Raw genomic sequence first — 144,179 nt, forward strand, 5'->3', positions numbered from 1 at the left:
AAGGTTGCAATGTACTTTTTTACCTCCTACTCAGAAAAGGTTATTTGAGTACAAGTGAGTGAGGACCATGATAACACAGAAATAACTTTGAATTTATTCTGATTTATTAAAAGATGGTAAAGCACTCACACACTTCAGAAACTTGTCATGAAAATTACTTGGAGTGCATTTTCCAACTGATTGTGATTTTTGGACACAGTAGTGAATCATGATTTGAAGAGCTGCTATGGTCTTCTTCAGTGTCATGTGTAAAAACATATTGATTCTGTCCATTCATGTCTACTTCTATCTACTTTTTCCACCATCATGTCAATCAGCATCTTTACTTTTGTCACAGAAACTGGTTTTTCAATTACTAAAAATTCTCCTTTATCAAGCCTACAATTATAGCAATCCCTTCTAATTAAAAAATATGAATTTTTAATCTTAAGTGTGTCTTTTCATGGGATGTCCATTGTAAGTGTTCAAAGAACCTAGCCTTCTTCTGGGCAAGCATTAACAAAGGTACTAGTATCCTTTTTTCTTAATTTTCAAAAGGAAAATTGGTAAAGAGTAGAGATCTTTTAACTATGACTTTTTTAACGCTGAATCTGTAAAAGGAAATAGGATTTTTTTTTGTTGCTTTGTTTGCTTTTCTTAGTGAATAAAATTAGGAGGAAGTCTGTTGCAGCATAAATTCTCATTAAATCCTGTGGGATTCAAGGAGAGTACTCCTTGAGTATTTACATGTTTTTATCCAGAAAAAAAAAATGACTTCAAACACATAAAAATCCAGTCACAATGTATGCTTTGCATTTTAGGTTTCACATTGTAGTAAAATTCTAGTGAAGATGTCATCACTGACTATACTTAAAAAAAAAAAAAAAAGTTTTCCATAAAGTTTAACACAGAACGCTTATAGTCAAAGACCAAAAAAAGCACAATGTCTTTCTAATGGTGGCATTGATGAATCATTTTCCGATAACCACCTCCTAAATGGGATTCAGCAATTGTTTTTTTCGGGGTAGGAGGGAGTTTCATAACAGATTTTATTTATTTACTTATTTTCCTCATTTTTTAAAATTTAAATCCAAGTTAGTTAACATATAGTATAGTAAGATTTCAGGAGTTGAATTTAGTGATCCATCCCTTACATATGACATCCAGTGCTCATCCCAACAAGTGCCGTCCTTAGTGCCCATCACGCATTTAGCCCATCCATCCACCCAGCACCCCTCCTGCAAACCTCAGTTTGTTCTTTCTATTTAGGAGTTTCTTATGGTTTGTCTCCCTCTCTGTTCTTATCTTATTTTTGCTTCCCTTCCCCTAAGTTCATCTGTCTTGTTTCTTAAATTCCACATGAGTGAAATCATGATATTCATCTTTCTCTGACTTATTTCACTTAGCATAATACACTCTAGTTCCATCCACATTGTTACAAATGGCAAGATTTCATTCTTTTTGATAGCTGAGTAATATTCCATTGTGTGTGTGTGTGTGTGTATATATATATATATATATATATATATATATATATATACACACACATACATATGCATACCACATCTTCTTTATCCATTTATCAGCCAATGGACGTTTGACTTTTTCCATACTTTGACTATTATCTATAGCAACTTTTTAAATAGTCACATCTGCAGCAGCTGGCTGGGCCTTAATTGTCTGTGGTACTTAGGGGAAGATCATTCCAAACACAGAGTTTTTCTCCCATCTTTCCAAGAAATGAGAACTGAGACTTTGGCTACCATGATATGGGGAGTAGTATTCCAAACCTTTCTAGAGAAAATGGGCTCAGGAAAAAAATTACATAAACTATTAGCATTTGCAGGGATTTATTTAAGTTGTGGTTGTAGCTTCTTAAAGATTTGTGATATGCAGCTGATTTATGGTCCCTGCATTTTCCTCTTTGGTCCTAAATAGGAAACTTGAAAATCATAGGTTTGGAACTACAAAATTCTCTTTTTTGTTTGTGTTCCCCCCCTCCCCCCGCCTTGCCAACCTTGCAACCTCATTTGGAGTTAAATACTTTAATTGTTTTTACTTTTGTGTTTACCTGGTTTCTGGACATCAAAATATTTTGCCAACATGTTTTAGTGCCTCTGAGTGACTCCATGGTACACTTTTTATACTAAAGAGGTGATTTAGACATCTCTAAATATTCAAAGAGTGTACCTGGAGTATTAGAGGCTATAATTGTTGATTAAATCATATTCTGGGCACTTATTTAGCCTATGCTGAAAAAAAACTAATTTGAGAGAGAGTGGCACATCTGTTTAAATGGAATGAGTTTTCAAGCTTAGCAAACCCCCAAGGGAGGGTGGTGGTAGAAACTGTAGAGTATACTTTCTGGAGTCAGATGACCTGGGTTACAATCCCATCTCTAGCCTTTTCTCCACTGTGTGGCATTAATAAGTTACTTTCTCTCTCTAAGATTCCATATCCTTTTAGGTAAATAAGGAATGCCAGGAATGTATGCACATCAGCTAGGGTTGTTCTGAAGATAAACAGGCGAACCATATAATGTCCTTAGAGTTCAATAAATACTTGTGAGTCTAAGGTTCAGGGATCCTCAAACATATTTTCTTTTTCATCAAGAGACTCCACTGGAGCTTAGAAATATAGTCACTTAAAATTAAGCTGCTACTCTTCTATTTTATGAGCATAAAGTTAACAAATTTTGAATTAGATCATACTCTGAGATATTTAGAAGTAAAATAACCTTACTCTTTTGACTGGTGTCTTTTGTTCCTCTAAAGGTATTTCCATTTGTTTGGATGTCTTTCTTTATATGGTTCTCCTAAAAGTGCTAAGTGCTCCTGACACCCTTGTATGTTTTGCTGGCATACAGCTGGCATGCTCCCAGTAAACATGCCTTTATCACATGACTTCAATCTAATTGCAAGGGAAGCTGAGAAGTGTTCCACTGTGCCCAGAAAAAGGAAAAGGAAATGGGGTGTAATGAATACTTAACATTGTCACCTCCACCCATTAAACAACAACAACAACAACAAGCCAAAAGACTGTACCATATCCTAACTTGTCATTCTGCTCTGAGTCTTAGGTTTTAGCTCGCAGCAACTGATCAATTAAAAGATTAAATTTTTAAGAATCTGTAGTTTCTAGGTCTTATGTAGACATTAGTTGCTATCTTTTTAAATTTCTATATGATCTTTTTTTGGCTATCACTGAACAAATATTGTGTATTCATGGTAGGCAGGGTGCTCTGACATTCATTTCATAAAGCACAAATTGTCAGTGGTTATGAAATATGAGATTGAAAGTTATTTGCTTCAATACATACTTTTGACAAGATGACATTTTGACTTTAATGACACCAAAAATCCTGATAAAATCATATTAAGACAAAAAAAAAAGTGGACTTGACTTTCATTCCCCCAGTCCAGTTCTTTTCTCTGTTTATCTTTTCACAGGCACTTAAAAATTCTTACATTAGGTTTAAAAACATCCATTAATTTCCCATTGCCTCTGTATGCCTAAATTTGTTTATAAGGCTTTTCCTTCCCCTGACCGACCTCTGGTTGTTTCTAAATCTGCATTATTCCCCCTGCACAAAGTTTCCCTTTTAGTTGTGCCTGTGTTTGAGTGATGCTACCTACTCTACTAGGAATGTCCCCTCCAAAGATGCCTCTCTGATAGTGTCCCACTGAATATGCAACTCTCTCTCTGCAGTTCCTCTCCAGAATTCTCAAGCCCATGTTGCTTCCTTACTTGTGAGATTCTGGAACTCTGATCTGTTTGTCCTTGAAGATAAAGTCCTTGTCTTCTTCATAATTCATACTCAGAACTGAGGACAGGCTGCATATAGAGTGTGTTTGATAGCTCTTAGTTGGGCAATTTAATGCATTCATATATTTGGTCTTCATTGTTGTTTCACTTATTTTGTTTGGTACTGCATCATTCAGGACACAGTAAATTATTCCGTGACACCCAATAATCTCAATGGCTTATAAAATGAAAGGACACTGTATGTTCTTTGGGGGTGGGCTGCAGCTCTGCTTCATGTTGTATTTACTGTAGGACCTAGGTTGATGAGCAGCCTCTATCAGGAACATTTTGATGGTTGTGTCAGTGGGAGAAGAAACCTGGCACTTGCATCCTGGCCCTAGAGCTTCTACTTAGAAAAGATAGATGCCACTTCTGCCTTCTTCCAATTAAGCACAATGAAACATCTTGACTTCAGAGTAGAAACATATCATTCACCCTCAGGGAGGGATATGCTAAAGAGGGAATTTGGGGCAAATGGTAATACAGTCTACCACTGAGAGATGACCATATATCATCTAGCTCATGTATTTAGTCACTTTTGGTTGCATTTATCCTATCTACCCAACTATTGTGTAAAATGATGTGTAAGAGTAAGAAAGTTCCTTTCAAAAGTTAGCAGCAGGATATCTACAATGAATGAATAACAATAATTTATAGAATTATGAATTATAAGAACACTTCTGATAGCCTGGACAGTAATTTTTATATCATCCCTGAGATGAAATATAGACACATGGGCATTCTTGCTTGTCTTTTGGTATGAATACCTTTCTTTTTATTTCATATTTTCCTAAGTCTGAAGAACACGGTGTTAAATGAACTCCCTCCATTGGTGATGACTTTCCAGTCTGGTGCATTTCTCCACAGTCTAGTCACTCTTTCGATTCTTGCTACATGTAGCTCAGGCCATTTCAGAGATCTGAATATCTAAGCACTTCCATAATATAGGGCAATAAAGTAATTACATCCCATCATCATTTGTCCTTCCCTTTTCGATCTGGGTTAGCATCATTAGCTTTAATTTAATAATACCATCTCTTATTATTGAATACATTTAGAATTCACTTTGTTGGTTATTTTTTTTTTAATTTTCACTTTAGTATAACCTCCAAAATGTTTTGTTCGAATTAACTGTATTTCTGATGTACACTTTGCTTCCTCTGTTTATTTTCTCTCTCCCTCATTTTCTTTTTCCTTCTCTTCTCTCCCTTCCTCCATGTTTTTACCTTTCTACCTCTCTGTTTCTCTTCTGTCTTCTCTCTCTTTCTTGTATGCCCTCCTTCCCTCCCTCCCTTCTACATTTCTTTTTCTTTCTTTATCTCTCTCTGTTATTTATTTATTTATTTATTTATTACATTTGTTTGTTTTTGAGAGAAAAAGCACAAGTGGGGAGGGGCAGAGAGAGAAGGAGACAGAATCCAAAGCAGGCTCCAGGCTCCGAGCTGTCAGCACAGAGCCTGACGTGGGGCTCGAACTCACAAACTGTGAGATCATGACCCTAGCCGAAGTTGGACGCTTAACTGACTGAGCCACCCAGGTGCCTTTCTCTTTCTCTTTTATTTTTCAGTGGCACATAGATAATGGTTGGGCTTGATAGAATCCATTTCATTTATTGAATGTCTACTGAACACCAGGTACTTTTGTAAGGATGTTGGGGCTTTGCTAACATTAGATAATAATAAGTATGGCACATTTATGCATACAAAATATTGGTTCTGCCTATGGTACAAAAAAAATGTAAATTAGTGGCTTAAAGGCATTTGGGGCTTTATCTGGAGAATTCAGACATACCTTTTCCTCTGACTCATCCCCAGCAAGGATAAAAAAGAAATGGCTCTACCTCTCCATTTGTACTTATTCTGAATGCACCTGAAATAACTTATCTTTAATAGGTCCAAGCAGCTCACACATTTGCTTTCATTACTGATATTACAGCTCTAGCACCACCTTGGGCCCTTTAAATAGTAAAAAGTACCAGACTCTGTACAGTTCTACTCAAGGCTGTTTTAAAGCAAAGTAATATCAGTTGTCCTCCAGTGGGGTTCAGGCTGATTATTAGTATCCCAGACCCCCTTTCTCTTCAAACTTGTAAAAACTAGTGTCAGGATTTATGTGCAATTGCTCCCCATTGCCAGATGCATGTCCTTATTCTCTCTGCCAGCTCAGTACAGTTTATGTCATAGGATGAATTCATACCCTCATCCATTCATACATTCCACAGATAGTTATCGAGCATCCCTGTAGATACCCTGTTAGGTGCTAAGGTCCTGCAGTTGAAGATTTAGTTCCTGCCCTCAAGGAAGTGGGTCTGATAGAAGCAGGCTAGGAAATAATCACGTTTAATACAGAGAGATAGATGCTGTGATCCAGGTAAGCCCTGTGGTCCTCTGAAAGTGTAGGAGAAGGTCACCAACTCAGCCTCGGGGAAGTGGTCCTCCAGCAGATAGGGACCTCTGTTAGTCTATTACGTGTTCTATTATCATCATTGCTCTGGCTTGGGGCAGCATTTCTTAAGGTGTGATAGTGAATCTTTAGATTACATCTAGGAGAAAGAGTCTGTTTGTTGCTAGTGTGTGTGCTTGCAGAGAGGATGTTTTTTAAGCAAACGTTTCTTTGACATGTAACAAACCTTAAGAAAAGTATGATCTTAAATGTGCAGCTTGGTACATTACACACAATAAGTATGCCAGTTTGCAGAACCTGGATTAGGAAGTAGCACCTTGCCAGCCCCCTCAAGTTCCATTTGTGCCCCTGCCTAAGCATTGCTGCTTTTAGGATGGACACTGTCCTGACTTCTGGCACAGATTAGTTTTGCCTGGTTTTGAACTTTATGTCAGTGCAGTGCTGTCCTACCTCTAGTGCTCTTTTGCATCTGTCTTTTCTGAACTATCTTCCACATTTGTGAGATTCATCCCTGTTGTAGGATCAGCTATAAACATATATTTTTAAAAAATAATTACAGTAGACATTTATTTAAAGTAATACATTTGCAGCTCCAGTAGTTCTAAATCATACATTTCAGGTTTACCCAACTTCTTAAAAATATCTGATAGCATCTGCAACCACAGATTTCAACCCCACGATTATTTCTTTGCCCATTTTTCTCTCTCTTTTCTTTCCCAAATAACTTCTTTCAGAAGTTCAAGGTAGAATTTATCCTCCTCATATTTTAGGATATGCTCTTTAGGCGAATCTGCTGCCTCCTGGTCAGGGCCATTGCTAAGTTAATGAGAAACATCCTGTCGTTATACAGATTCTCAGGAAGACTTCTTGTGGCCTCTTTCACATTGTCATTCTCAGATAAGGTATCACCTTGCATTAACCCCAATTTATTGAACCCTGCAGCCCTGTCACACCATTTTCGAATACCCTCTAGCCACCAGCTTGATGCTGTAACAGCAGGCCTAAACGTTCTCTGTGATTTGTAGCGTTTGATCTCCGTATTCCATTGTATGTCTATACCACAATTTACTTATTTATTCTGTGTCAAGGAATTTTTGGGTTCTTGGGCTTGCAATACCATTCTCTTCTCCCTTTCAGCTCAGAGTCTTGGCAAGCAGCAATAACCACCTCAGTTTGAATGGCATTGTTTTTGTTATCTTTACCTTTTTGGTTACTTTCTATTTATGGCAGACTATACTAGTGGCTTTCTTTTTAAGTGCTGATATAAAGTTTTCTTTTAAAATAATTTTGATTGAAATAAATGGATGGTTGTAAAAAAAACCTTTCTTTTTTTAAATGTTTATTTTAGAGAGAGAGAGAGAGAGAGAGGGCACACATGAACAGGAGAGGGTCAGAGAGGGTGGGGAGGGGGGAGAGACAGAGAATCCCTTTAGGGATTCTCTGCTGAGAGCTAAGAGCCCAACATGGGGCTGGATCTCAGGCACTGTGAGATCAAGACCGGAGCCAAAACGAAGAGTCAGACGCTTAACTGACTGAACCATGCAGGTGCCACTAAACAATCTTTTAGAGATAATACGGGTGTAATATTATGACAAATATCATGGAGGTGAGAATCAAAAAAGCTTAGTTTAGGATAAATGTGTTTGGAGATTTGGTGTTTTTTGTTAGAAGGTAATAATTTACATGCCCAGGTGTTTTAGCAATCAACATCCTCAACCAGTTGGTTTAATAATTTATGAGATTGTTTGGGATTAATACAGGCTTGCTTTGTTAAGGTCTAGGGAGTATTTGGAATCAGCATGTCAAGAGTTTGAACAAACCCAGGTATGACCTGTAGCAAGAGACCTGGGCACTGGGGAGAGAAAGCAGTTTGATAATGGTGACCACTTGGGAATGGGCTTGATCATCAAGTGGGCTGGAGGAGCAGTGCTAACTCTTCACACTCTTCTCTCTGGATCTCAAGGCCCTGATCCACAGGTTGCATAAGGAAGATCAAAGAACCAACTTGACTTTCACATCTTTCTCACTTCCCTGTGACTTAATAGTAGGAGTTGCAATTTATAGTGCATGTATTATGTGCAAAACACTTTGCAGGGTTTATACCATTTAATTCTCACAACAAACCTGAAAGGAGAGGGCATGTTACTGTGGTAGTCAGAGTATGGCCCCCCAAAATGTCCATATCCACATTGCTGGGATCCAAATACTTTACACTGCAAAGGGGAATTAAGGCTGCAGATGGAACTAAGTTTGCTGGTCAGCCGACCATAGGGAGATTTTCCTGGTTATCTGGGTGAACCCAGTGTAATCTCAAAGATCCTTAAAAGTGAAAGAGAAGGCAAAAGAGAGGGTCAAAGTGAAGTGATGTGAGCAGGACTCAACCTGTTTTGCTGCCTTTGAAGATAGAGGAAGGGGAACAAATGCTGGAAAAAGAAACAGATCCTACTCAGAGAGAACAGAAAAGAACACAGCCCTGTGGAGGCCTTCCTTCCTTTTGGGACAGTGAGACCCATATTAAACTTCTGAGCTATAGAAATATAAGATAATATATTTGTGTCCGTTCAGCTCCTAAATTTGTGGTAATTTGTTGTGAAAGCCAAAATAAATTAATCCGGTTACATAAAAGGAACTGGAGCAGAGGCCAGGTAAGGAGCTGATAACTAAAACCGGCTCTATTGGATGCCAGATCTATCTGCCTCCAAAACCAATACTCTTGATTGTTACCTCTTATGATTCAAGACTAGAACACAGGTTGGGTGGTTATATAGTTTAGATATTTTGATTTACACCATGGATGGGCAAAGGAAAATTAGGTAGGCTCCAAAAGTCTGAGAACCGGAAAAGGAAGTTCATCACACGTACAAAAGGACTTAAGATTGATGGGTCTTTCTAATATACTTAGTGTAAGAATGTTCGTGAGGCACTTAACAGAAAAGCCAACTCAAACTGGTTTAACAATAAAGGGGAATTTGGGGCAAAAAATAAAGAATGTGCTGTGGCTTCTAGCTTCATTTTAGATTTGATCCAGCATTGCAGTGAGGTCAGAATTTCCTTGTTTCTTCCTCCATCCCTTCTTCCCTTCCCTCCTTTCTTCCTCCTTCCCTCTCTTTCTCCCTTTCTCATGTCCTTGTTTGTTTTCTTTCTTCCTTCCTACTCTGTCTTTCCTTGTGTTAATTACATTTAAAAGTGATCTCTCCCCTGGTCCCAGGATGGCTGTCTGCATCTCCTGGGATCATGTATTCCCTTTGCACAAAAGCAGGAATGAGAGTGCTTTTGCACCAGCGCTCACAGCAGCAACAACAACAACAACATGAGAGAGAGAGAGAGAGAGAGAGAGAGAGAGAGAGAGAGAACAGAATTGTAAAAGAAATTCTCAGTGACTTAAACAGTTTAGATCCCATGCCCACTGCTGTCCAGTGGGAAAAGAAGCACATCTTGCCTAGGTCATACCCTCCTCTGGAAAATAAGGAAATTCCCTTAAGCCACATTGATTCCCACACAGAAATCAGGAGCCATCAGAAGGAGGACTTGTTATATGAGGGAGAGGCAAACCCAGAAGGGAAGAAAAGGGATTCTATCAAGGAAGCCAAAGAGATACATAAGATCATAAGGTCAATTCCTTCTCATTTGGGAAAAGATAAAAACTGAAATCCATTGAATTTACATATAGACTATGTTAGAGCAATTCAACCATGTGGTAGTCACATTTTTCTATTTGTGTTTAAAGGTTTATAGAAACATTGGGTGTAAACGTTTTATAGGATCTTGATCTTAGCAATATGCTGCAGCCCATGAAATTCTCAGTGAAAGGACTTCAGGGTTTGTTTATAGTATTCTTTTTTTGTGTCCTTCTATTTATGTATTTTTTTGTCTATTTAACAGAGTATTAAAGGCATTTCTTAAAAAATATCATTTGTCAGGATTCCATATAGGCAGCCAGTCCCTTTATTAGTAGATATCCTAGACCAACGTCACAGATTTTTTTTTTTTTGCCATTTCCTTAATAAAACTTGGTAATTGAACAGTGAGAGGGTGACAGGCTTCTACATTCTATTTATAAAGAACTCACAACTCCCCAATAAACTCACAGCCAAAGAAATATTAATCAGTTGCCAATAAACAGCTCTGTGCTGGAGTTCACATATGTTTCTTCTCCAAAATTGCATATGCTTGAATGAAAACTGCAGAACTGCACCCACTGGAGACAACATTTTTGTTACTAAGAATTTCATTATGTGTGTGTTTTTTTTGTTTTTTATTTTGTTTTGTTTTTTGGTCATGGTTGAAGCATCAGTTAAAACATAAAAAGTTGGAGGAGGGGGTCACCTGGGTGGCTCAATAGGTTAACCATCTTACTCTTGATTTTGGCTCAGGTCATAATCTCATGGTTCATGGGACTGAGCTCCACATTGAGCTCTGTGCTGACAGTGCAGAGTCTTCTTGGGATTCTCTCTCTCTCTGCCCCTCCTCTGCATGTGGTCTCTGTCTCAAAATATATAAACATTAAAAATATATATATAAATTGTTGGTAGTTGGGAAGGAAAAAGCTTGGTTACTCTTGCTAGTGAATGTCCTGATTGTTGATGACATAGTGGGAGAAATATGCTAACGTCTGTCTTGGCACTCCTTACTTGGTAAAATGACCTAATAGTAAATAAGAGTACCTCTAAACTCCTCTTAACCAAGTTCAAAAGCTGTCATTATCTCCTACTGGCTGTGTGACCACAGTTAACCCTATAAAATGACAACACTGATAAATATTAATTTCACCTTTTAGGATTGATGTAAGGGGGAATAAAAGAAAACACTGGCAAAGTATTTAGCACAATCCTTGGTATATGGAGAGCACACAATGAGTGCAATACTTACCTCCTATAAAGTAAAACATTAGTGTTTCTGTGTTTTTGTTTTTGTTTTTGTTTGTTTGTTTGTTTGTTTTAATCTGCACCTCACTCCTACCTTTACAGATGAGGAAACTGAAGTTTAGGTGGGTTAAATGACTTATCTAAAGTTTCACAATTTAACGAGTGACAGGTTCATAGTCATTTCTCAGGCACTTTTTGTTTCCTGAAGTGGGCATTATGCACTTTGGCATGAACAATTTAGTTTCTAGTTGTAGCTATGTCTGTCTCCCACTGAAAGCAAGATTTATGAGAAAAGGATCTGTGGTTATTTTTTCACTGTTATATTCCCAGGACTGATAGCTATGCTTACATAAGACATCTCCAGGAAGAATTTACTGAAAAATTAAATCAATGAATTTTACAAACACGATTTTCCAATCAGAGAAAACCATGATTGATCCCCATAATAACTACATAAAATGAGAGATGTATTAATTTTTGAAGTATTTCTTATGTGACTTGTAGGTACTTTCCATTTATCATAAAATTATTCTTCAGTCATGGATGGGGTATATGTTATACAAATATTTGCAATCAGTGGATCCCATTGTGAATTAGAGCCCTAACATCAATGAACTCGGCTGCCCCAAATGTTAGCAGTTTACTCCTGAACTGGATCCCTGGAACTTTTTGCCAACAGACTATCTGACCTAATATATTGCTTAATTCTCGATCTGGCAAAGCAGAGAAAATTGTCACTGGTATGTGAAAATTTGCGACATAACATCATATATGCAAATGAAATAAATGTTGGCAAAAATAATTATTGTTGCTTAGGGGAGGATTAATAGTTACAGTCTGCCCTGTTTTCTGTTGAGGTTTAATTTAATTCTGTGGCATGTATTAACTGAGGAAATTAATTTCAGTTTAATTATTGTGTGTGGCTGTTAATGTGCACACTTCTGATGAATATTTAGCTACACTGAACCACCACTCCAACAGCTATGCTTTGCTCATCTGCTGATAGGGAGCATCTGATGGAGGGGATGGTTTATACTGGATGGATTCCAAGTACAGTGTCATCATACTGGATAGCTGTGATTCAGGGAAGAAATCACTGGGCTTGGAGTTGGAAGAGCACAGGATTTGAGTTCCGGCTGTGCTGTTAACAAGCTATGTGCATCCCTGATGCTCAACTGGAGAATGGTGGGAGAAAAACCAGTGTACCCTAAGGATTTGATTTGAGAACTAAATGAATGAATGCAGGTGAAAACAGATTTGTGAACTGTATACACTGCTGCTTTAATGCATGGAATGTCTAAAGTAAACTTTTCATGCATCCATTTAATGACAAAATTATTTAAAAAGTCACATAGGATTAAACTAGGACCTCAGAGGCACTCAAGAAAGCATTTTTTGATGAATAGTATGTAGGCTGATTGAGATTAAGTGGCGATGAACACCTCTTCACCATAAATAATACCATGAACAAAAATTCCATGTAATAATAGAGATGGTCAAATCCTTTGGAGGTTTGCTCATTTCAAGTAGTAATTACCACCACGAAATTCCCGTATGGCTGAAAGTTATAAGATAAAGATATAAGCATTTTGGAGCCATACAGACTTGACACAACAATAGCATGGTTTTCCAGCTGAGTGGTTAGGTTTCTGAGCCTCATCTCCTCATCTGAAAATTGGGGTCATATCTCTTCCAAGGGTTGTTGTGAGGATTGAATGTGGCAATGTATGCAAAGTGATGTGTACAAACGCTGGCCCATGGAATTTTCTCATTAAATGTTAGCTTTGCCTGTGGTAGAAGCGATGGCATTTTAATACAGTCCTTTGCAATGGCGTATTAACGCTTGAAATAGAGCAAATGAAGGTAGCTAATATCTCTATAAAAACAATGAGGATTATTGACTCTGCACCTGGGCTTAGTTCATGTTCACACACTCACAGCCTTTTCTCTTCCTGTTCTCGTCTTTCATCTGGTCCCATGGGTTTCCTTTAAGCAAGTGAGATAATAACTTGAGCTGTCTCATTACACACTGGGGTCCTGTTGGCTCAGTGAGGGTAGTTACAGCTCTATTTCTCCTTTGTTTGTTCAGCTCATCCCCACAATGTCAGGGAAATAAATGTCTGGGGAGGGGAGACAAACAAGAGGTACAATGAGGGAAGCTGACCTCAAGTTAATGGAATCTGGGTTCTTTGAAGGAGAACACATTGCTAGAGAAGTCTGCTGTATTCATTCCGCACAGCTTTCTAGCGTTTCTTCACATGTATTTGATTCTCATTTTCTCACACCAGAGTGACGGTCCAGCACTTCCTCACACAAAGCAGGTCAATTTGGACAGAGACTAAGCCTTCCATGCCTTTTACATTTGTCTTGCAGGAGGGGATTGACATGGAGGGGATTTATCTTTACAGGAAAAAAAATTGGAAGAGAGAATGATATATTTAAGCAATCAGTCAGCAAATATTTATTGATTGTGTACTTTGCTGATTATTATTCCAAGTATTGGAGCCAGAGCAGCAGAGAAAGCAGACAAAATTAACACCAAACTTTTACTGAGTGCTTTTGTATACCCTAGTCACTGTGCTCAGGCTTAAATAGTTAATCTTCACAAATCTTATGGGGTAGATATCATTAGCTCTCATTTATAGTTGAGAAGCTAAAGGCAGCTTACGTAACTTGCTCAAGGACATATAGTTCGTGCATGGTCAAGATGGGATTTCACACCAGCAAGTCCATCTGTACCATAAGCATCATTCTGCAGCCTCCACAACAGGAGCTGGAAAATAGCAAAGAGATGTTGTAAACCCCACATAAACCTTTGTGACTACACGGAGCTGACAGAAGCACATTTCACAGAATTCATACTATATATATTTATATACATACACACACACACACACACACACACACACACACACACACACACACAGATTTTCCAGGGCGTAATCTCTTGTCTTTTAAAGGTTTTGTAATATTCAGTTGACACAGTGCATCCTGCAAAACATTTGCAAAACATAAACAACTCAGAGTGTCTTTTTATTTATTGGTAAATGGAATATCTTATCCACTCACAGTATGGATAAAAAAAGGTGGTAATATGTATCAAGTGCCAGTGCTGTGTCCCACACATGGTTGTCAATTAAAGTTATTTCCCTTTCCTGTGGTCATTATTTTTCAATACAGGGGTGTTATTTTCCCCTGCTGCATTTAATGCAAATCCCTTATAATTATTTATTAAATTATTTATTAAATCCTATAATTATTTATTATCATCCCAGCATTTCCAGCCTCTTTCTTCATGCCCATACTCCCCCAGTGCCTATTCCAGATATTGGGTTACTCTGTGAAGATTGTTTTATTTTTTTATGATGCTAAATACTACTTGACTACATTTTCACTTTTACAACGTTTGGTGGAAATAATCTTATTTGTTTCAAATTTCTAAACACCAGCTTTATACCCTGAAATGTGATATTGACCTGCATGAAGAACTGGCTTTATTATTTTGACCATTAAGGATAATTTCTAAAAATCAATTTTGGTCCCTGAATTTTCTGATCTCTCATTACCTGCAGAAAATTCAGCATTACCACAGTTTCTCCTCCCACTGTTGTGGAGGCAAAATTCCCCTCATACTTGAGCCAGGAAGCACAACCAAGGTTTGAATGTCATTTCCATGACCAGCCAACCTTTTTTTTAACCACTTTGTTGAAGTATCATTGAAATGCAATATATATATATATATATATATATATATATATATATATTCATGTTTATAGCTCAGTGAATTTGAGTACCAAGTGTACACATCTGTGAAACCATCCCTGCCATTAATGCCATAAACATATTCATCACCTCCTAAAGTTGTCTTCTGTCCCCTTTATTATTATTATTGTGTGTGTGTGTGTGTGTGTGTGTGTGTGTGTGTCATGGGAACACCTATCATAAGATCTACCCATTTTACAAATTTTAAGTACACAATACAGTATTATTGTCTGTAGGCACTATGTTGTGTAGTCGATCGCCAAAAATTGTTTATCTTGTAACTGAAACATTGTGCCCTTTGACCATCACTTCTCCATTTTCCCTTCCTTCCAGCCCTTGGCAACCACTATTCTATGCTTCTATGAATTTGCTAATTTTCTGTTACTTCCCAGGGTATCTTTCTGATCCTCTGTGGATCTTCTTGGGGGGTTGTCTGACCAAGTGCTAAATTTTACCACCTGCAGCTGGTAGGATGGACTCATAATAATAAAGCAAATGTCTCTTCAGTTTCCTGAGCATTTAAAGAAGAATTCTCTCTCTCCTTTGCTTTTCTTTTTTTCCAGTGAAAGTGCAGACTGAGCTTGTCAAGAGGAGTAGGCAGCAGCTTCAAAAGCTGAGTCCCCCTGGGCCTTCAGGAACGTGAGCTTTGCAGACTAGGAAGTTACATTGTCTTATGAATTCTGATAAGGCCTTTGAATTTGGGAAAACTAGGAACCAATTTTCTCTTAGTTTTTTTTTTGCTTTTTAAAAAAACTTTTAAAAAACTTTTTATTCCTTTTAGTTTTTAACACTCTGCACTATACAGATTGCTCTAGTTTTTCTTAGTAGCCTGCTTACTTAGATAGCACAATGAGATAGACATTTTGAGAAGAACTGAGCCTGGATTCTCAGAGATCTATATTCTTCCATTCGGAAAAGACATGCACCCTTTAACCTTGAGTGTTGCTATACCTATAAGCAAATTAGAGTTGTTCCCAAACATTTCCTTAGTGCCCACCCCTTCATGCATTCTTAGAGTCTTCTGACAATAAAGCTCATCATCAGGGAAATACAAATCAAAACCACACTGAGATACCACCTCACACTGGTCAGAATGGCTAAAATTAACAACTCACGAAACAACAGATGCTGACAAGGATATGGAGAGAGGGAGACCCTTTTGCACTGTTGGTGGAAATGCAAACTGGTGCAGCCACTCTGGAAAGCCGTGTGGAGCTTCCTTAAAAAATTAAAAATAGAATTACCCAATGACCCAACAATAGCACTGCTAAGAATTTATCCAAAAGACACAGGAGTGCTGATTTGTAGGGGCACATGTACCCCAATGTTTATAGCAGCACTATCAATAGTAGCCAAATTATGGAAAGAGCCAAAATGATACAGAAGGTGTGGTAACAATGGAGTACTACTTGGCACTGAGAAAGAATGAAATCTTGCCATTTGCAACAACATGGATGGAACTGGAGTGTATTATGCTAAGTGAAATAAGTCAGTCAGAGAAAGATATCATATTTTTTCACTCATATGTGGAATTTGAGAAACTTAACAGAAGACCGTGGGGGAAGGGAAGGGGAAAAAATAGCTACAAACAGAGAGGGAAGGAGGCAAACCATAAGAGACTCTTTTAAATATAGAGAACAAACTGAGGGTTGATGGGGGGTAGGGGAGAGGGGAAAATGGGTGATAGGCATTGAGGAGAGCACTTGTTGGGATGAGCACTGGGTGTTGTATATAATCAATGAATCATGGGAATCTACTCCTGAAACTAAGAGCACACTGTATACCCTGTATGTTAGGTAACTTAACCATAAATTATATTTTAAAAAAAAAGAATCAACCATAAAAACAAACAAAAAACTCAGAAATGGCATTTGGGTGCTTGGAAACTTAATTCAAAGACTTGGAGATAAAAATACAGTATACTGAGACAATCTGAAAAGAAAATAGTATTCATTTGTATCCTTTAATATATCTAATACTCTCACTCATCTAGTTATTGTGACAATAATTTTTTTCCACAGCCCCTTTTTCCAACTTTATTAAAAAGAAATTCCAGGTAGCTACTCATGCATTTTAAACTTGAAAGCAAGTGATATGAAAACATACACCTGGTCAGTTGTACTAAGGGAACTGTTATCATGTAAGTCATATAAATGATGCCTTTCTTCTTTCTTCCATTTTCCCCTTCATTCCCTCCACAAGTAATTCTTAAGAACTTCATATAAAAACATATAATAAACCTGAAGATTGAGCAAGGCGGGAAGTACCTTAGTATAGGCTTATCTGGGAGATTTGAGGGCTCTATGGCTTTGCCATGAACCTCTCCTTAAGACGGGCCAAAGGAATTAGTAGTGGATTCTCATTTGCCACAATTTCCTCCCCAAGGGAGCAATCAAGTCAGGGGGAACACATCCCTTCTTTGACTTTAGCCCTGTTGTGACAGCAGGCACTCTTGCAGGTAGCAATCTTTGTTTTGTCCTCTGCCACCAAAATTCCAAGAGAACTCATTTATTTTAGGTAGTTGAGGGTTTCAAACTTCAATTAAGAATAGGGAGTATGGAAGGGATACAGGAGTACTGATGCATAGGGGCACCTGTACCCCAATGTTTATAGCGGCACTCTCAACAATAGCCAAATTATGGAAAGAGCCTAAATGTCCATCAACTGATGAATGGATAAAGAAATTGTGGTTTATATACACAATGGAATACTACGTGGCAATGAGAAAAAATGAAATATGGCCTTTTGTAGCAACATGGATGGAACTGGAGAGTGTGATGCTAAGTGAAATAAGCCATACAGAGAAAGACAGATACCATATGGTTTCACTCTTATGTGGATCCTGAGAAACATAACAGAAACCCATGGGGGAGGGGAAGGAAAAAAAAAAAAAAAAAAAAAGAGGTTAGAGTGGGAGAGAGCCAAAGCATTAGAGACTGTTAAAAACTGAGAACAAACTGAGGGTTGATGGGGGGTGGGAGGGAGGGCAGGGTGGGCGATGGGTATTGAGGAGGGCACCTTTTGGGATGAGCACTGGGTGTTGTATGGAAACCAATTTGACAGTAAATTTCATATATTAAAAAATAAAAAAAAAAAATAAAGAAAAAAAAAAAAAAAGAATAGGGAGTATGGGTAGTAATTGGCCATGAATTTGCAATGGATATTGTGAAGAATAAGGATATTTAAAAAAGTCAGCATGAAAGAGAATGACTGGGAAATAGTTTACGTTTGGGGGAATATGAAAACATTCACATATGAGTATGTCTTATGAGAAATGACTAATGAAAATTAAAAATTGTTTTCCTAGCTCTTCCTGAAGAAACATAGGAAAGGAACGCACTCCAATGGCCATGGAACAGACGTTTATGACTTAGTTTTACTTGGTGGCTTAAAAGAAGTGTGGCTTTTTGTTTACCATAGGACAAAGAGATGAATATGATAACACTAGGCCTTTAAGAGTTAACAACAGACAATGTAGGAGCCAAATGTGGTTATTTGGCCCATCGCTCTGCCTATTATCCTGAAACTTAATTCCCTGGGATTAAATAATTTGAGAGAAAGTCTCACCCAAATGGGTTTTTCATGACAAATTTCGGCAGATCCAGCAACACAGATTTAGGAAAGGAAAATAAAAACAATTATTGAGCTTGGAGGAGAAGAGAACTAGGAAATGGTTAATAATCAAATAACTGAATCTGCTTTTGTAAGAGGAATAAATAAATACATCTATTTATTTGTTTATCTTTGAAAGAGGTTAAAATGAAAATGTATAACAGGCACAAATTTGTTTATTTACTTATTTGGCAAACTGAAAATGTATAATAGGTACAAATAAAATCAGTTAACACTGATGAGATTAGAGCTGGATTTAAAGGAAGAATGATGACGGCTATTCCAGCTTCTTTCACAATTTCTGGACCCTTTTGTCAACAGGATATAATGGTATTGAACTTTCTTCTCAATAAGGAGAGCAACATCAGTAGCACCTTATTTTTTCTGTGAGAAGAACAAAACCCAAAACTCTGAAAGATGTCAAGGCTTTCTTTGAACTCTGAGGAGACCAGGAGTATTGTCTGCCATAGTGAAAGGACTGATTTTAAGCTTTTGGAGAAGCTCGGAGGCAAACCGTTTATAACCCTGGAAATATTTAATTTGGGGAGGTTTATGTTAAGATAATAAAATAATTAGCTTTCCCTCATTAGAGGCATGCGGAGCGGTAGGGTTGCATGTTCTGGAAAATTACATTTCTGCTCTTTCACTGACTTAATACGTGTGGATTGATGCAGATCAGATAGCTAACTGGCAGGCGTTTTACACGTTTACCTTGTTTTAACTAATTGCCAGTTCAGAGTCGCTGGAGGTTCCATTTTAAATTAATGACTGTGAGGTATTAACTGCAAACATGTATCTAGTGAGAAATTAGGAAAGAACAACAAACTCCACATTGTGTCTCATCAGTTCTCAGTTCTTGGTTGCCTAATATATTAAAGAAGCAGGGGACAGCAACCTGTGGCCCTTCTAGCAGATGCAGCCCACTGCCTCTTTTCATAAATAGTTTTATTGGCACATAGCCACACGCATTAGTTAGTGTTGTCGGTGGGTGGTTGTTTTCTGGTTACAAAAGCAGAGTTGAGTTGTTGCAACAGACACCACAGGCCTGCAAAGCCTAAACTAGTTCCTCTCTGATCCTTGAAGGAAAAAGTTTGCAAACTCTGGCATTCAGAGGATACCTGCCCCATTACAGCATTCTGTAGTAGTTCTTAGGGGAGACATTGTTTTAGCTAGAAGCCTGTTTTCATGTTCTCACTGACTACCAGTGGAAAGTACAGGTTTAGAAAATAAAATGCAACTTTGGTGTTTTAATTCAGTCCTTCATTTTAATCTGTGTGCCTCCCAGAACATTTCTTTGGACACAGTCTGCATGAGCTGATGAAATTCAGGATTAATTTTGGTGACTGATGAAACATGGCTTAGTTTGGCATTGCATTGCTTTATGATTCATGCTTTCTTTGCCACTGGACTTTATTTAGATGATTTTCTTGGCTCATATTAGCAATAGAGAATTGATAGGACACTACATTTTCCATTCTATCATAGCAAAAATATTGTTAAGGTGGCATGAAAAAAAAATAAATTTTAATTCACTCCTAAAATTAGAATCTTTGTATGGCCAGTTTCCCCTCGGGGTAGAGAAAAGCACTGATCTCACTGGTCCTTAAGGTCTCTGTACAGGATTCAAATTTTGAAATCGAAGACTGGCTGAGAGGGGAGCCCTCCTTGGCCAAACAAACAACATAGACTTCTACTATAATGTATTAATAAAATGTCTTATTTAGTCTTTCATGATGATTTTCCTGCTACTTCCAAAGGAACTTTATTTTTATATGATTGACCTACTCTTTTTTTTTTTTTTTTTTCAACATTTATTTATTTTTGGGACAGAGAGAGACAGAGCATGGACGGGGGAGGGGCAGAGAGAGAGGGAGACACAGAATCGGAAACAGGCTCCAGGCTCTGAGCCATCAGTCCAGAGCCCGACGCGGGGCTCGAACTCACGGACCGCGAGATCGTGACCTGGCCGAAGTTGGACGCCCAACCGACTGCGCCACCCAGGCGCCCCTGACCTACTCTTTTTAAGGTAAACTTATTATTTTGGTTTATATCATTCTTCCCTCTTTGCCCCCACCCCACATCCAAACTAGCTAAGTCCAGAAGTTTTAAAAGTTTTTGTTTTTTTTTTTAATGTTTATTTATTATTGAGAGAGAGACAGAGACAGAGTGCAAGCAGGGGAGGAGCAGAGAGAGAGGGAGACACAGAATCCAAAGCAGGCTCTAGGATCGAAGCTGTCAGCAGGGAGCGTGATGCAGGACTGGAACTCTTGAACTGAGAGATCATGACCTGAGCTGAAGTCAGACGCTTAACCCACTGAGCCACCCAGACGCTCCAGTCCAGAAGTTTTAAAGCACCTGGGTCTTACGCACAGGTTTTTCACTTTTCACTTTTTATTTCTGACTCACTACACAACAGACCCCTCTACTGAAACCCTAAAGTTAATCAGTGCAGTAAATACACAAGAAGCCCGTTTTCATTTTCTAACCAGTAACCAGAGTTCAAGATTTTCAGAGAAAAAAAATGGAGAACAGTTACTCTTTGAATCAACTCTGTGTCTAACTTTGACTCCAAGGAGGAACTAATTGAAGAGTTAGAGGTGATTTGTCTCCTGAGAGAAAGTAGAGCTGCCACCTAAGAGTTCTTCCGAGTTGATATTAATTCATTTAATTGTTTTTAAAAATAGCAAACATTACTATCACAGGGCCTTTGCTTGGTGTTGAAAATAAAAGGACTTGGGTGTCTGGGTGGATCAGTGGGTTGAGCGTCCAACTTCAGCTCAAGTCATGATCTCACAGTTCCTTAGTTTGAGCCCCACATCTGTGCTTAGCATGGAACCCTCTTGGGATCCTCTGTCTCCCTCTCTCCACCCGTCCCCCCCCGCCCCCTGCACTTTCTCTTTCTCAAAAATACACATTTAAAAAAAAGAGAAAAGGAGAAACACACTGAGTCTGTTTTTAGTGACTTCACAATCTGATGAGGAGATGTGCATTCCAGGCTGAGAGACTGACCAGTGTGATAGCACACATGCATTTCGAGAATTCGTGTGGGGCAGGAGGAGGGGAGGTTTGGGAGAGCAGGTGGAGGCTAGATCTTGAAGGAATAGATAGACCCATGAAAGCCATCTGTTGTATGTAAAAACAACTGTGGCATTTTGAGAGGTATTGATCGTATTGAGAGTGGATAATCAGGAAGGCAATGTTCAAATAAAGTATTTGTCTAGAGACAGAAAAATAACATTTATAGCCAACACGTGATGCTTGAGTAAAGTATACAATTCATACGAAGTTGTCTCTATCACTTGAGAATGATACAACACAGTGAGAAGAAATGTATATTTCTTATATATATATATGAATATATATATATATATACCTTTTATATATTTATTTGTGGACTTTATTTTACCAGAGTCTGATTTCCTCCCTGAGAGTCTAAGTCGCTCAAGGAATTATTCTATCCAAAATGTCAATAGTGTCAGGGTTGAAAAACCCTGATTGAGAATTACGTTTTCTGATTCTATCCTGCTCTCTGCCCTGTGTATACAACTCAGGAAATACGAACAGGGCTAAAGTCTTATGGAAGGTACCCAGGGAAACCTACAAGATTAGATGGGATTGGAATCCTCTAAATGTACAAGCCTGATAGAGAGTTGGTGCTTTAAAGCTTCAGTCCTCATTGGCCAAAAGAAGGTGAACCCTGTCTGTGTCTGTGTCTTTTTATTCTACTGTGATTAGCATATCAGTTGTGAGACTCTTTGTTACAGATAATCACATTCATGCTTCAACTGAGCTCCCTTTCATTAAAAAATACAGTTCCTGGAGGAAGATTCCACTTAACCTTACATTTGCTTATGATGTACTTCTCTCACCAAAAATATCCACAGGGTCTGTCCTATGTTACACAGTGAGTTTTCCAAACTATCCCTGTATTGCCCTGTTTGTGGTCTTATTATGAAAAGATTTCCCTGGATTTCCTTGCCACAATGAGAAGTTGCTTTGTGTTTTTATCTTTCTCTGAAAAGAAATGGTGCTCACAGTATGTAGAAGTTGAAGAATTGTATTTTTAATGCCCAGGAAGGGAAGAATTGTTAGTATTCTGGTTCACACATATATTACATATATTTAATTGCATTTCTGATTTAACTCAAGCCAGAATGGGGGAATGCTGAGCAATTATGAACAGTGTCATAATTAATGAAGGCACTGGGGTGATCTTTCATCAGGACCTCTTAGGGAGGGTGCTGTGAAGGGTATGAATTAGTCTTGCTAAGTCTGATAAATGATGATGGCAGAGCTGTATCCTTTTGTTGTCTGCTACCCACCCCCACACAAAATAATAATTAATGAATAAATAATAAAAATAAAATAAAATAAAATTTATGAAGCAAAAAATTTTAAAAACCCCTAAAACTTGAGCTATAACAATTACATTCAGCATTGCATCCCTTAAATGAATGCAAATATATCTTTTTTCTTACATGTCTGTGTATTTATAAAAACATATAACATTTTTCTTACATCTCTGTGTATTTTAGCTCCTTATAAATGCATTAAAATCACTTTTCCCCACAAAAGAGGCCAGTTCTTAATTTTGGAACCCTGTGGGTGGAACAAATGGTAACCTCCAAAGAGAACAGCAGGAGCCTTTAGAGAGGAGGACATCCCAGGGCACACTCTCTTACCTCTTAGGAACTCTCTGGAAGACAGCTGTCTCCCACTCCCATTGTCTATTTAATTTGCTGTTGTTGTTCTTTTTCTCTCCTTCTTGGGGAGAATGGTAATAAGTGAATGCTTTATAATTTCTCTGCCTCACAGGACATTTTACAAACAATGACGTCATACTTCTTGTCTTTGTATGTAGTTCAGACTCTTACAGACTACTAGAATCTACAAATGTACAGAGGAAAGGGTCCTCAGAATTCAACTAGTCCAACTCTTTTCCCTTTGCAAATGAAGGAACTGAGGTTCAGCGGGGCAAGGCAACTTAATCAGGGTAGCAGAACCAATTCCTGGCAGACACACTTGTTTGGTACTACAGCATTCTCCCAGTGGAGCCTTTGTTTCTTTAAACCTTGGTGATAGGCTTGCCAGATATGCCAAAGCCAAGCAAACAAACAAACATACAATGCTTGGGACATACCTATCCTAAGAAAATTATTCGTTGTTTTTCTGAAATTCACATCAACTAAGCATCCTGTATTTTATCTAGCCAAACAGTCTAAGACTGTGGGAGCCTCGTGCTCTTAGTTAATTGGAATATTTGAATAAATATATACCATTGGCGATGAACCAAACCAAAATTTCTTGTGATACTTATATGAGAATTTTTGTTGTTTATTTGTTTGTTTTGTTTTGGTTCCAGAGCTTGAGCACTAGAAGTAGAGAAAAAATTGGAAAATTAATTAAGGGTGCACAGGGATGTGTTTTCAATTAGAAGCATTGGATTCATCTGATGAATCCAATGAATGAATCACCATTGCATGAATGCTCCATTCTCCAATCCCATGTCGAGCAGAAGGAAGCAAACAGGGTGGTATATCCTGATATTATACATTCTTAAAACATTCTGAATTCTTTTAGGAATGGTGTAATTGCTATTTATTTTGCTTCAGTGAAAAATGTCTAATTCCTTACAAAGAATATCAATAATTGCTTAAGAAAATAGAAGTTTGAAAAGAAAAATTAAACCATGGTCATTCATAGTTCATTCATTTATGTATTCATTTATTCTATATCATTATCCCTTTTAACGCCATGCTTGATCAAGATAAATATGATACTTGAGCGTCTACTCTAGGAAAACTTGTATCCTCAAAGTTGCTGGAATTAGTTTAATATGGATCTGACTTTTATAAATCTCCAGTGCTTCTAGGTTAATCAAATGTGTCTCCAGAAATAAATGGTTTACTTCCTATGTAGGCAAGTCGGTACCAATGCTCTATAAATGAAAACCTGTTTTATGTTCCAATGGCTTAGATAATCTGTCTAAGCCTAATATTGTCCAGCCCTTATACATAGAAAATGAATCTGTTTGCTCCATTTTACTAAGAGCACAAACTGTGGAGCTAGGCTGATGGATGTGATCTTGGGTATGACACTTTGTTCCTGGATCTCTAAGCCTGTTTTGTCACTTATAAAGTAGGAATAATAAAAGCACTCCCTTCGTAGCCTTCCTGTGAAGTTTAAGAGAACTGTTACGTTAAAGTTAGAACTGTGCCAGGATCCATCCCACCTGATGGAATCATTTTCTTTTGTTATTCTTTTCTCCTTGTTTTATCTTCACATCATACTATGTAGAACCTTGGGACTTTTTTTCTTTGTTCTAATTCAAGGTTTTCTGAAGTTACAACATTCCATTTGACCTCGAATGCTGATTTTGAAAATCTCCATGAGTCTCAACCCCATAGCCATGAGCCAACCCACTTTTGTATCAGTTCCTAGCTTATGAGACATAAACCCAGGTCAAACCCCTAAGACCCTTTCTTTCATAAGAAAGGAATTTAGCAACATGAACTCTTGTCTGTACTGTTCACCACTCTGTTCTTAGCTCCTCGACTGTGCACAGTTGGGATGTAATACATATTCACTGAATGAAATAAGAAACAAGCACTTCTAAGCACTTAAGATTGAAATCATATTTTTCCTAGGCTAGGAGAAGCTATTACAGTTAATTGGATAGGTATCATTAAAGAAAAATCTTAGAGTAGATGATCAAACTCTTTAAGACATAGAATGTGGTATGTACACATGGGAAGACTCTCTTCATTTCACTTCCCACTTCATAAAATCATATGACATCACTCAAGTGATGGGTCCCAAAGTCATTAAGATTCTCATTTCCCTTTACCAAAATAAATAGTAACATTGAAAAATAAAGTTTTCTTTTGCAGGCATTATTGCTTATTTTCTAAAGCAAAAATGGATTGAGTCTTGATTTTTTCCTCTCCCATTTTTCATCAGAGGCCACCCTCCACACTTCTTCACTGTGCAATGTCTTGAAACTCTTCTTGTGTATTAGGCCATTCTACTTCTCATTTATTTTTATGTATTTTCTCAATGGCTTCTCAATATTTATTTTTAAATCAGAATTACAGAGCTTAAATTATTTTGGCCAGGGTTTCAGAAAAATTGTTGTTGTTGTTGTTGTTGTTGTTGTTGTTGTTGGAATGGAGAAAAAGATCTATGACAATGCACTCTGACAGCATCCAAATAAGTTTCTTAAATCTTAGTATCAGTAGTGATTTTAAGTGAAATTTAAAATTAGTCTCTGCTTTTTTCTGATCATATCTCTTCCATTAGCTCTGGAGTAAATGGAATGTTTGTGAGTTCTAAAGAAATGTCAGTCAGGTACTTGAATTTATTGCCCAGCCATACAACTGAACATGGAGTATTTTTATGACTTAATCCTAGCACTATATATTTTCTTCATTGTAGCTGATTCTCCTGGTATTAACTATGTGCTGCAACTATTATTATGCAATGTAAATATCAGTGAAGGAGGCAAGAATTCAGTGGGTACCTGAGAGCAATTCATCCTCGTTCCCATTTAGAGAGGCCTGTGATTCTTCAAGCTTATACCATTGTCCTCTTGAAGTCCTTTGGTGGTGTTACAACTCGGAACATCTCTCTTTCTCTAACTCAGGGTAGACACGGTGGCTGTTTGTTGGTTATTTCTTGGAATGTTTATGAAGGTTCCCCACAAAGAATCTAGCTTTCCCCTTCCATGAACATAGTAGCATTAAACTTCCCTTCCTCCTTTGAAATTACACGACCATGTGACTTGCTTTTGAACTTTGATCAAAAGTGAAGACTCATTAAGATTGGGCATATTTCTCCACATTCTCTTTTCCCTCACTATTTGACAGTGTTCCAGAATGTGGCTGTCCATTCAACCTGGGTCCTGAAGTGAAAGCAATGATGATACAGAGTAGAACTCCTAGCATTTGTTGTTTTAAGTTACTAAGATTTGGGGATCACTTGTTACTACAACATAATATACCCAATTCTGAAACATCTATCCGTCTTTTTGCTTTTTAGTGTCCCCCGGTCTTTATTTGTGGGTCCATGTAGCTTCCAGGAGATTGACTTCTCCTACACTTCAATGTTGGAGCCTATTATTGAGGCCAAAACAATTGAGACTCTCCTGGAGACAGTAGTCTTCTGGGTTGGGCATGTCATTTACCATTATTTAATAAAAATGCATCTAAGATTTGTAAGGATTGTTGAGATGAAGCTTCTTCCTTTACTTCCATTGTGAAAGAGGAAGTAATGCATTTCTGTGTCTTTCTGTTTTCCTTCTTGGAATATTGAAGAGACAAGCTTTGGAATAAAATGGGCATTATAGAAGATGAAGAAGAAAGATGAAGAAAAAGAGGTCCTTAGAGACATGTTAGAGCTAGTAAGGGAAGACTTTTTAGAAGTTAATCCTTACAATAATTATATGTGCCAAATAAATTACCATTATTATATGTCTTACATGAAGCTTTTTTTTTTTCTGATACCTGGGACCGAAAAGAGCTCACTTGACATGGTGTTTGTGAACTCTCTGATGTGATAGATTTGAAAGATGTGTAACCATCACCAGTGACTTGCAAGAGCCAAGCTATGGCTGCTAGGAAGAACTGACAGGTCAGGTGAAGTGAAATGTGGATGGTGAATGAATGGTCATCACATTAGAGGCCACATGATGTGTCAGAAAGATGTATGTTTGTGTTTGAATCTTGTGTCTACTACAAATCAAGCATGTGTTCTTGGAAAAATAATTTGGACTCTTAGAACCTCAAATTTCCCATCTGTTAAATAGTAATAATTTGCTACAAGTAATAAATGAAAGAACACATAAGGTTTTAAGTATGCAGGGTAAGTTCCTTTCATCATGAAGTTTGCATTTATTCTAGTTTAATGGATACTGTATAATACTTCCTGTTAACATCAAAAGACACTTGGATCTTTTCTGAAGCCAGCATATTCTACCCTTCCTATGCCCACAGAACTGAGAGACTTTATCATCTGTACCTCACAGTATGTGTCAGGAAGACACTTTCACCTTAGAATAAGTTGTGTAAGGAAGACACTTTCACCTTAGAATAAGTTGTCCCATCTGAATGAAAGTCTTCTTTCATTTATTGGGGATATGTCCTGTGTGTGTGTGTGTGTGTGTGTGTGTGTGTGTGTGTGTGTGTGTAGACAATTACCGATGCTAGAAAGACATCTGGAGTATAGTTTAAAAACAATATTTTAAAGAAAGAGTTCTATTTTTGTCTTTAGTACATCAAAATCAAGATATTGTCTCTACTTTTTCTGATACACTATTATATTGACCGATTTATCTAAGCTTGTTCTGCAAGTCTAAATATAAGGTAGAGAAAACCTATGGCAATTATTATTATGAATATTTCACGACCATTTATCTCTAATTCTTCTATCCTCTTATATATTGGGTGATGATCTCCAAGGAATTCCAAGGTAGCAAAACTTGGCTTCTTTTAAACATATACATAGAAAAGAATGGAACTCATTTCATGTAAAAGCAAAGTTAGAAGAAAATGCTATCTATTTTTCTCACTTTGACCTTCATTGTAAAGTCTTTAAGGAGGGAACCAAAAAAAGGAGGGGAGAGCATAATTGTGCCGTAATAGAGCATAGCAATTCTATGCTCATTTTAATTAACTTTGCAGTCCCAAAGGAGCCATTCCACTCCTCAGAGTCATCAGAAAATCCTATAATATTTTATTTCTGTTTCATAGTAACATGGAGATTGGTTTGCTTATCCTATGGGATCTAAGACATTATACACAAGGGATACAAAGTACTGTTAAAAATTAATCATTTTGGAATGTAAAACATTATTGGAAGCAGTGTTATTGTTCTGAAGATTTATTAACTGTTTGTCACATAATCATTACACACAGCGCCACACGAGGTTTTTGTATTTCATACTAAACACTTCTCATTGTTTTCTTGAAGATATTATTAGAGCATGGCTAGAGCTCAATGCGTGTTAAATTAAAGTAATGTGATGAGGCATATTTGCCTGACATCATTGGTTTCCCAAAGATGAATACAGTATGGGAATTTATGAATGAATATACTGGTGGGGAGATTCAAGCATCTAACAGTAAAGAAATAAGGTTAAGATTTTGAGGTTTGAGGTCAAAGACACCTATGTTTGGATCCTGGATATACAACATGGAATCAACCCTTGGGAAAGCCACTAACCTCTCTAAGCTGTGAGTTGGAACGTGTTCCCCACTCTTCTGGGGATAGAACTCAGTCTGTAAGGAAGCTCTAGATCCAGGATCAGCAAACTTTTTCTGTCAATGGCTAGTGTCTTAGCTTGGGTTGCATCACAAAACACCATATTCTGGGTGGCTTAAAGAAACATTTATTCCTCATAAGCTCCAGGTCTGAGTTCAGAGCATCAGTATGTCTGGGTTCTGAGTGAGGGCCCTCTTCCTTGCTTGCAGATGGTCTCCCTTCTCACTCTGTCCCCACACAGCGAAGAGAGAAAATGAGAGAGCGAGCTCTTGAACACTCTGGTTCTTTCCCTCTACTTATAAAGACACTATTCCCATCATGGGAGCCCAACCCTCCTGATGTCTTCTACTCCCAAAGCCCCCACTTATGAATATCATCATGTTGGGTGTTAGGGCTTCAACATATTAATTAATTTGGGGGTACGCATTCAATCCACAACAGTCAGATAGTAAATATTTTTTGGCTTTGTGAACAATCTCTGTGGCATCTCCTCAATTCTGTCTTTGTACTGCAAAAGCAGCCACGGATGATACATAAATGGGTAAGTGTAGCTATATTCCAAAAAGGCTTTGTGTAGGGACACCTACGTAGGAATCTCGTATAATTTTTTATGTTACAAAATATTATATTTTTGTTTTGTTTCTAGTATTTAAAACTTTGAATAATAGTCTTAGCTGATGGATCATTAAAAACACTTGGCAGCCAGATTCCGCCCACAGGCCAGAGTTGGCTGATCCCTGCTTTAGGAAAGTGTAGCCTCTTGTGGTGAAAGGAGATTTGGTCTGTGAGTCACCACATGGTGGAGGATTGCCTACAGATTGGGAGCGTCTGCCTGATTTTGCTTTGAGAAATAAATCTCTATTATACAAAGCTCTGAAATTACAGATTTCTTTTGTGAGAGCTGTTAGCATTACCCTAACTGAAGTACCACCTCAAAGGAATATGTGAGGATGGAAACACTTAGCATAGGGAATGATCAATGCAATGTTCTCGATCATATAATGCATGCTGAGTCCATGCAAAAGCACTAAACTCACCAACTCGGAGACACCACGCCAAGCTTGAGAAGTTCATGTGTAGGTAGTGGCAGATACCTATTACAGGATCCCCAGTCTTGACTTAGAAATGTCCTAGGGATGCCTGGGTGGCTTAGTCAGTTAAACTTCTGACTCTTGATTTAGGCTTAGGTCATGGTCTTACGGGTTTGTGGGATCAAGCCCAGCATTGGTCTCTGTGCTGAAGGTGCAAAGCCTGCTTGGGATTCTCTGTCTCCTTCTGCCCCTCTGTGCCCCTCCCCCATTTGTTTTCTCTTTCTTGCTCTCTCTCCCAAAATAAATAAAAAAACTTAAAAAAGAAAAGAAATGTCCCAGAGTCTGAGCAATCTGGTTTAAAATAAACTCTTATCAAGGATAACCTCATGATCCTATAATACTCAGTACAATGCAGCAAATAGGCCAATCTCTCCTTATAACACATGGCACACCGATTTATCTTTGTAACCAGGTTTACATTCAAGATGTGATTAGGGAGACTTCTACGCTTTTGAAAACATCTATGTGTAAAGCAGAAAGCCAAATGAAATAAGTTGCATTTTTTCAATATGCACCATAGCTTGGTATAAAATTATATTTAAAGGGGTGCCTGGATGGCTGAGTCAGTTAAGCATCTGACTTTGGCTCAGGTCATGATCTCACGGTTTGTGAGTTTGAGCCCTGCGTCAAACTCTGTGCTGACAGCTCAGAGCCTGGAGCATATTTCAGATTCTGTGTCTCCCTCTCTCTCTGCTCCTCCCCTGCTCTCACTCTGTCTCTCTAAAAAATAAACACTGGGGCGCCTGTGTGGCTCAGTAGGTTGAGCGTCTGACTTCAGCTCAGGTCATGATATCGTGGCTCATGAGTTGGAGCTCCACATCGGGCTCTGTGCTGACAGCTCAGAGCCTGGAGGCTGCTTCAGATTCTGTGTCTCCTTCTCTGCCCCTTCCCCAATCGTGCTCTGTCTCTCTCTCTCTCTCTGTGTCTCTCAAAAATGAATAAATGTTAAAAATTTTTTTAAAAATAAATAAACGTTAAAAATTATGTTTAAAAATAATTTTATGTGAAAAATATATTGAACATTTTATAATCATTAGCTTCATACAAATTCTCACAATTATCATATTCTGTTATCATTAAATGTTATTTAAGATCACACGGCATTTGATATCTTATTGATGCTTTACCTTAAGCGTAGAGTTTGAAATCTTCAGTTTTTCCAAACTAGTTCAACTGGTGCCTCAGCAAATTACAGTATCATCCTTAGAGCTTTATTGTTTTACATACTGAGATACAGAAATTAGCTATCTTCAAAATATTTTTATACAACAAACATTGGAAACTTGGTTGGAGACCTTTACATATTACCTTCTATGGGCCTTTCTGCTTAGCTTGCTAGTATGATGATTTTGTTTTATTTCATTTATTTATTTTTATTTGAGAGAGAGAGTGTGAGCAGGGGAGAGGGGCAGAAGGAGAGAGAGAGAGAGAGAGAGAGAGACTATCTTATACAGGCTTCATGCTTAGCGTGGAGCCTGACCCAGGGCTCAATCCTACGACCCTGGGATCAGGACCTGAGTGAAAGTCAAGAGCTGATGCTCAACCAAATGAGCCACCGTGGCGCCCTACCAGTATGATGATTTAAAAAAACTCAATTTATATGGATAAGTAATATTAGAATGAGTACTAAACCTAGATTCAGGAGACCTGTTCTTTTGGTCAGTCCCCTAGTTCCTCATTGTGTGACTTAAGGAAAGTTATGAACATTTCTGTACCTTTATTTCCTTATTTATAATTGGGAGACAATCATACCTATGCCATGGGTTGGTAGTGATGATAAAATGAAATCATGTTTTTGAAAATGTTTTGTATAATGCAAGTCATTATAAGGATGTAAGAAGCTTTTTTTGCAGTAAAGACCTCAGTTTATAAAGTTTTCCTTGTCTCATAAAAATGGATGTTTTGCTTTCCAGAAATGAATGAACTATCTCTATCCTTCTAGCTCTATCCCTATTTCTATCTCTCTCTCTCTCTCTCTCTCTCTCTCTCTCACACACACACACACACACACATCGTGATGCTTTGGGAGAAACACTTTGTCTATTGCTGCAAAAGCAAATTCTGACCATATTTCCTCTTTCTCTGTGGGTGGAGTGAGAAAAAAATCTGGATAGGGATGTGGAAAAATGAGAGCAGCTGACTGAACATTAACATGTATTCACTGAAGTTTTATTCCTTCTGTGCAAATCTGGAGAATGTGGTTTGCTAACAGGCAAAATTTAGAGCAAAATAAAATAGTTTCTCTAGCCGTTTCAGGAGTTATCAGCTTGAAACAATATGTCTGTTCTGGGAAATGCAGTAAGAATAGATAGGCATCAATTCTGGAGTTCTTTTGAGAATTAGATGTTGACAGAATGACTCTGTTCCCATATTTTCCCCACAGCCTCATCTCCCCACGATTCCTCCAGACACTGACTTTTATATATCTCCTATTCAGACTTTCATGGAGGAAATGGCATTTGGTAATTTTGAAATTAATAAATCACCTAAACACTACCTTTTCATTGGGAATAAATAATTACCCTTGGTTAAATTTAATGTGAAGAAAGCTCACCAGATTAAGCACAGTAGAAACTGGGCCATGGCCTATTTTAGCTCTAAAACAGCCATTCAAACACCTACCTGGTCAAGGCAAATAAATGATTCGCAAGGTGGCCCTGGTACTAGAGTTGCATGAAGGGACATGAGACTTCATTTGCTGATTTCAAAATAGGAGTCCTTTATTTGAGATGTCTATCTCCAACTATGTAAGATCCCAGCTACCACATCGGGGTCAGTTTATTGGATGGAAGGGCCTGCTCAGATCACTTTGGTAACTGGGTGTTTCCAAGGTGCCTTGGCTGCAGTGGGTTGGTACTGATACAGAAAGTCAATTCTGTTTAAGATATCCCTTGGCTCTAACAGCCTCCCACAGCTAAAGGAAGGGAGATAAAGATACTGTGCTTGTCCTAGTCTGATGTCAGTCGTCTCAAATAACTTAGTACTTCCCCCAGGTGCTATTTTGGAAATTTGTGGGTGCTTTTTTATCCTGGTTTTCACAATAACTGGGGTGAAGAAGCATTAATGTAAGGAGGCTAGAGATGTCAGATGTTCTAAAGTGGATAGAGTAACCAGGAACAAAAAAAGAATTGTCCTCTATCTTAAATGACTTTTTAATATCACCCAGACTATTCTTTCTCTTTTTATAATTACCTGAGCTTAGAACCTAAGTCTATGCATGTACTTTATATATATACTTTATATATAATAGTTTGTATATATACATAAATATATATATAAAGTATTTTTTGTCTAGTTTCAAAAAAAACACTGGGTTTCCTGAGAATGAACTACTCTTTCAACTGAGGTAAGATTTTATGTATTCTGTTTTGCTTGGAAACCTTACAAGAGTTGTCCATTGTTACAGAAAGCCATGTTTCCAATGGCAATGTTGTTTGCGAATTTTGAATCACTAATACAGTACCCTGGAATCAATCTGCATTTGCTATTGTCACATTCATGGTGAGCCTACATGTAGAACATACTTTTGATTACTTCTGTGTGTCATTAGTGTAGTTGTGTCCATCTGTTTTCATATTGCGATGTAGATTATTTTAGTATAAATTGTTGTTACTTTTCTTCTTTGAGTATTGCTATGAAGTTGTTTTGTAATTATGTGGAGATGTAAGATATATTTTCTATGAATCTAATTTAAAGATAGTCAAAGAGCATTATAAGGAATTTATTATCAGAGGGGAGCATTGAATCCAAGGTTGAGAATCATGAGGATTCATAGTCATGACTTATGCTCACATGTTGGGGGAAAGCCAAGGGGACCCAAAAAGATGTAACCAAGACTTGAATTCAATGATGCAGGCATCTTACAAACCTCCAAACCAACCAATATCATTTTCTTTATTGTAGTATCATTATTATATTATTATTATTGGTAAATTCATACTGGTTTTAGTATGTAGTACTACTAGGTGTAGTAGCAGGCCAGGCATCTCAGAGAAATTATGTATATATTTTTCCCTCAGACAAGCAGTACATTATTTAACAATGGACTCTTTCTTAGCTTCTTAGAGGTGGAAAGGGCCACAGAAGACATTTCAGATAATTTCTTGCAGGAGAAGAATCTCTTATGCAATATCAACTACAAGTCCAAAAGCTGTTGCTTCAGTGCCTCCAGAGACAGAAAACTTACTATCATATAAGATGATTTGTTCTCAGTGTTGCATGCTGTGTTTTCAAAAGGTTGAGCTGAGGTCTCTCTACTTAAAATTTTACCTTCTAGTCCAAGTTTGGTTCTCATTAGTAATACAGAACAGTTGTTTTTACTCCCTTACATAACAGCTTTTCATGTGTTTGAAAGAGTGCTCACCTAGAGATGGAATGAAGCCAGTGTTGTGGCCAAGCCAATATATGAAGGCATGAGCACTATGGGAGTGGTGGGGAGTGGAGGCTTCACAATATGAATCTTCACTGAGGGCACCAACCAAAGGCTAGGGGCAATGTTCTTCACCCCTAACATCAACTGCTTCAGCATCCACTCCCCTAGAGTGGCCATGGTTAACTCTACCTCTTCAAGGGTTAATGGGAAGTTTTCCAGAGGAGACAGTTTAGTAAGAGGAAGGGGCATATCAATAGAGATATTGAAACTTGGGAACTCTAGCCTCAGTTGGGTCAGTTCACTGTGCTTTCTGCAAAGGCCAGATGGCATAGGCTTGGCACTCTTTTTCCCTTGAATATCTTTGGGAGCTTATAAACTCCACCATGGAAGGAAAATAAACATGTTTCTTTCTTTGTCCATCTTTCCTAACAGCCAAGAACCCAAACCTTACCTAAACAAATAGATTTTTTTTTCCGGAATTATCTAACTCATACCGTTCTTAACAGTATTGGACTAGCTGGCCTTCCCTACCTGAAATGCTTTACGCTCACATTCATATTCTTGCATGGCAGGTTGTCTGCTCTCTTAGGTGTCAACCCAAATATTACCTTCTCAGCAAAACCTTCTTTGACAACCTTGATATAAAGCCGATTCCCCCAAACCCCATCTTTCTGCATTAGATTAACTGTTTGCATCCTTTATAGCACTTAACTAGGTATAAATGATGTTTTTTTAATGATCTGTCATCCTTTAAATTTTTTCTTACTAAATTTTAAGTTCCATGAAAGTTTGTAGCACATTTTTCATGTTCATTGCTATACAGTCAGGGCTGTAAACAGTAGCTGGCATTTGGCACATATGCACTAAATAAGTAAAGAGGAAGCATAGAGCTTTTTGTTTTGTATTCTGGGGTAGCTTGTTGGGTTTTAAATTAGGGTTAATATTTTTGGCTAACTATCCTGATTCCTTAGTCTTTTCTCCAGGTTGTGAGACTTAATTCCTTGTGTTAGATACTTCCAGTCTCCCATTTTTGGAAATGCTCCACTTTCTACAAATTTTTTCCTTAAAATATGATTTGTAGCATGAACGCAATATGCCTATAGCTTAGAACATGGTTATGTAGATACTGTATTTCTCAATGGTTCACAAGTTTAGTGAAGGTGTGGAACTTCCTAGTTTTATCCCTAGGAATACTTAAACTCTGGAAACAACTGGTTAAGTCTAACCTTATGCATTGTTATGCTTTCTATGTAGACTAAGTTTCATTTATTTTGGTCTTCTGGATCTCTGGACTCTGTCCTCTTGTGTATTCAAATTGTTAGCTAGGCATTCATTTAAATAAAATAATACCATTTATAGTAGGATTACTATGTGTCTTTGGCATAGAGTTTTTTTTTGCATCCATGTCTGTAATGTCTTTGTGAGCATTTTGCCAACAAAGGCACTATATTTTGATTTATTAGGAGAGAACAACAGACAGGATCTTAAAAGTTTACATTGATATTAACATTTCTGCTTTTGAGGTTCATGTAACAACGAGATTTGTCAGACTCTTCTTTATTAGCTCTGCAGCAAGTGTTCTGATGTGCTATTGCCTACACGTATCTTGATGTGCTGTTGACTACATGTATCTTGTCTCTAATTTCCCATGCTTCCCCACTGTCCCTGCCAACTGGTGACATTGTGGTCTTTGTGTCTACCAGGCCATGGCATGGACCATAACATATCTGACTGGTGAGGAAGTGGTCAGCAGAGCAGCAGTCCCAAATCTTATTCCAGTGCCAACCAAACCAGAAAAAGTTAGTTATTTGATCTGATATCTCATTTTCAAATGCCCTGCATGATGCTCTTGAAAGGGAAGCATCAATAATGTTGCATCAGAAAAGGTTCAGAAAAGAGAAGACAGGTCACATATAGCCACGTGGTAAGGTGACAACTCCACTCACCACTCTATTTACACATTAACTAGACAAGTCCTGGCAGAAGCCAGAAGTGTGAAGAGGAGGTCTATCAAAGTTATATATAGGCTTATTTTAATGCAACTCAAAATAACACTACTTTGTTATAAATTTAATAAATCTGGACAAATGCCAGGACAAGAAATCCTGGGCAAATGGGAATGTATGATTACTCTCCTTAGATACATTACAACAGAGAAATGAAAACTCTCCCTGCCCTATTTAGATTATCTCTCCCTTCTATCTTAGATTGCCAACCTCATCAAAGATAGAAGCTGAAGCATCAACCTTAGCTCTCAATCATATGGTAATTTTCTCCTTTATCATTTTGTCTTGATGCTCTTCTAAAAATACTTTATTGCACCTAGAGATCGAAAGTCAGTCATCATAACAGGTATGGATTTACCATACAGCAAGCTTTCAAGAATGTTTAGGAAATCAGCAAATATACAATATGCACATCACCACTTCCTGCTCCTATAGGTATGACAAAACCCTCTAACTGATGTGTAATAGACTTTAGGGTATCCAAGGCCTTGTTTGTTGTCTCTTTTATACACACTATGTAATTTTAGTAATATTTTTCTGAAAAGGTTGTATGTAGATCTATTTTGTTAAATTAAATCATACTTTCATTGCACAAACATTTCCCTATTTAAATGAATATCACTGTGAATATGTTTATAAATAGTCACCAATTAATTTTAATTTTTCTGTAACTTTTTCTTAAAATGAATCCTTTTTCCAAAGACATAATTGTAAGCAGTGTGCCTTATTACTAATCAGCCAGATAGAGGAGGGCCAAGTACCTTCAAAAATGATCAGAACTTCAAATCGTACTTCTGGTAGCCCTACTGTTTGTGACTTTGTCTTTGCAAAAGTCAAGCACTGGTATTAGGTCCCTCATCTGTGAGAAAGCCTTTCTGTTAGTTCTGCAGTAATTTTTTCCTCATTTAGGGCTTCCAAATCATTAAAAAGGCTTTTGTTGAGGCTAGTAGATGTTGGTATTTATATTTGTTATATTAATGATTATTCATTTTATGGAAGCAATCATTGAATGAGTTATAGAGGGCCCATAAGAATATTTTAGATTAAAACAGGTGTCTGTACCAACACTTTTTCCTGTTTGTTAAGTGTGGATTTAGAAATTGACTTATGCTCCTGTTTAAGCTTGAATGTAATCCTGAGTTGACACTAGGAGTTGTCATCTATGGGCTATGTCACAAACTTTATTATAGAACAAATTGCCTAAAATTTGAAAATACTCAGGACTAAGAAGAATTCTTCAGCATCATTACTTTATGACAAGAATCTACATAAACCCTACAGATAGATCTGTCCGATTCCACACATGGAAAACCTTTTAGTCTGTCTTCTCTTACTATAATCAGCCATATTTTAGGAGTTTGACATTGCTTTTAACTTCAGTGACTCAGTGACCTGGAAAAAATGCCTTCCTTTGTAGTCAGTCAAATTCTTTTCTCCACCCACCCCTCCCTTCTCTAGTTTAGGCACATTTGAAAAGTTCTTATTTGAGGAATTAGCCACTTCTTCCCTAAAATCATGTCCCTATGATAGGGAAAAATCTGTTATAAGATGGCTGACAGGACTGATAGGGGAATTCTTGTCCCTGCCTGAAGAATCCCCTTCCTGGTTCTTTTTCCCACCCTAATTGCCCCTGGCGCCAAATTACTACTAACGAGGAGTGCCGAAGTAACAGATTATAAATTGTCCCCTCTGTTGATGCTCTGGGCTCAGACCCCTGGAGAGTGATCTCCTCTGAGCCCACGGTGTAAAATAAACCCGCCTTCCAAAAGTGCCTCTTGGTTCTTTTGCTGGGTGATCCAGACCAGTTTCTGTAACACCTATTTTAGAAAAAATAGTTTTTATTGCTCACCTACTGTGTGCCAAACAGTGTGATAAATGTATTTATTTGATTTATCTCAATTAACATTCCTCACCTTACGCAACAATTTCCATTATTGCTCTCATGTTGTTTTCTTATTTTTATTTTTTTAAGTTTATTTATTTATTTTGAGAGAGGGAGAGAGAAAGATACCGACCACAAGCAGGGGAGAGGCAGAGAGAAGGAAGGACAGAATCTCAGGTAGGCTCTGCACCATCAGCACAGAGCCTGATGCAGGGCTGGAACTCACAAACTGTGAGATCATGACCTGAGCTGAGATCAAGAGTTGGGCGCTTAACTGACTGAGCCACCCAGGTGCTCCTGTTCCCATTTTAGAGAAGTAGAAATTGAGTATGTAAGAAATATGCAATGTCATACAGCTAATCTATAGCAAAGCTGGGATGGAAACTGAAGCAAAATGATTTGTTGGTCCTGACCATGTTTATCAAATTAAGGACTATTATAATCCCTAAAAACATGGAGCTATAAGTGGGATATATAAACATAGATTTCAAGATCTTTGTCTTTCGGCCAGGACACTGTCAGTTATGATGTGTTGATGGTGACTTTGGTTGACAGTGATTTGGACCCCCATTTCAGGAGGAAGCAGAAAGAACAACCTATTTGGGCTTAAAGCATCTTCAAAATGTGACTGAAAATTCTACCGTTTAAAAAAAATTCAGTGAACAAACATTTATTTAGAAGTTACCGTTCAACACTGTGCTGAGCACCAAAGATACAGAATATGATCAGTGTCTAGAAGATCCCACAGTCTAAGTAAGGAAAATAGAAACTATATACACAATTTTTGAAATTGTTATAACTATTTTGGAAAGCAATTTGATAATATTTTGTGATCATCTATTAGGTTCCAGGCCCTTAAGATGCTTCAACATATTTAATTTTCACAAATACTGTGAAATGCAGATAATAACCCCATTTTAAGGAATAAGAACATTAAGCTTAGTGGAGTTGAAGCGTCTTGCCCAAAGCCGGTCAGCTGAAGGATGGAGTAGGGGTATCAAGGTTTGAATCAAAACCCATTTGCTGATAAATTCATGGATTTTTTTCAACCTAATCAGTTAAAGTCTAGCTGATAAGATAAAGATGCAAGATTTATCAACAATTAACATCTCCTACCAGATAAGTTTATCAAATCGTTGCAGAAGTACTGATTCCATCAAAAATTGGACAATGAGAAATAAAGTTAAGAGCTCTGGATCTGAAGCTTCTTGAGGAGGACAGTTGGGGTGGTGTAGTTGGTGGGGGGGGGCGGTGCACTAGGCATCTAGATATTTATGTAGGATCGTCTAGCAAAAAGGAAGAGCCAAATAGGTGCCAAAAATAGAAGAGAAAGTTTATTGGTAGTGTTCTTTCTTTTGTTTTCCTCGTTTGTCCCTCCTTCCCTTCCTTCCTTCCTCCCTCCGTCCCTCTTTCTTTCTTTTTCTTTCTTTCTTCTTTCTTTCCTTCCTTCCTTCCTTCCTTCCTTCCTTCCTTCCTTCCTTCGACTCTTGGAAAGGAAAGGAAAAGAAAGGACATAGAGTCCAGCCACAAACACAGGTACTAACTTAAAAAAAATTTCTTTTTAATGTTGTCATTTATTTTGGAGACAGAGAAAGACAGAGCATGAGCAGGGGAGGGGCAGAGAGAGGGGGGAACACAGAATCTGAAGCAGGCTCCAGGCCCTGAACTACCAGCACAGAGCCCGAGGCGGTGCTCAAACTCACAGCCTGCAAGATCATGACCTGAGCCAAAGTCAGACCCTTATCTGACTGAGCCACCCAGGCGCCCCAACAGGTACTAACTTTTTAACCTACTTATTTTCACTGGTTCTTTATGCCTTTGGTATGAATTAGCTTTTGCTGCATCACAAACTAACTCGAGCTTTGTGGCTTAGAACAACATTCATTATTTCTCATCATTCTTAGGGCTATCCAGTTAGTTCTTTTGGTCTGGAATGGCTGCGCTGGGGATGGGTGCTTTAGGATGTGCATATTCTCATGTTTGGCGTCTCAGCTTGAATAGCTATGCCTCTCTCTCGATGGTGTTTATCTCCAAAGAAGCTAACTGAGGCTTATTCACCTGTCAGCTTTGTTCCAAGACAGCAAAAGCAGAAACTTCAATGTACCTTGAGGCTTAGGTTCAGACTATTGCAGCAAATACTTGGTTCCCAGTAAGAGACAGGCAACAAGCCCTGGGGAATCAGAAAAGATTGTTTATTTCTCACCAGTGCTGACCCAGGGGAGTCACCTCCAAAGGCTGAGCATCCTGCTCTGGTTGTACTGGTCTTTTATACAAATGTGCTTCTGGAATGGGTGGGGCTGTTACAGTCAAGCTTCTGGTTCCTAGCTACAGGCTGATGTAAGAGGCAAGCAAGATTTGAAGAAGCCAAAAGCATGCAAGGAAAGTATCTGGCCTCAGACATCTGGCTGCTCCTTTTTAGCTGCTGCTGCTTCTTCTTTTTTTTTTAACCAGCTTTCTTTCTCAAGAGCTCACATAAAGTCACTTCTGCTTCATTCTGTTAGTCGAAAAAAGTCACAAGGTCAAACCATTTTGAATGTGTGGTGGGAAAAGAATATCCACTTCTTGATGGGAGGAACTGCAATGAATCTGTGGCTGTTGGCAATATGTGTTACTTTTGGGTGGAGAAGTGAAGGTTCCCAGTCTATCATCAGTGATTGCCAATGGCAGATGTCTTCTTGAATGCCCAGCTAATCTGTATCAGTTATCTCTTCTGTTAACTCTGTCACTAAAGAACCTCAGAAAGTAATTTTCCTGTGAAGGGCTATGAAAAATTTTCTACAAAAGTGAACATGTTTGTTACATTAAATTTCTAGACTCAGTCACATTATAGTTGAAAGTTCAAAGATGGTTTCACACACAAAAAAAATTTTTTGTAAGTATTTGACATTGAGGAAATGTTACTGTTTCTATAAAAATGTTCTTTGAATTATAGAACTGAGGCATGGATTCTGCACTAAATTGACAGGAGGTTTTCAAAGGGGGAAAGTTGAACAGTTCAGTTAACATTATCTCTTGGAAATTATGAGAATTTCACAAAGCTTCAATGTAAGAATTGAAAATAAGCACAGGTTTACTTTCCCAGATTGTTGGAAATCCAGTAACAAACATTATTATATGTACTGCTGAAGCAAGTACCAGAAACAAGCATTATGAGACACCAAAATGCATGAAAATACTAGGTATATTACAGACTTAGTCACTATTTCTTCATATTCTCCAATTTTTATGGCATGAGCTACACTAGTCACACTAATCACTGGAAATTTGCCAAAATAGCTCCCTAGGAGTATCTCATGATTTGGGGGGAGGGTGGTGATTACCTCAAAAAATGCTTTTGTGTATGCCAAAACACATCTTCCCTGTATTTTCATTCATATTTCACCACATGTTCTATGTTGCCAAGTCTTTCGGAGAGAAAGTGTCACTTGCACTGACCAGTATGAGAATGCCCACATTTCTACTAATAATGCCATCTCCAGGGGGACCCTAACTTCAAGTTCACGAATAGCAGAAAAGTGATGGGTTCTATTTGGAGGTGGAGAGATTATTCAAATCCAAAGTTCCTCTTAAGTGTTCCTTCAACTCCTCTATCTTTCTAACTCCCCTAGTTTATGGCTGCACAGTCCAAGGACCTTATACTCAACAAATATATAATCTGAGCACTTACAGGGGCAAGCAAGCTCAATGTTATATGTTAACTATATGCACTTTAAAAAGAGAAAGCCGTGTCTTCATGAACATTAAATTTACTTATCTATTTACTTCTGTTCTCCTTCCTGCCCTAAACCCACCTAACACTTACCTCTCTTTTCCCTACTTAAAAAAAAAGTCTCCTATGGATATGAATAGATATAAAAATCTCCTGAGGAGTACAGCAGGGTGTGGGGGGTAGTGGTTAATGGATGTTGTTTGTAGTGGCAGTCTCTGGCTATGCCTGCCAAAAAATGCCCTGTTACATTTATGGGACCACAACTCGACAGATTTGGACAGGACATATTTAAGTAATATCAAAGACGTTGAAACTAGAAAAATCCAGCTTTTTTGTTCTGTTTTGTTTAAAAGACTGCAAGTACACAGTTTAAATGTTACTTCTCCCAATGCTTAATTTAGACGAATACACAGGGCATCAAGTAGCCACAGGTTTGGTCACTGGATTGAATAAAACAAAACAAAACCAGGGAACTTGATGAAACACCAAACAGCAAGATTGCATTTTTCACTTTCCATTTGGGCATCTTAGCATTTCATTGTAAAAATCAGGGAGTGAGCCAGACATAACTTCAACATGACCTACCTACTTTATGTGTCAGAACAAGTTATGTTCATTGAACTATGCACTATTTGGAGGAAAACTTAAGAGTGTGGATGAATTTATATGAAGTCTCCCAACATAGTGGGCCCCATAAATATTTTAAGATAAGAAACATGAAAAGGTGGAGCATTTGTCATGGGATTAGAGAGGAAACAGTTTTTTCCAAGATAATTGTTTCTGAAATAAGAAATGGAAGGTCAATTCTTTTGCTATGTATTTACACACACAACTGACTCCTTAATAGAAGAAGGAAAACTTTTAATTTTTATTCTTTTTAGTTACCATTTATTGTGTACTTGCTATGTGCCAGAATTTAATGTCTGAAAGTGCATTAGATACATCTCATTATATCCATCCGCACAGTAAATGAAGACATGGATATTAATATTCTTGTTTAACACAGGAGGGCATCCAGGCACGGAGAGATTAAGTAACTTGGGCAAAGATTGCATAATCCCCTTCTGATAGATCCTTACTTCAAAAGCAGAGTGCTTAGATTTCTAAGCCATTGTATTTAACCAGCAAACACTTAACACTGCCCCCTGAAATGTGTATTTCCAGAGCTGAGGTTATCATCTGCATGACAAAGGCTGATTGGATTTTGAACTCTGCATCCCTGAACTCTAGTTCCCTTGTCTGTAAAATGGGGACAGGGTGCCTGTTTTGAAAATAAAAATAAAACAGTGTGAATGGAAGAACAAATGCATTTTTTTTTCCTGTACCATTCACAGGATCTGAAAAAATAGCACAGGGTTCAAACTATTATTGACTTGAATATGATATGAGGGAACTACTTCACACCATTTTTAAGCCAAGCTGCAAGAGGATGTTGGAATAAAATGACAGACATTGTGACATCAACTTGGACATTTGTAATCTGTGACAAATCTGAAGTGAATCTAGTGAAACCAAAGATCAGGAATACTAAGAGGAGCCAAAGGTAATCCACCCCACCAAATCTGAGGCAATGTTTGAAAAGGGCTTCTTCATTTAAAAAAAGAAAGTTATTTAACGATATGTATATATAATTAATATTTTTAGCTGTGCTTTAAATATGGTTGTGTGTGTGTGTGTGTGTTCTAGGGATGAAATATTAATATATCTTTCAAATGCTTTTTCTGTTTATGCTTATATATTTATGCCTTTTCCATAGCAAAATACTAGTATATCAAGCCAGTTTCATATTATTTTTTTTTAATTTTTTTTTAATGTTTATTTTTGACAGAGAGAGAGTGCACAAGCTAGGGAGGGGCAGAGAGAGAGAGAAAGACACAGAATCTGAAGCAGGCTACAGGCTCTGAGCTGTCAGCATAGAACTTGTTGTAGGGCTTGAACTCACAAACTGTGAGATAATGACCTGAGCCAAATTTGGAGCTTAACTGACTCAGCCACCCAGGTGACTCAGCCAGTTGCATATTCTAAGTCAAGTGGAATCCCATTAGTGTAAAAGTTGTTATTACTTGATTTTGATCAAACTATTAAACAAGTCTGATCCTTATAACATAAATTGTTTAAATGACTCTGACTTAGTCTATTAATAGGGTTGGCTTTCTCTCATCACAGATACTCGTTTTATAAGTTGGAGCACGGTATACTTGACTCATAATTGTGTCTTATAAGGAATGATACAAGGTACCAATGACATTTTGCCCGGAGAAAATTCTTGAGGGACACGAAAGTTTTTGTACAGGTGCTTGAAGCACTGTCATGTTACAAAGAGAATCTAGTTTTGTATGACCCCAAGGAATAAAACAAGGATGGTGGATGGGAGCCCCAGGATGAGAGATTTTAGTTGAGAATAAGGAAGAGTTTTCTAAGTTTCAGCTGTCTGTAGATGTCTCAGGAAGCAGTAAATGACCACCGTCCAATCTCTGAATCTATTTGAGCTGAAGGGATTCTAATAGTTAAGGGAAAGTTGGCCCTAGTGATTCAGGACTTCTGAGGAATGTTTGCCAAAGCCAGAAGCTTGATGAAAAGCTGCATTTTATCCATTGTGAAAATTCTTTATGATGGATATTACATACACACTCTAATGCTTGCAGCCCTTTTAAATATTTCAGTTCATATGGAAAACTTGGGAACTTAACCCTAAGAGATAGCTGGTGTTTAATCTTCACTAATGAATCTTTTGTCCTAGAATGTAAATCCATCACTAGATAAACTTTTTTAGCTTCCTTTGATGACCTTTCCTGATCTATCTGATCTTTACATAGTATTGTTCCTTAGAACTTGTCTTTGTACCTCTTTTCCCACTCTTTTGCCCTTGATAAGTTCATACACCCTATGGCTTTAAATACTACCTACACCTTGAAGATGTACATGTTTACATCTTCTGAATTTGAAACCCACATATCCAGTTGTCTACTTCACATTAACATATGGATATCTTGGAAGCGTTTCAAATATTGTACATCCTGAGTCTAATTTATTTTTCTTAAATTTATTTATTTATTTTGAGAGAGAGAGAGAGTGTGTGTGTGATAGTGCATGAGCAGGGGAGGGGAGAGAGAGAAGGAGAGAGAGAATCCTAAGCAGAGGATTCTCTGCTGTACACTCAGTGCAGAGCCCGAGGCCGATGCTGCGGGGCTCCGTCTCACAACCTCGAGATCATGACTTGAGCCAAAAATCAAGAGTCAGATGCTTAAGTGAATGGGGCAACCAGGCGCCCCCTGAGTCTAATTTTTAGTTGTCCTCTGGTAACATATCTTTCTCTTCTAGTTTCTCTGTCTCAGGAAATGGTGTTATTCAAATACTCACGTAAGATGCATGGGAGTCCCTTTGGTAGAAGAAGATAGGCTTCAGTAGGCAGAGAGAGAAAGATGAAGGCCTGAGGTCCCTGGGTGGGGAAAAACACCTATTTTGGAACCATGCTTGGAGTGTCTGACCACAGCAAACCCCCTTAGGCATAAGGTTCCTCTTAAGAATGTAACAGACCCCACTTACCCGCCCCCCCTCAGGTTTCCCCTCAGGAATTTGACAAAAGACCTAAGTATGGCTGTAGACCTCCCTTCATACAATGGAAATGAGCCAATCAGGAATGGACAACCCAGAGCCTAGCACTATCAAGCCAATAAGGGTAGAACCTGAGAAGGAACAAGTGGGAAGGGGAGGGGGAGGGCTGATCAGAACCTTATAAAACTAGGACCCTTGCCTGTAGTCCTCAGGCATTCACTTTCGAATGTCCCCTCTCTGTAAAGAAAGCTTTCTTAGTATTCTTCCTTTCTCATCTTATACTCTACTAAACTTTTGCCTGCTGCTCATTGTGTGTCCACCCCTTCATTGGTCAAAGCGAGACAACAAATCCTGGGTATTGTAAAAAAAATCCTGCAACACCTTTTGGTAGATCCTTCTCATTTGTCCTCCTCACAAAAGTTCTCCTTCCAGAAGATATCTCAGGTTTACCTGCATCTTTCCACCTTTACTTCTAACACCTTCACCAGGCCTCATTATCCCTGTCCTAGACCACAGTGATAACTTCTTGACTGCTTCTTCTGATTCTACTGTATACCCTCACCCTCATTCATTTTTCACAGTTCTGTAAGAGGAATATTTTCTGTTCCTTTGTATCTTAATCAGAAAGGGAAAGGAAGGGAGAAGGGAGAAGGGAGAAGGGAGGGAGAAAGAAAGAAGAAAGAAAGAAAGAAAGAAAGAAAGAAAGAAAGAAAGAAAGAAAGAAAGAAAGAAAAAGAGAAAAAGAAGACCTTTTATTTTAAAATGATTGTAGACCCACAAAAAATTGCAAAATAATTCCAGAAAGGTCTCATTCAAAGTAATATTTTAAAATGCATACCTTGTCATGTCACTGTCTTGCTTAAGGTCCTTTAAAGTTTTTCTAATTTTCTTAGTAAAGTAAACATTGCTATTGTAGCCTCTAAATCCCAGCATGATCTCTGCTCTTCTGTTTCTTCAGCTTCCTTTTGATCTTCTCTCCCTGTCACTCTTGGTGCTTTATGTATTCTGACTTGCTGTCTGTTTCTTGCCTATCAGCAATTCCATCCAGCCTGATGTCCTCTGTCAGTGCTGTGCCCTCCTATTCACCCTTCAACATAATTAACGCATTGTTTGCTAATCCCACAGTTTAAGTCAGGTTCCCCTGTTATGGTCTCTCATTTATGTCTCATTTTTCCTACCTATTACTTAACATCATTATTTGCATAATGACTTGTATCTGCCTCTCTAACTGCACTGTAAACTGCTTTTTTCCTTGCTCTAATATGACTACTGTGCAAATAGTAGCTTCTTTACAATTTTCAAATGAAGGAAATCTAATGTATCCAAAAGGAAGACTCATGGTTGCTATTTAGAACCTCTTGAGCACTGCATGCTCTGTGAGAACACTGAGTTACACCTGGATCCAAATATTAGTTCCATCAATTACTGGATGTGTATCTTTGATCAAGTTCCTTAAATTTATGGAGCCTAAGTTCACTCAGCCATAATAATATCACCTTGTATTCGTTCTTGCAAAGATGAAATGAGTAGAGGCAGAAAAGCGTCTTGTATGGTACCATGGGTTAGCCTGTCAAATCTTAGAAGCAGTGATTCTTAAAGCCTGTATGTTATGAAAACAGACACATGTATGGCCACACATATACAAAATCTCAACAACATAGTATCTTAATATTCCCCAGAATACAGTGTATGCTTTCCTTTACTCTCCAAATGATTTTGTCCAGATTTTTGATCCTATATTGTTTGTCAGATTGTACTGTATCCTTTTTCAGTTTTTTTAAAGGTTGGTTTTAATATGTAAAGTATAGCTTCAAGCTTCTTTTCCTCTTGCCTTCTTCTGACTATGAAACACATGATAAACAAACATAAATTCTCCTGGGCTGAGATGATTTTCTATATTTCCAATCTAGTCGGGCTTGTTTCCTTTAAAGAAGAATCTTGGAAATCACAACTTGTGTAGGGTTGTATTAACTCTCAGGGTTTAGAGAAGGTAATGAAACATCCAAAGAGCTATAAAATATGGCCATGCCACTATAGAGCTAGTTTTTGTAACTACCACTGAATTGATGAATCATAGACATATTTTAAAATGGTTGGGGTGATGGTAACAATATATTACAATCTGACACTAATTTATATTACTATCATGTTATTAACTAATAGTTATTGATTATTAGAGTAAATAGTAAAGCTCTAATAATATCAAATATATTAAACCAATTAACATAATAGATAAAATATCATCAATAACTATTACATTAATAATTATAACTAATATTATTTATAATAATTTATATTACTGTCAGATAAAATAAAGGACAAAAATTTGTTGTAGAGTCAGACATTTTAGTTTATAAGAAAATCAATCCATCAGAAATATATAACAACTATGCACCCAACAAGAGAAACCCAAAATACATGAAATAAAAACTGACAGAATAGAAGGAATAAATATACAGTTCAACAGTAATAATTAGACATGTCACTACTTCCCTTTTAGTAATGCACAGAGAAAGAGGGAGGAAGATCAAAAAGGAAATAGAAGACTTGAACAACACTATAAAATTAATAGAGGAAAAAAATCTATAAAACACACACTTCAAAACAATACATATGCTTTCTTTTTTTTTTTTTTTTTTCCCTCCCCCATGGGTTTCTGTTATGTTTCTCAGGATCCACATAACAGTGAAACCATATGGTATCTGTCTTTCTCTGTATGGCTTATTTCACTTAGCATCACACTCTCCAGTTCCATCCATGTTGCTACAAAAGGCCATATTTCATTTTTTCTCATTGCCACGTAGTATTCCATTGTGTATATAAACCACAATTTCTTTATCCATTCATCAGTTGATGGACATTTAGGCTCTTTCCATAATTTGGCTATTGTTGAGAGTGCCGCTATAAACATTGGGGTACAGGTGCCCCTATGCATCAGTACTCCTGTATCCCTTGGATAAATTCCTAGCAGTGCTATTGCTGGGTCATAGGGTAGGTCTATTTTTAATTTTCTGAGGAACCTCCACACTGCTTTCCAGAGCGGCTGCACCAATTTGCATTCCCACCAACAGTGCAAGAGGGTTCCTGTTTCTCCACATCCTCTCCAGCATCTATAGTCTCCTGATTTCTTCATTTTGGCCACTCTGACTGGCGTGAGGTGGTATCTGAGTGTGGTTTTGATTTGTATTTCCCTGATAAGGAGCGACGTTGAACATCTTTTCATGTGCCTGTTGGCCATCCGGATGTCTTCTTTAGAGAAGTGTCTATTCATGTTTTCTGCCCATTTCTTCACTGGGTTATTTGTTTTTCGGGTGTGGAGTTTGATGAGCTCTTTATAGATTTTGGATACTAGCCCTTTGTCCGATGTGTCATTTGCAAATATCTTTTCCCATTCCGTTGGTTGCCTTTTAGTTTTGTTGGTTGTTTCCTTTGCTGTGCAGAAGCTTTTTATCTTCATAAGGTCCCAGTAATTCACTTTTGCTTTTAATTCCCTTGCCTTTGGGGATGTGCCGAGTAAGAGATTGCTACGGCTGAGGTCAGAGAGGTCTTTTCCTGCTTTCTCCTCTAAGGTTTTGATGGTTTCCTGTCTCACATTCAGGTCCTTTATCCATTTTGAGTTTATTTTTGTGAATGGTGTGAGAAAGTGGTCTAGTTTCAACCTTCTGCATGTTGCTGTCCAGTTCTCCCAGCACCATTTGTTAAAGAGACTGTCTTTTTTCCATTGGATGTTCTTTCCTGCTTTGTCAAAGATGAGTTGGCCATACGTTTGTGGGTCTAGTTCTGGGGTTTCTATTCTATTCCATTGGTCTATGTGTCTGTTTTTATGCCAATACCATGCTGTCTTGATGATGACAGCTTTGTAGTAGAGGCTAAAGTCTGGGATTGTGATGCCTCCTGCTTTGGTCTTCTTCTTCAAAATTACTTTGGCTATTCGGGGCCTTTTGTGGTTCCATATGAATTTTAGGATTGCTTGTTCTAGTTTCGAGAAGAATGCTGGTGCAATTTTGATTGGGATTGCATTGAATGTGTAGATAGCTTGGGGTAGTATTGACATTTTGACAATATTTATTCTTCCAATCCATGAGCAGGGAATGTCTTTCCATTTCTTTATATCTTCTTCAATTACCTGCATAAGCTTTCTATAGTTTTCAGCATACAGATCTTTGACATCTTTGGTTAGATTTATTCCTAGGTATTTTATGCTTCTTGGTGCAATTGTGAATGGGATCAGTTTCTTCATTTGTCTTTCTGTTGCTTCATTGTTAGTGTATAAGAATGCAACTGATTTCTGCACATTGATTTTGTATCCTGCAACTTTGCTGAATTCATGTATCAGTTCTAGCAGACTTTTGGTGGAGTCTATCGGATTTTCCATGTATAATATCATGTCATCTGCAAAAAGCGAAAGCTTGACTTCATCTTTGCCAATTTTGATGCCTTTGATTTCCTTTTGTTGTCTGATTGCTGATGCTAGAACTTCCAGCACTATATTAAACAACAGCGGTGAGAGTGGGCATCCCTGTCGTGTTCCTGATCTCAGGGAAAAAGCTCTCAGTTTTTCCCCGTTGAGGATGATGTTAGCTGTGGGCTTTTCATAAATGGCCTTTATGATCTTTAAGTATGTTCCTTCTATCCCGACTTTCTCAAGGGTTTTTATTAAGAAAGGGTGCTGGATTTTGTCAAAGGCCTTTTCTGCATCGATTGACAGGATCATATGGTTCTTCTCTTTTTTTTTGTTAATGTGATGTATCACGTTGATCGATTTGCGAATGTTGAACCAGCCCTGCATCCCAGGAATGAATCCCACTTGATCATGGTGAATAATTCTTTTTATATGCTGTTGAATTCGATTTGCTAGTATCTTATTAAGAATTTTTGCATCCATATTCATCAGGGATATTGGCCTGTAGTTCTCTTTTTTTACTGGGTCTCTGTCTGGTTTAGGAATCAAAGTAATACTGGCTTCATAGAATGAGTCTGGAAGTTTTCCTTCCCTTTCTATTTCTTGGAATAGCTTGAGAAGGATAGGTATTATCTCTGCTTTAAATGTCTGGTAGAACTCCCCTGGGAAGCCATCTGGTCCTGGACTCTTATTTGTTGGGAGATTTTTGATAACCGATTCAATTTCTTCGCTGGTTATGGGTCTGTTCAAGCTTTCTATTTCCTCCTGATTGAGTTTTGGAAGAGTGTGGGTGTTTAGAAATTTGTCCATTTCTTCCAGGTTGTCCAATTTGCTGGCATATAATTTTTCATAGTATTCCCTGATAATTGTTTGTATCTCTGAGGGATTGGTTGTAATCATTCCATTTTCATTCATGATTTTATCTATTTGGGTCATCTCCCTTTTCTTTTTGAGAAGCCTGGCTAGAGGTTTGTCAATTTTGTTTATTTTTTCAAAAAACCAACTCTTGGTTTCGTTGATCTGCTCTACAGTTTTTTTAGATTCTATATTGTTTATTTCTGCTCTGATCTTTATTATTTCTCTTCTTCTGCTGGGTTTAGGCTGCCTTTGCTGTTCTGCTTCTATTTCCTTTAGGTGTGCTGTTAGATTTTGTATTTGGGATTTTTCTTGTTTCTTGAGATAGGCCTGGATTGCAATGTATTTTCCTCTCAGGACTGCCTTCGCTGCATCCCAAAGCGTTTGGATTGTTGTATTTTCATTTTCATTTGTTTCCATATATTTTTTAATTTCTTCTCTAATTGCCTGGTTGACCCACTCATTCGTTAGTAGGGTGTTCTTTAACCTCCATGCTTTTGGAGGTTTTCCAGACTTTTTCCTGTGGTTGATTTCAAGCTTCATAGCATTGTGGTCTGAAAGTATGCATGGTATGATTTCAATTCTTGTAAACTTATGAAGGGCTGTTTTGTGACCCAGTATATGATCTATCTTGGAGAATGTTCCATGTGCACTCGAGAAGAAAGTATATTCTGTTGCTTTGGGGTGCAGAGTTCTAAATATATCTGTCAAGTCCATCTGATCCAATGTATCATTCAGGGCCCTTGTTTCTTTATTGACTGTGTGTCTAGATGATCTATCCATTTCTGTAAGTGGGGTGTTAAAGTCCCCTGCAATGACCACATTCTTATCAATAAGGTTGCTTATGTTTATGAGTAATTGTTTTATATATCTGGGGGCTCGGGTATTTGGCGCATAGACATTTATAATAGTTAGCTCTTCCTGGTGGATAGACCCTGTGATTATTATATAATGCCCTTCTTCATCTCTTGTTACAGCCTTTAATTTAAAGTCTAGTTTGTCTGATATAAGTATGGCTACTCCAGCTTTCTTTTGGCTTCCAGGAGCATGATAAATAGTTCTCCATCCCCTCACTCTGAATCTAAAGGTGTCCTCCGATCTAAAATGAGTCTCTTGTAGACAGCAAATAGATGGGTCTTGTTTTTTTATCCATTCTGATACCCTATGTCTTTTAGTTGGCGCATTTAATCCATTTACATTCAGTGTTATTATAGAAAGATATGGGTTTAGAGTCATTGTGATGTCTGTATGTTTTATGCTTGTGGTGATGTCTCTGGTACTTCGTCTCACAGGATCCCCCTTAGGATCTCTTGTAGGGCTGGTTTCGTGGTGACAAATTCCTTCAGTTTTTGTTTGTTTGGGAAGACCTTTATCTCTCCTTCTATTCTAAATGACAGACTTGCTGGATAAAGGATTCTCGGCTGCATATTTTTTCTGTTTAGCACACTGTAGATATCGTGCCAAGCCTTTCTGGCCTGCCAAGTTTCAAAGGAGAGATCAGTCACGAGTCTTATAGGTCTCCCTTTATATGTGAGGGCACGTTTATCCCTTGCTGCTTTCAGAATTCTCTCTTTATCCTTGTATTTTGCCAGTTTCACTATGATATGTCGTGCAGAAGATCGATTCAAGTTACGTCTGAAGGGAGTTCTCTGTGCCTCTTGGATTTCAATGCCTTTTTCCTTCCCCAGTTCAGGGAAGTTCTCAGCTATAATTTGTTCAAGTACCCCTTCAGCACCTTTCCCTCTCTCTTCCTCCTCTGGGATACCAATTATGCGTATATTATTTTTTTTTAGTGTATCACTTAGTTCTCTAATTTTCCCCTCATACTCCTGGATTTTTTTATCTCTCTTTCTTTCAGCTTCCTCTTTCTCCATAACTTTATCTTCTAGTTCACCTATTCTCTCCTCTGCCTCTTCAAGCCGAGCCATCGTGGTTTCCATTTTGTTTTGCATTTCGTTTAAAGCGTTTTTCAACTCCTCGTGACTGTTCCTTAGTCCCTCGATCTTTGTGGCAAGAGATTCTCTGCTGTCCTGTATACTGTTTTCAAGCCCAGCGATTAAGTTTATGACTATTATTCTAAATTCACTTTCTGTTATATTATTTAAATCCTTTTTGATCAGTTCATTAGCTGTTGTTATTTCCTGGAGATTCTTCTGAGGGGAATTCTTCCGTTTGGTCATTTTGGAGAGTCCCTGGCGTGGTGAGGACCTGCAGGGCACTTCCCCTGTGCTGTGGTGTATAACTGGAGTTAGTGGGCGGGGCCGCAGTCCGACCCGATGTCTGCCCCCAGCCCACTGCTGGGGTCACAGTCAGACTGGTGTGTGCCTTCTCTTCCCCTCTCCTAGGGGCGGGATTCACTGTGGGGTGGCGTGTCCCATCTGGGCTACTTGCACACTGCCAGGCTTGTGTTGCTGGGGATCTGGAGTATTAGCTGGGGTGGGTAGGCAAGGTGCACGGGGGGTGGAGGGGCAGGCTTAGCTCGCTTCTCCTTAGGTGATCGACTTCAGGAGGAGCCCTGTGGCAGCGGGAGGGAGTCAGATCCGCTGCCGGAGGTTTGGCTCCGCAGAAGCACAGAGTTGGGTGTTTGCGCGGAGCGAGCAAGTTCCCTGGCAGGAACTGGTTCCCTTTGGGATTTTGGCTGGGGGGATGGGCGGGGGAGATGGCGCTGGCGCCTTTGTTCCCCGCCACGCTGAGCTCTGCCGTCCGGGGGCTCAGCAGCTCTCCCTCCCTTTGTCCTCCAGCCTTCCCGCTTTCCGCGCAGAGCTGTTAACTTATGACCTCCCAGACGCTAAGTCGCGCTTGCTGTCGGAACACAGTCTGTCCGGCCCCTCCGCTTTTGCCAGCCCGACTCGGGGGCTCTGCTTGGCCGGCGAGCCGCCCCTCCGCCCCGGCTCCCTCCCGCCAGTCCGTGGAGCGCGCACCGCCTCGCCGCCCTTCCTACCCTCTTCCGTGGGCCTCTAGTCTGCGCTTGACTCCGGAGACTCCCTTCTGCTAATCCTCTGGCGGTTTTCTGGGTTCTTTAGGCAGGTGTAGGTGGAATCTAAGTGATCGGCAGGACGCGCTATGAGCCCCGCGTCCTCCTACCAATACATATGCTTTCTAAATGCATATGAAATATTCTCCAGAGTAGACCTTATTTTAGATCAAGAAAAAAGCCTACATAAATTTTGAAGGATTGAAATCATGCAAAGTGTGTTCTCTAACCATAGTGGAACGAAATTTGAAATCAACAGGAGGAAATGTGGCAAATTAACAAATATGTAGAAATTGAATACATTTCTAAATAATATCACCTGGAAAATAATTATTAATCAACTAAAAGCTATTAGAACCAATAGACAAGTTTGTAAGATGCAAGATGAATATATTAAAATAAATTATATTTTATACACTAACAATAAGCAATCCAAGAGTGAAATTAATAATTACATATACATCAAATCAAAAAGAATAAAACCAATAAATTTAACAAAGGAAGTGTAAGATTTGTACACTAAAAAAGAAAAAAATACATCACTGAAATAAATTAAAGAAGACCTAACGAAATAGAAAGACATCCTATGTTTATGGGTTGAAAACCCTGATATTGTTAAGATAGAAATGCTCCCAAAAATATATCTACAGATTCAATTTAATGTCTTTAAAAAAAAAAGTTCATCTGTTTAATTTTGAGAGAGAAAAAGCATGAGTGGGGAGGTGCAGAAAGAGAGAGGGAGAGAGAGAATCCCAAGCAGGCTCTGTGCTGTTAGTGCAGAGCCCGACATGGAGCTCGATCTCACAAACTGTGAGATCATGACCTGAGCCAAAATCAAGAGTCAGATGCTTAACAGACTGAGCCACCGACTTGCTCCTTCAGTGTAATTTCTATAAAAATCTCAACTTCTTTATGTAAAAATTAAGAGACTGATTCTAAACTCATGAAAATACAAACAATTTGGAAAAAGGAAAACAAATTTGGTTGACTCACTGTTCCTGATTTTTAAAATTTACTACAATACAAAGCTGCAATAACCAAAACAGAGTGGTTCTACCATAGGGTAGGCATATAAATCAATTGAATAGGATAGTGAATACAGAAATAAACTCATATGTATGTCCAAATGATTTCAAGAATGTTGCCAGGATAATTTAATAGTGAAAGAATCATCTTTTCATCAAATGGTGCTGGGACAACTGGATATCCACATGGGAAAGGATGAAGTTAGACCTCTATTTCACTTTATTCATAAAAATTAACTCAAAATGACCTAAAATCAAAGAGTTTAAACTATAGAACACTTAGAAGAAAACAGAGGTATAAATCCTCATGACCTTGGATTAGGCAATTTTTTTAGATATGACACCAAAACATGAGCAACAAAAGAAAAATATAATTAAACTCCATTTTTCACTCCAAGTGAAAATGTTTGAATTTAAAAGAACACTCAATAAAGTGAAAAGACACCCCACAGAGTGGAAGAAAATATTTGCATATAATATATATGATGAAGGTCTAGTATCCAGAATATATAAAAAACTCCTATAACTTAATAATTAGAAGACAGATAACCTAGTCAAAACAAAATGGATAAAGCTTTTGAATAGGTATTCATTCAAAGAAGGTGCAAGTGATCAATAATCACATCAAGAAGTTCTCAAAATCACTAATCACTAGTAAGATGTAAATAAGTCAAAACCACACCGAGATTCTGTTTTTAACTCATTAGTATGGTTATCATAAGAAAGACAATATGCGTAAGTATTGATGATGTGGTGGGGAAATCAGACCCTCATACATTGCTAGTGGGAATGTAAAATGAGGCAGATGATTTGGAATAATATTTCCTCAATAGAGATAAACATAGAGTTTCCACATGACCCTATTTGTATACTAAAGAGAGGTAAAAATTATATGTCTGTAAAATAATTGTACACAAATGCTTATAGTAGCATCATTCACGATAGCCAAAAAGTGGAAACAACTCTCATGTTCGTCAGCTGATGAATGAAGAAAGAAATGTGGTATATACAAACAATGGAACACTATTCTGCTATAAAAATGAAGTACTGATTCATGCTAAAACATGGATAAACCTTGAAAATGTTATGCTAAGTAAAGAAGCCATACACAAAAGGTCATATATTATAGATTCCCTTTATATGAAATGCCCAGAAAATATGCAAATCCATACAGAAAGAAAGTAGACTAGTGTTTGCTAGAGGCTGGGAGACAAAGTGGGAAGTGATTGCTAATGACATCTGTGGGGTAACAAAAATGTTCTGGAATTAGATGATGATGCTTGCACAATCTTGTGAATATAGTAAAATCCACTCAAGTATATATTTAACTATTTTTTTAATTGAGGTATAGTTGATATATAATATTAAATTAGTTTCAAGTGTAGAACATAGTGATTCAACAGTTATATACATTATGAAATGCTCATCATGATAAGTGTATTACAGTATTATTGACTATATTTCCTATGCTTTGCCTTACATTCCCATTACTTATTTTATTGTATTTTACTTTACTTTAAAGTTTATTTATTTATTTTGAGAGAGAGAGTGTGGGAGGGAGAGAATCCCAAGCAACCTCTGCACTGTCAGCACAGAGCCCTACGTGGGACTTGAACCCACAAATTGTGAGATCATGACCTGAGCCAAAACCAAGAGTTGGACTCTTAACCAACTGAGCCACCCAGATGCCCCATTACTTATTTATTTTATAACTGGAAGTTTGTATCTCTTTTTTTTTTTTTTTTTTAATTTTTTTTCAACGTTTTTTATTTATTTTTGGGACAGAGAGAGACAGAGCATGAACGGGGGAGGGGCAGAGAGAGAGGGAGACACAGAATCGGAAACAGGCTCCAGGCTCCGAGCCATCAGCCCAGAGCCCGACGCGGGGCTCGAACTCAGGGACCGCGAGATCGTGACCTGGCTGAAGTCGGATGCTTAACCGACTGTGCCACCCAGGCGCCCCTGGAAGTTTGTATCTCTTAATTCCTTTCACCAATTTTACCCAGTCCCCCAGATCCCTCCCCTTTGACAATCCCCAGTTTGTTCTTTGTATTTATGGTCTATTTCTCATTTTCTTGCTGTTGTTACTTGTTTGTATACCTTAAAGGGTGAGTTTTATGGTATATGAATTACATCCCATTTTTTAAAAGATGGAATAAGCAAAAAACAAAAAAACAAAACAAAACAAAAAAAACATGCCAGTATGCATTTTTCCTTTTTCCTGCATCAGATACGGGTTCAGCTTTCTCTCCCTACACATACTATTTAATAGCTGCTGAAAGTGAGGTTCAGGAAGGTGTAGTGTCATGACTAAAGTTACACCAGTCTAGTAAATCACAGAAATATTTTCAAAATATTACTCCACTTGATTTCTTGGCATGTTTAATAAAATAAATTGAACCTTAAAGCTGATAAAAATTAAGTTAATATTTAATAAATTCAGTCAAACAACCAAGCAGATATGCAAATATGGAATGTGGACAGCTTGGCTATCACTTGTATATGTATTTCATAAACCTTGTGAGCTACTCAGGTGTAAGTACCCTGTACATTTAGTTATTAGGATCGAGAAGTGTTCATTGCTCTGGTCTCTGGGATATTAGTAAGTAACACACATCTGTTCCTTACCATCATAGAGCCTATAGTCTGATATTAATTTTTTAAGTTTATTTATTTACTTTGGGAGAACTAGAGATCACGTGTGCATGCATGCACAAGTGGGGGAGGAGCAGAGAGAGAGAGAGAGGGAGAGAGAGAAAGAGAAAATCCCAAGCTGGCTCCACACTGTCATCTGGGAACCCTACACAGGCTCAATCCCTACTGCAAGATCATGATCTGAGCTGAAATCAAGAGTTGAATGCTTAACTGACTGAGCCACCCAGGACCCCCCAGTCTGATATTATAGATCCTCTGTTAGATGCCGGGTAGTATACTGGGCCCTGAGGACACAAAGGTGAGTACACCTTCAGCAATTCTACTAAGATATTTGATTTTCTACTTAACAGAGGGTTTCCGAGATTGAGAAAAGGGCTGGAGGCTGGGATGAGGAATGGAGACATTTGTCTTTTCTCCCCTCAGTGGTGGTTGATGTGTTTGTGATTAAAAACCTTGCAAAGGTGACACTATACTACATTTCCCCTAAATCTCCTTTATTATTTATTTCTGTTGGATTTATCATTCGTGGGTAGAAACATACTGGTTTGTAGTTTTGCACAATTCAACAGAACTTGCTTTAAATTGAAAAAAATGTCTGTATTTAGAAAACAATTTTCTATCAACAACATGCTGTCACTTTCAAGATAAAATATGTGTCTACTATTGGTAGACAGCCTGTGAATACACAAGTCAGAATTTGGCAAGGCCCTTAGCTTATATCTAATTCTAAAAGTATTATGGAATCATAAGTAATTTCAGTGTTATACTTTGCTTGGGAGATATTACCTCAGGTGGATGATTCCCTTCAGGGCTACCGTGGGCCATTATTTATGTACTGACTCTTGAGTCACCAATTCCCTTTCATTTGAGCTCTTTATTTCTTTATTTCCCCCACTGGAATCAGAAAGTTAGAATTTGCTTGTTTGATAGTTTGGCTGTTGCCTTGCTCAGCTAAATTTTGTTCAGTGTGTTCCAAATATTTGTTGAAGAGTCAAAAAATAGAAACAAATGATTTGGCCAATATAATCATTGACTACATGTCATATATCAGAATGTCTAAGACTGCAAGTAGCAAAGCATACTGACTGAAACTGACCTAACAATAGAGCAAGTTATTATATCCCAAAAAAACCCACGAGTTTCAGAGGTAAGGCACATTCTAGGCAAGACGTCAAGAGTGGCTTAATGATGCCATCAAGGACCCAGGTTCTCTGCTACTGTCAGCTCTGGCCTCATTCCAAAAAAGCTCTTCTCGTGGTGGCAAGATGATTGTCAACAGCATTTCATTGCCTGCGGTCCAACTGAGCCAATTTAGGACATGTGTTACCCTTCCCATCCCTCACTGTCACCAATGAATAATAATTGACAGTGGAATTCATTTACTACTTGGTTTAGACTAATCTGGCTTTATCCCTGGGCCTGAGGTTTGAATAGGTGGTCAAAAGTCTTTGCCACTTATGGTTTGATTCTTCATCTGAAAACAGGGAAAAGGATTTAAATTATGGATTAGTTGGACTTTAAGATCATAGGTATGTGTAGGAAGAAACTATTAATTTTAAATTTAACTAAATTTAAATTTAAACTTAATATTGAGTTGAAGATGGGGAGAAATCAGGTTGAACTCAAAGTCTTTTCCTTTTATAGCTTACAAGGCAGTATAGCATGATAATTCAGCTTGCTTTGAAATCTGAGTTCAAATATGCTTATACCTTTTATCATCTATGTAGCTATGGGCTAGTACTTTAAATCTTAGGGTTCACATCTGTGAAAAGGGGGAAATTTCACCTAACTCATTAAGTTGATGTTTGACTATTGTTAAGTTGCTGGCACATAAAATGTTTTCTCATTTTCCACATCTAAGGACTGGACCAAAAATCGGTATTTAGTTTCAGAATCCTTAAGTGTGTTTCACAGGTAGCTATCCTTCCTGGGTTTTATGGAAATAACTTCATATGAAACCTACATGGTCCCTTTACAGAGCTGTGCTTTCCACTGGCTTCATGAAAGATCTTCATAGTTTCTGCCAGCAAAAGTCCACCAGGGGAATGGATTTTCCTCGTATCACAAGAACAGTAAAGCATGGACTACATCCAAGCTCTCCAGTGTTTGTTACAGTAATATCAGGGGGGAGTACAGTAAAAGCAAATCTCTAGCTGTAAGGTGGATGTCATATTGACACGCCTGGAAGGCTTTGTGCCTCAGATATCTGTGGGAAGCAAAGAGTGGCCAGGCTTTAAATTATGGAACATACACTTGAAAGAAGATGCTTTGCAACATGACATCAGGGATATGACTAATATTTTTTTCTTTGATTATTCATTCAAATAAAATAAAAAAGAATATACTTTGCTTTATGTATTGCAGAGTTAAATTTTTGTCTTGTAAACTATGTTAATTTTGCCCATTATTTTATAATTTATTTTAAAATATTAGTTTGAAATGTCTGTGGTGATATGAAGTTTTGTGTTTTGTTTTGTTTTAATCAGTAACATCAAACCAGTTTCCACTTTCTGGGAAAAAAAGGTTGACTTTACATGATGGCTTATCAGTTCTTCATTTATTTTGCAAACAGCCTTTTGAATGAAGCTAAATAAAACTAGGTGTTAGTGATTACTTAAAACTGGTTTAAGTGGCAATGAAAAAATTTCTCTAATCCACCACCACATCGAAGCTATTTTGTCTGGGTTATTTATTTTTATTGTGACATACTGAAAATGTTCAGCTAGATTTGAGATGCCAAAAAAAGAAAGCATCCTATAATTTAATGGAGGGAGATGCTCACGTCGGTGTTGAAGAGCACAGTCTCTTCCTGTTCATCAAATTGAACCCTCTACACAACTCATTACAAGGATTGGTACAGAACTGAAGTCATTGGCACACATGGTTTCCATTTCCATTTTGCAGATTTTTTTTTAACACAGAGTTGTATCATTCTGTCACTCAGCACCACTTGTTATTGGTAGTAAAATGTTTATATTCCCCTGCCCTCTGCTTATTGCCAAACAATATATGTAAGAATGTTAGAGATTAATTGATTGTTTAATTTTATAATTGCATAAATCAGGTGAAACGTAGTCTCTTGTAATTGAAAAATTGAAGTCTCTGTGTGTGTGTGTGTGTGTGTGTGTGTGTGTGTGCATGCACGTGCATGCATGTGCATGCATGTGTGTCTATTCACAGGAAAAAATGAGGGGAAAGATATAAAAGTATAAATTTAAATAAAAAAAGAGTGCTTATCAGTATATGTTAAAACATGGGTTAACCTTGCAAACAGTATGCTATATGATAGCACCAGTCACAGAAGACTGCTTATTGTATGATTCCACTTACACAGAATACTCTGAATAGACAAACCTATAGGAACAGAAGATGAAATAGTGGTAGCCAGGGCTAGGGGAATAGAGAGATTGGAGGTGATGGCTCCAGGGTGTGAGGTTTCTTTTGTGGGTAGTGTACATATTCTAAGTTTGGTTGTGGTGAATGTTGCCCAAATCTGTGACTGTATTAAAAGTCATTGATAGGCATATGGGTGGCTCAGTTGGTTAAGCATCTAACTCTTAATTTCAGCTCAGGTCATGATCTCATGGTTTGTGGACTCGAGCCCCGCATAGGGCTCTATGCTGACAGTGTGGGGCCTGCTTGGGATTCTCTCTCCCTTTCTCTCTGTCCCTTCCCCACTTGTGCTCTCTTTCTCTTTCCCTCTCTCAAAATAAATAAACGTGTTTTTTAAAAGCCACTGAACTGTACAGTATTAGAAGGTAGAAAATAAAACTTTAACATTTAATTATTTAAAAATAAAATTATTGAAGCTTTACAAAAATGAATAATTTAAAACATTTTTAACTTTTGCAAAAGCAAAACAAATCCTGTTTGTGGGTGAGCGTCAACCTTCAGAGGACAAAATTGCAAGCCCTCCTCTAAAGATAGGCCTTAGGACCAACCAGCAGAAGTTTCATCTATAGCTTTACTGATTTCTTTAGCAAACGGAGACTGGTTCTGGTTATTTGGGGGCTTCAGTGAGGCATTCTCAAACAACTTGAGAAGTATAGAAGTCTGGCCTTCTCACTGTACACAGGTATGAGAAGAGGGAACAAAAATTTGGGAGGAAAAAAAAGATTATTGAATCTTTGCCATAGACTCTCCAAAAAAGGTCAAAAGAGGAGTAGAATCTTTGGACCAGTGACCATGTGTGAGCCGTGAGGTTCCTGTTCAGGTAGAGTTAAGAGAATCTAATCTAAACTTTTTTTTATATTTATATTTATATAACATCGTGGATGAGAAAGCTAAATCTTGACTCCAGTCATACCTGTAGAGAGTGGAAAAGCTAGGATTCAAATCAAGGTTTGCTGACCCCAGAACTCCTTTCTTCTCCTCCTAAAACTTCAGTTGATGATCCCTGAGTGTCCACAGAGTTGCAGCAGCACATGCAGATTTGGGCTCAGGATCTGTCTTCCTGTGTGATCTTCATTCACATCTCAGAGACTCACTTTCCTCTTTATAAAAGCTAGGCTTTTTCCTTAGATAATTTTAAAAGTCTCTTCCAAGCCTAATACATGAATGTTACTCAGCATCCTGCAACAAAAGGGTTAAATTTCAGAATGACTAGAGCTTTTCATCACCAGTTGTTTAAATTGCCTTAAGGATTTAAGACACACTTTAAAGTCATAAAGCCATTTAGACAGTTTAAATCTACGTTTAGCAGTTATGAGTTTTTTCTACTGAGGATGATTTTTTTTTTTTTTTTTGATGTAGGAAACTGAGCACTACAAAAATTCCTTAAGGGAGATCTTATCCAAGCTTATGTGACCCAGACACAAAAGTGACATGGTCAATGAAAGCTGAATAGTAACATTTTGTACTTTAGGAATGAAGGAATGATTAGAGACAGATTTGTTATATAAGCCACAGAGGGTGTACAAAAGGAAAATCTGCAAGGTCTGTGCGTAGAGGTTGTCTAAGAAATTTGTTCCTGGTACACAGCTGTGTCAGATATGTGGGTGGATCCTGACCAAGAGTAGATGAGCTATCAGAGTAGCTTGCTATAACCTCAGTTGAAAAGCAGTTGGGGCGCCTGGGTCAAGCAGTCAGTTGAGCGTCCGGCTTCGCCTCAGGTCATGATCTCACAGTTTGTGGGTTTGAGCCCTGCATCGGGCTCTGTGCTGACAGCTTAGAGCCTGGAGCCTGCTTCAAATTCTGTGTCTCCCTCTCTCTCTCTGCTCCTCCCCCACTCATGCTCTGTCTCTCTCTCTCTTTCCTTCTAAAATAAATAAAAACATTAAAAAAAATTAAAAAAGAAAAGAAAATCATTCTGGTTCCTAGATGATACATGTGCTGTGTTTCAGATTTTTAAAAGAAAATAAAGGAATATTTATCTTACAGAATTGCATTTCATTGCTTGATATAAAGAATTTTCGCATTGAGAAGCCTAGCTGCTTTGTAAGAGAATTTAAAGTAATTGATAGGGAAAATGATGGTATCAGACTGGTTAATATGAAAGAAACTTGCTGTGATCCCTTGCACTTTTTATTGAAAGAGCACGATAACATTTGCTCCACGAAGTTCCAGTTAGTGATAAACTGTTTAAATACTTGCAATAATATACTGAACACTGATCTTAATATTTTAAAAACTCATAGCCACTGCTTTTTTTCTCACCTAGTCTGATTTAATAGATGGAAAATTCAGTTCAATGCTTGTTGGCATATAAAAACCAAGATTACTTTTGCTCAAATGGTCTGTTTATGTGACATAATCCCACCCACACTCCTTTCATTCAGGAAAAGTACAGGGAGTGACACAGTGGGGGGTTAGCGTCATCATTCTTTCAAGCTTTACTGATAACAAACCCCTAAGACTTCTAATTGGGAAATTTAATTTTACCAGAGAGACACGATGAAGGGCAAACCATCCATTAGATTCATATTTCATGACTTTATGAACCTGAGCTTAAAAGAAGGGGTGCTTTTGTGCCATTCTGAGCTGCCATGCCGAAGCAAACCAGAAAGGTGTTTCCTTTGAACAATTCACTCCAACAAAGCTACAGAGGAGAAATCACTGTCTAACTCATCTCATAAAAGTATGCACAGGCCTTGAGGGCTTGTATCTTCACTGCTCAAATCCTCATCCCTTAATGGCTTTTTCTTCTGCTTCTCAGTCCTGAAACTGTGTGATAACTTATCCAGAAATTCTTCTTATGGAATCTGTCTTTACATTAGAACAACTTGGCAATATTTGTATAGCAGCTGGAAGAAAGGTCTTTTCTGAGATGTACAAAGAGGCGGAGTGTGTGTGGATCACTGATTAGACAGAGTGAACAGGAGCAGAATATAGGAGGGATGGAACAGAACTCGACATATGTCAAAGAAAGTCATTTGACCTGTATTTACACTCCAGCAGAAAATAGAAAATAGTGGGCAGATTGAGATTCCACAGTAAAGTATGGCAAAAGAATTCTACTTAAATTGCAGTTACAGCTGTGGTTGTTGACTTCTAGTGATGACATTGGCAAAATGTAAAATGTCCTCATATCCCTATGCTGTGATAACTTTGACATTTCTAAAGCTTCCAGAATTCCTTACAGAAGTTTCTGTAGAAACCTAAAGACACATTTTCAGAAAGAGGTGAATTAAAAATGTCCTGGTTTGAATCAGTAGGTACCACAGAAGAAATGACAGCATATATATGAAAAGCAGTCTTTTAAAAAACAGTTTAGTGTAAACATGAAATACACAAAGTTCTGTTTTTAGGTGGGATAGTACTACTCACAGCAATTACTAGCATTTATATCAAGTACTTAATATTTTACAGAAGGTGTCATGTCCATTATTTCATTGTTTCTGATCAGAAGTCTCATGATTATTACATCTGGGGTGTTTTTTTTTTGTTTTTGTTTTGTTTTGTTTTGTTTTTGTGATCTCCGTTTTACAGAAGTATAAGCGGATATTTGGCTTAAATAAGTCAGCTCCACTTGTATACCAACATTTTGCTTTCTGTCAGGCTTGCTGAAAGTATGCAAATAACTGTAAAATGTGGAACTAGATTCAAATTTCACTTAATAAAATCATTCTATACTAGGACTGTTAAACAAACACATAAGCACATGAACGAACAAATAAAACAGCTCTGAAAACAGTAGGAAACAAAAGAGGATGACCAATATGAAAAAAAACCCTTTATTCGGAGCAGAATTTTATGACTGGGAGAACATGAAAAGGTTATTCTGAAACTTTCTTGTAATTTCTTTTCACAGTGAAGAAAATGTGGTCACTCTTGTGATGAATAGTTTCCAGATATGTTACTACATCATGTAATTCTTCGAATATCACTGATTGAATTATCTTGGAGGAGATCATATTACACTTATGTAATCAGTAGAAATTTAAGTAATGTCTTTCTAGAGATTTTTTAAAATTACAACTATTTTTGTAAAATTTTGGCCAAGGAAATTTATAATATGGGTCTCTGAAGAAATGTAGTTTTTTTTTCCCTCTGTCATTTCTAAGTAATTATTTTTTCATATGCACATTTTAGAGTTCTTTTCAAACAAGTTTGGTTCTTTTAGAAACCAATAAGCAGGATTCTAGAGAGATGGTAACAAAGGTGGTATAAAAATGGAAAATGCCAATAAATGGCAAAACTAAAAACTCATGACAGCATTTGCAAAAGGTGTCCCATACATACATACATACATACATGCATGCATACATTCCATACATCCATGCATACATACATTCCATAATATATGCTGGTGAATAGAACCATCAATAATCATAGGACCTGCAGGGTGGTGATGGGGTAGAGGGTAGGAATGTGGTAGCTGATGATCATGAGAACCCTGGGAATAGAGAAATCCCAAAGAGCCAGCTGGCACGAAGGAAGGCCAACCTGTGAAAAACAGGTGATGCTGACAGGTTTTTGTCTTCTGTATCACGGGTTGATATGAATAGAAAGTCTCAGAGCAGTATAAGTCCCATGGATTTCCTAAACTTACCAGGGCTCCCATCGAGGATAGGACCTCAAACTGAGGAAAAGCTACTGTGTGTGGAATCTAGATTGAGGAGAACAGGCAGAGTAGAGAAAAAGAGAAGGTCTAGATCAAAGTAGGGAGGGCACAGAGCCAGGAAATCCCATAGTGAGCTGTCATATTTTTGAGCATAGTATGCATAGAATGAATGAGCAAGCTTTGTGAAGTTAGAAACCATACTCTGAGCCATGCTTCCTTTGAAAGTTCAAGTCAACAAATTTGCATAAAAATATTCAATAGAAAATTATTTTGAAGTCAAATGCCATACCAAGTAATAATAAGAAAAAAATGAGCAAAACAATTAATAATCAAACATGCCAGAAATAGTTCTCCACAGAGAGACTGTAAGTGCAACATTTTATTTAATAATGAGGCAAAAGGTATTAAGGAAATGATGCAAGACATGAAAGAATAACAAAAATCAGAATTTTTCTAAGTGTGTCTGTTTTTGTAAAGTCACCAGGGAAGTAGCTTTGTGCTCAATGTACATATGATAAACCACAAACAAATGATGCAGAGATTGGGGAATATATACACAAAATATTTTAATTTTTCTTAGGAATGTGATTGCTGGCAGTAATATTAGCATCATATTCTAAAATGGTTCTGTGTATAATATAGAAAAAGAGCAAATGAGTCATTATGAAATATTCTACTTCTCCTATTCTCTGTGTCCACGTGTATCATTGTCCACATTTGTCAGTGTCAAAGAAAGGAGATACAATGTAAGATATAAACATAAAGTCCCATAGCCTTGTGTTTTAAGAAGAATTATATGAACTCAAGATATATTTTAACTTAAATAACATAAAATATATCTTCTATATTAACATAATATAGAAGATATAGTATATAAGATATAACTGAATGTGTATGTGTATGTATGTGTGTGTATATATATACATATATACATATATACATACACACACACACACACACATATATATATACAGATATATCTATATATATATCTATATATATAGATATATCTGTATATATAGTGTCGAACTCTGAAAAACAAAGGGGTTAAGGGCACTGACCCTGCACAGTTGAAAATCTGTATAACTTTTGACTCTCCCAAAACTCAAGTATTAATAACCTGTTGACTAGAAGCCTTACTAGTAACATAGTTGATTAACGCATATTTTGTATGTTATATGTATTGTATACTGTATTCTTATAATTAAATAATCTGGAGAAAAGAAAATGTTAAGAAAGTCATAAGGAAGGGGCACCTGAGTGGCTCAGTCGGTAGAGTGTCCAACTTCAGCTCTGGTCATGATCTCGTGGTTCATGAGTTCGAGCCCCACATCGGGCTCTGTGCTGACAGTGCATCAAGGGTCAATATGAAGAGCATAAAGTCTGTCAAGCTCTGTCCCATGTCTCTGCACCTCTGCTCACTCTTTCTCTCAAAAATAAATAAAAACATTAAAAAGAGAAAATCATAAGGAAGAGAGAATATATTTACAGAACTGTACTGTATCAAAAAGATATGTGTATTAAGTAGACCTGTGAGGTTCAGGTCCATCTTGTTCAAGGGTCAACTGTAGTCATATATGTTACAATAGCACATACCTTTATTTTATATAAGTGTGTGTGTGTGTGTGTGTGTGTGTGTCCTTGTTTAGTGCTGAAAAAGATATCAACCAGTTACCTAACCCATTATAGTAACCTAACTGTTACCTAACTAGTAACACTGAGCGTATTAAAAAAATTTTTTTAATGTTTTTTTTTTATTTATTTTTGAGACAGAGAGAGACAGAGCATGAACGGGGGAGGGGCAGAGAGAGAGGGAGACACAGAATCGGAAGCAGGCTCCAGGCTCTGAGCCATCAGCCCAGAGCCCGACGCGGGGCTCGAACTCACGGACCGTGAGATCATGACCTGAGCTGAAGTCGGACGCCCAACCGACACACTGAGCGTATTGAGAGTCCAGACAATGGTTTTTAGAACAGCATTTCCCACTATAAGACACCAAGAATTCTTGGGGAAGTAACTGATTCCAGGTCTCAGGCAGAAAATGTAAAAGGTGAAAGTAAGAGGAAGCTATGGAAAACTGCTAGAGCCGTGTCAAATGGACTCAAGAGCCTGCATGCAGTGGCTCCCCAGGCCAAAGATGAGATCATTTGAACTTTAAAAAGGGTAATAATTCAGCTGATCAAAACCTATTAAATATATTTAAATTCATGGGTTGGTAATTTTGTGTGTGTTATACATACAGATGCAGGCATACTTCATTTTACTATACATGGCTTTATTTTACCTCACAGGGATTGTGGGTTATTGTTGTTGTTTTTACAAATTGAAGGTTTGTGGCAACCCTGCGTCAAACCATTTTTTCCAACAGTATTTGCTTACTTTGTGTCTCTGTCACATTTTGGTAATCCTCACAGTGTTTCCTATTATTATTATTATTATTATTATTATTATTATATGTGGTATGGTGATCTGGGATCAGTGTATTATATGTGGTATGGTGATCTGGGATCAGTGATCTTTATAGTTACTATTTTAGTTGTTTTGGGGCACCACAGATAAGGCCCATGTAAGATGATGTGCTTAATCATTAGATGGTGTGTGTGTTCTGACTGCTCCACCAGCCAGCCATTCCTCATCTCTCTCCCTCTCCTCAGGCCTTCCTATTCTCTGAGATACAGTATTGAAATTAAGCCAATTATTGACCCTATAATGGCCTCTAAATGGTCTAGTAAAAGGAAGAGTCATACATCTCTTACTTTAAATCAAAGGCTAGAGGCATTATTAACAATAGCCAAACTATGCAAAGAGCCAAAATGTCCATCATCTGATGAATGGATAAAGATGTGGTATATAGATATAGTGGGATATTACTCACCTATCAAAAAGAGTGAAATTTCACCATATGCAATGATGTGGATGGAGGTAGAGACATGCAATGATGTGGATGGAGGATAAGTCAGAGAAAGACAAATGCCATATGATTTCACTCATGTGGAATTTAAGAAACAAAACAGATGAACATATGGGAAGGGGGATAAATAAAGAGGGAAGCAAACCATAAGAGACTCTTAACTATAGAGAACAAACAGGGTTGATAGAGGGAGGTGTGTGGGGGGGATGGGCTAAATCTGGGTATTAATGATGGCACTTGTTATGACGGGCATGTAACTGATGAATCACTAAATTTTACTTCTGAAACCCATGTTACAGTATGTATTAAATAACTAGAATTTAAATAAAAATATGAAACAAATAAGTAAATCAAAAACTAGAAGTGACTCAGCTTAGTGAGGAAGGCTTGCCAAAAGCTAAGATAGGCTGCTGAAAGCTAGGCCAACTTATAAATGGAAAGGAAAAGTTCTTGAAGGAAATTAAAAGTGCTACTCCAGTGAACATACAAATGATAAGAAAGTGAAACAGCTTTATTGCTGATATGGAGAAAGTGTCAGTGGTCTGGATAGAAGATTAAACCAGCCACAACTTTCCCTTAACCCAAAGCCCAGTCCTGAGCAGGACCCTGATTGTCTTCAATTCTGTGAAGGCTGAGAGAGGTAAGGAAGCTATAGAAGAAGAGTTTGAAGCCAGCAGAGGTTGGTTCATAAGGTTTAAGGAAAGAAGCCTTCTTTATAAGAAGAAAGTGCAAGGTGAAACAGCAAGTGCTTGTGTACAAGCTGCAGCAGGTTCTCTAGAAGATCCAGTTAAGGTAATGAAGATGGCTACACTGAACAACAGATTTTCAATGTAGACAAAACATCCTCCTATTGTAAGAAGATGCCATCTAGGACTTTCAGAACTAGAGAAAAGTCAGTGCTTGGTTTCAGAGCTTCAAAGGACAGGCTGACTCTCTTTGGGGCTAATGCATCTGGTGACTTGAAGTTGAAACCAGTGCTCATTTACTATTCTGAAAATCCTAGGGCTCTTGAGAATTATGCTACGTCTACTCTGCCTGTGCTCTATAAATGGGATAACAAAATTTGGATGATAGCACACCTGTTTACGGCATGGTTTACTGAATATTTTAAGCCCACTGTTGAGACCTATTGCTCAGAAAAAAAGACTCCTTTGCAAATATTTCTGCTCATTGACAATGCACTTGGTCACCCAAGAGCTCTTTTGGAGATATACAACAAGATTACTATTTTTATGCCTGCTAACATAATACCCTTTCTACAATCAATGAATCAAAGAGTTATTTTGACTTTCAAGTCTTATTATTTAAGAAATACATTTTTGTTTGCTTTGTTTGGTTTAAAACAGCCTTTTTTTTCTTAAATGTTAATTACTTAATGTATTTATTTAGAAAGGGGGTGGGAGGGGTAGAGAGAGAGAGAATCCTAAGAAGCCCCTGCACTGTCAGAACAGAGCCCAAAGTGAGGCTCAATCTCACAAATGGTGAGATCATGACCTGAGCCAAAATTAAGAGTTGGATGCTTAACTGACTGAGCCACCCAGGCGCCCCAAGAGATACATATTGTAAAGCTATCACTGCCATGGGTAGAGATTTCTCTGACGGATCTGGGCAAAGTCGATTGAAAACTTTCCAGAAAGAATTTACCACTGTTGATGCCATTAAGAACACTCATGATTCATGGGAAGAAGTAAAAGTATCAACGTGAGCAGGAGTTTGGGAGAAGCTGATCCCAACCCTCATGGATGACTTTGAGGGGTTCAAGACCTCACTGGAGAGGTAACTGCAGATGTGGTGGAAACAGCAAGAGAACTAGAATCGGAAGTGGAGCCTGGGGATGGGACTGAATTGCTGCAATCTCATAATAAAACTTGAACGGATGAGGAGTTGCTTCTTGGGATGAGCAGAGAAAGTTGTTTCCTGAGATGGAATCTGGTCCATCTAAGTGATGATGCTGTGAAGATTGTTGAAATGACAACAAAGGATTTAAATATTACATAAACTTAGTTGATAAAGCAGAGGCAGGTTTTGAGAGGATTGACTCCAATTTTGAAGAAAGTTCTACTGTGGGAAAAATGCTAACAGCATCACATGCTACAGAGAAATCACTTGTGAAAAGAAATCATGTGGCAGACCTCATTGTTGCCTTAAGAAATTGCCACCACCACCCCAGCCTCAGCAACCACCACTCTGGTCAGTCAGCAGCCATCAGCACTGAAGCAACACTCTCCACCAGCAAAAAAAAAAAAAAAATTACAACTGATGAACACTCGCTCAGATGATGCTTTGCATTTTTTAGCAGTAAAGTATTTTTTAGTGAAGTATGTACATTTTTTTAGACATAATGCCACTTCACACTTAGTATAGTACAATATGATGTAAACATAACTTTTACATTCACTGGGAAGCCAAAAAATTCTTTTGACTTGCTTTATTGCAATACTCACTTTATTGCAGTTGTTTAGAGCCAAACCTGCAATGTCTCTGAGGTATACTTTCCCTGACTGGCTTCTTTGGAGGATGATAGCTAATCAGTTATGTACGTTGAAAGCTGATAAATAGAAAAATTCAAGCATTTTTTCCACATTTTGCACAGAAAAAAATGTATTGCTATTTAACCAAATAACAGATGACGAGAAGCATCTCTTTATAAAATATCCCTATTAATTAAAAAGCACAATGGAATTAGAATATCACCACTTGGCAATCCCCAGTGAAATGTAGGATACAGGTTTTAAGCATCAAAGACACTGACATAACAAAAGAGACAACTGGGCGTTAGACATCTCCTGATCTACCATCACCTTTTAAGGTAGAGATAAAATCCACATATAAAAAATTTTACCCTTTTAAAGTCTAAAATTGAGTGGTGCTTAATATATTCATGAAGTTGTGGAACATTATCATTTTCTCATTCCATAACGTTTTCACCACTCTAAGAAGCGAGCTACTATCCAATAGCAGTCATCCCCTTCCAACCCCTAGCAACCACTAACCTATGTTCTGTCTCTAGAGATTTCCCTGTTTTGGACATTCCATGTAAATGGCGTCATACAAGATGTGGCTTTTAGTGAATGGCTTTTTTCACTTAGCATAAGTATTTTCAGTTTTTCCATGTTGTGGTATCTATCAGTACTTTATTCCTTTTTGTGGTTGAACACTATTCCATTATATAGATATACCACATTTGTTTATCCATTCATCAGCTGATGGATATTTTTTGGCTATTATAAATAAACTTCTATAAGTGTTAGAAACATTTTTGTACATCCATTTATGTAGACTTATGTTTTTAATTTTTTTGAATATATAAATAGGCGTGGAAATACTGGGCCATATAGAAATTCTGTGTTTAACTTTCCTGTAGAACTGCAAACTATTTCCCAACGTGAGCATAGGAATTGAACTGGATTCTGATCAAATCCCTTCAGCCAGTTGCCCATTTGCAGGAAGTACAAAGGACAGAGAAACATGTTGATCTGAACCATGTTGGTACAATTGACAAAATCCAGACTGAGAAAGTACACTGGTTAAATTTTGATTTAGGCTTATCAACAGATAAATTATGGGGAAAGCAAAGGGATGGAGGAGGTAACAGAGTGCAGTGTAAACTGATGTGCCTAGTGAAAAAAATGAAAAGAACATGTCTAAGTGAACTGAGATAATTCTGTGCAATTTAGTGATTCTTAGTCAAGAAAATCAGTCCAAGTCAATTTCTAAGAGACTGTGAGAAGTTGCAGGTTTCAGTTTTATTCAAGTTTTTCTCTACTTATATATCTTGGTCTTTGAGTTATTTACCTGAAAATGTCTGATAGCTACTGTTATATTTTCTCTTGTTCATGTGTATTTATCTATTTTTTTATGGTAACTTCACAGTAACCACAGTAACTTTATTGTAACCACAGTAACTTCCACAGTAACAGTAACTTCACAGTTTTAAACCCAATTCTATATGTCTATGCTCACTTTGTTCTCGTAAACAATAATATGAAATTATTTCTGGTATTATTAGGTGAGGAAAATGCCATATGTCAGAAACATTCTCTTTTTTTTTTTTAATGTTTATTTATTCTGGAGACAGAGAGAGACAGAGCATGAACGGGGGAGGGTCAGAGAGAGAGGGAGACACAGAATCCGAAACAGGCTCCAGGCTCTGAGCCGCCAGCACAGAGCCCGACGCGGGGCTCGAACCCACGGACCGTGAGATCATGACTTGAGCTGAAGTTGGACGCTTAACCGACTGAGCCACCCAGGCGCCCCAACATTCTCTTCACCCCCAACCTACAACTAATGATATGTCACAGAACCAACCTGAGTGTAATAATCCCTGTGGAAAGAGCAGTAGGTGAGTATTACGATTTTTGAGAAGTAATTCTATTCAAATCTGAATATTTAAACATCATTAAGGGAAGTAAATTTAAAACTCAATCAATCAGTCAGTTAATTTTAACCATGTGTCCTGCTTGGAAAGACCCCTTTAGAAATTCAGGTTTAAAAGCCTGACTCTTACTTAGCAAAAAATCTATTATCTGAGAAAATGACACTCAACTGGATTTTTCTTTCTCATTCTGAGTTTTGAACTGTTACTGTTCTCTGTAAACTGGTTTCCTCTGTGACAGCTGGAGAGAAAGCAAATTCTCACATTTTGGGTACAGCACCTCATAAGTGCTGTAACTGAGATACAGGAGAGTATCTTCCCAAAACAAAGCCATTAAAAAGAATGGGTGTATTGCTATTTTCAAAGAGTGATGTGAGGTAAGGGGAGCCGGGTATGGAAGGAGTTTGACAGTTTCCGATTTAGGGGATTCTAGGTACGCCATTGGAATAGGTAATGCTGTTTTCTCTTCTCATCAATGTTGGACCCATGGAGAGTTAGGAAAAATGGAGGACCAAGATGCTGATTAGCAGTACATAGTCAAGTGTGTTTGTGGTCGTGTTCACAGGGACACTGGTTCCTGGAGAACTTAGAAACAAGAAATTGCCCTTCAAAACAACACTAAAGGATGCTTCTTAGACCTTAAAGATCTCTGCTGACAGTTTTTATGTGTCGTCTGCAGTTCATACCTGTGTGTGCTATATTTACATCAGTGATGACTCCAATTATTCACCCTTTTCTTTATCCACATCCTCTCACTATTGATTGAGTGTGACTCTCCAGCACTGAGTTTGATCTTCTGGCTACCTTTGGGCAACAGAATGAGCAGAGATGCCAGTGCACTACTTCTGTCTTCAGTTCTCCAGAGAACTTGCTTGCTTCAGTCTGCACTCTTACTCATCTGCCTTTGTCAAGAGAAGGACGTGGGCTCAGATCCCAAAGCAGAGATCCCAGTAAGCCCACAGACACAGGAACCAATGTCAGCCAATGTCAGCACTGCATATTCTTAATGAAATGAGCTCTGTATATGCATGAGAAAGAAATGCCCTGAATAGTAGAGTGGTTTGTTACATATTGGTAACTAATGGATACATCATCCTTTTTCAAGCCTGCAGGTCTTAATTCAAAGTGTTTCTTTTTGCCTGGAATGTTACTGCCATGATCTCCTTCATTCCACTCATTTGTGAGTAAATACTGCTGTCCATCATTACTCACCTTAGATATCACTTCCTTTGGAAACTTCCTTTTATCTCCCAAGGATACATTAGATGCTCCTTCTCATTATTTTATAACCTTTTGAACTTGTTTATAACATCACTGTTAAAGATGGTTAAGAAAGCAGGCCATTGAGTTAGATGACTTGGGTTTAAGGATTTAATTCATAATTCAGGTACTTCATAGATATATTACACATTCTGTAAATGACAGTCGTCTTATTTTTATGATAAGAATAATGCCTATGGTGGTGATAAAATTTTATGAGATTGGAGTGAGATGATATATACAAAATACTTAGTATAGTCACCAATTCTTGGGTGTAATTATTATAGCCACATATAGTCCCTGTAATGCCTAAAGCTCTGGGTGCCAAACCTCTTCCAGCCTATAAAGAGAAGCATCTCTTAATTAAGTATTTGGCTATCCTAGGATATAGTTCTTATAGGTATGATGGGTAAATGTTTGATTCAAGCCCCTACTTCCCCACTCACATTCATTTATTTATTAACAGTTTTTTTTAAAATGTAATTTATTGTCAAATTGGTATTACCAGTTTTTTTTAAATGAATTGGTTTACTAACATTCTTCTCTGAAGAGGAAAAACAAAAAAATGTTTTTCCTCTTTGCTTTATTCATTCGAACTCAAGGATTGTAAAATACCTGACATGTTTTAGTCATTGCTGTTATTTATGTTTCTATTTCCCATCTTTGGCCATAGCAAATCTCTTTGTTAAATCCTGAGTTCTTTGGCATGACCTCAGTAATTTTGATGGATTCCTTGGTTTCTGGTTTAATAGTATGCTCCAGGCCTATCTTGTACATTTTCTACCCCAACTATTTCTCTAAAGTTCCCCAGCATCTTATAGGAAAGGGCAGAGACCATACTCCAGTGTTTAGAGTTTTACTACTGATTTGGCCTTTGATTCTGGGCTTTTTCAGTGGACAGAGTTAGAAATTTTTCTTAAAAAAAAGATACACACTGTATAAATGAGATTAATCATAAATGTATTTATGATTAATAATTCATACCTTTGTATTGTAAGCTCATCAGAACTTTGTGTTGTAAGTTCATCAGGGTACCTACTTACTTTCCTTATCTAATCTAATTGTAATACTCCAAACTTTGCAAATGAAGCCTTTTCTTAATGTAAAATACCTTGATCAGTTATTTAGAATAGAGGGGATGCCTAAATACCAGTTGATGTAACTTCTGGAGTAAAATCAAGAGAGATTGTCAGAAGATAACAGATCAAGAGTAAGTTCATCTTGTCTGAATGATACCATGCACTTGATTAAATGTCTAAATCTGTTTCCCATCTAAGAGCCTTTATTTATTTTTTTAAATAATTTTTCATGTTTATTTATTTTTGAAAGAGAGAGAGAGAGACAGAGCGTGAACGGGGGGAGGGGCAGAAAGAGAGGGAGACACAGAATCCGAAGCAGGCTCCAGGCTCCGAGCTGTCAGCACAGAGCCTGGTGCAGAGTTCGAACTCGAGAGCTGTGAGATCATGACCTGAGCCAAAGTCGGATGCTTAACCGATTGAACCACCCAGGCGCCCCAGCATCTAAGAGCCTTTAGATATGCAACTTTATTTTATTTATTTTTTTCTTTTACTTATTTTATTTTTTAATTAAGAATTTGTTAATTTTTAAATTTACATCCAAGTTAGCATATGGTGCGACAATGATTTCAGCAATAGATTCCTTAATGCCCCTTACCCATTTAGCCCATCCCCCCTCCCACAACCACTCCAGGAACCCTCTGTTTGTTCTCTGTGTTTGCGTCTCTTATGTTTTGTTCCCTTCCCTGTTTATTTTTTTAATTTTTTTTTTTAATTTACATCCAAATTAACATACAGTGCAACAATTATTTCAGGAGTAGATTCCTTAATGCCCCTTACCCATTTAGCCCATCCCCCTTCCCACCCCCCCCAGTAACCCTTTGTTCTCCATATTTATGAGTCTCTTGTGTTTTGTCCCCCTCCCTGTTTTTATATTATTTTTGTTTCCCTTCCCTTATGTTCATCTGTTTTGTCTCTTAAAGTCCTCATATGAGTGAAGTCATATGACTTTTGTCTTTCTCTGACTACCCTATGACCCAGTAATTGCACTACTAGGTATTTATCTAAGGGATACAGATATGCTGTTTCGAAGGGACACACACACCTCAATGTTTATAGCAGTGCTGTCAACAATAGCTAAACTATGGAAAGAGCCCAAATGTCCATCAATGGATGAATGGATAAAGATATATACAATGGAGTATTACTCGGCAATCAAAAAGAATGAAATCTTGCCATTTGCCCCTCCCTGTTTTGGAAAAAAAATTTTAAGGTTTATTCATTTTTGAGAGACAGAGACAGAGTGTGAGGGGAGAGGGGCAGAGAGAGAGAGAGGGAGAGAGAGAGAGAGAGAGAGAGAGAGAGAGAGAGAGACAGAATCCAAAGCAAGCTCCAGGCTCTGAGCTGTCAGCACAGAGCCTGAGATGTGGGGCTCTAACCCACGAATTGTGAGACCATGACCTGATCCAAAGTCAGACCTTAACTCACTGAGCCACCAGGTGCCCCCACTCCCTGTTTTTATATTATTTTTGCTTTCCTTCTCTTCTCTTCATCTGTTTTGTATCTTAAAGTCCTCATATGAGTGAAGTCATATGATATTTGTCTTTCTCTGACTAATTTCGCTTAGCATGATACCCTGTAGTTCCATGCATGTAGTTGATATGCAGTTTTATTTTAATAGATTACTTTTCATCCCAACTCTTAAGCTGGTATGACTGTTATTTTTTCAACTTAAATTTCACACTTTCTAAGTCTTATCATCCCCCTCCCCAATATAAATTTTATGAGGTTAGACTATCTTGTAATATCTTCAGCTTTTCTTTAACACCACTTCTTGCAATTGGTAATGATATGTTTGTGATATTGTTTGGGGATTGTCTCTTACATTAAATTCTAAGTTCACTTAATCAACTGTTTTTTTGTCATTGTTGTTGCTGTTTGTTTATTATTACTTCCTCAGTACCTGACATAGTGCTTCAAACATGTGTTGAATAAAGGGAGGTGGAATTCATTATTCATCCTAATGACTAAGCCAAAGCTTCTTCCATAAAACCTAACAGAATTCCAAATAAATTGCATAATAAAGAAAATTAGTTTAAGATTCTTTGTAGCTCCCTGTAAATTCTAGTAAGCATGTTGCCTTACTTTATTTTGCCAACATTTGCTTTAAGATGCCCTATTTCCCACTTGTTACTTGATGGTCAGTGTTGATTTCATGGTCACTAGAATTGGTTATTATTTGGGTAGCTACTCCCACAGCTTAGTCAGGCTAAACAGTTCTGAAATGTTGCCCTTAGGCAATTGTTTCCATGGTTGGGTAAGATCTGGCTCCATCATAGCCTCCTTAAACTCTTAATTTCACCAATTTAACCATATGACAGCTTCACATAGGAACAATACTGAGAATCTGAGAAAATTTAAGAAGAAAGTAATCATCCTTAATCAGTTCTGAATTCCCATATCATAAATCGAAATATATAGAGAAAAGATAATCATTATTCAATCACACTGGTGTGTAATAATGATTCACTGAGGTGAATTATATGTGAAATCTTCCTTAAGCATCTCCAGTGGGCTACTTGGTAATACCAGGTTATAGTTGTAAATTGATTTTAACAGATACCTCTCTTTGATTCAAGTGATTATCCCCACAAATGTAGAATATCCAAGTCAGTTTATTTTGTTTGTGTTTTAAAGGTGAGGTCTTTCATTATTAAATTATAAAATCAACTGGTAGGCACTTGAAAACTTTACAAGACTATTTCTTAAGACATTTGATATATCTGCATGTATTTAAACCTATAATTCCATGTGTACATGTATAAATGAATGTATGAATATAACATTGTTTGAAGAAAAAAAATGTTCTAATTTATAGGTTACAGGGTGGAAACTATCATTTAAATGTTAATTATATCTGTATAGCTAGTGTTTCCCACCTCACCACTCCCTTCTTTATATTTTTATCAAATATGTGTACCTGAGTCTTCGAGAATAAACGAAGTGATATCTTTGACATTATAAAGTGTATTATCTGATATCAACATGGTTTTGATGAGGATGGACCCACTCCCTGTCACAGGGGTGAAACTTGATTGGTCAAAACTAATCAGAATAATAATACTCCCATGTTATAGTCATTGGATCAGATAGCTAAAGCCTGTGTTTTATTCAGAGCCTGGTATTCTTCTGGTCCCCAGGATGGGATCATAGCTGAGTCAATCCGCAGGAGGTTCAGGGTTTTTGTTTAAAGTTATGGGAAGTAACCTGTTCCCTCCTACTGCGATAAGTAAATCAACCCAGTCGCTGCTGGAAATCATCTTACTCTCATGAATGGCCCCATGCTTAGGATGAAGCTGATATTGTGAACGGCACTGCACAGAGCCAGGCACTTGAGAACATTTTTTAACTGCCTGCATTGCCCACTGGCCCATTCTAGTTCTGGAATGCTGTTTGAACCAACCCCAAAATACTGGTTTGCTTTTGTGTGAGTGTCACATCTATCTAAACAAAGCTGTATCTGTATTGGCCCTTTCAAGTTGATGGGTTTCAGTGCCTCTAGCTGGCTGCATCTCCTTGGTTCCTTCATTCAGTTTATCTCTCAAATTCATATTGCATCTTTGAATTATTTATTCACTTTGGGCTACTTCTATCAGTATATGATTTCTGACTCCATAATTCTCTCAACAGCCATTCATAATTATAATTTTATAGTCTCAGGTATAGTAAATCAACACCAGTTCATTAATGTTATAGTCCAATTATTGAGCAAGTCTACTGACAGCTGTTAGCATAAATTATAACAAATACTAAAGGTAGAAATATTGAATCTCTCCCCTTAGGCACTATATAAATGATACCAGATTTATCTCTAATCATTAGGTGCATTTAGGCTGTAAATTCTTCTAGTCCATCCTGGACACACTTGGGATTTAGGTCCGTCTATTAATATTATTTGGAAATAAAAGGAATGCAAACTCTTTTTTCATTTTCTTGCTATTTGTCTTAGCACAGCACTGAATTAACCTTAAAGGTGACTGATGTCAACTTCATTTCTCTAAGTCATGGTCTCTGATGGCAGAATCAACAGGTTCTTTTTCTCTACTCCTCAGCTATCCTTGGAACAGATGTATTTCTTAAAATATTGGTAGTAAAGCAGAATTCCATATACATAATCCAGTTTTTCCATTAACTTATATAAATTTAAAAAATATTGAGCTCTAGTCACCTGCCTTGAGGAAGAAACTTTCCAAAAAGAATTGGGTTTGTTGGAGAACTAAAACCTTCTACAATTTAAGGTCTCAGGCCAGATCTCAACTTCCAAACTCGGTTGCCCTTTTTCTTCTCTTTTTTTTTTTCTCTTTTGCCCCTATTACAGATTCCTAAGAAACTTAACCTTCTCTGTGTTAGATTTAAAAAAAAATTTTTTTTAATGTTTATTTATTTTTGAGAGAAAGACAGAGCACGAGTGGGGGAGGGGCAGAGAGAGAGGGAGACACAGAATCTGAAACAGGCTCCAGGCTCTGAGCTGTCAGCACGGAGCCCAACGAGGAGCTCGAACTCACAAACCATGAGATCATGACCTGAGCCGAAGCCAGAGGCTCAACTGACTGAGCCACCCAGGCGCACCTGTGTTAGAGTTTTAAACCTGCCACATCAGTCTTATCTGGGTTTCTAACCATTGTCATGCAAGATTAGATTACAGAGAGGGCACTTGTTCATAGGGATTTGCTTTCTTAGGATCTTCTCCAAAAATCCTATAAAATTTCATTGCCTTAAGGGGTTTCTGATTCAATGTCATAGAAGAAAAGACAACAGTATAGATAAAAGATAATTTTTAAAATGTAGGGTTACGAAGGATCACCTTATGCCCATTGTATTCATGGCCAACATAATGTGGAAGAATGAATACCACCTTTGAAATCTCAGATCTGGTTCCAAACATAGGCTTAGTTATTCCTAGTTGTGTAACTCAGTTGCTTTTTTGGCTTTAGTTACTTTGTGTTTAATATAAAGATGATAATGCCCACTTGAAGATTTTATTAAGGATTAGAAATAATATGAGATTCCTGAAACTACTTAGTATTCCATTAGCGGTAGTTGTTATACTTGAGTTTGTTCCTAGACACCAGATGCCTGTCTTAAGTGATAGCTGGAAGTCTTAGTTTTCCCAAGTTTTATTGCTGAAGGCAGGGTGGTCAACCTTTATCTTGTTGTTACATGTAGGTAAGTAATTGATTACGGCTACAACAAAGCTATAAACTAATGGGTCGTTCAAGTGTTGAGTGACAAATAACCCCTATATTGGGATATAATTGGCTTCTGAAGAGTGCTTTGAAATCCACCTTTTGGGTTTTTTCTGTCTCTGTTCATACAGCTTCCCCTTGAATCTGTGCATTTTGTCATACAGTTCTCTTCCAAAGTGAGCAAGTCATTACTTGCTTAAAGTGAGAATGGTTTTCTTTCTGAAAAGATGGTAGGTCCTGTGTCTTACGACTACTGATTATATCAATCTAGCACACATCAACTCAACTTGGTTTTAACATCAGTAAACATTGTCAAGACATTTTTCCCAGAATATTCTGTCAAAAATTAGTTCAATAAGTCATTAAGTGACTATTTAGGTTTGGGAAATACTGGGTTGAACAGATTTCTTTGAGTACTTTCTAGAGGCTCTGATATGCTCACATTCACTGTAATCTTCATAAGAGTTTGTATGCAGTGTTTCTCAAGTTTATTTTTATGGTTACATGTAGCTAACATTTACTATTTCATTCATGCCTACCACTATTCTACATTCTGTATATATGTTATCTAATTTAATCCTTGCAAAAATCCTATGAAGTAAATTCTGTTGTTACCTACATTTCATAGCACAAAAATTTGGCACAAAACAATTAAGATACATGTCTGAACATATGTGTTTAAAAGCATGAGAGCTGGGTCTCAAACTCAGAGAATTTGACTCCAGAAATAACACATTTGATTGCTATATTGCTTTATAATGGGTTTCTATTGATCACAGAACCATTTGGGAAAATCTTTCTTGCAAAGAATGCTCTGAGGTGAACATGTAGGGAAGCACTCTATCAGATGAAATTTGACAAGTTTTGGTCATTATTGTCAAGGGGTTTATTTCTAACAGGAAGATTGTGTCCGTGTAAGTTTACTGGGGAAATCACTCTAAGGTGTCTCCTGCCTCAAGAAGGTAGTTTCCAACTTTTGGGTACCCCAATCTAACTAAGTTCCATGTGACTTAGTCCTTGCTATGTATGGGAAAGGACAATGCCCCGCATTTATTAACAGAATCCCAGATGCCATGGCCATAGTTGACTTCTCAGGGACAAATATTGGCCACATTCTGATAAAGACAAAATGTGACCCCAGCATTTTTACCAGTGAGAATCAATCTACTTTTATTATCCTGGAGTGTTTCCTAAGTGAATTTTCCAAAGCTTAAGTTGTCCAAGAGTAATTTAGTCTTAACCCTTTCTCTAAAAAATGTATTTTCTACTTTATCATTTCCAAAAATATGCTACCATATATAGAAGTCATAAGGCAGCTTCCAAATTTGGGACATAACGTGACATAAAGGTGCCATGAACTTCCATATTTCAGTGATTGGTAAAAAGAGAGATTGGTGATATTCTGATGTGAAGGAAAATCTTTGTATGTCTGAGGCTGTCATCCTTAATTGTTTGTAATCTATAATAATGTCACTTTTTGGATATATTTTAAACATATTTTTAATCCTGTTTCTATGTCCTATGGAGAAAAGTGTCAAATGGTGTATTTATTTACTTATATTAGAAGTGGAACCATTTTAAATTTTATTTGGAGACTTATGTAAGTGAGAAATGACTTGTGCTTGCCTTGAGTTAGCTTAAGCAGACATGGCCACTGATAAATTAAAGTTCTCGGCCCCCTAAAATATTTTTTTACAAAAATATTTTTAGAGTTAGTTCTCTGAGCATAAAGTGTCACAAGAATTTTTTTTCTTTTGTGTCTCTAATGACTAATTAAGAATGCACTTAGAAATAAGTAATATATGGTAGTCTATATTTGCAGTATTAAGTGAGTGTAAGTAGGGGCACCTGGGTGGCTCAGTCAGTCAAGCATCTGACCTGGGCTCAGGTCATGATCTCACAGCTTGTGATTTCGAGCTCTGCATCCAGCTCTGTGCTGACAGAGCCACTTGCACTCTGTCTCTCTCCCTCTCTCTCTCAAAAATAAATAAACATTAAAAAAAATTTTTTTTAAGAAATTTGATTTTATAACATTAAAAAAATAAGCGGACTAAAGATCTGTCATTAGCTTTCTTCCGCAGTATACTTTCAGCATACCTTTCCAACCTCCTTCTTTCCTTCCTTCCTTCCTTCCTTCCTTCCTTCCTTCCTTCCTTCCTGCCTTCCTTCCTCCCTTCCTGCCTTCCTTCCTTCGATTGAGTTGACATATAACATTTTGTGAATTGGAGGTGTACAACATGTTGATATGATACATTCATTTTGCAAAATGATTATGACCATAGCTTTAGCTAACACCTCCATCATGTCCATTATTATCACTTCTTTTTTGTTGTGAGGACATTTGATATCTGATCTCTTAGCAATTTTGAAGTATATAATACATTGTTGACTATAATCACTGTGCTGTGTATTTGGTCTTCAGGATTTATTTATCTTTTAGTTACTAGTTTGTCTTCTTTAACAAGTTCTCATCAATTCTGCCAACCCAAGATTTGGGTAACTACCATTCCACTCTCTGTTTCTATGAGTGTGACTTTTTTAGATTCTACATTTAAGTGATATAACACAATATTTGTCTTTCTCTGTCTACTTTTTCTCACTAAGCATAATGCCCTCAAGATCCATCCATGTTATCACAAATGGCAGGATATACTTTTTTGTTGTGGTTAAATAATATTCCATTGTGTATATGTGTGAGTGTGTCTGTGTATACGTGTATACACACATATGTATACATATATATGTATAATCTCACACATTCTTTATCCATTCATCTGTTGGTGGGCACTTAGGTTGTTTCCATATCTTGGCTATTGTGAATAATGCTGCAATAAATGTGAAAGTACATATATCTCTTTAATATCCTGCTCTCATTTCCTTTGGATATATACCCAAAAGTGTGATTGCTGGATCATATGGTAGTTTTATTTTTAATTTTTTGAGGAACCTCCATACAGTTTTCCACAGTGACTACACCAATTTACATTCCCACCGACAGTGCACAAAAGTTCCCTTTTCTCCATGTCCTCACCAACACTTGTCTTCTTGATGATAGCCGTTGTAACAGGCGTGAGGTGATATCTCATTGTGCTTTTGATTTGCACTTCCCTGATGATTCATGATGTTGAGCATCTTTTCATGCACATGTTGGCCATTTGGATGTTTTCTCTGGAAAAGTATCTATTCAGTTTCTCTGTCCACTTTTAATTGGATTTTATTGTTGTTATTGATTTGTATGAGTTCTTTATATATCACATTTTTTATTGTTGTTATTTTTCATTAGCTGGAGAATTTTGTTCATTGTTAGGTGAAAAACTTACCTGGAATCTTGTGATCATTATTTATTTGGTGAATTATAATTACAGCACAGTTAGGGCAAAAAAAAAAAAAAAAAACTTTGTGCAATCTCTGTTGACCACCTGACTATTTTTAATAGACTTTGGCTCTTGGGGTGCCTGGGTGGGTCAGTCAGTTAAGCGTCCGGCTTTGGCTCAGGTCATGATCTCGCAGTTTGTGAGTTCGAGCCCCACGTCAGGCTCTGTGCTGACAGCTTGGAGCCTAGAGCCTGCTTCAGATTCTGTGTCTCCCTCTCTCTCTGCCCCTCCCCCACTCATGCTCTGTCTTTCCCTCACTCAAAAATAAATAAACATTAAAAAAATTTAATAAAAAAATAGACTTTGGCTCTAAGAGGGATATAAATCCATGTATTAAAAACATTAAGGAAGACAAAATCCACAGAGAGATAAATATCTAAGCATTAATCATTATAATTCAATGTATAAATAATATAAATGTTACCAGAAGGACAGAGATAGAATGTTACCAGAATTTAGAAAAGGGAACAATAATTTCAAGCTAGGAGGAGATAAGAGGTATTGGTGCTTCTTATATTCATAGTAAAATGAATATTCCTCAGCTGTTGATTGGTAAAACATATTATTATAGCCAAGGTTGGTGACTTCAGAATTTCAACATTACATAGAAGTGTCCCTGTTTTGAAATAAAAATAGTTTATTGGACATACAGTAAAATCTTCAGTGCTCATTACTTATCAGGGCTAAGAGGAAAGTAAATTGGCTTATGTAAAGTAGTATCATGTATAGGTTATGAGTACAATCATTAAAGTGGGATAAAACTGGAAAATTTAATCCTAATGTGAAGTCATTTGACTATTATTGCCAAGAATAAAATCAAGGATTGGTTGTTGTACCACTGATTTCAGTGACACTTGAGAGTCCACTCCCTGTCCCTTTGTGTGCCATTTCCCAATCAAGTATCTCTTGAAAGCATTAAAGAGTTAGTCTGTCATCATATAATACATATATAAGATATTTCTTCCCCCAAACTGTATTATGTATATCTAAGCTTGCTAGGATAATACAGAGGAGCCAATCAACACCGTAAATTACTAGAGGGACATCACAGAATTTTCATTCATCACTAAGTAATCTTCATATCTTATTCATTACATGATTGGCATAGTTCACGCCAATTTCTATTTCCCAGAGTTTGAAATATTAGTTACATTCTTTTTTCATTCCCTTTCTATAGAAGCATCAATTACTCAAAAGTTTTCCAAGGATTCCTTCAGTACCATCATTTCTGTGATCAGTCAACAGCTCTGGAACATTACGGATGTCCATGTTATGGTCATGATTTAATGTCAAAAATATTAGAAAAGGTTGAATTATGGTGTGAGGAGTTTCTAATATGTCAAAATGCTCTAACAAAGTGAGTGTGGATAAAAAGCATCAGATGTTAGGAGGCAGTGAGGAACAAAGTGAGAAGAATCACTTCAAAAATCACAGAAACTGTCATAAGTAACAATTGCTACTTGTCCAGTGCTTACTACGTTCAAGGTAGCCTGTTAAATTCTTTATGAAGCTTTGCTCACTTAGGTATGTTTATTGATACTGATGGGAAGACCACCCAGAATTACTCTCCTATTCCTCCAAGCCAAGCAGACTTTGTTCACATGTTCATGCCCTCCAATTCAGCAAACATCTAACGTGTGTGAGATGTTAAGTGAGCATGACATGTGTAGAAGTGATTGCATTTTCTCTACTCCAGATTAGAAGAGATGAGGTACTTAATAATTAAAATCAGGTGTGTTAGGATAATATTGGTATATATTCAGAGTGTACATGCTACATACATCATCCTCACTCCCATATCTGAAGTGCTTGTATAGAGATCTATGATATATTACACTTATTAAAAATTCACCACTACTTTGGAGTGATCAGGGATTTTTATTCCTGTATTTCAATAAAGAAATTGAGGCTACTAGAGAAGAGAGGCTACTAGAGAAGACACGTTGTGATAGACCTTCTTTGGGTATTAAATGATAGTGCCAGAACAGAGAGATAGGTCCCAAATTCTGATTTGTCACTTCTGTAAATGTAGCCCTCCACAAAAAGAATGTTTTCAGAAAAAAAAAAAATCATAAATGATGACTATTTTTCCCTTTGTTACCACTCAGCTTTCACTTAAACATTCGGACTATGTAAGCTATATTCTCTGCCAAATTTTCTCCTGTTAATCTCCTTTGCCTTCCAGGCAGACTGTGTTCTTACCAAGAAGTGAGAAGAAAATAGTGAACAGTAAGACACCTAGTAAGCTTGTGGGAAGGATGATCCAACCCTCAGGCTGTCTAAGTCAGGCCCCCTTGGCTTTGCTAGGTGGCTTGTCTCTACTACTGTCTTTTGAGGCCCAGAATTTTAAGGCATGACTGGTTAAGGTTGAGTTTTAGGAGGTTAAGCCTGACTGCAGGTTTCTGATAAGGACTGTAATTGCCCCCAGAAAGGAATTACGGCTGCAGCAGAGGCAGAGTCCCTTGCTTCAGGGCACCAAGATTGCAGACCAGCTCCCCGGTGATTCCCATGGGCCACAAGTGGTGTCACAGGGGAATTAAGCCTAGGTAGAGTATGAAGGCAGTTTCCACAGGAGAATAGAACAGAGATTGCAGAATGAGAAGAGAGTCCAGTAGGGGGCCAGGAGAGGGTTTCAAGTTGGGTATTCACTTTTGGTTTTCAAGCATTCATTATTTTCTACATGGCTTGTCTGAAGGCTCCAGGCGTCTGTCCTTTATTGGGGTATTCTTCTGTGGAGGCAGGTTTGGTGGTTTCATAAGAAAAAGGACATAGGCAGTCCTTACTTTGAACGGTGCATCCATTAAAGATCCATCTGGGTTGTTTCCATTTGGGGCTATTATGAATGAATCTGCTCTATCCGTTTTATGTGAACATGAGTCTTCATTTCTCTGGAGAAATGCCCAGGGGTTCAAGTGCCATGTCTTGTCATAGTTGTATTTTTAATTTATTAAAAAACAAAATGCAAACACAGACAAGAAACTTCCAAACTTTTGGAAACTTTCCAAAGTGTCTATACATTTCACACTCCTGCTAGTAATATACAATGATTCATATATTTCTTCACATCCTTTTGTCTATGTTTCCTCTGAACACAGTAACTCTGTTTATTTAGGTCTTACATGATTTCTGTCATCAGCATTTTGTAGTTTCAGCAAACAAACTTGTATGTGGTTTATTAGATTTACCCCTTAGTATTTTATTTTTTTGAGTGATTGGAAATAGCATTGCATTTTTAATTAGGGGACCCACATGTTCAATCTAGTATATGAAAATATAATTAATTTTATATGCTTATCTTGTATACTGCCATCATGCTGAACTAATTTCTTAGTTTTAAGTGTTTGGGGTTTTTTTTGGTAGATTATTTGAGATTTTCTATGTAAACCATCATGTTATGTGCCTATAGGGACTGTTTTCCTTCCCTTCTGTGTGCCTTTTATTTCTGTTTCTGTTCTGCCTAGAACTTCCAGCACTATGTTGCATAAAAAAAATATGAGAGCAAACATTCATGACTTGCTCCCCATCATAGGGGGAAAACATTCAGTCTTTCACCATTAAGTAAAGTTAGCTATAGGTTTGTATATGTTCTTCATCCAGTTGAACATGATTTCCTTTGTTACTGTTTTCCTGAGAGGTCAATCATGAATAGGTATTGAGTTTTGTCAAATGCTTTTTGCTAATTTTTATGATCATGTCGTCCTTCTATTAAGATGATGGATTTGAAGTGATCATTTTCTTTAAATTATTGAAACTACCTTACATCCCCGAAATAATATCCACTTAGTCGTAAGCATATAATTATTTTTACATATTGCTAAATTGCATTTACTAACATTTTCTTAGTGACTTTTGTGTCTATATTCATGAGGGGATCTATTGTTTTATTTTATTTTGTACTATCCTTGCCTAGTTTTGACATTAAGGTAATGCTAGCTAACTAAAACAAATTGAAGTGTATTTTTTCTCTCTTGTCTTCTCGAATTAGTGTTAATTCTTCTTTATATACGTGGTAGAATTTTCCAGTGAAATCATCTTAGTCTAGAAGTTTCTTTTGGGGAGAATTTTAAAGTAAAATTCAGTTTTATTAATAATTATAAGGGCCATTAAAATGATTTCATATTAGGTGAGTAATGGTATTCTGTATTTCAAGGAATTGGTCAGCTTGATCTAAGTTGCTAAATTTATGTATGGACTTGATATAGAATATTAAGAATATTGTTATATTTTGTTATCCTTAATGTGTTAAGACTTGAGTCTGCCTTTTTATTTTGTTTTCTGTTTGTTCTTTCTGTTTTTTGTATACCTGATTTCCTTATTCTGTCTTCCTATGGATTACTTGAACTTTTTTTTTTATGATTCCATTTTGACATATCCCTAATGTTTTCTGGTGTCCCTCTGTCTGTAGCTTTTTTTAGTGCTTGTTCTAGGTACCTTATATATACATAACTTATTGAGTATACTGGTTTAGTCTTTTAACTAGTTTGAGTGAAATGTGGAAAAATCATCCCCCCACCGCATCCCTTTATCCTCCCTCCTAAAATAATTTTATGTTAAATATTTCTACACATATACTTAGAACCACATTAAACAGCGTGATAATATTTGCTTTCACTGCCAGCTATTATTTAGAAGATTCAAGGGGACAAGAAGTGTTTATTTACCCACATATTTTCTTACAGTGTTCTTTTTCCTTCTCATGTTCCAAGGTCTCTCTTTTTACCATGTTCTTCCTGTTTGGGACATTTTCCTTAGCCAGTATTTCACAGTAGTCTCTAATGACAAAGTGTCTTGGTTTTCCTACATCTGAGAATGTCTCGATTTTCTCTTCACTGGTGAAGGATATTTTCTGTGAGTATAGGATCCCTTCTTTCTTTTCAGTGTTTGGACACTGTGGTGCCATTTTCCTCTGACCTGAGCTGCTCCTGATGCAGTCCACTCATTCCGCTTGTTTCCCCCTAGAAGTTATATGTCATTTTCTCTTAGAGCTTTTGAGAGATTTTTTTTTTCTTCAGTTTTTAGAACTGTGACTATGGTATGTCTCAGAGTGTATTTCTTTGGGTTAATTATTGTGGTTTCACACTCATATTCTTGAATTTGGTTTATATGTTTTGCCAAATTTTGAAAGTTTGAGTACTTTTTAGCCGTGTACTCTTTCTTTTTTTCATTTGGGATCCCATGACCTGGATGTCAGATCTTTTGTTATATTTCCAGAGATCACTGAAACTCTGTTCATTTTTTTTTTTAACATTTATTTATTTTTTGAGAGACAGAGGTAGACCGTGAGTGGGGGGAGGGACAGAGAGAGTGGGAGTCACAGATTCCGAAGCAGGCTCCAGGCTTCAAGCTGTCAGCACAGAGCCCAACACAGGGCTCAAACCCACGATGATCATGACCTGAGCCAAGGTCGGAGGCTTAACTGACTGAGCCACCCAGGCGCCCCTATTCATTTTTTTTTTTTTTTTTTTTAGTTCTAGTTTACTTTTTCTCTCTTTGTCAGATTGGGTAACTTACTGTTCTGTCTTGAAGTTCACTGATTCTTTGCTTTGTCCTTTTCATTCTCCTATTGCCCATTATCTGCTACTTTTTAATTTTAGTTTTTGTGTTTGTCAGTTCTAAAATTTCCATTTGGTTCTCCTTTTATATGTTGTATTGCTTTACTGTAACTTATTTCTTTGGCGAGACTCTATTTTTCTTTCAGAAAAGAGAACATTTTTTATCATGGATACTTTAAAACTCTCCTCAATAATTCTAACATCATGTTGGTGTTAGCATCTGTAGATTGCCCTTCATGCAGTTTGAGACCTTCATGAGTTTTGGTGTGATGTGTGGTTTTGATTGAAACTTGGACATTTGGGATATTTTGGTTATGAGACTCTGTTCTTACTTAAACCTTTTGGTTTAGCTGGTTTCATTTGTCACTGCTCCAGCCGGCCAGGAAGGATGCTATCTTGTTATTGCCAAGTGGCAAGTGACTTGTGAAGTCCACAAGTGGGCTTGTGAAGTCCAGCCTCACACAGCTGAGTGGAGACACAGTCACCTTGAAACCTGAATAGGCTGGGACTTCTCTTTGTTGCCAGGAAGTGATAGAAGTTCTGACTCTGCATCAGTCCTCTGATGTAACCCCAGCAGCGAAGAGAAAGAGCACCTTGTTACCACCTGGTGGGAATGAAAGTCCCCATTTCCTTTTTGAGTGTTACTGACTCAACTCTAGTGGGAGGGTGGGCTGTCTTGGTCTAGGCCTGTAAGCGTAGAAGTTGAAGATGCCCACCAGTCCTTTGATGGTGTAGGTGGGGAGTGGTCAGTTTTCTGTAGTGTGTGGCTGGAGATGAATGTTTATCTAAAAGTTGTCTAGCTAGGTAGCCCTTTCCTGGTCCTTTGGCTAAGGAGAGGAGGCTTTTGTGACAGATTTTTCTGTGTGTGTTCCTTGGTGTATTCAGGTTGATGTCTTCTCCATCTCATAGTCTGGGGTATCTGAGGCGAAATGAAAACCTGGGGAGCTTGCCACTCTGTTATTTGAGTCTCAAGGAACGTAACTGCCCTGCCTTCTTCTCTCCACCTTTGACAGGCTCTTTAAGTTTGTTTTATATGTAGGTTTTCAGTTGTACTTAGTGGGAAGATAGAGAAATTTACATCTATCCCATCTTTCCAGAAGGGGAAGTCCTATCTTATTAAAGTTTTGATTTGTTTTGTTTTTACAAAGAAATAGAACTTCTTGCTTCTCATTTTTTCTAATTTTTTAAATTACAATATACTAAATAAAATTTATTTTTACTCTTTTTTCACTTCCTTATATATTTATAGATGTTCATAGGAGAGTTTTTATTGTTTTGACAAAAATGTTTACAGTTTACAGAAGGATTATAATCTCCCCCTTTATTGATCCAAGTTGCTTTGCACTGATTCAGTTTTAGTCATTTTTTAATACTTTGAAATGTTCTTTGAATTTCATTCTTCCTTACCATCTTCCCTCTTTCTGCAAACATGTATTATGTACCGGGAACTCTGCACTGCACTAGGTTTACAGAAAGGATTAAAAGGCATCATTACCTTCCTAGAGCTTATGGTAAAGTGGTAGGCACTGACCCTATTGAAGATTCTGGGTTAATTGATTGTTCCTCCACTCTTTGTTAAATATGTACAAACATAAACCTTGAAACTGCAAATGTTACAGAGCTTATGTAGCAGTAAAGCAAAAGCATGATACAGATTAATTCAGTGCAGCTTCAGAAACACATAACAGTACAACAGAGGCTTAAGAAAACAGATAACATGATGTTGAGCGAGCAGTAGCACACCACCTACACACATTATCTTCTTCGGTTCTCCTAACAGCCTCTGAGCAGGTGTCATTATTAACCCTTTAGGGGCTGAGGACATTTTTACATCTGAAAGATAAATCGGACTTCAGAAAATGTGGGGCATTTTGTACCATAAAAGTGTTCCCTGGGGGTCTGGAATAAAGTCGGCAGTTTTGTTATTTTGGTGTGTGTGTGTGTGTGTGTGTGTGTGTGTGTGTGTGTGTGTGTTGATATGTATTCAGGAGTTTATTTGCTAAATACTTAATGCTTATATGTATAACTTTGTGATATAACTGTGGCTGGCCCAGTTTGCATCTGTCTCTCTTAAGTCCCATCCTACACCCCCATCACCATCCCCTAATGGCCTCAAGACCTTCAAATTCTCTTCCACTTCTAAACCTCTCAATGAATAAGAATGCTTTTTAGCTGTATCGAGTATGTTGTCTCTCTAAAATGGATACCGTTAGTAAGCCTTGCTTTTGCTTATGGGATAAATGGTTTTATTCTCTTTGTAAAACAATTTGAAATATTCTGAAAGGACTGCATACATCCTGAGTGTAATATTTAAGGTCCCATGCAATTTAGCCCCAGCCTGCATACCCAGTCTGTTCCCCTTCTGCTGTCTCAGTCTCCATCTTCTGCCATTCCAAATGTATCATACCATAGACTGCTCTGTAAAACCACCATGCATTCTCCTGTGGTTAAACCTTTGTTTCCTTTATTTACTGTGTCTAAAATGTCATTTCTCATTTTGCCTTCCACATCCTAGTTAAAATGTCACCTCTTTATCACGTCTCAAACAAGTCAAATTGTATCTCTTCTGGGTAATAATGGATTGTGCCATTATCATGACAGGATGCGTTTTATGTCCTTGGGAAACAATTTGAGGCCAGGGACCTTGTACTTGCAACTTCAAGCACAGTGCTTGGCTCATAGTAGCTGCTCAACAAATGTTTATGGGGTTGAATGGAAGACGTTTTTCAGTGGCAGCTGGGATGCCTCTGCCAGATGTATTCTTACCACTCCATAGGAGAGTTGTCCTCTTTATTTCTATACACAATTTCAATCTCTGAATAGAATCTAGAGGTGACTTAACTTGAAGTAACATGTTCAGTTTGTTTGTTTGTTTGTTTGTTTTAGCGAGGAGATACGATTTTCCTCTAAGAAACAAAAACTTTATTTATTGATGTTGACTTATCATATAATATTTCTCATGGTAGACACATCATTTATTCTCGAAGAAGGGGAAAATGCTACCATTAAAGTGTAGATTCGGCATGTAAGTATTAAATGCTTTTTGTAATATTTAAGTTGTACTTAAGCCCTCTAAATTAAAAAAGAACAAATATTTAATAGCTGAGATTTGGGGATTTTTCAGTACTTGTTGAGCTGTCAATGTCAGAAGATGATGAATGGTTTTGTGGAATTAAGCCCAAGGAAGATGTGCTTTTAGGCATCTCATATTTATTTGCATTATTTTGATTTTCTGTGAAAACCCCCTGGAATTTGAGACTTATAATTGCACAAGATAAGTGTCATTAAAAAAAGCACCAGTGTCCCTCTAGGAAGACTGAAGTTGAAGACACCTGAGATAACATGACACCATCCTAGTGCTGTATCCCAGTTATTATTGGACATGCCCAACTGCAGGGACACACTTGTTTACTAAACTCTCCATTCATAATACTGTGTGGGTGCCCTGCATTGTTGTCTTCATGAGCCAGAACATACTTTTTCAAAGGAGAATTCCTATGAAAATATAAACAGTACTTCACAAAGTGTGTGTGTGTGTGTGTGTGTGTTTATATATATATATGTGTGTGTGTGTGTGTGTGTGTGTGTATGAATATATAAATATATATGTGTGTGTGTACACACACACTCATATATATATATATATATATATATATATATATATTTTCATCCTTCAGTGGAGTGGCTTATTAGTAGTAAATTGGTCAAGACCCAGGATCCTGAGACAGGAGAGAGCCTCATCTGATTTAAATGTATGCTCACAGATAATTTTTAAAACCCCACGAAACCATGAGTGAAAAGCCTGTCTTGGTTCCCGGGCTCACCTCTTACTGAGTCGGGACAATGTTACTTAATTTCTTTGAGATTCTGTGTCTCTCATCTGTAGAATGGTGCTAATGATACTCTCACTTGCTACATCACACAGTTGTTATAAGAATCTAATGAGATAATGGTTTTAATAACTTATTTAATGATATATGTAGAAATACTTCCTGCTCATCAAGTAATGTTTATGTATTATTGTATGGAGATTTTTTTTTTTTTTTGCAAACTCTAAAGTTGTGTTTCAGAGTGAAGTTGCATTACCTTCTTAGTCTTTTCAGGGAATGCGTCCAATACCCTGGTCTATTACACAGTATTCCCCGACGAGGCATTCTGCATACAGCAGATACTCCATAAATGCTATCGACTAAGTTGCATAATAGGCTGTCCTATCTACACAGAAGATCTTCTGTTCTTCGCTCAGCTTGCATTTAAGATCCTTCCCCTTCTTGCTCCTTTTGCCCTGTAACAATGATGAGCTTTTCCTTTTCTATTATTCTCTAATCAATTGATCATTTTGTATAAAAATTTAACTTCTACTAGGAGGGACCTCTTCTGTCATGGTTGCTAGTGAATCCTTAGTGCCTTCTCAGTTCTGGTCATAATAGTTGGCACTCAATATTGAAAGAAGTAATGGATGAACAGAGAGAAAACTTTCCCATGAGGGCTATGAACTCATCTAGGGAAGATCTGGCCTTCATCAAAGTCTATATCCATATTTGTCAGAATGAGTAATGTTTGCTGATATAAACAAATCTTAGAATAGTAATCTCTCGTGATATAAGTTCATGTCTAATTAGGCAAATTAACATCTTAACCCAAAAGTGAGATTTAAGAGGGAGAAAATTTCAAACGGATCTGTGGCACCTGGTAGATTTTGTCATGTACACATTTTCATTTTCTATATAGGATCAGGGACCACTCGGAATTTTTAGCCTGGAGAACAGAATACTCACAGCAATCACAGTAACTGTCTTTATAAATGCAATTAGATGTCACAAGGAAAAGGTCAGATTTCTTCTGTATAGACTTTCTGCAGAAAATATAAGGTAAAAAATTGCTTAATGTGAACATAAACCTTGCAATGATTCTAACTCAAACAGCCTAAAATTAGTGAGTTAACCATTATTCAAGGTACTCACATAGAAACTGCATGACCATCTGGTGGTCTTCCGTGATATCTTGTAAGGGGATTGGCAGAGAGGATGAGACCAGTTGGTCTCCAAATGTATTCCTAGTTAGAAATAACACCATAGTTAAAACATCAGAAGAAAAAAATTATAAACTGAAAAACACCATTTTGTCTATATATAGGTTCAGGCAAATCTAACAGTATGACTTTGTTTTCATGATTTCAACTTCATTGAAACTTTCTTTGGGATTCCCCAAATCCTACCCTTAGCATTATATGCCATTAGGTTGATCTTCAAATCTGGCAATTCATGAGACACAGCCACTGGTAATTATGCATTATATATGAACAGCTGAAGAGCTGAGCACTTCTGAAGAGCCATCTTCCAAATATCATTTCTTGATTAAATTTGGATGAAAATACTTTCCATCCTTAGTCTTCTCTCAGAATGTGGAAACACTGTATGTCTGCAATATAAACTCTCAATTAAGAAAAATAATACTCTTAAGTATTTTTCAGCAGGTTCTGACTATGTCATATAATATAAATCTCTCTAGGTCCACTTCAAAGAGAGCTCCATAAAGGAAAGATCTTTTTCCCTTGTTCTTTCAATATTTTCTATGGCAGCTAAAGCAGAATCTGGAACTTAGTAGATGCCCATTAAAATTAGTTGTTTGAGGCTATGAATGCTGATGTATTAAATAGGCCACAGATTTAAAAAGTTACCAGGAGATTCTAAAGGCTTTTGCTTTAGGCACTTTCTCCCCCAACAAATGATGCCCTTTAAAATAGTGTTGATTTCAGGTGTCACCTGGCTGACTCAGCCAGTAGAGCATGTGACTCTTGATCTCGGGGTCATGATTTCAAGCCCCATTTTGGGTGTAGAGATTATTTTAACAAATGTTTGTTAGTGCCCGTTGGTGATGGTTAAAAAATTGAATAAAGATTTAAATATAGGGGCACCTGGCTCGTTCAGCTGGTAAAGTGTCCAACTCTTGATTGCCACTCAGGTCATGATCTCACAGTTTGTGAGTTCAAGCTCCACATTTGGCTCTGCACTGTGTGCTTGGGATTCTCTCTCTTTCTCTCTGTCTCTCTCTCTGCTCCTCCCTGCTCTCTCACTCTCTCTCAAAGTAAATAAATAAACATTAAAAAAGAGGATTTAAAAACAAATAAATAAAACAGCATTGATTGCAGCAAACATATGCATGGGGGCCATGCACCATCCTGAATACACAAACTAGCTCCAGGGAAGTGGGAAGACAGACCAGGAAACTGGGGTAATATGACTGCTTCTCAGATAGCATGTTCCTTGAGCAAAGAATATAGGTACCTGTTGGCTTCCAGAGGACACTGTGTTGGCTACCAAATAGCTTAGGAGGAATTAGAGGAAGGGGTTTTTCATCAAATAAAGTCACACTCAAACTGGGCTTAGAAATTTGGTCAAGACAGCTGTCATACTTTAATTGGTATTCCCTTTTTTTTGGATAATTCTAGGTGCCAGATAAGCTAGATGGGCAGATGGTCTTGCCTTTAATTTCAGTCTCCCCCTCCCATATTAGCCCAGTGAATTCATGCACATAGTATACACTCACCACCAGTACAATTCAAATATTTAGTCATGTAAATCATTGTCCAAAAGGTCATCTTGTAGAGAAAACTCAACTTCTTTTAGGATTTAATAATTCAAAGAACTCTTGAATTCTTGAATGTATTACACAGTTCAATTCTCCTGATCAAAACAATGTCTTCACAACCTCAAAGCTTACAGATGATCCTTAGAAAATATCTCTGGAGATGTATTACAAATTTTTCTTCTTGGGAGTAAAATATTCACCTACGGATTGTCTGGAATTGCCCCATTGTGAACAAAATCCTAGCGTCTCCAAGCTTTGCCTCTCACTGTGTGACCTTACATAAACCATTTAACCTCACAGGGATTTTTTTCTTCATCTTTAAAAGGAAGAGATTGGAGTATATAGACCCCTAGATCCCTTTAGCTCTAAGGCTATGATTCTGACGTATATCACTCAAATGACGCTCTGTCAGAGTTCAGGATGGAATGGGCAATGTGTGTATTCACTGGAAGAACTGCCCAGGAGAATATTGATAACCTGATGGTAATATTCCCTTTGGCAGTGGAGATGCAAATGGCACTTGAAGCCACCCTCCAGTCTAATACAGTCTCAATCTATTATTATTTTTAACAGTGACATAAGTGGAGGACATTAGCATAGGTTTTTCAGTGCTGACAGGGTTGCTGAGGGATTTGTTGAGCTGAGCAAAGGAGAAATGACTGACTGGTACATTTAATTTATTACTTTTATTGACTTCTGCAGCTCCAGTGCTGTTGTACTCAGAAGGCCCATACTAGCTAATAAAATAGGACTTTAGAATTGATGTAGCAAATAAAATGCCAAATAAGAATGCCATTGTTATTAAAATGTAGTGACACTATTGATTTAAAATAAATGTATTAGCCAGTTTGCTGTGTATTTAGTACTGGACTCAGCTGTTGAACGCAGCTTTTGGGTTACAGGTTTACATGACAAATGAAAGGCCTCTTACCAGGAGGAGTAATGCAGTTTTATGTGGCAGGATTGCCATGGAAACGGAAATAAATCCTGGAGCTAAATAGGGCTGTGAATATCCTGTTTTCTGAGTTCAGCTTGCCGTGTTCCGTAGAAGAAATTCACAGGACGCTTACCATGGTTTCCTTTTTAAATGAAAAATTATAGACTTGGTATTTCTCAACTCATATCATTATTGAAGATTTTCTTTTCACTGTAATTGGTGTAAAGAAGGCAGGCTTAGACAAAATAGATCCTGGCCCTTCTCTCACACCTCTGCTCAACTTTCCTCTTACACACGTACAGACGCATACCTCGCATCTCTGCTTTGCAATTCCAAGTAGTGTATAATAGTTCATTTTTCTGTGTAAGCTCTAATATAATCATGATTGTGAATGGTTCTGAGAAATACATATGGCTTAAAATGAATGCTACAGTGATAAATTGATACGTTAACCAGTGTCTATATATAGCTACCACAGAGCATCTCGCATAAGAGCAGAAAATTTCCCTGCAATCCGTGTACCTTGATAAATACATGTGTGTGTGCACCATTTGTTCAAATTAGCCAAAAATAAAGTTAAGTGTTGGACTCTTGATTTGGGCTCAGGTCATGATCACACAGTTTGTGAGATCGAGCCTGCATCGGTCTCTATGCTGGCAGTGCAGAGCCTGCTTGGGGTTCTCTCTCTCCCTTTCTTTCTGCCCCTCCTCTGCTAACATGCACACTCTCTCTCTCAAAACTAAATAAACATAAGAAAAGAGAGAGAGAATCTCATAGGATAAATTTTTTAACTTTCTAAATAGCCAGAAAGCATGAAAAAGTAGGCTGAAAACCATTATTGCTTTTTAGGTCTTTTTAACCTTACACCACCACCCCCCGCCACCAGATATGACACAGCTTTTGTTTGTCTCCATGAATGCAAACACCAAATCTATCTCATTTGTCACTGTGGTAATAGTGCCTAAAATGCAACTGACACATAGATACACATGAATATTTTTGGCAAAAATATATTGAACCAAACAAATCACTATAGAAGTAGAGTTGCTCATCTAATAGCTTCAATATTCTTAAGAAATAAAAAGCAATGCTGAGATAGTCTGCAAGAAAAGACTGGGGTGGTTGCTATGGGAGAAATATTTGTGTCCCCCTGAATTCTCATGAAGTGGGGACTCAGGGAGGTGCTTAGGTCATGAGGGCAAAACCTTCCTGAATGGGCTCAGGACATGTTTAAGAAGAGGGAGAGAACTGGCTGGTGTCCTTGTGCTATGTGAGGACATGACAAGAAGTAAGCAGTCTGCAACCTGGGAAAGGGGGCTCACAAGAACCCAAATGTGCTGACACTTGAGCTTGGACTTGTAGTCTCTGCAGCAGTTGAGAAATAAGTGCCTGTTGTTTAAGCCGCCCCATCTATAATACTTTGTTATAGCAGCCTGAACTAAGAGAAGCAGTGCTGCCTCTCTATTTCTCATTGCCTATCAGATTGTGGGCACAATGACAGAACCAAAGTATTCTTGATTCTTAATTCAGTTCCCAGTAGCAATGTTGGGGTGAAAGAAATCGTTTCTCTAGTTAACAATTGTTCAGGGAAGGTAGGGTCAAAGACTTGCCATCCCAGTGAAGGACATAAGGGAAACTGATTTTCTAGTAGCTTCCGGCCCTGTATCTTCTGTCTCAATCATTTTTGTATTTTAGGTGTGAGGATTAGGAAGAACCAGAAATATCTAGCAACTTTCCTCTATTGTTTAATTTGCTTTCAATGAGTAGACATGGCCTTGGATATAGAAAGTCTCTTGCTATTGTGTGGGTCTAAAGTTTACAGTGGTTTTAAAAATAGATGAAAATCAGATTTACTGCTCTTCCTCTACATTCCAATTTGTAGATTTTACATAAAATTGCACTGAAGTTTTACTGATGGCTGTATTCAGCAGGTGTCACAAACTAATTCTCGACCTTGAGTTGATGGCTTAGCTTGTTTTTTTAGATCGTAGTATTTTTAAAATCTAGTTTAGAATACCACTTCTGAATAATACAGCCTTTTATTTTTTTAATGTTTTTATTTATTTTTGAGACAGAGACAGAGCATGAGCAGGGGAGGGGCAGAGAGAGAGGGAGACATAGAATCTGAAGCAGGCTCCAGGCTCTGAGCTGTCAGCACAGAGCCCGACGCGGGGCTCAAACTCACAGACTGTGAGATCATGACCTGAGCTGAAGTCGGATGCTTAACCGACTGAGCCACCCAGGCGCCCCTGAATAATACAGCCTTTTAATTAATTGACATATTTTGTCTGTTATGGGCCTGAGGTCACTGAAATATAGAATTGCCCGTGATCTCAACCATTCACTCATCTACTATATGCCAAGCACTACACATTTATGAGGAGAGTTTAAGATGCAGAGAGAATTGTTGATAGTTAATGAGAGCAAGACAAAGCAGGAGGTGGTAGAATCCATGGGATTTACTGATTAAGCTCTTAAACATTTTTCATAAGCATGATGTTTGATGCTGTTATGATTAGAAATTCTTACAAGAGTGCCCCCCCACATCCCTTTTGAAAGAGATCTAATTTTGAAATATGTTGCAATGCAATTGAAGGTAAATTATTTCCAGCCTTATGAGAAATGGAATATATTTAACAGTTGGCTGTCTTCTCAAGAAACCGATATTCGATGTTTTGTAAGAAGTTGTTGGCAAAAAATTGAAAAGTCACAATCTTGCCTAAATTCCCTAGGAAGAGTGTAGACACACCCCAAGTTTCAGTTTTGTGAGGTGAATGTTACGCACATTTGTCTGTGGGGACCCAAGTATTTGTGGGTCTTAACTCAGTACCCAGTAGGAGGAGCTCTTCTGTTTAAAGTTATGAAAAAGTCAGCAAAACTGGCAATGTCTGCCCAGGGCATGTCAAGGAAGATCTGCTCGCAGTTAGGGTTGTTCCTGCATTTCAGGAAGGGTTGGGTAAGCAGATAACCAGAGTGTCAGATTCTTTGTTTTTGAAGGCATAATAACACCACCTGACTTACAGGGTTGTTTTGAGTGCTAGACAGAAAAGTATGTATGTTATGTATGTGTCCATAAATATACAAACATATATGTATAAGCACACACGTGCTGAGTTTACACACATAAATGTACATTCTTCTGCCTTGCCAATGGTCAGTAATTTTCTTCCCCTTTCTTTGAATCATAACTTGTTCATTTATCAAAGAATAAAACATACTTGCCTTGCCTCCCTCACTCACAAAGCTGCAATAAATTCCTTACACAAATAAATACAAGACACTAATATAGGTATTTGTTATATTTATCTTTTTCCATCGATGCTTTGAATCTCTATATCTAGGGCACTACCTTGGAACATGGAGGGTACACTTCATGGCAATATCCCTGCCCTCAAGGAGGAGTAGTACTCCTTGTTAATCAGAGTTAATCAGCAACCATGAGGATGCAGTTCCCGTCTAAGACTACTATATCCTTAATTCACATCTGCAAAGTGCTCCAGATCCTTCATGATCTGGTCTTCAGCTACTTGTTCAGCCTTTGCTTGAGTTGAACTTGACCCACAAGACTAGTTAGTCTACCAACCACATTACATAGTTTTATTTCTTAAGGTTATCCCAACCTTCTTGGCCTTGAAGTCTTCCCTTACATTGTATTGTCCACATCTGATTCACCTTGTGGAAATCCTGCCCTTCAAAAGGGTCTAAGTTTTATCTCCTTCTTTGTAAGGAATTTTCATCTACATTCTGTATTATTTAGAAATCACTCTTCTTCCTTTGAATATATTTCATGACTTTAAAGGTCCTGAGGGATTCCTCTTCTATGAATTGCCTGCATGCCCTTTAAAGCATTTTCTTTATTCTATTTGTCTTATATTTTAGAGTCTGGTTATCAATTTCCATTCCCCAGAAGACCACCAGAAAAACCTGCTGATCAAGCAGAGCTGAGCGTATACATGTTGACAGAGAATTAGTTGAGTCTCAGAGAGGGATTTCAGAGGTTATGGGGTTTTAGGATCTGCACTGGGCACTTTTAAAGCAGATCTTGCAAGATGAGGAACTGCTCAGAACTTGGCTGAGTTTATGACATGATGGCTGTTGAGGCTCTTGAAGTGAGTACTGGATAAGCCAGCTATCTATTTTGAAAAGGATACTGTTTTACTCAGTTGAAAGTCTCATTTTCTGGAGCAAAGACCTAAGTTATTTTTGCTTGTCTTCAGTTTTGTTTTACACAGTGACAACTATGTATATGATTTGTTTTGTATTCCAAGCCTAATAGCAATGGCGTTGTATACTTTATAAAAGCGTAACTTCTGTTGTTTTGTTGTTGCTTTCAAAACCCTCCCTTCAAGAGATGAGTTTGGGGAAAAACAGTCAACAGGTTCATTTCAGGATCCATTAGAAAGAATCTGAATCTTAAGCAAAAACAGGACTCAGTCTTAAGTAAACCTGAGGGTGGTGTAATCCCAGGAAATAGAACTTTTTATCTTAGAAAAAGAAGGCAGCAAAGGGATGAAACTGGACTGGACCTCTAGGAGAAAGTAGGTTGGTGGGAGAAGAGCAGATGGGAGTCCAAAACAGAGGAGATTTAAGTGAGTCCAACTTGACTCTGATTAAAGAGTCACCCACAAGTGGGGCAGAATGTAAACAGTGCCAGCTAGCCTATCCACTGACCTTCAAGTGTTTTCCTGTTTGGCCATAAATAAGATAGGTTCTTTCTGGTGATGGCCAGCTTGCATGGTGTCAGTCTTATATGAATTAACCCAGACCTCTCAGGAATAAAATTTATACCTGCCTGAAAGGGTGGTTATGAGGAATTTATAAGGACCTAAGTGAGAATTATAGCCCACTAGCTTGCAAACATTGTTTGGGATAAGCAGGTGATTATTTTAGTAATTTTTGCAATAAATGTCTCTGAAATTCTGCTGGAATATTTCTGGGATTATTGAACATCTCATCAAATCAAATTTATTCTTAGTAATTAAACATGTAATAGTCGTATCATAACTTTTAAAAGACTCGAGACCCCTACTGCCTTAACTTGTGTAAGTCTGTGCAAGGTTCAGAATAATGCTGCTTTGCCATCTCAAAGCATATTTTTGAGATTTTATTTATTTATTAAGTTTATACATTGACTGGAGAAGTTATAGAGACTTTTTGTTAATCTTTGCAATATCAGACTTCTGCATATCTACTTACTTCAAAATTGCATATCTACTCACACAAAATTATACAGTTCATGGGCATTACATTTCCTTAAAATCTTATGCAAAACTCAGGCATATTATCTATGAATCAAAAGTGTTCTTGTCAGTACATGTCAGATTGTATTCTGCAGACTTTAAGTACTTATTTTAAATTTTAGTACTTCTTACATAACTTATATTTATGAAATGAAATGTGGTAGATGTTTTTAGTAGACATATTTGAAACAATAAACCCCAAATATTGCTACCCTTTCATCATCTAATTCAAGTAATTGAAGAATATCCTATGATTGCAAATGAGTTCTTAAAAAAATATAAGAAAAATATACCTTTTCCAGGGAGTATTTGTTAATCAGAATTTGTTTGGTCTTACACTGTGAAAACAAAACACAGCAAAAATTGGGACACCGAGTCCCAGAGAGACAACAGTTTTTATCTGAACACCAAAATTCAAATTTTTTGTTTATTAAGAGATTCCCAAGGTTTTTAACAATATAATAATAAAATATAATATATAAAATACTTTTATCCTATTAGAGTATTATTTTCTCGCCTTAAGATTTCTATGAGAAAGAAATATCTTGCCATAAATGTTTAAAGATCATTGGGATCTGTGGATGGAGTGAAAAGATTCCTACTGACCCTTACTACCCTTCAGGGAAACCAATTCATAGAAAGGGATGTACCAGAAGCTGTGGAGAAATAATATTCCATAAGGCCTGCCTCTGGTCTACGCTACATGGTCTATAATATTTTTAACAAGTCATTTCCACCCTCAACTGCCAATTTGAATGATTCCCTACAAATAATAGCTTTAAAAAATATTGATATCTAGGTCTCAACAGAGACTCTCATTTATTTCACTTGGTGGGCACACTAAACCACTGGGACTTGAAAAAAAAACAAAAAACAAAAACCTCTGATTGATTCCTATGTGCAGAAAAGGCCAATAATCACTATCTAAAGTGTTTGTAGTGATCAGTTTTGATGAGGCCATCTCACATGCCATTATTTCTATTTGTACTGAAACTTCTGTTGAAGCAGAATGTTGACCTTATAATAATCAAAAAGTATAGCACAGTAGTTAAGTTTTGCTGAGGTCTTTAATGGGTCAGGCACAGTGCTATGGGCTTTACGTTTTCTATCTCAAGTCAACCTCTTAGGAACCCTATGAAGTGGTGATTCTCTGCATGTTACTGATTTTAAAGAATAAATGTGAAGCTCAAAAAAATTAAATGACTTCTACAGAGTCACCCAGCTGATAAATGGTGGTACTTTGCTTTGAACCCAGAAATCTTTATTTCATCTTACATTCAAGTCAGAAAATGCTGTCTGCTCCGAAATCATGTGTAAGCCAAATATTATTAGTTAGTGCCTAACAAATAGCAGGCATTGCTGGCAGGTGCAAACAGGACCCTCATGTTTCTAAAAACAAACTAACTTCTTCCTCATGAGAAATCCTGTGCTTGAACAAGTCCTATTACCCATCATCTAATACCCAGAAGGCTCGCTGAGGCGTGTGTATCTACTTGAGTGCTCATTTAGAAGGTGAGCATGATGAATAATCAGCATTGACTACATGGCAGCAAATATTAATCAGTGCCTTCCATAATGCCTCCTAAGAGACTTTGTTACCAGTTTTCTACGTACTTAGATTTCAGAAAGGAAGGGCTAATCAACATTACATAAAGACAATGCGACCAATATTTCTTTGTCTTAATGAAACAGCTAAGTAGATATGCATTAAATCTTGCCTGATGATGTGAAAAATAATATCATTCCCATTTGGTAGGACAGGTTCCAGAGAAGTGAGAACAGGTTCAGTTTTTTCATATCTGTGTCCATTTCACTTTCCTATTCTTTTGCTGTCTGCTCTGTTTCTCCTACTTCTCTTGATTTTCCTGAAAGTGCAACTTTTGCTTTGGTTGTGTCTTAAACTCTTTTGCCTCTCTGTATCTGAAGTTTAATGCGAAGGAGCATGGTATTTATGTGGGAGGTGTTTCCATCCTCATCAGCTAACGGTGTGTATAAATCTGGACTCAAAGTTCATTTTTCATTCCAAAGAATGTATTATAATCTCCAACCACTTTTACAAGACTGGGACAAAATTGAGTTTATCTTTTTAATAGCCAATGATTCTGGACAGAAGAAAAATAAAGAGATTTTCCCTTTATATCTGTGGTCTTTGTGTAATACTAAAACAAAGGGGTTAGTCATTCTGGCAGGGGCCTGAAGAGTAGGTATGATAAATCTTCGAGGAAAATCCGCTGTTATGAGGCTAAAGCCTCAGATTTCAGAGTCTTTGGTTGGGTAAGATACAGGTTATGAACATCTGACTGTAGGTCAAACAGGCCAGGGGTGATGAATCAGAGTTGTGCCTAATTTATATGCGACTAACGTGGTCAGCCTGGTTCTTACTTGTTGATACAAATGGAGGAAATCTCAGCAAGCCAAGGGCATATTGTTATTCCCCTGATCAGCTGACCTTTGTCAAAACTCTTCCAGAAAAGCAAAAATTGCCTTCGCTTACATATTACAGGATCTTTTGGTCAGATCTATGCATTTGTGATTTTGCAAAACTCCTTGAATAACACTGAGAAAAATACTGATTTAAGATACATTGCCATCTGAACCTTCATAGAAAGGACTCATAGTTGGAGGTAGTTAGACATGTGAAACAGGCTACTCAATGAAAGGTCCATAATTTTCAGAAGCAGTTGTGTGAGAGTGGAAAGAGCACCATCCCAGGGGTTATGGGTCTATAGGCATCACAGGGGAGCCCAGCCAAGACACTTTGCCTCTCTGAGTTTTAGTCATATGAGCTGAGGGGACTCCTCACAATCTACTTTCAGCAGATTATCTTACAAAAAGCAAAGGAGAAAATGCTTTACAACCTTATACAAATGTGAAGCAGTATTTTATTTTCATTGATAACTAATGAAACTCACAAGGTGATAATTTGTCTATGAAAAATATAACCACTGTCACAAGATAAAGCAGTATTAACCTAGTTTGCTCAACCAAGAAACTCATCTATGATTTCAAAAGATACAGTATTGAATGCAAGTTCTTGGCCTCCAAGAAATGGGTGCTTTCTTCTGTTTCCTCTTTGAAAGGTACTGTGTATATAATGGGAAAAACTAGCTGAGGAGAAAGAAAGTTCTGGATTTAATCTAATGCTATTTCTAATCTATTTGGTATCTGTCCATCCATCTCTGAGTTTACAGGACTTCTGAATCTTTAACAGTAAAGCCAAAGTGTCAGGGTAGATTACCTCCATGGCCCCATTCTGCTTCCCAGGTTGGATTTAAACCAGAATGCTTTCAGGTGAAAAACTTGTATGGAAACTTGAAACATTCCACTCATCTCTCCAGTCTTCCAAAAATATTTCAGTAAAATACCAGGAAAATTCTGTTAGAATATTTTGATGGAGGTCCCTTTCAATTCTACATAAACACAATGATAGTTTTGTTTAACTAGTAGGTTGAAGAATTGCTTTGCTTCCTACATATCTGATTTTAAAAGAAAAGCAGCATTCACTAAACATATGAAGGGAAATATGAGTATTTATAATCAATGTTTGAGGCTTTTTCCTTAAACAACACAGATAGTCATTCATTTAGGAGCCTTCTTGCTTTGTAGCATATTAATTTATTGTCCACATGCCCAGCCCTGTGCAGTACACAACATTTAGCAAGAATCGGTCATTCTAAATCATAATATTAGTCAGGCAAATGCTACACACTTTTCACCTTACCTTCTTTTGACTCTAACATTAGCCACATAAGGGGAATGATAATGCTACCTCATATGTTTCCCAAAGTATAAGCACTATTTCTGGAATTTCCATTAGTAATATGTACTATGGGGAGATTTCACCTCAACACCTTCCCAGAGACCTTTGTAGCACATGTAGGACAGAACATTTCAGTTTTAAACCTAAACACTTGACAAATGGGACAACTGCGGGAAAATGGAAATTACGTTTTTTGATCTCATAACACAGGTTAGACTCAAATGTTTCTCCAAGTGTGAGTCTCTGACCCCCAGGATCAGTAATTCCAGGCATGGCTATTGTAAATTCAGATTTCTCAGCCTGATCTCAGATTCAAAATCAAAATATTTGAGAAAAGACACTAGGACATTTCATTTTAAACAACTCTCAGGTAGCTCTCGGACGGTGATATTGCTGAGAGAAGAAAGAGAAGAAATAAAGATTGTGGTGGATTGAGTTAGTGAATCTGCATTAAAACATAATAAAGAGGAAACCCCAGAGAAACTCTGGCCATCTCTGTGGCTACTTCAGTGAGCCTAGCTAGATCTTCTCACCCTCCTCTGTGAAATGGGCAGCGAGGTCTAGAGATAACAGTGTTTTATACCTCTTACATGATGCCTAAGGGGCTGTCAGGCATTTTTTAGTGTTCTAGCTGCTCTTCACCAAGACTCTTACTCCTCTGATGCAAAGTCCTGTCACTCTTACTCCTTTTTCGTAAGGGAGAAAACAGAGGATGAGGGAAGTAAAGTGACTTGCTAAAATCTGCAGCTTTAGTTCCAGAGCATAAACCAAATCATTGTTCTATGGTTCCAGACCTCATTTTGTAGAATGCAACCACATTTGGCGATTCAATATAAGGCTTATGTTTTGGGAACATCACATATTCACATTTTATTTTACTGCAGAATTTTAAGTTAGTTTTCTTTATAGACATTCACCTCCCAAACTAGAGATTGAGGTTTTCAGATTATTGGTGATGGATATATGTTGAGAGGGAAGAAGGACAATCTTGAGAACCTGGTCCATCAGCCCAAGTACCCATAGTACAATATTCAGAAGGGAGTCTGGATTACATGCTTTGGTACAAATACAGTATGACTATCTGGAATCTGCCTTTATGAGAATATAGTAGAAATGTTAAATCTAAAGAATAATAAAGTCCTATTGCTTCTGTGATGATTCTTTTTTTTTTTAATTTTTTTTTTTTCAGTAATCTCTGCACCTAATGTGGAGCTCGAACTTACAACCCCTGAGATCAAAAGTTGCATACTCTACCAACTAAGCCAGCCAGGCTTCCCTTCCGTGTTCATTCTTGATTGGAAAAAATGGGGGTAGGCATTTTGAACTTTAGGTTGTAAATAATAGAAACTGAGTTTAAAGAGACTTAAATAAAGATGGAGATTTATTGGCTCACATAACTTAAACATCCCTGATTTAAAAAAAAAATTAACGTTTATTTGTTATTAAGAGACATAAGACACAGAGCATAAGCAGGGGAGGGGCTGAGAGATGGAGAGACACAGAATCTGAAGCAGGCTTCAGGCTCTGAGCCGTCAGCACAGAGCCCGACATGGGGCTCGAACTCACAAACCGCAAGATCGTGACCCGAGCCGAAGTCCAACGCTCAACCGACTGAGCCACGCAGGCACCGAAACAGCCCTGATTAATTGACCTCACATATGGCTAGTTCCTGGAGCTCCCAGGATGGAATCAAAAATCTCTTCTCTCTCTCGGTTCTCGTTTCCTTTGTTTCATCTCCAGGTAGGTTCTCCCTGTGATATGCAGGAAGGCATGTTTTCAAGTGAGGCTGATACTCTCCCACTTGTTAGATTGAAGGAAAAGAGAAATTTCTTATTCTCATTGTCTCTAGGAACATCTCCAGCCCTAACTTCCCCGGAGGATGGAAGTATGCAGATTAGATCTAGATCAAATGTCCACTTCTATGGTCAGAAAGCAGGGACAGCCTAGACCGCCCTCACGGAGGGAGGAAGAGGAAGGGGTGGTTGGTGTCAGAAAGGCAGACATCCCAGATGACCACAACAGCAGACAATAGCCTCTGGTGTGGAGTCAGTGATTGTTCAATATTAACTTGCTTTCTTTGATACTATCATCATGATTATGCTAAAAACACAGTAATTAACGCTGGTGCAGGTACCACTTGTAGGTTTCTGTACATATCTTTCTTATAGAAATAAGGATGAGAAGGATAAGGTTTGGGTGTTGGTTTATGAATGATGGCTGTACTGGGATGGGTCATAATAAGGTCTGCCACCAGATAGACATGTTTTATTAGATTTGAGGTCAAATTTGCCTTTCAAACCTAGTCTGTCTAGAAAGGGCTGAAGGTTGGCTTGAATTTATGGTACCTGGGCTCTCTACCTCCTTCCAACCCATGAAAACGTTTTTAAAAATGTTTTCTATAAAATAAACTCTGGTACATGAAACGTGTTACATATACGCCAGGATGCTGGAGAAAAATAAGACATTTAAATGCTTAGATAGCCCCCGTGTTTCTGAAACTTACTTTATGAAGTTACCACCATTGCATTACAAATTTGGTGCGATTACTTCTCCTCTTTTCAGATGCAGATATGTCAGTATTAAAGGTCTTGCCGTGGTTCATTCATTCAGTTACCACGTATTGAGCTTATCCTAAATGGCAGGCAGGAAACCAGGACCACCATCTGGGGTGTTCCACATACACTCCTCCCTACTAAACCATAAAACACCCAAGGTAAATATGCGGGTCTCCTGACACCCAGAAATATCCTTTTCCCAGATCACACTGCCATGAAGAACAAAATTTGGAGACTTCCATGTTCGTGAGGATCACTATACTCCCCATCCCAGGGAGGTTACCTCTGTTTATGCGGCTGACAGTTTCCCATAGACACTCTGTCTTAGTCTCCTTAACAAATTCATTTCAGTCGATTTCTGTGTTTCTTTCGTGAGGAAACTAATACGGAAAATTAGTCAACAAAAGCATTGTTGATCTATCAACTCTCTTACTGCTAGGTGGAGAATGTATCGGGTTAGTATATCAGATAGAAAATGGGTAGGAAAGAGGGCAGCTAAAAGCCCTTGGTTCTGACAGCAGCTGTCCTAAACAGCACCATCAGTTATTAAAGAAGTGTCTGCAAAAATAGCACATGCTATAAATGGATTGCTGGGACTTTCTCTTATACTTAATGTGGGAAATAATTCATATGATGTAAATGTTCTCATGCTACCCCATGCTTGGAATATTAATAATACCTAAAGCTGTGTGCCTGGCTTTGTGCTGTTTCCCTAGCTTTACTTTATTTATTCCCACAGGAATCCTTTGCACTAGATGCTATATTCATCTAATGAACTTAATGCCACTTTGCAGATGAAGAAATTAGTGCATACTCAGACAGCATCATTTATTCATGGTCTCATTTACTAATTATATGGCAGAGTTGAGGATCACACCCAGGAAGTTTATGCCTAGAGCCTGACATAAACTCATAAACTATCCCACAGTCTGTCCCTCTGCCTGAGGAAATGGGATGTTTCTCCTATGGTGTCAGTTTCTGCAAATTTAGTTACATGCAATATTTTAAGGTTTCTTATAATGTGTTAAAATGTTTCACATTAACAAAGGAGGTAAAAGTGTTAGATTCTTTAAATAGAATTTAAAAGAAACATATTTGGTCACAATAATATTTATCTTAAACAGTGTTTTTGTTTGTGTGTTTGTTTTTTCTGGGCTGTAGTAGAGAATTCTGAGAAGTTTTGGTCCAGGTTTAATTCAGGAAGAAGTTGGTTGACTTCACAAACCCACTCAATTGTCTCATTTATTCAGCAACATCTTGGTGGGGGGGGGGGCTTCTCCTATATTATGTGTAAGTAAGTTCATGACTAGGAACACAAAGATTTTTAAGTCCAATGGCTGCCCTTAAGAAGCTCAAAGTCAATGAGAAAGTGACAAGAGTCTGTCTGTACCTGTTAAAGGTATCCACAAGTACACAGTGGACCAAGTGTGCAATCTTCCTGGGCGTATCAGAAGGTTCATATTTTCCTTACTCTAAAAATTCTAAAAGGGGGAGCACCTGGGTGGCTCAGTTGGTTAAACGTCCGACTTTGACTCAGGTCATGATCTCGCGGTTTGTGAGTTCAAGCCTCACGTCGGGCTCTGTGCTGACAGCTCAGAACCTGGAGCCTGTTTCAGATTCTGTGTCTCCCTCTCTCTCTCTCTGACCCTCCCCCCGGTCACGCTCTGTCTCTGTCTCAAAAATAAATAAGTGTTAAAAAAAAATTCTAAAAGGGAAAAAAATCATTGCTGAGTGAGGGAGAAGCTAATGTAAAGTTTTGAAGGTATAAATGTTTTTGTTTTGTTTTGGCAAGATGATAATATCATTAGTTGGCTGAGGGGTGACCCTAGGGTTCATCTCTGATCACAGAGAATGAGAAGTGTCTCAGAACTGTGAAGCAGGAGACACAAATAATGGATTATGATTTTTTTTTTTTTTTTTTTTTTTTTACCTTTCCAGTATCCTAAAACCAGACAACACAGAGCTAGAGATGGTGGTAAAATTGAGGCTAGGAGTTCGTGATGTCTATCAATAGTCCATTCCAGAAAACTTTTAATGAGAGGAAATAAATTCCCACCTTGTGACAGATGAAAAATAGTGAAAATAAAGGCATATTTAACTAGTACTAACAAAGTACCAAGCAGGAATTCAGTTATCTAATTCTTTCCCTGACTATAAATGTGTTTGTTGTATGATACTATTGCTTTTGATCTGAAGAGAGTAAATTGTCATTTGAGTGTTCATTCCTTGGATCATACAAAGTACGTTGTTAAAAACCTAAGGTGAGCACAGGACATTTGAACGTTGGGTTCAGAGAAGAAGGTGCATCAGTTGAGGGGTTCCTGAACCTGTGTGTCAAATGATGGTATTTGCAGCTAGCCACCTTCTTTGGTCCCCAACCTTGACAAAGGGCCTTTGGATATGGTGAAAACAACCAGGGAACTGATTGGTCATTATGTCTTCTTTTTCTTTGTTTTACCCCTATCCCCAAATACCCTGACCTTCTCCAGAATTCTGCAAAACTCTTTTGTCTAGATCCTTATAAATTCATTGCTGCTCCTAAGAACAGCTCAACTGGTAACTGATTCGTGCAGCAGAAGCCTTTAAGTCAGCAGCTTCTCAGTTGCCTACTTCTCATGCTACACTTAATGTCACCTGTTGGTTCATGTGACTGTCATGGGAGAAACTCATCTCCAGACAGGATGTGTGTATGGTTTGGGGCTCATTATAAATGGCAGGTCTTGCTGCTGATACCTTATGTATATTGTTCAGACCTCCAGCTTAGATCTTATCTTCTTACTGCAAAGATCCCTGAAAGTTGATTATTCATTTTCTCAAATAAGAGTTCTGAATCTTGTAGCCTGAATTTCTAGATTTTTTTAGAATTACAATAATCCATACTACCATCCATGCTGGTACCAGATTTTACCTCTTGTCTCTTTTGACACAGTTGGTCTTTATAGCTTTATGCCCCTACAACTCAACATGCATACCCCTTTGAAATATTTTACCCCATTTCAGATATTGACTGCCTAGGAATGATGCCAAGTGAATATAATGTAGCAATTTGTTGTAACTTTGTCATATGTAGTGGATGTTTAAGAAAGTTTATTTAATGAGTGAGGGATTGAAAAATGCATGGGTGAATGTGAGAAACTGGTAGCAAACACCTGAAATAAAAGCAATAATGAGGAACAAGTCAAAATTGCTGAAAAAAGAGAGATGAAAAAGCAAAGGAAAAAAATGCCATAAAAAATCCCAGAGTAAAAAGTGACAGTGTTGATAAATCCATAATAGTAAATTCATCTAGGTGTGAAAACTGGGTGTTACATTTTCTAATGTTATTGTTTGGCTAAAATTAGATTTTGAGCGATTTTTTAAAAGTGATCCCTTAGGAGATTCTTATGGATACCAAAGCTTGAAACTTTTTTTGAGATGTAATTTGATATAACATTAAATCATTTCAGGTGTACAGTAAAATGATTCAATATTTGTATATGTTGCAAAGCGATCATCACAGTAAGTCTAGCTAGTATCTCTCACCACACATAATTACAATCTTTTTTTTCTTGTGATAACTTGTAGGATTTATGTTACGTTAGGACTTATTTAAGTTGCTCATAGTAACTTTCAAGTATGCAATACAGTATTATTAACTATAGTCACCTTGCTGTACATTACATCTCTGTGACTTACTTATTTTATAACTAGAAATTTGTAACTTTTGATCCCCTTCACCCATTTTGCCGACCCTGCACCTTTTCTCCACATCTTCGTTGAACACTTGTTATTTCCTGTCCTTTTGATAATAGCTATTCTAACAAGTGTGCGGTGATATCTCATTGTGGTTTTAATTTTCATTCCCCTAATGATTACTGATGTTGAGCATTGTTTCACGTAGATGTTGGCCATCTGTGTATCTTCTTTGAAAAAATATCCATTCAAATCTGCCCATTTTTCCAGTCAGGTATTTTTTTCTGTTATTGAGTTGTATGAGTTCTTTATCTATTTTAGGTATTTAACCCCTTATCAGTTACACAATTTGCAAATATTTTCTCTTATTTAGTAGGTTACCTTTTCATTTCGGTGATGATTTCCTTTGCTGTGCCGAAGCATTTTAGTTTGATATAGTCTCATTTAGGACAGTGTTGATAAATCTTTAACAGCAAATTTATCAGAATGTGAAAACCTGGTATTATATTTTCTAACGTTATTGTTTGGCTAATGTTAGATTTGGGGTAATTTTTACCTTGCCTATGCCAGTGGCTTTCAAAATGCCTTATGTGTCTGGTATTTAAAATTTTTTTTTTTAACGTTTATTTTTGAGACAGGGAGAGACAGCATGAACGGGGAAGGGTCAGAGAGAGAGAGGGAGACACAGAATCTGAAACAGGCTCCAGGCTCTGAGCTGTCAGCACGAGCCTGATGCGGGGCTTGAACTCACAGACCGCAAGATCTGACTTGAGCCGAAGTCGGACGCTCAACCGACTGAGCCACCCAGGCGCCCCATGTGTCTGGTATTTAAAGAGTGAGCTTTACAGTGACTTAATGGCAATGAGGTTATGAGTTATGGCAATTCTTGGCAATATTATTGAAGTTTTGAGGACTTAGTAAGGGACCAAATGAAGGGAATATTAGCTGCTTGAATCCCTCAAGAACAGCAGAGGAGAGGTCACAGTATTTGCAATGAGAAAAGAAAAAAAAGAAAAAGAAAAAGAAAAAAAAACCCTCAGGGAATTTACATACATATTTCAATTTCAAAGGGGGTTAAAATGTGATAATGACTGAAAGTTAAAGATCTATGTGAGTGATGTTTACTCTTTAGAAAATGCAAGCCAAAATTAATGACTCAGACAGAGATTGAAATTTGAGTGTTACATACAGATGTTTTTCCATCTGTATATTTTCTATATCCACACAAACTTGTGTTCCTAACTTCAGAATCAGGGGTTCCAAATAATCCTGTAAATATTCTGCTCTCAACTTGATGAGTGATCATGAGCAAATCAACTCAGTAGTGCTTTTCAGGACACAGACTACATTTTTTTAAACATAGTGTATGGGATCTGTATTGTCTTGATGCGGTTTTGGAGTTGTGTTTGTCGCGGATGGGTGGGGGAGGGTGTCCAGAGCTGACAGCCAAGGAAGAATTCTTGAGATGTCTTTGGTGCAAAAAGGTGGTTTTATTAAAGCACAGAAACAGGACCTGTGGGCAGAAAGAGCTGCACTAGGTTTGTGGCAAGCGACTGATTATAATCCTTCAGGTTGGGAGGGGGTTAGGGACAGTGTAAATCTGTAAGGAATTTTGGAAGCAAGGCCTCCAGGACCTTGAGGGGCTAGCTGCTGTTGAGAAAGGTCATTTATTACTGCTTAGTAAAAACTCAGTTGTGAAACTCGTCAGATGTGTAACAGTGGGCCATAAGCTTGGAGTATGATTGCTAACATATATCTTGGGATGGGTGGGGGTGGGGGTGCTGAGATAAAAGAAGTTTCCAAAGGAATTTTTTTCAATTTTTTGTAATGTTTTTATTTATTTTTGAGACAGAGACAGAGCATGAGCAGGGGAGGAGCAGAGAGAGAGGGAGACATAAAATTTGAAGCAGGCTCCAGGTTCTAAGCTGTCAGTACAGAACCCAATGTGGGGCTTGAACTCATGAACTGTGAGATCATGACCTGAGCTGAAGTCAGACGCTTAACTGACTGAGCCACCCAGGCGCCCTTCCAAAGGAATTTTTATATGTTAAAGTAGACTTACAGGATCCTGGAGGTTGGGATAATATTAAGGTAAGATTGCTTTTGCCCTTAGCAAAATGTCAGTCACTCTGCCAGTTTCAAGGACTTGTCCATGGGCTGTAGACAGTAAGGAGATTCAATTTGTCATTTGCCTTTGTTTCTCACATCATTCTGACCCACCCCACCATATAGAATTACATGTGATTTCCAGCATATACCATCATTTCCTGTGCTGCCATGTTTTTTGAGCATGAGATGTGTGGGTTTTTGTTGTTGTTGTTGTTGTGTTGTTTTGTTTTGTTTTACCTGAAATACTCTCTGATCTGCCTCATTAACTTGTCCTTGCCTTTAAAGGCAACTTAGGTATCACCGGTTCTTTTAGTGCTCAACCTATAGTTGTAGCCTTTCAAGATGCCAGATTAATTTAGAAAAGACAGAGGCTGGTCTCTTGGGAGACTTTACTGATGTTTAGAAACATCTTTGCCTCATGAGAGGATAGACAGGTAATACAATATCCCATGCCTGGCCCAGGAAAGACATTCAGAAAGATGTTATAAATAATCTCTTTGCCCATTATTCCTCTGTCATGCCCATTTGCCTTCCATCACCATGACAGCCTGCCTCCCAGGATGAGTAGCTGATCTTTAACAAAAGACACAGGAAGGGTGGACTGTAGTAATTGCCATTTCCTGTTATTTTTCACTTTCAATGAAGTCTTACCCACCAATCTCACCATTATTTTAACTCACTGCACCCACCATTCACACCAAAAGTCCTACAGTTTTGACAGGTAGGGGAAGGTTTCACTTTTTTTTTTTCTTTGTATTAAATCGTTTGAGATTTTGTATACTTGTTTTTTGTTTGCTTGTTTTTACCTGAAACACTTTCCCCCATTTAATCTTGCCTGGACTGACTGATAGAGCAGAATATCAAAGGGTACAGTCCATAAATTTGCACTTTCAAAAAGCTCATATCAAGTGTATAGAAAAGAGGTAACTAGATTCTTAAGAGGCAGAAGTGGCTTGCCCACAGACAAATCCTTACCTCATCATGGCAGAGGGAAGAAAACGCTGGTTCTCCTAACTATGAGCTCATTGTTCACACCCATATCTGATACTGGAAAATAAAAGAATTAATGAACAGAGCAGCTTTTCTTCTTCATTAGAGAGATCAGCATGTTTAAAGAACAATAGCTTATTAGCCTTTAGGATGGGAGGGAAAGGGATTTGGGAAGTACTGTAGACCTTAATTTGGGTTGCACATTAGAATCATTTTGAAGGTGATATGCCCCGATTCGAGAGACCCCCCCCAAAAACAAACCACCAGAGTCCAGAGTCAAAGCCAAGCGGCAAGGGTTGTTTATTGCAGGTTCGAACCCGGTCCTCCGTGCACTCGTTGCCGGTGAAGCTAAGAGGCCCTGAGCAAGGATCTTACAGCTTCTTTTATAGACAGGCACAAACAAGTTAGGGATTTTTTTGAGGTTACAGAGCTGTTATTGGTTGACATTTAAATTTGAACGCTCAGCAGAACTTGATTGGCACGCCCTGGCTGGTTTCGGGAATGGCGGGGGGGGGGGGGGGGGGGGTCTTTTCTTTGCAGTTGTGAGTACACCTGGTAATTTTTCTCTTAGTCTCTCATTCCCCCCTCTCTTTGGTGCCTTAAGAGCCAATCTTGGATCTTATGTGTCTGACTCAAATGTTTCGGTAATGACGGGTTGGTATTGGGTCCTAAGGACCATCAGTTGGATGGTGTTAACTCGGTCTTTGATAAAGGCAACTAGTTTATTAATAATATAAGGCCCGAGGGTGAGGAGGAGAAGGAGGAGTATAAGGGGCCCAGCTAGAGCAGAAAGCAGGGTGGCTAGCCATGGGGACTGATTGAACCAAGACTCAAACCAGCCTTGTTGTTGTTCTCGTTCACGCTTCCGTTTGGCCAGGCCTTCTCTAACTTTAGCCATGGACTCTCGGACTACTCCGGTGTGGTCAGCATAAAAACAACATTCTTCTCTTAAGGCTGCACATAAACCTCCCTGTTGGAGGAAGACTAGATCTAGCCCCCTTCGGTTCTGTAGGACCACTTCAGAAAGGGAGGTCAGAGATTTTTCGAGGTGCGAGATTGAGTCCTCAAGTCTGGCTATATCCTCATCAATGGCTGCCCTTAGGCTATTGAACCCTTGGTGCTGGATGGCTAGAGATGAGATCCCTGTTCCTGCCCCTATGGCACCGAGGCCAAATAAGGTGGCCAAGGTTATGGTCGTAAAGGGTTCCCGTTTTGTTCTTATTGACTCTCTTGCTTCCGTCCCTTCTGTCCACAGATTATATACAACATTTTCTCGGTGTTAAATAACCTTTGGAAATATTAATACCATGATACAATATTCAGGTGACAAATTAAAAACATCCCTGCTAACACATGGGGTGAGCCCTGTCTTAGAACAAATCCACCAACTGTCAGGAGCTGGAATTATCCATTTAGATTCACCTATAGGGTGACTAGTCTGGGCACAGAGCTGGATATGGCTAGAGGGGGCCTTTCCTATACAAGTCCCATTGCCAGTGACCGCTTGTAGTGTGAGGCCGGGGCCCTTTCGATTCCACTTGCAAGCTGCTGGCGACTCTTCTCCTGACTGTGAAAAAGGGGCAGCTAGACCTATGGCTTCGTAGAAGGGGGGTTTTATATCATAACATAGCCAGCAGGCCCTTGTTGCCTCAGGGTCCGATCGGTTTAAGGCCTCATACGCTGCTGTTAGCAATTTCCATAGGGAGTCTATACCTTCTGAGTTCTGATTTTTTTTTGGACAGCTTGTGCTTTTACTCCTGGGATAAGGACAGGGGTCCTGCTGGAGGGAGTAGTGGGGATCTGCCTGGGGATAGGCTTGTCTCTTTTTTTTTTTTTTTCCTGATACCTGATTTGGCCCCACCAGTTGTACAAGAGGGGAGACTTTTAATTTTATTTGAATGGCAGTCCCAAAGAGGGGATATTGATATAAGTAGAGTCCCCAAGTGAGTCCTGAGACCCACCGCCTGTCCTTTTTCCCCTCCTCTGTAAATCTTACACGAATAAGGTTACAGTTTTCATCATACCTGGGTGCGGGTCCATGGTTGGACATAGGACATTTCAATAAATTGGGGTTTTACTTCCCACTTCCATTCCCCATCATTGGAGGTGACACAACTCCAGGCTGCGCAATAGAATTTTTCAAACCCTCCACATGTGTGCCTCATTGCCCCCTTCCTAAATCCTGGACATGCATAAAATCCATTTCTACTTATTGATACCCTCCTTTGCAGTTGCCTCCATTTACTTCCTCCCATTTCTTCTAATGGACTATTTTTTTCTAAATTAAAATATAAATCTGGCCACCAGGTATTTAATGGGGCAGTTCCTAGGGTTTTGTTGTAGACTTCATGAGTCTCTAAATTAGTAATTTCCCATGTCAAATTATAGGGGTTGTGGGGGTTTGGATTTACAGACAGAATTTGCAGAACAATCAAGAGAAGGGCAAGTACTATAGTTGCGGCTCAGTCCGTTGGCGGCGTAGGGTCAATTTTAAAGGATTGTCCTTAGTCCGATCAACAGTCCAGGTTGCCTTTGAAGGTCCGATGAGGTCTGAGAACGGGTCCACTGGTTTGGTGTGGGCGAAATGGATCCAGGTGGCAATTCCGTCTACTTTGATGGCAGTAGGCATTGTCAGGATGACCTGGAAGGGTCCTTTCCACCTGGGCTCCAGAGTTCCCTGCTGATGACGTTTGACGAGGACCCAATCCCCTGGCCGGAATTGATGTGGAATAGGCGGGGGTCCAGTCTCATAGAGTTCCTTTAATTTGGGCCATACATCTTCATGGACCCTCTGCAAGTCTTGTAGGGAGAACAAGAATTCAAGACTATTATCGTTCTCAGCTTTGATAAGGTTATCTTTTAGGTTAGGGATGATGGGGGGTGGTCTACCATGTATTATTTCATAGGGTGTGAGTCCCTATGCGTATGGGGAATTACGCACCCTGAACAGAGCGTAGGGGAGAAGGACCACCCAATTAGCACCAGTCTCCATGGTCAATTTGGTTAGGGTCTCCTTTAAGGTTCTGTTCATTCTCTCTACCTGTCCTGAGCTTTGGGGTCAGTATGCACAATGTAATTTCCAATCAGCCCCAAGTATGGAAGCCAGTCCCTGACTTACCTTAGAGACGAATGCAGGTCCATTGTCTGACCCTATCATTACTGGAAAACCATACCTGGGCAGGATTTCTTCTAGGATCTTTTTGGCTACAATCTGCGCCGTTTCATTCTTGGTTGGAAAGGCTTCAGTCCATCCTGAAAAGGTATCTACAAAAACTAGCAAATACTTATATATTTTCCTGGTTTTACCTCAGTGAAATCTACTTCCCAATAGGTCCCAATCTGCTCCCTCTTTGTCTTACCCCTGTTGTCTGAGGATTGCTACTCGCATTGTTGAGTTGGCACACTGTACATTTAGTAACTACTTGATCGACCTTATCAGAGACATTTCTGATTTTTAGTCCAGTCTGTCTCAGTAAGTCCAACATTTGCCAGGAACCTAAGTGGGTGCTGCGATGGATCCGCTCTAGAACTTGCCATCCTAGTTTATCTGGGAGTATAATGCTGCTTTTGGAGTCTCTCCACCAGCCATCTTTGATTCGGGTCATAGGAAGTTTACTCATCCATTGAATGTCGCTTTCTGAATACTCAGGGCTGGGGGGCAATTCCCGGGGTCTGGGGTCTGGCAGCTGTAGGGTCAGCAATTGCGCTGGGGGCCGAGCTATATTTTTTTGCAGTCTGATCGGCCAAATTGTTGCCCCGGGAAACTGGGTCGGTTGTCTTCTCTTGTCCTGGGCAATGCACAATTGCTAGCTTTTTGGGTTCCCATAAGGCTGCTAGCAGGGCTAGAATCTCTTCTTTATTTCTGATGTCTTTCCCTTCAGCTGTGAGGAGCCCCTGTTCTCTGTATATCGCCCCATGTACATGAGCGGTGGCAAAGGCATATCGGCTATCAGTGTACACGGTTAGCTTGCGGTCTCTTCCTAATTTTAGGGCCTGGGTTAAGGCTATTAGTTCAGCCTTCTGGGCTGAGGTTCCGGGGGGTAGGGCTTCTGCCCAAACCACCTCGGTTTCTTAAGTTACGGCCACCCCCGCATACCTTTGTCCCTGGTGAAGGAGGCTGCTTCCATCGGTGAACCAGATGGCGTCCGCATCCAATAATGGTTGGTCCTGCAAGTCCTCCCGGCCCCCTTTGCCCTGTCGGGGCGGCTCGCGCCGAGGCTGAGGCCAAGGCCAAGTCGTGCGCGGGGCTGCGCCCCGGGGATGCGTGCCCCAGCGGGGGCCCACGGGACACTGTGGCTTTGCCCAATGCTGCGCAAGCCGCGGCCCCGCCCCTGCTCCCCGGTGGCGATCCCCCAGGTTGGAAATGAATTTGGGCCCCCATTTTGGTAAGCAAATCCCTCCCCAACAGGGGGGAGGGGCTGTCGGGAATGACCAAGAAGGAGTGGGTTACCTTACCCAGTTCCTAAGTGCACAGTCCTCTGAGTTGTCCAGAGGTACTTCTTTATTCTGGTGGCCCCTTGTACCCAGGATGATTTTTCAGATACTTTCCCATGGGGCTTGACCAGAACTGAGTGCTGTGCCCCGGTATCAACTAGGAACTGGACCAGGATCCCCTCCACTTGCAATGTTACCCTAGGTTCGGGGAGGGGATCCGAACCCCGTCCTCCCTATTCTGTATCTTGGGTAAACAGTATGGGGGCTATTTTAGGCTGCCATTGCCCTTGGCTGGGGTGGGGTTGTTTCTTCTTGGGGCATTCTCGCATCCAATGGCCTTTTTCTTTACAATAGGCGCATTGATCTTTATCTAAGTGCTGCCTGGGAGGGCGTGTTGTTTGAATGCCTTCTGGGGGTGGCTGTTCTTTCTGGACTATAGCGGCCAGGACTTTAGTCATTTTCTTTGTGGCCTTGATCTGTCTCTCTTCTGGGGCGTCCCTGTTGTTGTAGACCCGTTGTGCTATACGGAGCAGATCCTGGATCTGTTTACCTTCTAAATACTCTAGCCTTTGGAGTTTTTTTTTTCTAATGTCAGGAGCTTCTTGATTTACAAAGGACATAACGACAGCAGCCTGGTTCTCAGCAACTTCTGGATCCATGGGGGTAAACTGCCTAAAGGCTTCCATTAATCTCTGTAAGTAAGCAGCTGGACTCTCTGCCTTTCCCTGTACGACCGAATATACCTTAGCCAAATTGGTGGGCTTGCGAGCTGCAGCCCGGAGACCCGCCATCAGAGTCTGGTGATAAATGAGTAGCCTTCCCCTACCTTCTGCTGTGTTGTAGTCCCATTCGTCCTGTGGAGGTCTGGTTAGGGGGAAAGCCGCATTAATGAGGTCAGGGTTAGATGTCGGCCGACCGTCGTCTCCGGGAACCAGCTTTCTTGCTTCTAATTGGATCCTCTCTAGCTCCTCTGTAGTGAACAGGTTGCGGAGGAGCTGCTGACAGTCGTCCCAGGTGGGCTGGTGGGTGAACATGACACTGTCTAAAAGAGCTATTAGATCTTTAGGGTTATCAGAGAATCCAGCGTTCTGCGTTTTCCAGTTGTAAAGGTCACTGGTGGAAAAGGGCCAATACTGGAGTCGGGGGTTGCCTTTTCCATCGGGGGGTCCTGTTTCCCGCAGGGGTAGGGCCACAGTGGAGTCGGGGAGGCGAGGGTTTGGCTCACGCTGGGTGCGCCCATGGGTTCAACTGGCTGGCCCCTCGCGGTTGATTTCATTTTCAATGGGGCCTGGCGCGGCTGCTGCCTCCCATCCTCCTGGTTCCGGCGCAGCTGCCACTTCCCGTCCTCCCGGTTCCCCTAGGGGGGCAACTAGCGGGGCGACTGGTGGGGCGGCTGCTGCGGGCAGGGCCTGGGGTGCGAGGGGAGGGGGATGATAGGGTGGAGGGTCTAGGGATAGTAGGTCCTGACTATCGGGCAATATGGGATACAAGGGCGTGGCTGGCGTCCTTGATTTTGGGGGGGAACTGCAGGCCACATGGCAAGGACCTTACACGTTCCCGAGGATAGGAAGGGGGCCAACCAAGGAGGTGGATTTTCCACTAAACTCCGCCATACAAGAATGTAGAGAATCTGATCCGGGTGTCCCTCGCGACCCAGTAGAAAAATCTTTGATTTCACCTTAGCAATTATAGGGAGGCAGAAAGTTCCTTTGGTTGGCCATCCAACGCCGAAGGTTGGCCATACGGAGCGGCAGAGGGTTATTAATTTTCCCCGCCGGATGTCTAAACTCAAATTCTGTCCTCTGGTTCTAACATCCCTGAAGTTAGCAACGAGGAGAGAAAGAAGAGTGCTTTGAGATTGGCCCATCTGTATCCTGGAGGTGGAAGAAAGGATTAAAAGGAGAAACAGTAAAGTTATGAGGACTTCTGGCTGGGCCAGGCCAGGTCACCTGTGAAAGAGAAGGAGTTTAACACTTAAAGGTTATAGAATAGAGAACACAACACTTAACACAACACTTAGATCGCTAGCGCGTTTCGGGTGTCTGCCACCCGAACAGAAAAATTCCGATGGGCCCAAAAAGGTGCCCCAGACGGGTGCCAGTGGACATCTCCTACTGGACCCGACTGACTGCCCTATAGCGCGTCCGCCAGGGCCGTGTCAGTCACCGATACAGATCCCACGAGGGAGAGCCAGAAACAAACAAACAGAAACGGACAGAGCCGGCTCACTTACCGATAGGTCTCAGGGACGACCCGTTGACTTGGGGTCTGGTGGGTTTGGGGGGATCCCGGACGAGCCCCCAAATGATATGCCCCGATTCGAGAGACCCCCCGAAAACAAACCACCAGAGTCCAGAGTCAAAGCCAAGCAGCAAGGGTCGTTTATTGCAGGTTCGAACCCGGTCCTCCGCGCACTCGTTGCCGGTGAAGCTAAGAGGCCCTGAGCAAGGATCTTACAGCTTCTTTTATAGACAGGCACAAACAAGTTAGGGATTTTTTTGAGGTTACAGAGCTGTTATTGGTTGACATTTAAATTTGAACGCTCAGCAGAACTTGATTGGCATGCCCTGGCTGGTTTCGGGAATGGCGGGGGGGGGGGGGGGGGGGGGGGGGGGGCGGTCTTTTCATTGCAGTTGTGAGTACACCTGGTAATTTTTCTCTTAGGCTCTCAAAGGTAATAAAAATATCAATGCCCCAGTCCACATTACCAAAGATTGACTTATTTGGCGAAAGGTATGGCACATTTTACAAATACTGTATTGTGTGAACTGTATCTGCCATATAGTAGATTATTTAACCTTTCTGTGCCCTGGTTTCCTTGTTTATAAAATAGTCATTATAACAATATATCTTACTGGGCAGTTGTGAGAAATAAAGTAATCCATATAAAGTCTGGAATAGTGTTTGGAACAGAAAAAACATTCAATAAATGTTAGAGACTGTTATTTATATTATTATTAATGTTTTGCAGTTTTCCACTTATTGAAATAATCAATTAGGAATGGGGTTGGCATTTTTGGTTCAGTACATACTTCAGTTTGGATTTAGTTTCATCGTTCAGAGTGAACGTTAAGGTTTGTGAGAGCAAGGACATTGGCTCACCCATTACAGTACCTCCAGTGTCTGGTCCGACATGGACAGTGGGAGATGCTTGGTAAAAATGCATCCCACAAGTGGATGAGCCAACATACCAAAGCATATCTATCACTGAAAAATTACTTAAAATAATATCAGGACAGAACCTGGATAAAGCTATCATTTTGGCTAGAAAGAAATGAATCCAGTCATCAGAGAGAATCAAAACTAAGACATAGTTAAAGCTGCATTCCAGCACCTTGTTGGAGACATGCTCAAAGATAAGGACTCTTCTGCATTTCATGACCTTGGAAAGAAAAAAAGCATTGCTTGTAGCATCTCAAGAATGGATGATGGTGGAGCCAGTGTTTGTTAGAGTAAATAAACCCAGAGAAAAAGAATGGTCTACTCTGGAATTAAATAGAAGAAAAGTTTAAAAGCTGCCCAATAGATATTTTACAAAAAATAATAAATCAATAAGAAGTAAATAAACAAATAAATAAAACTGTTAAGAAATATTAAGAATGAAAGAGGTAATATTTGAAATGTAGAAATGCCTATTCTGCCAGAAAGGACTTAACAAACTTTTAGATTCCATGCTTTCATACTTTTAGGAATGCACACAGGTCAGATAGACAAATGTCCAGCTAGATATAAACAAAAAACTTAATGGTCTATTTATAGAAAATAGGAAAACAGAATTTTGATTCAACAATGTGGATAGCTCATCAATATGGAAAATGACATAGAAAAAAAAATCTAGAAGGTAGTAAATTTTAGGGAATAATAAAACTAAAATAAATAATAGCATTATAATTTATAATTATTATAATTATTTTTATATTTTATAATTTTATAATTTATAATAATAATAATAAAATCCTCAGTTTTGAATTCATAGAAAAAACTGGTTTAAATTCTCACCCTAATGGGGCTCTTTGGTGGCTCCATCAGTTAATCACCCGACTCTTGATTTCCACTCAGGTGGATCTCACAGTGTGTGGGCTCGAGCCCTGTGTTGGGCTCCATGCTGACAATGCAGAATCTGGTTGGGATTCTCTCTCTCTCTCTCTCTCTCTCTCTCTCTCTCTCTCTTTCTCTTCTGCCCCTCCCTCACTCACAGGCATGCACTCTCTCAAAATAAACTTTGAAAAAAAATTAAAAATTAAAAAAAAATTAATGTTTATTTATTTTTGAGGAAGAAAGAGCAGGGGAAGGGTAGAGAGAGAGGGAGACACAGAATTCATAGGAGGATCTAAGCTCTGAGCTATCAGCACAGAGCCTGATGTGGGAACCGAACTCACAAACCATGGGATCATGACCTGAGCCGAAGTCGGGTGCTTAACCAACTGAGCCACCCAAGTGCCCCCCCAAAAAAATGTTTAAATGTACTCTCTGTGAGAGTGTTGGGATAAGAATTTATTTATTAAGTTTATTTATTTGTTTTTGAGTGAGAGAGCATGGGCACAAGTAGGGGAGGGGCAAAGAGAGAGGGAGACAGAGAATTCCAAGCAGGCTTCAGCACAGAGCTGTCAGCACAGAGCACAACACGGGGCTCAATCCCACAAGCCCTGAGATCATGAACTGAGCTGAAATTAAGAGTCAAAGGCTTAACTGACTGAGCCATCCAGGTACCCCCAGAGTGAGAATACATTTGATTGCTAATTTTTTAAATGGGAGCATAATAAACATTGATACATATTATCATATTTTTAATCATAATATGTTAACATGTTTATTTCACTGCCTTAAATATTCCAAATGCATAAAAATTTTTAGTTCAGTTTGAAATGTATAAGTTTTCCTCAACTATTGCAAGATTTGCAAGTATGTAATGTTTTCTCGTAAGAAGATAAATTTTTGACAATATAAAAAATCTTTCAAGGATTAAGAGCTGTTCAAAACTTAAAGAGTTATTTTGGGTTATATATTAACTTCATCCTTCTAACACTGAAGTATTCAAAGAAACTTGCAATAAAAAGTATTCTTATGTCACTAATGATAAACCTTATGATATTAGTAATATAATTTGCAGTAGTGACTTATAGACCATGAGATATTTTCCATACTTCATTACATGGCAAGTGAAGTAGATGGGTCATTCTAAGTGAATTATGAAATCTCTTCTCAGACATTATACTTCTAAATAATAACAACATTTGAAGATAGTCTCCAACCACACTTAAGTTCTTAGTAACTTGACATCACATTACATAAGGTACATAAATAAGACAGTTTATACAACAGAGGCAGAGAAACTTTATATGAAGAGTCATAAACCAAATATGGCTTTGTGGGCCATGAGACCTCAAACATGCAACTCTGCCATTGTAGGGTGAGAGCAGCTACAGAGAATGAATATGGCTGCATTTTAATAAAACTTTATTTGCAAAAACAGGGAGTCAGCATGATTTGACTGTTGACCCTTATTAGGAACCTGTATGCTCTTGACATCTGACTTAGTATTTTTTTTCAGACATAGAAGCCTAGGAAGAGGAGAGGTGAATTTAGAATTGGAAGACTTAGCAAGATTTCATGTCCTGGGTCATCTTTCTAGTAAATGTGTATCATGGAGCAGGAGACACAACTTTTCTGAGCCTCAGTTTTCTTCATTTTAAAAATTGTAGGGGCGCCTGGGTGGCTCAGTCGGTTAAGCGTCCAACTTCAGCTCAGGTCATGATCTCGTGGTCCATGAGTTCAAGCCCTGCATCGGGCTCTGGGCTGATGGCTCAGAGCCTGGAGCCTGCTTCTGATTCTGTGACTCCCTCTCTCTCTGCCCCTCCCCCGTTCATGCTCTGTCTCTCTCTCTCTGTCTCAAAAAGAAATAAACGTTAAAAAAAATTAAAAATAAATTAAATATAAAAATTGTAATAATCTTTTATGCCTCAAAATTGTTGCAGAGATCAAATGAACACACAAATGAAAGGGAAAATTATGAATGGCAATGTGGTATATAAATGTAGATTGCTTTGGTAGCCAAGGCAGCTATGGTAGTGGTCGTAGAGGATAATATGGAAACACAACACAGAATCAACTTGATTTTTCTTCATGTGCAAGGAGGAAAGAGAAAGAAAGACCTCATTCTTTTTTTTTTTTTTTTTTGAGAGAGAGTGTGTGTGTGTGCACAAGAAGGGGAGAAGGGTGGAGAGAGAGAAACGTAAGAAGTAGGAGTCAGAGCTTGATCCCATGACCCTGGGATCATAACCTGAGCCAATATCAGGATTCAGACACTCAACCAACTGAGCCATTCAGACACCCCAAGGACCTTACTGTGATCATACTCCTATAATGGCTTGATCCTTGAGAGCAGCAGGCCTTTGAGGAGACAGTGCTCAACCAAATATATCCTCCCTGTAAAAATACCTAATGACTTCACATAATTCTCAGGTGCCAATCTATGAGAGAACTAGAACTGGAATTAAAACCAGGAAGGCAGAAAGGCAGGAAGCAAGGAAGGAAGAGAGAAGGAAGGAAAGAAGGAGAGAAAAGGAATGTAGATATTAGAAAAATCAATAAAAAATAAAAATGTGAAATAGTTGTAGATATTATCTGTAATGAAAGCAAGCAGTCATTAATACTTAATTCACTTTTATGCAAGGTCACATCCAAGCACAATAGTTGGTTAAATTTAAGGAGAAATATCTATGTGTATATGAATAATCTTATTTCAATGTGTATTAATTCAGCTGTTATAGCTTTCCTAAAATTTGAAGGATATCTATATCTATATCTATATCTATATCTATATCTATATCTATATCTATATCTATATCTACATTTACATCTATATCTGTATCATTTATTTATTTTTAAATTTTCTTTTATAAAAGGTGCTTTGAAAATTCAAATGACCCAAAGGCTGGTAAATGAGCCTGTGGCCTTAAATTAAATCTCATTGAGTAAACAGTGGAACATCTTTCTGTTGGTAAAGCCAATTTGGTTAATTCTTTTCTTTCTGGGGATATGCATCTGACTGCTTTCATGAGGTATGATGGTTGCTACTTGCCTGAAGAGGAGAAAAGCCAAGTGTATGAATTATGATGACACTCTAGGCTCAGATCTTGACATTCAAGCTTGAGAAAAGAATAAAAGGAAGCCAGCCAATAGGCCATGTGAAATCAAGTATAACAAATAATTCACTAAGGAACACTTGAGGAGGAAAACGTTCCAAAATATTTGTTGTTTCTAAATCAAATCTAATTTAGCTCTGAGTCCCTAATTCCCAGAGAAGGAAGGCGCAATGTTTAGTACCAGTTATGTTCTTTTTTAAAAAAAAGAATGATCTCATTCAGCTGAAATTCATTTAGACCATTGTGATATTGTTCCATAATACCAACATATTTTTTCAAGAAAATTATTAGTAATGAAAAGGGAATATAGCCTTAGTTATAATAGGAAAGCATTATAATTATAATTATAATAAAAAAAAAACTCCATAGTGATTAAGAGCTCAGAATTTGATATGTGAGTTACAATTTTAACCTTAGTACATTTACTGGCTTTGTGATGCCAGAAAGGTTCTTTTTTTTTTTTTTAACATTCATAGTGCTCTGCTGCCTCTCTGTATGAATAAAATAAAACACAGAAATTTGTTGGTACACAGTAATTTCTTACAATACATTAGATATCATTTCAATTTTGATCTTTGTCTGACATTTTATTACAAATTCAAATAGATGTATTTTCATCTACTATTATTTAAGATTTCCAAAGAAAACAAAATCTAGACAAATAGAAACATACCTAGAGCAAGTTTCCTAGTGCTAGTGCTTTGTTTGGAAGGTGATAATCCAGGGCAGTGAGAGTAAGATAAAAGAGAAGGGAGACAGAGAAGGATGTGAGGCAATACCAGGTGATGTGTTATCTTCTGGCCACTACATTATACCAAACCATAAAAAATAATAATGGAGGTCACCATTCAATTACACAGGTGCAGCTTCATGGTCTGTCTTGGGAGAACTGGTAGAAAGAGACCATGCCTAGGGGCCGTTTATTGGAGCATGGAGGGGAGAATAAATTTATCTGGCCATTCCTCTCATATTTTCCTGTCTCACATGGGTCAATCTTTGCTCTGTAGGAAGGAAACACACTCTCTTAAGGCCAGTCTTCCCTAAATACGCTCTCCTTCCAAATTATTTTGATGAAATTCCAAATGCCATCTGCTACCATTTGTGAACATTTCAATTATATCTCTAAAGTTCAGGACTGTTTTTTAAAGTTGCTCTGAATATTTCCAGTTCTGGCCTTGCAAGAATATTTTATAAACTACAACTACAAAATCTGAATAAAAAATATATAAATAAAAAATATTTAAAAACTATTGAAGAGCAATTAGCATGGAAGGAAAGAACATTTATCACAGACATTTTTGTGAGGGTATTTTGCAAACCATAGCATAGTAGAATGGCAGTCAAGCAGAAGTAGCAATCATAATGAGTTTGAAGTTAAAGGCTGTGCGAGTTGCCAAGAATAGGGGAGATCTTGGAGGGGGAGATAACAGAGAAGGAGGACTAATACCTACATACTGATCACCATTAAGTCAATATTTTATTCTTAAAGTATGTATGTTGTAGACTAAGGGTCTAAGAAATCTAACAACAAAATTAACAAAAACCCAGCAGCTCCTGAAGCTAAAATGCTGAGCAGAGACTTATACCCAGTGTGCAGTGATGGGGAAAGAGGTTGGAATCCAAACTCTGCTCAAACATAAAAGGAATGGTAAAAACATAGGCATTCATTTCAGACCCAAGAAAGACCACACCCCAAGAGTAAAGACCACAATCTCAGAGGAAGACTTACACCTTAAAAGTAAGGGCAAAGCTGGTATAGAACAGAGCTAACAAGCCTAACACCAAGCTTTAAATGTGACCCAAATAGTCAATGACACTCTATGTTTCCAGAAAAAACAAACAAACAAAAACATAACAACGTGGGGGTGAAGACTGTGTAATCTAGAGCTTCTATAATTTTATTTTCCATTTTCCTGCATCCAATATAAATATATGAGACATGATAAGAAAAAGAATGAAATGACTGAAAACTGAGAGAAGAAATAGGTAACAGAACCAGATCCACAGGTGATTGAGATGTTGGTGTTAATAGACCAACATTTTTATTTTAAATGTCTATGATTATATCAGCAAGGAAATATATCAACAATCAAAACAGAGTTGTTTTTTTTTTTTAATTTTCAAAAAATAGAATTTAGAAATAGCATTTGAAGAGATATGTTAAGAGTTTTCCAAAATACATGAAAGCCAAATTATCTGTGATGCCCAAGCCAAGATAAATGTAAAGAATAGCATACTGAAACCCATACCAGCACAATAGGAATAAACTTGTGAAAATTATATATATATATATACACATATATATGTATACACATACATATATATAAATATATGTATATATATATATACACACATATATATGTATACACATATATATAAATATATGTGTATATATATATATATATATATCCATGACAATGTATGATACATACATGGCTTTTATCATGCTAATTACTAAATTAAAGTCTGTCACATTTGTTACAAAATAGGAGAAAAAGACCAGAAGGAGGAGGAGGAGAGGAAGGAGAGTGGACTTTTGTGTCTTTCAGCTCTGAAAGAGTAAATCAACTTCTGTGGTGCAAGTTTAGACCCATGGAGGTAATATAGATGGTCTCTTGTCCAAGAGACATGACAGAGCCCTGAGGAGACTGAAGTAGCCCTTGAGGTAAACGCTTTAAACTTAGGAGTCCAGAGGGAGCCATTGTCTTGAGAGGTGGAGGGGCCTGTGCCCTTTTTATTAATGATGTCCCTCTTCCCAAGAGCTCCTGCACTGAACACTGAGGAAGTGCATCCTACTTGCAGAGCTGCTCTGTTTCAAATAGACCATGACAGTTTGGTCAGAGTATCTCAATGGTGGTCACAAGAAGTCACTAACCAAAAGCAGTTCCTCTTTGTTCCCTTGGGCTGCATAAGTACAGAGAACTATTGCAAGTCAAGGGAAGAAGAAGATGACATCAAAAGTAATGAAATAATTACTACCCCCTTGTACTATTATGGCGTGACCTCTACAATATATTTGTTAAATTTCAAAAACCAACAGCGAAGTATGTTCACGGTACAATACTTTCTGTGAAGGAAAAGTAAGGGAATATAAGGTTTGCATTTTAATGGGGTGTCGGTGGTGGTAAACAAATAGACATATAAATACATAATTTATTAGTTTAGTTACAGGCGGGATAATGAAGAAAAATAAGCAGGGAGAAAGAGAGTGTGCTGTGATTTTATTTTATTTTAAAATTTATTTATTTTGAGAGAGAGACAGAAAGAGGGAGTGGGAGAGGGACAGAGAGAGGGAGTGACAGAATCCCAAGCATGATCTGCACAGACAGCACAGAGCCTGATGTGGGGCTGGAACCTACAAACCATGAGATCATGACCTGAGCCAAGATCAAGAGTCACATACTTAACCAACTGAGCCACCCAGGTACCCCAAATATGGTGTGATTTTAGATATGGGGGTCCAAGAAATCTCTCTGAGGATGTGACATTAGAGCAGGCCCCTGGACTGAGTGAGCTAGGTATATAACAGAGAGAAGAGTATTTCTGGATTGGGGCCTGCTGGTTATATTTAGGGTTCAGTGAGGGGCCTTTTGAGGTTGGAAAGGAATAAAGAAAGGGTGATGTGGAAAAAGATGAGGTTGGAGGGATGGGCATGAATCAGATCACCTAGAGCTTTGTGGGCCAGGATAGGAATTTGCATTTTATTCTAAATCTGATTAGAATCACCCATTGGAGGTTTTTGAGCAGGGAAGGGACATGAACTGATTTAAGTTATGAAAAGATCCCTCTGGCTTCTGAGTGAAAAATCTGTAATGCTTGTGGGTGTAAGTAAGCAAATAAGTAAGTAAGTAAACCTCCACACTGGAGGCTACTGCAGTTTCTGCAAGGGAACATGATGCTGGCTCCGAATGGGAGGCCACGGTGAAGCTGAGACATAATAGGATTGTGCTTTGAAGACAGAGCTGACAAATCTGGAGTGTAATGTGAGAAAACAAGAAGGATCAAAGAGGATACCAGCGTTTAAAATTTTCTATCTGTTGGGGTGCCAGGGTGGCTCAGTCAGTTAAGCATCTGACTTCATCTCAGGTCATGATCTCATGGCTCGTGATTTTGAGCTCCACCTCGGGCTCTGTGCTGACAGCTCAGAGCCCGAAGCCTGCTTTGGATTATGTGTCTCCCTCTCTCTCTGCCCCTCCCCTGCTCGTACTCTGTCTCTGTCTCTCTCAAAAAATAAAACAAAAACGTTAAGAAAACTTTTTTTTCTATCTATCCATCCATATATCTTGTAGAAGGTGAGATATCTGGGTAAATGCAGATTTCTTTTATTGAGATGGGGGTATGGGGCAGAAGTAAGAATGAGGGGATCAAGGATAGCAGTATTCACATTGTTTATTTCTACTGTGAATATCATTCTGCACAAAAAATCTCCAGTAAGGTGTTTTGTTTTGTTTTGTTTTTGGTCTGAAAGTGCTGCTACAGTATAACCCTTTTATTGTAATTATGTAACATTTGGAAAACATAGGGCCTTCTCCATGCTACAGGACTTTAAAAAATTTGTTAATCAGCTCGTTCTCCCAATGCCCTGACAGACTTTTCAACTTCTCACAATTTCTGTAGTGAGTTTTAAAAAGTAACAGCAAAACCTTTTAAAAGCATTTCAACAAACACTCAGGGCAGGCTTTTATTTTTGGAAAATTCTTGTCCTATTAAAAAATAAAATATAATTGGGGAGCCTGGGTGGCTCAGTTGATTAAGTGTAGGCTCTTGATTTCATCTCAGGTCATGATCTCAGGCTTCATGGGATTGACAACCCTATGGAGCTCACAGTGCTGAGCCTGCTGGGGATTCTGTCTCTCCCTCTCTCAATGCCCCTCCCACACTCATGTGCACATACACTCTCAAAATAAATAAATAAACATTTTTTTAAAGAGTGATATAAAAGAAATGGAATCAAAGCACTAGTTTATTCATTTGTTTGCTGTTTGTTTTTGGATGACTTATCAGAAACATTGCATTTGTATCCCCCATAAGTTATTTTTTAGTTCAGTTTGATAGTCCAAAAGCAATTAGGAACATTCACAGAAACACAAATTCAGCTCTTCCCCACCCCATACACATGTATATTGACTTTTCTCCAAACTAAATTATATTCCCTTTTAACTTGGTTTGAAAACGTATTTTAAGTTGCAACCTTCTCAAGATTCTTTGTGGAGAATCGAATTAGTATATAAATCAAGAGAGAAATATAATAATACTAAGGTAACAAATGACCTCAAATTGTGTGGCTTAACACAACAGTATTAATAACTCTCTAATAAGTAACTTTCTAACAAAAAGCCTGTTGCAGTTGTTGATGTTTTTCCAGGACAATTTCCTTTTGTGTGGTGACTGAGGGATCTAGGATTTTCCATGCGACGTTTTCTCCATCTCAACACAAATCTCCTCCAAATCCCTGTTGACAGGGCATACAGAGGTCAGAAAGGCCTATTGTACCAGCTGTTATTTGTTGTGACCTGGAAGTGATGAGTGTCTCTTCTACTTATAATTCACTGTCCACAGACATCTTAGTGACTTAAACACAGCAACTACTTATTTCTCTCACCATCCTCAATGTGAACAGGTCTTCAAGGGATGACTCCTCTCTTGTCCATGCAGTGTGAGCCCAAGCTGGAGAATCCACCCCCAACATTGCTTATGTGTATGGCTTACAAGTCTGTGTTGGTTCACTGCTACCAACTGCAGTATCTTTTCACATGGGCCTCTCACACATGGACTTCCTCACAGCATGGCAGGTGGGTTCCAAGAATGAGTATCCCGAAGAACAAAAATTGAATGCTACCATTGTCTTAAGACTTAGGTACAGAAGCTGACACGGCATGACTTCCACTATATTCTATTAGGCACAGTGGCCACACAGATCTCCCACATTCAAGAAAAGAGGATACAGGACCCAATTCTTAATGAGCAGAATGTCAAATGTGTAGCCACAATAAATGTATATTTCAAGAACAGTTTTCATGTCTCTAGAGGCAAGGATGACAAAAGATGTGATTATATGAGACCCCTTTTATTTGATGTACATTTGTTAAGCAGCTATTAAATATAAAACTGTTCACCAAATTTTTGAATAAACAAAGGTCTATTCAGTCGTTGAAATCACACTTCATATGTTCTGAAAATCCTAAGTAGAGACCAGGAAACTTTGGGTGGGGCTGGGAATAATGGATTAGGAGTTCTCAGATAAAGCTTCCTCATAACTGGCACTTAATATTGATTTTAAAATGTTTGAGATTCAAGAAACTAAAATTGAGAGCAAATTATTTCATTTGGAATGACTATGTCAATAAAGAATAAAGTAGGGAGCGCCTGGGTGTCTCAGTCAAATGTCCGATTTAGGCTCAGGTCATGATCTCTGGGTTCATGCGTTGGGCTCTGTGCTGACAGCTCAGAGCCTGGAGCCCACTTCAGATTTGTGTCTGGCTCTCTGTCTCTCTCTGCCCCTTCCCCCTCATGCTCACTCTCTCTCTCTCTCAAAAATAAACATTAAAATAATTTTTTTAATAAATAAAAAAAATGAATAAAGTGGGTGACATGGGTTTAAGTTACCCAATGCCAGGGGGTCAGATCTGACAATCGTTTAAAGCAAATAAGATAATACTGGATTGAAAAAAAATGGAAGTATATTTTGGAGAGCTTCACATGGTAGGTTAAAGAAATTACACTTGATTTACTTGGTTGATTTTGTAAGTTTTCAAATACTTTTGAAGAATATGTGGATGAAAGTGCTAACACTGTGAAAAAGTTGTCTCTCTTTCTGTGACTAGGCCTAATCTTCTCTCTTTCCTTTAGCTATCTATGACTGATGTTACATTGCCAGCCTCTATTTCTGGAGGTTCTGCATGTTTTTCTGGTATGCTCAGAGCTAAGTTTTCCTGCTATGATGCAGAATTTCAACTTTAATTCTAAAGAAGAGTAAAATTCCTACTAAAATATTTAAATAAATCCTTGTATTCTTGATTTGATGCAATTATAAATATGCATCGTACATTACAATGGCTTATCTTACATGCTTTTTGTTCTGTTTGAAGAAAGGACTCAACAGAATTATTTTTAAGATTCATGTATTATATGGGAAAAACACAAATGCACCGTTTCCTTGGTCATTCTTATACTAGAAGCTGACAAAGTATGTAGGTGACACATTTACATCGTTAAATTTTGTCTGTCCCTTGAACTCTAAACTCAAAATCAACTGACTGCTTGTTATCATCTGTCAGTCATCACAAAGGCATATTAAATTTTTTTTAACGTTTATTCATTTTTGAAAGAGAGAGAGAGTGCATGCAAGTGAGGGAGGGGCAGAGAGAGAAGGAGACACAGAATCTGAAGCAGGCTTCAGGCTCAGAGCTGTCAGCACAGAGCCCAACACAGGGCTCGAACCTACAAACTGTGACATCACAACCTGAGCTGAAGTTGGACGCTTAACCAACTGAGCAACCCAGATGCCCCCACAAAGACATACTAAACTTAACATGCCCAGGGGTGTCTGGATGACTCAGTCAGTTGAGCATCTGACTCTTGATCTCCACTCAGACCATGATCTCACGGTTTGTGAGTTTGAGCCCCAAATCAGGCTCTGCGCTGACAGCACGGAAGCTGCTTGGGCTTCTGTCTGTCCCTCTCTCTGCCCCACCCCCCTTTCTCTCTCTCAAAATAAATAAATAAATTTAAAAAACAAACTAACAAAACTTAACATGTCCAAAATCACACTCAAGATTTTTGACCAAACCCTGATTCTTTATCAATGTAGTAGGTTTTAAATGGTGGCCGTGTTTTGATGACCCCCCCAAAAAGAGATCTATGTTCCAATCTGTAGAAACTGTGAATGTGAGCAGGTTTGGAAAAGAGGTCTTTGCATATGCAGTTAATTTAAGGATCAACAGATGAGATCATCCAGGATTATCTACACCCATCTAGATAATCCCATGACAAGTGACTTCATTAAAAGTCAGAAGAGGAAAGACACAGAGGAGAAGACTGTGTGAAGATGGGGGACAGAAATTGCAGTTACGCTAGCACAAGCCAAAGAATGCCTGGAGTCACCAGAAACAAGAAAAGAACAGGAAGGATTCTCCCCTAGAGACTTTGGAGGGAGCTTGGCCTCCCTGACATCTTGAGTTTGGAATTCTGGCCTCTTTAACATGAGAAAATAAGTTTCTGTTATTGTAAGCCACCAGTTTTTGGTCATTTGTTATAGCATCCCTAGGAAATAAATACATCCAGCCATTCCTATCTCAGTAAATGTCCCAGGTAGTCAAAATGTGTACCTTCATCCCACATCCCAATGTGTACCTTCTTACCTTATTCCCACATTTCTTTATACGATGCAGCACTAAATCCTTTTGGTTTTAGCTTCTTTCATATATGTCCACTTTTCCCTATCTCTATCTATAGTTCATAAACTATCACCTTATGCCTGAAATACTACGGTAGTTTCATGAGTGATTTCTCACTTCTACTCTCCAGCCCTACCAGACTTTTCTGCGCACAGCAGTGTTATTTGTCTGAAAAACAGATTTGGCCGTGCTATCCTCCTTGCCCCCATGAAAGCCTTCAGTAGTCTATTGCATTTAGGAGTAAAACAAAATTACTAACTCATGTAGTCTACAACACCTGGCATGATCTTGCCTTTAAATATTTTTCTAGCCTTGTTGTTTTTTCATTAATAGACTTCTTTTTTTAAGAGCAGTTTTAGGTTTACAGAAAATTAGGCAGAGAATACAGAGAGTTAGTTCCTTTTTCCCCTCCCAATCCTGCACATAGTTTCCCCTATTATTGACATCTTAGTGTCCACTTTTCACTTTTCACAATTGAACCAATAATGATCCATTATTATTAACTGAAGTCCATGGTTTACATTAAGGTTTACTTTTTGTGTTATACAGTTTTGTGGATTTGACAAATGCCTATTGTCATGTATCCACAAGTATAGTATCATACAGAATAGTTTCACTGCCCTAAACAACTTCTGTGCTCACATATTCATTCCTCCACTTTCTCTAAACCCCTGGCAACCACTGATCTCTCTACTGTATCCACAGTTTTGCCTTTCCCTGAACATTATACACTTGGAATCACACAGTATGTAGCTTTTTTAAAGATTGATTTCTTTCACTTAGCAGTACGCATTTAATGTACCTTCATGTCATTTTATAAGCTGATAGCTTATTTTGTTTTATTGTTGATAACATTACATTGTAGGATGTACCAAAGTTGGTTTATTCATTCACCTATTGACATTACCTTGATTGCTCCCAATTGGGGGGGAATATGAATTAAAAGCTTTTTTCAATTCAAAGCTATACATGTTTGTGTTTAAAGTTATACAATACTTAGCACCCTTATTACTAGTAACTCTATTTCTGTCCAAGAGAGCTTAATATGTGTACCCCAGGGAATTTTCCCCCATTGCCATGCCAATCTAACCTAAGAGCCTTAAAGTCAAAGAGCTCACAAATAATTCAAATTTTTTTCCAAGTTGAATATATGTGCAGTGTGATTTCCCTTTTAAAGGTTAATGGTGTTTTGCTTTTTTACTAAAACCCCACCAATTATTTTGGAGTATGTTTTATTTGTAGATTTAATGCATTAAAATTCGTTTTGTATTTCAATATGCATATGGATGTTTATCTATGTGTGTGGGAATTTGTTTTATCCTTGGGCGTTTTTGAGAGCTGTAAACATTTTGTGCTCCTGAAATGAAGTCTTAAATAGCAATGATTGTAGATTTATTAAGTAGACAATAGATTAACATCAATCAGGCTTAATATATGCAGTTGAATTACCAAGTCTCTTCCCTTTAATTAGCAGAGTATAAAGGAAACATTTCCAAAATGGAATGGTTAGTATGCAGGTTAACTTTAGGAGTTGTTTTTCCCCATTAGTGTGGGAAAGAGATTTTCCAGCAAAAGTTAGTCATGGGTTTTCTTCCAAGTCAACACTTGGTCTACCGGCTTTTAAAAGACTGGGGCTGCAGGACTAAATGATGTCTAACATTACATATGAGCCAAATAATTCATGACATTTTTTCTTTCTTTCTCTGTGGGAGGTGGGGAGAGATTTATTTGAGACCTAAACAGAAGACTAGTGTTGAACTGTGGGCTCAGAAAATAGGTTTGTATTTTCCTTCCTCTATTTTCTCTCTCTCTTATCTTCCAAAGCCTTAGAAATTCATCAAGAGGAAGTTATAACTAATCTCCCTTCTTTTTAGGTCTTAATTTCTTAACTCACTTATTATAACATGTTCTTATGATCACACTTGCTATAAAATGTTATGGTGTGAAATGCAGAATAATGTTCCAATGAAGAGTGATCAAATGTCAACCTAAATTACATTGGCACAAGATAAAGTCAGAAATCAGATGTGTTTCAATATTTTTTTCCTATAATAATTCTATAACTTTGGGTGCTGATTATCTTTTGACAGTGTTGCTTATTTCTTATTTATATCAATGAAACAAAGTAGACGTAGTTGAAAATCCATTGCCTCTTTGAGGACTTTTAATAGATTGTGGCAGTAGGTTGGGATTCTTTCCTACCTTTGCTTATAATCATATGAGCAGATTATAGCTGAGACAAAGGTCTGGAGATACATTTAATCTTTTCAACAAAATGAAGGTTGTAGAAAAGGCTCCATATCTGGTGCTCTTTTCTTTGATCTGAAAACTAAAGCTGGCTTCTTTTTGTGGGTCACAGTAGCTATTTGTGCAATTTTATTAACCGTAATGCCACTTTTTCTGATACTGTTTCTTTCATCTAAACGTCTCAGAAGGTTTTACAAACAGAAGCTTTTTTTTAATTTTATGCAAAATACTTTATTGTGAAACTTGTGATTCCATAATTCATTCCAGTCAGCTACCACTGGAGGGGATGAGGAGGACAGTTCAAGGAAGGGGTCTCTGTGATGTGCCCCTATCAGGAATCCTCAAAATCTGAGGGGTCCTTGAAGTCCCTGTCAATGTCCATTGCTACTTTCTACTCTGCATCTATTTTTTTCCCTGTCTTTCTTTATCTTTTCCTTTACTTACAAATTTGAAATATATATACAAAATAAATGCAAAGATAAAATTATATGAAATTCAAATTACCACCACCAATAATTAAATGTGATAGATGGTATTGTTTGGTTGAAACAAAATTGCTCATATTAGGAATAATAATAGAAATATAGAAGCTCATGTCTGCTTTGCTACTTAATTTATTTCTGTGTTTTTTCTTGAACAGTGGTAATGCTTGTCTGTATAATGTGTTATATAGAACATTATTAATAACTTTAAGGTTTTGTTAGCTAGGTTCAGGATATTTATGCTCATCTTGACCCAAACTCTGCTACTGACCAGTACTCAAGTACCACTTGGTACTGATAGGTGATAATTCTATACCTCTTATTTAACTGAAGAATATGGTTAATGTTACAGGGCTATTAAAATCCAAATTAAATTAATACCCAGTCTAATTAAATAGTCAATTAGAGACAGAAAAAATTCTTCTTTGCGTATTTAATACCACATTTTCTGTTAATAATCTGTAGTAAGTTGGTACAAAGTTAAGACCAACTCAGTATATCTACTGCTATGTGAATATGATGCTGAGTGTTAGGAGACAGGTTATTGGATACTCAGCATTCCCATGTTCTTGTGCTTTGACTCAATTTTCCTATCACTTTTTCCTGTTTTAAATTATTATGACATAAAGTCCACTATAAACATAAAGGTAAACGTAGGCTTTAAGTGGCCATGTAGACTAGGCATCAGTTAATATTTCTTAAGGACCAGATAATAAATATTTTAGACTTCGAGGGTCCTACAGCTCTCTTGTCACTTACCCAATTTTGACATACTGGCCCCAAAGCAGGCACAGACAATATATTTTTTAAAATATTTATGGCTGTGTTCTCCCTAAACTCATTGATCCACAGCTATAGGTTTCAGAGTTCTAATCTAGATATTATATTGTCCAATATGATACCAATTAGACATATATCTTGACATTGCATTATTTAAAATTAATTATTTTTGTGTCTCTGTGTTTTAACTACATTTCAGATGCTTAAGAACTATACATGGCTAGTGGCTACCATATTGGAACAATGCAGATAAAGAATATTTCCATATATAATATTTCTATTTTTACAGAAATTTCTATGTTATCACACTGATGGAGGATTTAAAACATGCTTATGTTGCTGTCTTTAGTTATCATTGAACTGATGACATAAAATATAAGAACATATGTCTGGCAGAAACTCCTGAAACACATTACCAGACCTCAGAGAGGCAAACTAACTGATTTTAGCAACATTTAAATAGTAAAATGAGCCATCTTGACTCTGGTAATACATTTTTAATCTCAGGAAAGTCTGTGTCTCTGTCATCTTATCTCTTATATGAGAAATACAATGCCTGCCCAGTTTATCATCCTGTGGTTTTGAAGAGGGATTTAACTCTTGGAGGCTCTGGCAAATATTGTAGGACAAGTAGGACCACATGGCAACCAGAATATGTTTGGGAAAGCAAATCAGTGTGATTACTAAGATTATGGGAAGAGAGAATAGGGAATTCAAGTCTTGGTTTTGCTATTTTCCATGTGGATTTCTTCCAGACCCTTGGTCTCCCAAAGCCACTGTTTGTTCATCATTAATCCCTTACCGTTGTTGTGAAGATCAAATAAGATAATGTACTTAAATCTGCTTAATGCAGTGCCTGGTTCATAGTAAGTTCTCAGTAAATGATAGCTACTACTGTTGCACACTGAAGAAGGGAGGAGAAAATATCATGGCGTTAGGCATAAAGACTTCCTGCCACAGTGGAAATATCCAACTGTAGAAGCACATTGGAAAAAAATAAAGTTAAGGAAGAAAGATAGACTAGACACATGAGAGAAAAACAAGAAGGGAAGAAAAGAGAATTTTAAGTGTACACTGATTGAAGGAAAAGGATATATGATTGCAGACTAATGGAAATTGTACCAAGTTCATGAAGAAGGGATAAAAATGGTTGAAATGTAAATCTTTTTTAAAGGAAAATTTAAGAGGGTCAGTTAAATGAGAAAATTTCTGGAAATGGCTTCATGTATTGAGTGCCATCCAAACATAATAATGGATTAGTACAGCTTCCCTAGATAGGCTGCTATGGGTAACTGCACATCTGGAGATCATAGATGAAATGAGGTTGCTGATTTCTAGATTGATTATTTATGTATGTATGTATGTATGTATGTATGTATGATTTATAGACAGCATGAGCACAAGCAAGAGGGGAGAGAGAGAGAGAGAGAGAGAAAGAGAGAATACCTTAAGTAGGCTCCACGCTCAGTATGGAGCCCAACGTGGAGCTTTATCCCAAGATGCCTGGGATCTTGATCTAAGCCAAAAATGAAGAACTGGAAGCTCAATCCAGTGAGCTACCCAGGTCCCCCTGCTGAATTCGATTATGACTCATCTATCCAGTCTCCTCTGCTCCATGAATTCGGCATACCCCAGAGACTATATGGTGAAGTTATACAATGTAATCCAGCCCCCTCTCTCTACTAGTCAGAAGGTGACCAACTATCTCAGTTTTCTCAGGACTGAGGGGTTTTGTGGGACACATGGATTTCTGTGCTAAAACTGGGACAGTCCTGGGAAAACAGGTTTGGATGTTCTGTCTAGTAGCTATCAGGTTTCTAGAAGAAAGAATGTTTTGCTTAGGACTCAATAAATCAGGGCAATTAGCATTAATGATGCTTGTGGGTCTACCACATTCTTACTAATATATGGTCAGAATACTGGGGAGAATTAGACAGCTGCAGGCACCAGTTAAAGAATCCTGACTATGGGACACCTGGATGGCTCAGTCAGTTAAGTGTCTGACTCTTGATTTCAGCTCAGGTCGTGATTTCACAGTCATGAGATCAAGCACTGTGTAGGGCTCCGTGCTGGGTGTGGAACCTGCTTGAGATTTTCTCTCTCTCTTTCCCTCCATCTGCCCCTCTCCCCTGCTCACACACATTCTGTTTCTCTCTCTCTGTCTCTCAAGGAAAAACAAAAAAACAAAAAACAAACAAACAAACAAAAGAATTGTGACCTTAGGTGAGTAAGTTGATTCAATGAGCTAAAGGTCCCTGACTGAGCCTTATTTACTCTTGCTTCTCTTGACCTTTTCATACACTTCAGAATATATTTTCAGAAATCACAGAGATTCCTGTGAACACATTTGGAAAACCACTGATCTACTCCAATAAGGAAGGGGACAACAGACCTCAAGATACCACTCCATGCTTGTTTTGTCAGCTGATTCGCATCAAAGCAGAAAATCAAGCTCGGAACTTATATATTGAGAAACACAGAATTCAAAATTTTGCCAAGACCACTGATTCTCCACCTTGGTTAGGATTGGGATCTTCTGGGATGCTTTAAAAATCATAGATACCTGGGTCTTATCCCAGGAGATTTTGAATCATAGCACTTGACTGTGCCCTGGGTATAGAGATGTTTAAGGTGTCCTAAGTTATTCTAATTCAAGCCATGGCTGAAAAGCATTGGCCTAGGCTGAGGACTAACATCAAGCAAACAAACAATACATTCACACACACCCCCCACAGGGAATGCACATTGGCATTGAGGTCAGGAGATATGGGTTTGATTTCATCTCTATCAATGATTAACCTATGACTTCTAACAAATACTTCAGTCTGTGCTTCATGAGATATTGGCCAGTTGGTTTCAAACTTTTTAAAACCATGGAAATCTTTAAGTGAAAATTTTGTGGGAACCTGTTACATCACACACGTTAAAGCAGAATTGTTTTGGTTCAATAGATAATGAGACCAGGTGGCTCAACATCCTGTCTGGATACTACCAAATGCTACTGAGGCACAGTTTTGGAAGTTTCCATGCTCTAAACAACCCACATGGCATTTTGATCTCTAGGGCTCTATTTTGTTCATAATTGTTATTTTATTGGATAAAGCTGAATACTTGTCAGGAGATTTGCTTTCACCTGATTGCATGTGACCTTAGCCACACAAAAGGCCTATTTTTTTTTTTGTCCAATAAAAAGGGAGTGTTGACCTGAAGTCATTTTTACTTACAAATTTTAAAGTTGTTTCCTTTTCACCAGCCAACAGCAATAGTATGATAGAAATGCTCCAATGTTCTATACTTCACAACAGTAGGACAGATTACTTCTTTTTTTTTTTTTTACAATTTGTCCATATTTATTTATTTTTTTCAATATATGAAATTTATTGTCAAATTGGTTTCCATACAACACCCAGTGCTCGTCCCAAAAGGTGCCCTCCTCAATACCCATCACCCCCCCTCCCCTCCCTCCCACCCCCCATCAACCCTCAGTTTGTTCTCGGAGGACAGATTACTTCTAATTGAAAGATTCTCAGTCTCTTTCCCCTAGCCTGTAAATATTTTATATCACAACTGGAGCTGAAGGGCGGCCTTTCAAATTTTGAAAATTGGGTCACAATTGGTTTGACCTGAGCAAATTCAGGAGAGGCTACATCATCAAGAAGTAGTTCACCTTTATTATTTATAAGAATACAGAGGCAGATGTGCAATTGTTCCCTGTATAATTTTCATACATAAAATATCATGTACATGGAGAACACTGTCAGATAGCTAGTGCACTGCATTTATTTCAGATGTGGCGTCATCTCTTTGTCACTGTGTTTAGTAAACACACTTCCATTGTGGTGAGTGGATGGCTGTCAGTTCTGTTTTCTCTGCAAATATCCAGTGGCTTTCAGAGCCTTGCTTCTTGTCCCATTTTGTTTTCAGTAAATCGCTTTCATATTTATGTATTTGATGAACTCTTCCTTAACGTTAGCAATAAAATACAAAGCTTTTTATCAGAGAGTCTCATTCTCAGTGAGCTTTTCTGAAATCCACCAACCTTACGGATTCACACGGTTGTCTGTCTGCTGCAGATGTCAAATGCCTCCTCCTCTCGTCCTCCTGCTCACTCTCTTTTGAAACAAGTCCCCAAATACTGCGTATTCATAGACACAGGTTAGATGTTTCCTCACCAAGCCCTTCTCAGTCAAAACATGGAATCTCTATCAGTAGAGCCATTTGTCTTTCACGACAGAAGGTAAATATACCTGACTCACAATCCAGGATAAATCATGCTCATTGCTCAGCTTGACTTGGAAGGAGAAAGCCTTTTAATTGAAAAACAAGAAAAAAGTATCTCATGGGTGAAAACATTGAGGTGAATTTAGGAATGTGGAGATCTGCTTCCTTTGCTGTTCATTTTCCTAGTTAAAGAACAACTGTTGCCTTGGATAGTAATTTACAACTTACAGAAATTTACCTCTGATGATGGCATTTCTTCAAATCCCACATTTTTTTTTTTGCCCTTGAACACTATTTCAGTTTTGTTAATCCAGAAATGTGAAGTCTTTGACACAAAATATTTATTTGGACATTATGTGAAGAGCCAAAGAGCCAAACAAATGACTTTGACCAATAAAATGGATAGGTAACTATTTTCTTTATGTTTAGAAAGTAGATGTATTATTTCAGTGTATTATCCCTCCTTCTTATGATAATCAATAACTACTTCTCAAATTTCAAGGGTAATTTATCTTTTGAGGCAACTACTGTGGAATCATAAGATCTGTAATCTTGCTGACTAATTTTGTTTTTATTTTAAGTTATGTGAAGAGTGTTTCCTTAATTGCACTGTCTCCTCCATACTACATGATCCACAAAAAGTTTCATTTCTCTGGAATCAAGTATTAAATCTCAGCAAAAATTACACCTGGGGAGGGAAATCTGGTCAAACAGGTTAAGATGAAGATATTTTTTTGGTGCATCTTTGTCTTCTCTCTGCTCCCTTGTGTTTATGCTCATACTCCTTAACATTTCACTCTTTTTCAAGATAAAGTGAAACGATAATGTATGCTTAACACACTGAAGAAAAAAATGGCTGCTGATCTTCAGCCAGGTTGGAAAGTGGACACTGCAGTTTTTTGCCTTTGTTTTTGTTTCTGTTTTTAATTTGAGTCTCTCGGTGTGCTCAGACAGTTCTGAGGACATTGCATTCCTCTTCTCTTCCATGATGAGTGGACTATTCTTATAATTAATGATTCTCCATCTCATTTTGATGTATCAGTAGCTTGAGAAGCTTCATCACAGCATGCTTCTTTTTCCAGAGGGAGGCAGAATAACACAGGGGATAAAAACTATGGATCATGGAATCAGACAGGTAGAGGTAGAGGTGTACATGCATTTTATCGCTTCATAATGTGTGATTTTAAGAAAAGAATTTAATTCTTTAATCCTCAGTGCTCCTTAAAGTGATAATGAAAACATTCCTTAATGTATAAAGTTATTGAGAAGCTCTGATGACAGTATTTGAAATTAATTAGGAACAGGATGTAGCACATCATAAACCACCAATATATCAGGTACGATTATTTTAAATTCTCCCCCTCTTTATCCTCATCCCCCCTCCTATTCAATTATCACCATGATGTAGTTATTGAGCTACCTGTATTAATAAGAGTTATCACCAGTCCTCAAGTGAATTGAAGAAGAGAAGCTTATAAACCATTATAATAAACTAAGCCACATAAAGGAGAGACTTTACTGGTGAAATGTTATCACTCCGGACATTTTTATTCAAGAGAGGATTTAGAAGATAGTAAAACCTTAATACAAAGGCAGATAGAAGAGATGAGCATCTCATTTACTAAGTCATGATCCCATTGACTCTCTAGGGGAAAATGTCTTGCTCTTCAGTAGGC

At 38.1% G+C, this 144,179-nt stretch overlaps 1 pseudogene; it reads right to left on the minus strand.

Annotated features, from left to right (window-relative positions):
• Window positions 1-6,866: 6,866 nt before the first annotated feature.
• On the minus strand, window positions 6,867-88,292 carry LOC102964676 (annotated as a pseudogene).
• Window positions 88,293-144,179: the final 55,887 nt, after the last annotated feature.

Source organism: Panthera tigris, chromosome A2, assembly GCF_018350195.1.
Source record: "Panthera tigris isolate Pti1 chromosome A2, P.tigris_Pti1_mat1.1, whole genome shotgun sequence".
NCBI lineage: Eukaryota > Metazoa > Chordata > Mammalia > Carnivora > Felidae > Panthera > Panthera tigris.